At 43.9% G+C, this 144,179-nt stretch overlaps 1 protein-coding gene and 1 long non-coding RNA gene across 3 annotated transcripts; one reads left to right on the top strand and one right to left on the bottom strand.

Annotated features, from left to right (window-relative positions):
- Positions 1-81,313: 81,313 nt before the first annotated feature.
- LOC115892892 lies at positions 81,314-132,038 on the top strand. Its single transcript, XR_004052809.1, has 3 exons — positions 81,314-81,389; positions 106,575-106,730; positions 131,748-132,038. It is a non-coding gene; the product is annotated as an uncharacterized LOC115892892 (long non-coding RNA).
- On the bottom strand, positions 106,170-106,475 carry LOC115892891 (small ubiquitin-related modifier 5). Of its 2 annotated transcripts, XM_030915514.1 has the most exons (2): positions 106,310-106,475; positions 106,170-106,240 (listed from the first exon to the last, which is right to left on the bottom strand). In XM_030915514.1, the coding sequence occupies exons 1-2, from the start codon at positions 106,473-106,475 to the stop codon at positions 106,170-106,172; spliced, it is 237 nt and encodes a 78-aa protein (XP_030771374.1). The 2 variants fall into 2 exon arrangements, with proteins under 2 accessions (XP_030771374.1, XP_030771373.1); XM_030915513.1 differs by having other exon boundaries at positions 106,170-106,475.
- Positions 132,039-144,179: the final 12,141 nt, after the last annotated feature.

Below are 144,179 nucleotides of genomic sequence, written 5' to 3'. Positions count from 1 at the left end.
CCGGGCTAGTCTTGAACTCTGACCTCAAGTGATCTGCCCGTATTGGCCTCCCAAAGTGCTGGGATTTCAGGTGTGAGCCACCGTGCCCGGTTGAGTCCAGCATTCTAAAAGAGGCCCTATTATGTTATTCCCCCACACACAAGGCTTAGAGTAAAGGAAGCTGCCAAAGTTTGTCACATGCCAGACCCGGATTTTGAAGCTGGGTGTATTTGACTTGAAAATTGAAGACTGCAACCCTACCAAGAGAAGGACATTCATTTGGGTTTGCTTCTGTCTACATTTATTTCTCCAGCATGGTGGATAGAGGAGGCGTGAACTTTCCAGTTAGTTACTCAGCCTTGAGCTTCTTGTCTTAAGTCTCCAAGACTTAACCAAGACTTAACCAGCGAGCCGCATCATCTACCATGGCCACGTAAGATTACTGTAGACAGTGTGCTTCAAATCTGTAACCTTTCGTTATTCTACACGGTCACTTTTAGTCTGACTTAAGATGCTTGAGTGACACAAGGAGCAGAGAGGGAAGCTAGGTCGGTAAGAATCTAAGTGTGACCCCGATGCACCATAAGATCCCCCTCATGCCAGCCAACAGGATTAATATCCAAGGTACTAATAAAGGGAACGGCACCCCCCAAGGTGTCACTCCTTGAGAAGTTAACAATTATATTTTTATCCTAAATAAGCCCAATGATGCCAGGCATGGTGGCTCATGCCTGTAACCCCAGCACTTTGGGAGGCTGAGGTGGGCAGATCACGAGGTCAGGAGTTTGAGACCAGCCTGGCCAACATAGTGAAACCTCGTCTCTACTAAAAATACAAAAAATTAGCCGGGTGTGGTGGTGGGCTCCTGTAATCCCAGCTACTCAGGAAGCTGAGGCAGGAGAATTGCTTGAACCCAGGAGGTGGAGGTTGCAGTGAGCCAAGATTGCGCCATTGCACTCTAGTCCAGGCGAGAGTGTGAAACGCTGTCTCAAAAAAATAAATAAATAAAAATAAATAAAATAAAATAAAATAAACCCAATGATGCTGAAGGTTGGAATCTGAGTGTGTGGGAAGTAGTCATTTGACTGTTTCCGAGTTTCCTTCTTTGATGGCGGACATAGCGATGGACTGAATGTTTGTTTTGCCTCCAAATTCATCTGTTGAAATCCTAACCCCTCATGGGTTGGTATTTGAAGGTGGGGATCTTTGGGAGGTGATGATGTCACGAGAGTGGAGCCCTCATGCATGGGATTAGTGCCTTTATAAAGACAATCCCAGGAACTTTCCCTTTCTGCCACATTGGCAGTCTACAGCCTGGAAGCCCGCTGTCACCAGAGCCTGATGGCAGTACCCAGAGGTCAGTGGAAGTCAGAGATCAGGATACCAGATGCTGACATTCTGATCTCTGACTTCCAGCTTCTAGAACTGGGAGAAATCAATGTCTGTTGCTCTAAGCTACCCAGTCTATGGTATTTTGTCATGGCAGCCCAAAGGGACTAAGACAGACATGTAGAATGATTTCTGGCCTAGTGATCAAAATTGTGCTAGGATTACGTTTCTGGAAGAAAGAATGAGATCAAAAAAAAATTTTTTTAAACTTTCTTTTCTTTTTTTGGGGTTGGCGGGGGGAATGGAGTCTCGATCTGTCTCCCAGGCTGGAGTGCAGTGGCTGGATCTCAGCTCACTGCAAGCTCCGCCTCCCAGGTTCATGCCATTCTCCTGCCTCAGCCTCCTGAGTAGCTGGGACTACAGGCGCCTGCTACCACACCCGGCTAATTTTTCTATTTTTAGTAGAGACGGGGTTTCACCGTGGTAACCAGGATGGTCTCGATCTCCTGACCTCATGATCCACCCACCTCAGCCTCCCAAAGTCCTGGGATTACAGGCGTGAGCCACTGCGCTGCGCCTGGCTATTTATTTATTTATGTATTATTTTGAGATGGAGTCTCACTCTGTTGCCCAGGCTGTAGTACAATGGTACGCTCTCGGCTCACTGCACCCTCTGCGTCTCGGATTCAGGCAGTTGTCCCAGCTCAGCCTCCCAAGTAGCTGGGCTCACAGGCGTATGCCACCACACCTAGTTAATTTTTTTTTTTTTTTTCAGATAGAGTCTTGCTTTGTCACCCAGGCTGGAGTGCAGTGGTGCCATCTCAGTTCATTGCAACCTCCGCCTCCCGGGTTCAAGCGATTCTCCTGCCTCAGCCTCCCGAGTAGCTGGGACTACAGGCACATGCCACCATGCCTGGCTAATTTTTTGTATTTTTAGTAGAGATGGGGCTTCACCGTGTTAGCCAGGATGGTCTCAATCTCCTGACCTCGTGATCCGCTCGCCTTGGCCTCCCAAAGTGCTGGGATTACAGGCGGGAGCCCCGGCGCCCGGCCGAGATCAATTTTAGAAGAAAGAAGTGAAAGTGCTTGCTTCCTGGTTTGGAATAATGATTTCGGATTCCCTAGTCCTATGGCTCTTTGCACTTCTCCTACATCTTTCCAATGATTGCTTCATATACTCAAACCAAACCAAAACAAGCCCCAAGTCCCCCAAACCTGTTAAAACATCCCAGTGGAGCATTGGCTATGTGCAGGCTCTGTGACAGGCACCGGGAGTGAGATACCAAGACAGATAATCAAATGGAAGCACACATCAAAGAAATAATTTCACAGGTAATACTTTAATTATCATTTTTTCCCCACAAAACATTTTATTACTATAATTGATATTTTACTTACAATTTTTGACAACATTAGTCAAATAATAAATTTCATCTGAAGGAACAAGTCAGCAAAATAGACAAGGAAATTCACAAAGGGTAATAACAAAATAGTAATCTTGATATATCAATACATTTGTAAGCAAAACAAAGTGACATTGCGTTAAAATATATAGAGGTATCAATAGAAAAACAGAGAAAGCTCCTGAAAGGGTTCAACTTATTATATTAATTTTCATTTGGTTGCAGTTTCATTACCATTTTTAACTTGCTGTGAAAAGAAACATACACGGGATGCGATGAGACTATGTCTGAGTTGCACCCAAACTTCCAACCTACCCCGTCTACCTGTGATTCCTTTTCCATTCGCCTCACTGCAGTGTGTTGGCTAAACATGTAGACGGGTAGATCTGACTACAGGGTTTCAGATCTGGTTTTGGGCTTTCCTGGATGTGTAACCTTGGCTAAGTTACTGAACCTATCTGAGCCCTGGGTCCCTCAGCCGTCGAGTGAGAATAATAGAAGTACCTATTCCTAGGCTTATCATGAAAATCAAATGAGATGATCTGAGTGAAAGCACTTAGCCTTGGAATGGGGCACACAGCAGGCGCTCAATTAAGGCTAGTTGTTATTATTAGTCTCTGAAAGTGATCTCTACACTGTTCTCTGCCCCATGCCGAGAGGTACTGAATTAACTTACTCAAGATCCGACAAGGAACATGGTTTGGAGACTGACTTGGCACTGACCTGCCACGGTCAGAGCCTGGACATTGTTCAATAGCTGTGTATCTCGGGGCAAGTCACGCAACCCCCCAGGGGACCCCATTGCCCTCATCTACAAAAGGAAGATGAGATATCCCTTTGACAATTCGAATTAATAAGTAGAAAACACTTGGCTCAGGAAATGGCAGCTGCGGATATTATTATTATTATTTTTTTTTTAATTTGTATTTTTTGTAATTTTATTGGAGCCTCTTTTTTTATTATACAGCTGCTGTTATTATTACATTGACATTATTTTTAGGCTCTGTACAAAACATAATAATTCCTGACTATGCCTTTTAATCCCACAGTTTTAGTGGTGTTTACGCATCAATTTGAAAGTGGAATTCCAAAGTCCACTGAAAGTCTTTCTCTGAGGAGTGAATTGTCTTTATCCCTTAGCGTCTCTCCTGAAAGCTCTTATTTGGTGAGTAAATTTACAAGACGGGTGCTACACAAGGGATTCATGTAGAGTTTGTCCTTAAAACACTTCTTTAATCTCGGCAGTTGCTGTGGAATTTGTGTCATTTTTGCTTGGGTGATCAGATTACATTTCATAAACAATATCCCCTATGTTTAAAAATCTTTAAACAGCCACTTGGAAGTAGCTTGATGTGGACTACAGTTAATGCCTTGTTTAATGTGACTCTTCCGTGGTAGGCAGGGCTGACAATCAACTGTGTATGCCCGCATCAGACTCCTAAGTAGATTCCTATATTTCACAGAATTTTTTTTCTTATTTGAGCTAGTTTTTTGGTTTTCTAACATCCTCATATAGGATAATTTTGGTACAACGATGGTCCTTGTAAACTTCCAAAAATTGGAATTATTTTTATTGCTCTTTTTGCCCTTGTTAAATCTTGGTTTTCTTCATCCAGAACTTTCTTTCGAGATAGGGTCTCATTCTGTTGCCCAGGCTAGACTGTAGTCTTTGCTCACTGCAGCCTCAACCTCCCAGGCTCAAGCCATCCTCCCACCTCAGCCTCCTGAGTAGTTGGGATTACAGGTGTGTGCCACCAAACCAGGATAATTTATATTATATATATATATATATATTCTTTTGAGGCAGAGTCTCTCTCTGTCGCCCAGGCTGGAGTGCAGTGGTGCAATCTCGGCTTGCTGCAACTTCCGCCTTCCAGGTTCAAGCAATTCTCCTGCCTCAGCCTCCCAAGTAGCTGGGATTACAGGCGTGCGCCACCATGCCCGGCTAATTTTTCTATTTTTTTTTTTTTTTTTTTTGAGACGGAGTCTTGCTCTGTCACCCAGACTGGAGTGCAGTGGCCGGATCTCAGCTCACTGCAAGCTCCGCCTCCTGGGTTCATGCCATTCTCCTGCCTCAGCCTCCCACGTAGCTGGGACTACAGGCGCCCGCCACATCGCCCGGCTAGTTTTTTGTATTTTTTAGTAGAGACGGGGTTTCACCGTGTTAGCCAGGATGGACTTGATCTCCTGACCTCGTGATCCGCCCGTCTCGGCCTCCCAAAGTGCTGGGATTACAGGCTTGAGCCACCGCGCCCGGCCATTTTTCTATTTTTAATAGAGACAAGGTTTCACCATGTTGGCCAGGCTGGTCTCAAACTCCTGACCTCAAGTGATCCACATGCCTGGGCCTCTCAAAGTGATGGGATTACAGGTGTGAGCCACCGTGTCTAGCTGTATTTTTTTAGAGACAAGGTTTCACCATGTTGGCCAGACTGGTCTCAAACTCTTCAGCTCAAGTGGTCTGCCCGCCTTGGCCTCTTAAAGTGCTAGGTTTACAGGTGTGAGCCACTGCGCCCAGCCAGAACTTTCAAACATCAAAATTGGCAGTTCACCCTGACCCTTCCCCACCTTCATCACTCTGGGGTAACTGAGGAGAACTGGATATTTTATTTTCTTAACATGGTAAAACCCCATCTCTGCTAAAAATACAAAAATTAGCTGGACGTGGTGGCGCACATGCGTCTGCCTCTGTTCACTGCAAGTTGGCCTGACCTCAGGGCTTTTTGCCCTCGCTCTTCCCTGGGCCTCTACAATTCTGCTCCCAGAGCTTTGCCTGGCTCTTTTTTCTTTTCTTTTTTTTTTTTTTTTTTTGAGACGGAATCTTGCTCTGTTGCCAGGCTGGAGTGCAGTGGCGGGATCTCAGCTCACTGCAACCTCTGTCTCCTGGGTTCAAGTGATTCTCATGCCTCAACCTCCCGAATAGCTGGGACTACAGGTGCCCACCACTACACCCATCTAATTTTTGTATTTTTAGTAGAGACAGGTTTTCACCATGTTGGTCAGGATGGTGTTAATCTCCTGACCTTGTGATCCACCTGCCTTGGACTCCCAAAGTGTTGGGATTACAGACGCCTGGCCTGCCTGGCTCTTTTCTAACTGTTCCTGTTCCGCAAAAATGTTGCCTCCTCCAGAAGCCTTCCCTGACGTCTCTTGCCCCGCTTCAGTGGCTTCGTAGCACTGAGCAGTATCATAGCAATAGCAGTATCTATTTAATGCTAACATTGTTTTCCCCTCCCCTTCTAGAACCGAGTAGAATAGGAGCTCTCAATCTCAACACTCTTGACAGTTGGGCCCAGGTAACTTTTTGTTTCAGGAGCCGTTCTGTGCCTGACAGGGTCTGTAGCATGTCCTCGGCCTTCACTCACTGGATGCCACCAGCAGCTTCTCCTTGGCCCCCACCAGCTGGACAAAAAAAAATGTCCTCAGATATTACCAAATGTCTTCTGGGGCAAGGGGGCAAAATCGCACTGATCTAGAATTTAAGGTTTTTTTTTTTTTTTTTAAGAGACAGAGTCTTGCTCTGTTGTCCAGGCTAGAGTGCAGTGGCACGATCTTGGTTCACTGCAACCTCTGCCTCCTGGGTTCAAGCAATTCTTCTGTCTCAGCCTCCTGAGTAACTGGGATTACAGGCATGCACCATCGCGTCTGGGTAATTTTTTGTGTTTTTAAAAGAGACAGGATTTCACCGTGTTGGCCAGGCTGGTCTCGAACTCCTGACCTCAGGTGATCCGCCCACCTCAGCCTCCCAAAGTGCTGAGATTACAGGCATGAGCCACTGCGCCTGGCAATATCTGTCTGATTTTAGCTCCTGTTTTCTTTCTTTTTTTTTTTTTTTTTTTTTTTTAAGACGGAGTCTCGCTCTGTCGCCCAGGCTGGAGTGCAGTGGCCGGATCTCAGCTCACTGCAAGCTCCGCCTCCCGGGTTTACACCATTCTCCTGCCTCAGCCTCCCGAGTAGCTGGGACTACAGGCGCCCGCCACCTCACCCGGCTAGTTTTTTGTATTTTTTAGTAGAGACGGGGTTTCACCATGTTAGCCAGGATGGTCTCGATCTTCTGACCTCGTGATCCGCCCGTCTCGGCCTCCCAAAGCGCTGGGATTACAGGCTTGAGCCACCGCGCCCGGCCTAGCTCCTGTTTTCTTAACCACTCTGCCATAGCACTTCTGTTAAAGCTATCAGGCAACAAATAAATCTTGTTTTAACATTAAAAACACAAAAAAATATACTAAAAGATGGCCAGGGCTTCTGTTATTATGACCTATGCTTCCTTCTTGTGCCTTTAAAAACATTCAATTGTTGCTGTTTATATTTTCTCTATTTTAAAATTTTAGGCCGGGCGCGGTGGCTCAAGCCTGTAATCCCAGCACTTTGAGAGGCCGAGACGGGTGGATCATGAGGTCAGGAGATCGAGACCATCATGGCTAACACGGTGAAACCCCGTCTCTACTAAAAAAAAAAAAAAAAAAAATACAAAAAACTAGCCGGGCGAGGTGGCGGGCGCCTGTAGTCCCAGCTACGTGGGAGGCTGAGGCAGGAGAATGGCGTGAACCCGGGAGGCGGAGTTTGCAGTGAGCTGAGATTCGGCCACTGCACTCCAGTCTGGGCGACAGAGCGAGACTCCGTCTCAAAAAAAAAAAAAAAATTTTAAACCATGCCTGCACAGCTTGCCTTGAAACTGTTAACACTGAAACATATAGGTTAAATTCATACAAGCTGGCCTATTATAGTCTTTCCTGCAAAATGCACAGTGAATTGCAAATGTTTGCATTTCCCATTAACAAGAAAATTAGTGTCTCTAGATATAGTAGTCTTCTCTGGGCCAGCATTAAATGTCTGTTTTGTTCTTTTCAAGTTGCTCAAGTTCATAATGGGGCTCTGGTCCTCATTTTTTTTTTTTTTTTTTTGGATACAGAGTCCCGCTCTGTTGCCCAGGCTGGAGTGTGCAATGGCGCATTCTCAGCACACTGCAACCTCCGATTCCAGGGTTCAAGTGATTCTCCTGCCTTAGCCTCCCAAGTAGCTGGGACTACAGGTGACTGCCACCACATCCTGCTAATTTTTTTTGTATTTTTAGTAGACACGGGGTTTTGCCATGTTGACCAGGCTGGTCTCTAACTCCCGACCTCAGGTGATCTGCCTGCCTGAGCCTCCCAAAGTGCTGGGATGACAGGCATGAGCCACCGCGCCCGGCCTGGTCCTGATATCTTTCACTTACTCTTCACAATTGTGTGTGACTTCTTTCCTGGTTGCAGGATTGGTTACAAACTCCTCTGTTAAGCCTGAATTAATCTTTACTCACTGCTTCCTGGACCACATCCTTGAATGCTTGCATCCTAACAACCAGTAAGACACCTCCGTACCGCCTGTTTTATTCTGGCAAATCACAAACTGATACTTCTAGCACTTTGGGAACAAAATTCTTCTACAGGACACAAATGCATTGCTGCTAGGAAGCTCTTAATGCCTGAAAACGTGTGCCAGGACTCGGAGCTCAGGTGTGTGTGTGCATTTGCGTGTGTTGGATTGTTATAAATTTATTAATTTATTTTGGGCAGTTTTTGGAAAAGATAGCAAAACAGCCTCACAGGAAATCACTACTGTTCAGGGAAGTATTAAATATGAAATGAGTGGGCCGGGCGCAGTGGCTCACGCCTATCATCCCAGCACTTTGGGAGGCCACGGTGGGTGGATCACCTGAGGTCAGGAGTTTGAGACCAGCCTGGCTAACATGGTAAAACACCTTCTCTACCTAAACTACAAAAATTAGCCAGGTATGGTGTTGTATGCCTGTAATCCCAGCTACCCAAGAGGCTGAGGCATGAGAATCGCTTGAACTTGGGAGGCAAAGGCTTCGGTGAGCTGAGATTGTGCCACTGCACTCCAGCCTGGGTGACAGAGCAAGGCTTTGTCTGAAAAAAAAAAAAAAAAAAAAAGAAAAGAAAAGAGAATGAGTGAATCTTTATGTATTTTGAAAGGGGTTGGCCAGGCGCAGTGGGTCATGCCTGTAATCCCAGCACTTTGGGAGGGCAAGGCGAGTGAATCACGAGGTCAAGAGATTGAGACCATCCTGGCCAACATGGTGAAACTCCGTATCCACTAAAAATAAAAAAATTAGCTGGGCGTGGTGGTGCACACCTGTAATCCCAGGTACTTGCGAGGCTGAGGCAGGAAAATTTTTTGAACCCAGGACGTGGAGGTTGCAGTGAGCCGAGATCGCAGCACTGCACTCTAGCCTGACAACAGAGCGAGACTCCGTCTCAAAAAAACAAAAAGGTGTCGGCCGGGCGCGGTGGCTCAAGCCTGTAATCCCAGCACTTTGGGAGGCCGAGACGGGCGGATCACGAGGTCAGGAGATCGAGACCATCCTGGCTAACACGGTGAAACCCCGTCTCTACTAAAAAATACAAAAACTAGCCGGGCGAGGTGGCGGGCGCCTGTAGTCCCAGCTACTCGGGAGGCTGAGGCAGGAGAATGGCGTAAACCTGGTAGGCGGAGCTTGCAGTGAGCTGAGATCCGGCCACTGCACTCCAGCCTGGGTGACAGAGCAAGACTCCGCCTCAAAAAAAAAAAAAAAAAAAAAAGTGGCTTTTGCTTGCTGACTCTGATTCGGATTTCCATTTAGCCTCACAGTTCTTCAGTGAGATCCAAAGTCGGGAGGCATGCTGGGGCAGGGCAGAGATCAGCCCACAGGTCAATCCAGGTTGCTGCCTAGTTTTGTAACTTAAAGATCATGTTTGAGCTGCATATTTGAGTAGGATTTTGCCATGCAGGTGGGGAAGCAAGAACATTCTAAGATGGCCTAGCAAACTCCAGTCTGGGGGCCAAACCTGTCACACTGCCTGTTTTTATAAATAAGAGTTTTTATTTGAACACAGCTACACTCATTATGTATTATCTCTGGTTGCTTTTACTCTACAATGGCAGAGACTGGATTGGCTCCAATAACTAAAAATATTTACTGTCTGGTCCTTTGGAGAAAAAAAAAGAAAAAAATTCCACCCCTGGTGTAAGGCTTAAACATTTAGGCTATGAATCAACAGCCTGTGTTCAAATTCCAGCTCCACCAATCGACTTCTGTGTAATAGTGTGTAACCTTGGTTACACACTTATAAAATGGAAATATGAATTCCTCTGGGTTGATGTGAGAAGTAAAATCAGTAATCCTAGTAAGTGCTTATTCAGTGATAGTTATTATGATTTATCTAAATTAAAGAAGATTTTCAGAGGCTTCCCATACTCTTAATGCCCTAGATTATGATCACACTAGATGTTTTCTGTCCTTGTAAAAATTAAACATCTAAGATATTTGAGGAATTTGGGCAGCCACCTTTCCTGTTCCAGGAATGAAAGGTTCATAAAATACTGGCAGTACATTTTCAGTATATTTGATGTTGATTAACAGAGTCATGGAAACGTAGAAGTTCTCCAGGGGTGTGCCCTGGGACCCTGTCTTCGATCTATCCTGGATATAATTTTGATTCAGGACTAAAGAATTAAGGTTTTCAGATGAAATTTCTAGGAGACAAAATATTGGTATTATAGGATCAAGATTCACAATGGTCTCCATAGCTTCACATGAAGGATTGGAAGAAATAAGAGAGCATTTACCAGGGATTGATGTGGATTCTGGCATCAATTACTCACGTCTGGGAATGGGGAGACTTGGCCAGACAGCAGCTCCTGGGAAGTAGTTCTGGGGCTTCTAGTTGGCCACAAGTTCAATTTGAGCCAGATGCATACAGCTGCCGACAAGCAAAGAATCTTAGGCTGCATTAATGGAGTCAGGATATGCCTTGTAGGCTCCAAAGACAATAAAGAAAGAAAACAATTTGAATGAGCTAGGCAACCCATGTTTGCAGAATGGATGTTCGCTATGGAGACAAAGTACAATTTTTAATGAGGATCCTGCCAAAGTTTCAGAGGTTGAGGGGGCGGTGGGGGAGGAGGCCGGTTGATGAGTCATCTGCGAACTATGTCATAATGAGGAATGGCTGAAGGATTTAGGGATGTTTCCCAGGAAAAGACATGACCACAAGGGAAGAAAGCTTTGGGAAACCGCTGAAGGTCTTCCTTGTGGAAGAAGGTGCCTTATTATCTCTATTGCTTTTCGGCAAAACTTGGAGAAAATAAATGTGAGGTACTTATCTTTTGGGATATCAGCTCAGCTCACAATGGTTCTTGTATCCCTGCCCTAAGTTCACTGTCTCAGCTGAGGGGGGTCCCTGGAAGCCATATTTGTTCTTCATAACTCTGTTGATAGCTGATCCAACAAGAGGCAAATGCCTGCTGGAAATAAGAACAATCGAGTTCTCTCCCCCAAGGAACATGACAGTTGCCTTGAGGGCTGTCAGTCGGCCTCTTTGTATAGTTGGATCTGTAAAGTATAAATCTGAGCACAAAGGTAGACATTTTCCACCGTGACAATGCACCGGCAGAGAAAGTCAGTCTACAGTGAAAAGAATGAGGCCGAGATGCAGAGAGGCAGGAATGAAAAACAGAAGGCCAGGCTGGGCGACGTGGCTCCCGCCTGTAATCCCAGCACTTTGGGAGGACGAGGCAGGTGAATCACAAGGTCAGGGGTTTGAGACCAGCCTGGCCAATATGGTGAAACCTTGTTTCTACTAAAAATACAAAAAATAGCCGGGCGTGGTGGCAGGGTGAGGCAGGAGAATCACTTGAACCCAGGAGGCAGATGTTACAGTGAGCCGAGATGGAGCCACTACTGTGCTCCAGCCTGGGTGACAGAGCGAGACTCTGTCTCAAACAAACAAACAAACAAACAAACAAACAAACAAACAAAAAAGAAGTAAGGCTATTTCTGTTCCTGGGAGCACACAAGTAGAAATCGAATAACTCTAGATAACTGGGAGGCATAATGAAAAAGCTTGGGCTTGAACTTCAGAAAAACTTGGGATTAATTTTAAGCTCTACCACTTTCTGGCTGGCAATGGTCTTAACTTTTACTGAGCCTATTTCTCGTGCAAGATGGGGAGAATACGGCATACCTCATAGAATGGTTGTGAGGATGAAATAAGCTACTCTATTAGTTTCCTATTTTTACTGTAAGAGATTGCCATAAACTTAGTGGCTTAAATTCAGAGGCCAACGTGGTGGCTCACGCCTGTAATTTCAACACTTTGGGAGGCTGGGGTGGGCAGATTGCTTGAGCCCAGGAGTTCAAGACCAGCCTGGCAACATGGTGATACCCCGTTTCTACTTTTTGTATTTTTTTTTTTTTTTTTGAGACGGAGTCTCACTCTGTCGCCCAGGCTGGAGTGCAGTGGTCGAATCTCAGCTCACTGCAAGCTCCGCCTCCCGGGTTTACGCCATTCTCCTGCCTCATCCTCCCAAGTAGCTGGGACTACAGGCTCCCGCCACCTCGCCAGGCTAGTTTTCTGTATTTTTTAGTAGAGACGGGGTTTCACCGTGTTAGCCAGGATGGTCTCGATCTTCTGACCTCATGATCCGCCCGTCTCGGCCTCCCAAAGTGCTGGGATTATAGGCTTGAGCCACCGAGACTGGCCTTGTATTTTTTTTAATGCAAAAGATTAGCCATTTGTGGTGGCGCAACCTGTGGTCCTGTCTACTTGGGAGCCTGTGGTGGGAGGATCTCTTGAGCCTGGGAAGCAGAGGTTGCAGTGAGCTGAGACTGGCACCACTGCACTCCAGCCTGGATGACAGAGCGAGACTCTGTCTCAAACAAAACAAAAGGAAACAAAACAAAAATTTAGGCCAGGTGCGGTGGCTCACTCCTGTAATCTCAGCACTTTGGGAGGCTGAGACAGAAGGATCCTAGGCCAGGAGTTTGAGACCAGCCTGGGCAACACAGCCAGACTCCATCTCTATAAAAACTAAAATTAAAATAGTTAGCCAGGGATGGTGGTGCACACCTGTATTCCCAGCTACTCCGGAGACTGAGGTGGGAGGATTGCTTAAGCCTAGGAGTTAAAGGCTGCAATGAGCTATGATCATCACTGCACTCCAGCCTGGGTGACACAGTGCACAGTGAGATTTTGTCTCAAAAAGAAAGTATTTAATTCTTAAATTAGGAGGTTATTATTTATTTGTTTATGTATTTGAGACTGAGTCTCACTCTGTTACTCAGGCTGGAGTACAGTGGTGTGATCTCAGCTCACTGCAACCTCCGCCTCCCGGGTTCAAGTGATTCTTGTGCTTCAGTCACCTGAATAGCTGGGATTACAGGCGTTTGCCACCACGTCCAGCTAAGTTTTGTATTTTTAGTAGAGATGGGATTTCACCCTGTTGGCCAGGCTGGTTTTGAACTCCTGACCTCAGGTGGTCCACCCTCCTCGGCCTCCCAATGTGTTGGGATTACAGGCATGAGCCATCGAGCCCGGCCATTATTTTAAACAGGATTCTGTCTGGTGCATGGTGAGATTTCCATGAAGGGTCTTAAAGGACAAAGATTCAGTCAATCGGCCGGGCGCGGTGGCTCAAGCCTGTAATCCCAGCACTTTGGGAGGCCGAGACGGGCGGATCACGAGGTCAGGAGATCGAGACCATCCTGGCTAACACGGTGAAACCCCGTCTCTACTAAAAATACAAAAAACTAGCCGGGCGAGGTGGCGGGCGCCTGTAGTCCCAGCTACTCGGGAGGCTGAGGCAGGAGAATGGCGTAAACCCGGGAGGCGGAGTTTGCAGTGAGCTGAGATCTGGCCACTGCACTCCAGCCTGGGTGACAGAGCGAGACTCCTTCTCAAAAAAAAAAAAAAAAAAAAAAAAAAAAAAAAAAAAAAAAAAAAAAAAGATTCAGTCAATCTTGGTTTCCCAACCGCACTTCATCATTTAACTGTGTGATAGTGGGTCAGGTTAATGCACCTTTCTGAAGCTATATCCGCGTCTGTAAAGTGTGTTCATAGTTTTTCTGGTAGGGTTTCTATGACAATATGATTGTAGGCAGAAGCACTTTCTATAGCACCATACAAGTATTACTTACAATTCATAGAAAATTCACCAAAAGATTAATCAACAGGTAAACAGCATAGAGACTGTGACCCTGTTGTGGACCAAAAGTTGAGATTAGATGCAAAGTTTCCAACTCAGCTCACAATGGTTCTTCTACCTCTGCCCTGAGTCCACTGTCTCAGCTGAGGGGAGTCCCTGGAAGAGTTATTTGTTCTTCATAACCCTATTGATAGCTGATCCAACAAGAGATGAATGCCTGCTGGAAGCTAGAACAATCGAGTTCTCTCCCCCAGGGAACATGAAAGTTGCCTTGAGGACTGTCAGTCGTCCTCAGCAGGGGCAAAGTTTCTAGCTAAAACTAGGCACCTGCCAGGTCTCTAGGCTGGAGCGAAGCCGCCATTGCACAACTTCAAATATCCCAGAACAAAGATAGACATTGGCTGGCTGGGAAGCAGCTGTTGTTCTGCCTTGGGGTGACAGGCATCATTTTGTTGAGTTGCTAGCTCTTGGTAAAGGTCTGCTTTCTATAGAGGAGACCTAGATGTGCAAGTCACAGCAAGCCTGGGGCTTGGGGGATCCGAGTGCTAGCTGTGGTTTGATCACCCATCATCGATGGCCTTAGGACTTTTTTTTTTTTTGAGATGGAGTCTCACTATCACCAAGGCTGGCGCGTAGTGGCGTGATCTTGACTCACTGCAACCTCCGCCTCCTGGGTTCAAGCAATCCTCCTGCCTCAGCCTCCCCAGTGGCTGGGATTAGAGGCACTCACCACCACGCCCTGCTAGGTTTTTTATTTTTAGTAGAGATGTTCTCAAACTCCTGGCCTCAAGTGATCTGCCCACCTCGGCCTCCCAAAGTGCTGGGATTACAAGAATGAGCTACCACGCCCAGCTGGGACTTTTTCCTTTTCTGGAATCAGTTTTCCCACTTGGCAAAGGGGCAAATTGGATGAGATCATGTAATCTATGGCTTATGTAGTTATTTTAATAAATAGACCAAAAGGAGACAAGGGAATTCCTTGCTAACATGTAGAATTTTTTATATTTTCTTAAGTGGTCCTGGAGGTATCTGAACACCAGAGTAAAATGTAAATGAAACTGTTTTATAATATTCAGATTTTAAAAGTTAAAATTTCAGGCTGGGCTACCATGGCTCACGCCTATAATTCCAGCACTTTGGGAGGCCGAGGTGGGTGATCATCTGAGGTTGGGAGTTTGAGACCAGTCTGATCAACATGGAGAAACCCCATCTCTACTAAAAATACAAAATTAGCCGGGCGTGGTGGCACATGCCTGTAATCCCAGCTACTCGGGACGTTGAGGCAGAAGAATAACTTGAACCCGGGAGGCAGAGGTTGTGGTGAGCCAAGATTGTGCCATTGCACTCCTGCCTGGGGGATAAGAGCAAAACTCTGTCTCAGAAAAAAAAAAAAAAAAAAAAAAAAAATTAAAATTCCAGACAAGTGAAAATAGTTTCCCTCTCTTTTTTTTTGGTTGTGATCTCTTAGTTTTCATCTCCACAGACAAGCAGTTGCAGGATATCTTGCACAGGACAACTGCCCGTAGCAAAAAATTGTCTGTTGCAAAATATCAACAGTGCTAAGGTTGAGAAACCTTGTTTTACACATATATTAGCAAATATAAGTGTGCATGCACAAACATAGGCACACACACCCTTTCATACACAAATCGTAGCTATCCTGCACGTATTTCTACATCTCGTCGTTTTTACCTAACCATGGAGATAGTTCTGTATCTGCACAGATAGACTCTTTCACGCTGCAGAATACTGTATTCTCCTGTATAGATAGATCACTTATTTACTCAGTCCCCTATTGATGGACATTCAGATTGTTGCCAGCGTCTACAAATAATATTGCTATAATTATTCTTGTTCATAGCTTTGTGTGCAAATCCCATATGCTATTGTATCTGTCTGATCATGCCTCTAAACAGAATAACCAGATCAGAAAGTATGCCGCTTTAAAATGTTGACAGACCTCACAAAAGTCCTCCAAAGATGACTGATTTATGTTCTTACCAACTATGTAGAGATAGATCTTGCTGACACCTTTATTAACAAAATAGAGCCTTCTGTCTCTAAGTTGACTTAGTTTCAACTAATTAGGTATTTGAAACCAACTGTAATTTCCAACCACTCATTTTTCAACAAACATTTATCCTTTGTGTCAGGAGCTGGGATGAGAGGAATGAGGGGATACCCTCAAAAGTATCCCCATTAGACTAGAGGCACGGAGACAGGCCAACACACAGTTTGTACTGCAGTGTGACAAAGGCTATGAATTAGGTAACATAACATAAAGGATATTTCATGTAGCTTTTAATTTTCATGGAGGCCCAGGGTGTGACCAATCTTCTAATTTTCTTTTCTTTTTTTTTTTCTTTTTGAGACGGAGTCTGGCTCTGTCGTCCAGGCTGGAGTGCGGTGGCTGGATCTCGGCTCACTGCAAGCTCCGCCTCCCAGATTCACGCCATTCTCCTGCCTCAGCCTCCCGAGTAGCTGGGACTACAGGCGCCCGCCACCTCGCCCAGCTAGTTTTTTTGTATTTTTTAGTAGAGACGGGGTTTCACCGTGTTAGCCAGGATGGTCTCGATCTCCTGACCTCGTGATCCGCCCGCCTTGGCTGGGATTTCAGGCATGCTCCACCATGCCTGGCTAATTTTTTATTTTTAGTAGAGAGATGGTGTTTCTCCATGTTGGTCAGGCTGGTCTTGACCTCTCGACCTCAGGTGATCCACCCACTTCTGCCTCCCAGGCTTGAGCCACTGTGCCCGACGCTTGAGCCACTGTGCCTGGCAGAGTCCCAGTTTTCAATTCTTTTAGATATATGTATCTTGGAGTGGAATTGATGAATTATGTTCTAATTCTGTATTTACTTTTAAGATTTTTTAACTTTAAAAAATTTAATCTGTATTTAATGGAAAAACATAAAAAAAGAAAAATATCCCAGAGGAAAAATATGCAAATAAATTCTACCTCTGGTTGATATATAGTTATTAATAATAAAACTAGTGTGAGTTTAGAGAGAATGTTTAGCAAACACAGATAAATGAAAATAAAAAAACTACCAAAAACCCTGTTTCTGCAAAACAACCACTGTTAATAGTGATCTTTATTTTCAGAGAATACAAATATAGATCAAGATTAATAGTGAAAATAAGGCCAACATTTAGAATGGTATATGTAGGCCAGGCGCGGTGGCTCAAGCCTGTAATCCCAGCACTTTGGGAGGCCGAGGCGGGCGGATCACGAGGTCAGGAGATCGAGACCATCCTGGCTAACACAGTGAAACCCCGTCTCTACTAAAAAATACAAAAAATTAGCCAGGTGAGGTGGCGGGCGCCTGTAGTCCCAGCTACTCGGGAGGCTGAGGCAGGAGAATGGCGTGAACCCGGGAGGTGGAGCTTGCAGTGAGCCGAGAGAGATCCGGCCACTGCACTCCAGCTTGGGCGACAGGGCGAGACTCCGTCTCAAAAAAAAAAAAGAATGGTATATGTAAAATCATTACTTAAACAAGGCTGGGCGCGGTGGCTCACGCCTGTAATCCCAGCACTTTGGGGGACTGAGGCGGGCGAATCACCTGAAGTCAGGAGTTTAAGACCAGCCTGGCCAACATGGTGAAACCCCGTCTCTACTAAAAATACAAAAAAATTAGCCGGGCATGGTGGCGGGTGCCTGTAATCCCAGCTACTCAGGAGGCTGAGGCAGGAGAATCACTTGAACCCGGGAGGCGGAGGTTGCGGTGAACTGAGATCGCACCATTGCACTCCAGCCTGGCCAACAAAAGTGAAACACCGTCTCAAAAAAGAAGAAAGAAAGAAAAAGAGCGTGAAGGGACTGGAACTCTCATATACCACTGGTAGGAAAGAAACATGTTGCACCCATTTTGGAAAATAGTTTGACAGTTTCTTTAAAAGTTCAATGTCTATCTACCCCGTGATCTAGCCATTTCATGCCTTGGTATTTAACCAAGAGAAAAGGAAATAGATGTCCATACAAAGAGTTGTACACAGATGTTCATAGTGATTTTAATTGTGATAACTTCAAACTGAAAATAAGCCATATGTCCATCAACAACTTAATAGATAAACAAATTGTGGTACATTGATACAATGGAATACCACTCAGCAATAAAAAGAAATGGACTATTGATACATGCAATGACATGAATTGTTCTCAAAATTATTATGCTGAGTGAAAGATGTCAGACAAAAAAGAGTACATACCATTTCATTCCATTTGTATAAAACACTAAAAAGTATACGCTAATCTGCATTTAGTGACACTAATCTATAATGACACTAATGTATAGTAACAAAAAGTAGACCAGTGGTTGCCTGGTAATGGAGGGAGGAGCAAAATAAAGCAGTTACAAAGAAAAGTTTGGACTAATGGATATGGTCACTGTATTGATTTGTGGTGATGATTTCATGGTCATATACATAGAACAGAACAAATTGTACCTTTTCAATATGTGTAGTTATTGTTTGTTAATTACATGTCAATAAAGATGCTTTTAAAAATCCCCCCAAATAGGCCAGGTGCAGTGACTCATGCCTATAAGCCTAGCACTTTGACAGGACAAGGTGGGAGGATTGCTTGAGCTCAGGAGTTTGAGACCAGCTTGGGTAACATGGTAAAACTCTGTCTCTACCCAAAATACAAAAATTAACTTGGCATGGTGGTGCAGGCCTGTGGTCCCAGCTAGTCGGGAGGCTGAGATGGGAGGACTGCTGGACCCTAGAAAGTTGAGGCTGCAGTGAGCCATGATCATGCCATTGCACTCCAGCTTGGGTGAGAGAGTGAGACCCTGTCTCAAAAAAAAAAAAAAAAAAATTCCCCTCAGTACGGTTGGCCCTATGTTTGTGTGGATTCTGTATCCACGGATTAACTCAACTCAACTGAAAATATTTGGGGAAAAAAAAAAAGATTGCCGGGGGGTGGCTCACGCCTGTAATCCCAGCACTTTGGGAGGCTGAGGTGGGCGGATCACCTGAGGTCAGGAGTTCGAGACCAGTTTGACCAACATGGAGAAACCCCGTGTCTACTAAAAATACAAAAAAATTAGCCAGGCTTGGTGGCACATGCCTGTAATCCCAGCTACTCAGGAGGCTGAGGGAGGAGAATCATCTGAACCTGGGAGGCGGAGGTTGTGTTGAGCCGAGATTGCGCCATTGCATTCCAGCCTGGGCAACAAGTGTGGAACTCTGTGTTTAAAAAAAAAAAAAAAAATTGCATCTGTACTGAACATGTACCAACTTTATTTCTTGTTATTTCCTAAATAATACTGTAAAACAACTATTTATATAGGCTTAGGTGTTGTAAGTAATCTACAAGTAATTTACTGTGTACAGGAGGATGTGTATGGGCTATATGCAAATATAACTTTTTCTTTTGTTTTTCGAGACAAGGTGTGACTCTGTGGCCGAGGCTGGAGTGCAGTGGCAAGATCTTGACTCACTGCAATCTCCGCCTACTGGGCTTAAGCCATCCTCCCACCTCAGCCTCCCAAGTAGCAGGGACAACAGGGGGATACCACCAGGCTGAGCTAATGTTTGTACTTTTTGTAGAGATGGGGTTTCACCATGTTGTCCAGGCTCGGCTGGAACTCCTGAGCTGAAGTGATCCGCCTACGTTGGCCTCCCAAATACACCTTTTTCTGTCAGGAACTTGAGCATCTATGGATTTTGGTATCCGTGGGAGGCCCTGGGGAAAAAATCCCCTAGGGATATGGAGGGACTACCGTATTACAATATTCTCATTGTTTTACTTAGTGTTGTTGTTTACTAAGCAGGGGCACCGAATATGGTCAGGCAGGCTGCCAGTTTCACAATTCTCCATTTGGAGTGTCTATGTGGACACTCCGAATAGACATCCAGATAGACTAGGATGTGAACCACACCCCCTGAAGCTGTGGGATTCAGCAGCCTCGCCAATGAGCTGAACATCATGGCATCTGTTGATCAGCCTTTTATATTTCTTTTATGGCTGCTGCCTTTATTTTGAGGATTTTATATCTGTAAGCTCTCTTTATATAGGATATTAGGTGTCTGTCATACATGTTGCAAAGATGTTTTCCGGCCTTGCAATTTGGAGCTGACTTTTGACACCAACGAACCAGTGACAATTACTTCTGATCCGATAACTTACTTGTTGGCAAAGCACAGTCCTGTGAATTCCTTTCTTGGCACCTAGGATCATTGCTTCGGCATCTGTTCTTTTAGAAAACAGGTTTGTCCAGCAACTTGTGTTTGTCATCTTCCTTGTGATTTGTTTGATCAGGTACATTGTCTGTTAAGTTGAGTTGCTGCCGGCTTTCAGGTCAAACGCATTAGGCTTTAATAGGCATTCTGAAGTGCTTACCAAACCCAACTCTGTAGTAAAGGAACTGTCAGGAGTGCTTCTTTTCTCTTTTCCTTCTCCTACTTTTATTTCAGTTTGTTGAGTTCCTCCCATAATCTGCCTCTGGGTTAAAGGCTTTACATTATCTTTTCACATCTAATTCTCATAACCTTGTGATCCTAGGTGTGGTTAGTTCTGTTTTTTATTTAAGGAAACTAACTTGTGGAGAAGTAAAAAAAGAAAAAAAAATTCTACCACGATCACATGGGTAGCAGGTGAGGAAAGTGACTTTTGAACTTCTGTTGGTCAGACTCCAAAACTCAAGCTCTTAACCTTCACCCTACTACCACCAACTTACTTACCCCGGCTTTCAATGAGTTGCTTGTGTGTTTCTTCATCTTTTAACCCTGATAAAGAGATCTAGTGCACAATAGGACCTGAGATCTACTGGGTTGAGGAAGAGAAAGAATATTCTATGTGGCTTGGGCTGAGGAGGTGTTTCCAAAATGTTTCCACTTCAGTTTCATACACAAACATACAATGGATGAAAAAGCAGGAAGGCAATAAGCTCACTTTGTTACACATTTCTTCTGCAATCAGGTTGTACATCATGCCGCAATCAGGTTGTACATCATGCCGCTACCAGCAGTTTCTCAGCCTCAGACTGTTGACATTTCGGGTGGATAATTCTTTGTTTCATGTTGCTATCGTGTGCCTGGGATGTTCAGCAGGATCCCTGGCCTCTACCCACTAGATGCCAGTAGCACCTCCACCCCTGCTGTGACAACGGAAAATGTTTCCAGACATTGCCAGATGTCCTCTGGGAGGAAGAACCGCCCCTGGTAAACAACCACTGGTCTATGATTAATAAAGGCTTAACAAGGCCTTTCACAGCTCCACAGAAATATCCATAGATTACAAGGCTAATAAAGATACACTGGGTCATATACTTCTCTCCTCTCTCTCTCTCTCTCTTTTTTTTCCCCACTAGCAGAACTTCCTAGTGGAAGCTAAATGTTTGATTAGCACACTTAGAAACTGGAGAAATGTTTATTTAAATATATGGTTAATGCAAAGAAAACATTTTTATCATTCTTTTCTCATTACAGATAATTTTTTGTGTGTGTGTGTGATGGAGTTTCGCTCTTGTTGCCCAGGCTGGAGTGCAATGGCATGGTCTTAGCTCACTGCAACCTCCGCCTCCCTGGTTCAAGCGATTCTCCTGCCTCAGCCTCCCGAGTAGCTGGGACTTCAGGCATGTGCCACCACGCCCAGCTAATTTTGTGTTTTTAGTAGAGACGGGATTTCTTCATGTTGATCAGGCTAGTCTCGAACTCCTGACCTCAGGTGATCCGCCCGCCTCGGCCTCCCAAAGTGCTGGGATTACAGGCGTGAGCCACTGCACCCAGACATTACAGATCATTTTTATTGAAATCATATTGTTTGCCAATCCCAATGCTAAACCCCTTACTATGTATTATCTCATTTATGACTCACAGCTTTTAAAAATAGACATGAATGTTATGCCCATTTTACTGATGAGGAAATTGAGATTTACAGAGATTAAATAACCTCTTTAAGATCACTGGAAAGATTAATGAAGCTGAAAACCCAACTTTGTTTTACACTAGGGTTTATTTACAATACTGACTTCCAAAATTAATATTCATTCACAGTAGGACAATTAAATACAACCATTAAAAACAAAATGAAGACTGCAAAATCAATGCTATCTTACCACTCAGCAATAATCTGTGTTGACATTTTGCTATGAATTCATTCAGTCTTCATTCTCTGCATTTAAAAACATACATGCAGGCCAGGCGCAGTGGCTCATGACGGTAATCCCAGCACTTTGGGAGGCTGAGGAGAGCGGATCACAAGGTCAGGAGATTGAGACCATCCTGCCTAACACGGTGAAACGCCGTCTCTAACTAAAAATAAAAAAAATAAAAAAATTAGCCGGGCGTGGTGGTAGGCACCTGTAGTCCCAGCTACTTGGGAGGCTGAGGCAGAAGAATGGCATGAACCCAGGAGGCGGAGCTTGCAGTGAGCCGAGATCGAGCCACTGCACTCCAGCCTGGGCAACAGAGTGAGACTCTGTCTAAAAAAAAAAAACTTGCTTCAGAAAAAATGAAACATGTTTAGTATCCTATGTTTTCTCTTTGTATTTGGGACTACTTTTCCATCATGATATTAAACGTTCTCTACTAAGTACCATTTAAAAGGGCTATATAAAAATTAAAAAAATAGGCCGGGCGCAGTGGCTCAAGCCTGTAATCCCAGCACTTTGGGAGGCCGAGGCGGGCGGATCACGAGGTCAGGAGATCGAGACCATCCTGGCTAACACGGTGAAACCCCGTCTCTACTAAAAAATACAAAAAACTAGCCGGGCGAGGTGGCGGGCGCCTGTAGTTCCAGCTACTCAGAAGGCTGAGGCAGGAGAATGGCGTAAACCCGGGAGGCGGAGCTTGCAGTGAGCTGAGATCCGGCCACTGCACTCCAGCCTGGGCGACAGAGCGAGACTCCGTCTCAACAACAGCAACAAAAAAATTAAAAAAGTTAACCAGGCATAGTGGCATATACCTGTAGTCCCTGCTACTTGGGAGGCTGAAGTGGGAGGTTTGTTTGAGCTAAGGAGTTAGTGATCAGCCTAGACAACATAGTGAGACCCCCATTTTTTTTTTTTTTTTTTTTTTTTGAGACGGAGTCTCGCTCTGTCACCCAGGCTGGAGTGCAGTGGCCGGATCTCAGCTCACTGCAAGCTCCGCTTCCCGGGTTCACGCCATTCTCCTGCCTCAGCCTCCCAAGTAGCTGGGACTACAGGCGCCCACCACCTCGCCCGGCTAGTTTTTTGTATTTTTTAGTAGAGACGGGGTTTCACCGTGTTAGCCAGGATGGTCTCGATCTCCTGACCTCGTGATCCGCCCGTCTCGGCCTCCCAAAGTGCTGGGATTACAGGCTTGAGCCACCGCGCCCGGCCTATTTCTAAAAAAATAAAAATAATCAGCCAGGGGTAGTGGCATGAGCCTGTTGTCCCAACTACTTGGGAGGCTGAGGCAGGAGGGTTGTTTGGGACCAAGAGTTTGAGGCTGCAGTGACCTATGATCATGCCACTGCACTCCAGCTTGGGTGACATAATAAGACCCTGTCTCAAAATGAATGAATGAATGAATGAATGAATATATGAAAAGGCTATTTCATATTCTACCAGGGAACATTTAAACAGTCTCCCATTGCCAGACATTCTGGTTGTATTTTTTTCCTCTCTCCCTCTCTCCTTCTCCCACCCGCTCTTTCTTTCTTTTTCATGTTAGTTACACAAGATAAATTCCTAACAGCGAAATACTGGAGTAAAAGCAATCATATGTATTTTGAAGAGTGCCGATGTCATCAAAAAGTGATATATTTTTAAGGCTCATGATGCATGCTGTCAAATGCATCCCCCCAAAGGTTGTACTGATTTACATTTTACCTGCATTGGATGGATGGATATACTTTTTTCCTCCAAAAAACAAAGGACTTCTAACTAATTAAAAACAAAAAAAAATGGCCACGCATGGTGGCTCACGCCTGCAATCCCAGGACTTTGAGAGGCTGAGGTGGGTAGATCACCTGAGGTCAGGAGTTCGAGAACAGCCTGGCCAACATTGCAAAATTCTGTCTCTACTAAAAATACAAAAATTAGCCAGGTGTGGTGGCACATGCCTGTAGTCTCAGCTACTCATGGCTGAGGCAGGAGAATCACTTGAACCCGGGGGGCAGAGGTTGCAGTGAGCCAAGATCACACCACTGTACTTCAGCCTGGGCGACAGAGCGAGACTCCACCTCAAAAACAAACAAAAAAATACACACACATATGCATATTCACACACACACACATGCTTGTAGATATCACAGAGAAAGGCATACTGGCTTTTATTTGCATGTCTTTGACTGCTAGTAATATTTCTTTATGAAACATGAGAAATTTATGCACTTAACAAGAAGTAGTGGGTGAGTAGTAGTGAAAGATAGACTCTGGAATACGAGGAATAGTGAGACCCATTTCATAGATGAAAAAGCGTGTAGACCTAAAATGTTATGTGTATGTTTAATTATACAACATAACTGCAAATCAATGTAAGAGAATAGGTTTAGACTCCTTACAAACATAGTTCTTATATATCTCATAAATCTGAACCCTATGACGAAAGCAAATTGGCAAATTAATACAAACAAAACTATGAGGACTTTGAAACCCAAATTAGCAGCAATAATTTCATACATGGATGAAACAACTGCACAGAAGTGCAATCTCTGTAAGCTTTGTGGACGCCTTGCCATGGCGCTTTCTCAGTCTGCAATGACTCAGCCCATCCTCCACTTTTCTCCTGAATCACGAAAAACAAAGCCTTCCTGCTGGCACAAATGCATCCTTTGCTTGCCCATCCTGCCTCTTTCTTCTTCCCATGCACTCCACAAGTAAAGTAATATAACTTGGGGTCATTTATTGTAAACCCAAGTACACAATTAAGTGGGATGTTTAGTTAGCGCACAGAAATATTTTTAGATCATTTGCGAAAGAGATTTGAAATGTAAACTACTTTCTCATAGGAAACTAAAACCCACCTAGTTAAACATTGAAAGCATAGACCAAGGGTGAGACAGACTGAGCAAGTCAGAGCCACAGTGTTCTTATCTGTGAAATGGAGCAAACAATAGCTACCCCATAGGTTGTAGTAGATTGAGTCAGAATAATGCAGGTAGGCTGCTTGCGACATGCAAACTATTATTACAACATGTTTTCCATTCATCAGTTGGTTTCTTAGAGACAACCCAGACTTTCGTCTTCTTTTTTTTTTTCAGACAGAGTCTTGCTCTGTAGCCCAGGCAGGAGTGCAGTGGCGCAATCTTGGCTTACTGCAACCTCTGCCTCCTGGGTTTAAACGATTCTTGTGCCTCAGCCTCACGAGTAGCTGGAATTACAGGCGCACGCTACCGCACCTGGTTAATTTTTTTGTATTTTTAGTAGAGACGGCGTTTCGCCACGTTGGCTAGGCTGGTCTCGAACTCCTGAGCTCAAGTGATTCTCCTGCCTCGGCCTTCCAAAGTGTTGGGATTACAGGCGTGAGCCACCATGTCGGTATCTCTTTTTGGTTGTGTCTCTTTTTTTCCTCCCTGTATCCATACCCTTTGCACATATTACCTTTGTGATCCCTTCCATGAAGAAGTGAGATCTATTTCCCACGCCTTGAATAGCAGCTGGATTTTTGTCTTGCTTCAGCCAACGGAATCCTGTTGTATTTAAGGAGGAATGTTTCATTCCAAAACAAGGTTATTTTAAAAGCCCCCAAAGCAGGAGATCTGTGTTCCATGATCCCCCCGCCCCTGCATTTGCTCCACTCAGCCAAGGGCTAGCTGGAGTGTTTTTTACACAAAGACTTCTGTTCATTTTCATTGATACAATTCAGTTGCACAGAGCACTTCTTAATCTCTCTGCTCAAATAATTGGATGTGTTTCGAGTGATTTTCTAAGTGAGGGAATCGGTGGTTTCTATGCAGCATAAACACTGGTAACCTGATTCACAACTTTCTGAGTGGAGTCTGATTTCTACAGAAGGCTCCCTACGGATCTTGACTCTCCTTCCTGGCATCTGACTCTAGGAAGGTGGTGTCTGAGCCACCTCCTGCCAACAAAATCCTGGGAAAATAAAGCTGGACCCATTCAAGGCAAAATTCCCCATAGCCACAGCAAGCTGGAATGAATTTACATGCACATTTAGTTGATATTTCCTGCTTGTCTCTTGAACATGTAAATGGATGCTACTCCCTTCTGTAGAAGCAGGGTCAGGTAAGGACACACTTAATGCCTACAGGTTTCCCCAAGGGCCCCCAGGCCCCCAATCTCCCAATCTCACACTTCCCTAATACCGTGACTCATGGAGCCTCACGCTCATGGTGAAACCCTGAAACCCTGCCAGTTCCTTCAGATTTTTTTTTTTTTTTTTTTTTTGAGACGGAGTCTCACTCTGTCGCCCAGGCTGGAGTGCAGTGGCGCAATCTCGGCTCACTGCAAGCTCCGCCTCCCGGGTTTACGCCATTCTCCTGCATCAGCCTCCCGAGTAGCTGGGACTACAGGCGCCCGCCATCTCGCCCGGCTAATTTTTTGTATTTTTTAGTAGAGACGGGGTTTCACCGTGTAGACCAGGATGGTCTCGATCTCCTGACCTCGTGATCCACCCCTCTCGGCCTCCCAAAGTGCTGGGATTACAGGCTTGAGCCACCGCGCCCGGCCACTTTTTTTTTTTTTGAGACAGAATCTTGCACTGTCGACCTGGCTGGAGTACAATGGCACAATCTTGGCTCACTGTACCCTCAGCCTCCCGGGTTCAAGTGATTCTCCTGCCTCAGCATCCCGAGTAGTTGGGATTATAGGCACCCACCACCACGCCTGGCTAATTTTTTTGTATTTTTAGTAGAGACAGGGTTTTACTGTGTTGGCCAGACTGGTCTCAAACTCCTGACCTTGTGATCTGCCTGCCTTGGCCTCTCAAAGTGCTGGGATTATAGGCATAAGCCACAGCACCCGGCCTCCTCCAAATCTTTCTAAGAAAGCATTTTGAAGCCCAGCTTCATTTTCATTATTATTATTAATTGGGGTCCAATTTTGCATACAATAAATTGAAAAGTTTCTTTTTTTTTTTTTTTTTCAAATTTTTTATTTGAGATGGAGTTTCGCTCTTGTTGCCTGAGCTGGAATGCAATGGCGTGATCTTGGCTCACTGCAACCCATGCCTCCCTGGTTCAAGTGATTCTCCTACCTCAGCCTCTCAAGTAGCTGGGATTACAGGTGCACGCCACCACTCCTGGCCAATTTTTTGTATTTTTAGTAGAAACAGGGTTTCACCATGTTAGCCAGGCTGGTCTCGAACTCCTGACCTCAGGTGATCCGCCTGCCTTGGGCTCCCAAAGTACTGAGATTACAGGTGTGAGCTACCATGCCTGGCAAAATTGCAAAGATTTTAAATGTAGTTTTATGTGTTTCAACAAAGCTCTACACCTTCGTAACCACTGCTCCAATTGACATAAGAACTCTTTTATCACCGTACATTCCCTTATGTCATTTTCCAGTAACAATCCATCCTCTTCTGAGGTTTTGATTTCTAACACCATAGCTCAGTCTGGCCAGTTTTCGAACTTCATATAAATGGAACCAGACAAAATGATCACTTTTGTGTCTGGCTTCTTTTTATTGAAATGTTTTTGAGATGCTTCTGCGTTGTTATGTATGTCCTTAGTTCATTTTAAAATTACTTTTGAGCCATGGTCCACTTTAACAATTCATCCATTGATGGACATTTTATTTATTTTTTCCAATTTTTGACTATTACGAATAAAGCTGCAATGAACCTTTCTGTATGCATGTATATATTTCTTTTTGGAAACGTGTGTTTATTTCTCCTGGGTAAATACTTAGAAATGGAATTGCTAGGTCAGGGGTTAAAGTATGGTTAATGTATGTATAAGAAACTGTCAAACTGTTCTCCAAAGTGGAGAACTTACTTGATTTCGAGACTTGGGATTAAATTATGTGCTGCATTTCCTGCCCTTTATGAACACAATAGCTTTTTTTTTCCTTCTTTTTCTGGGTAAGAGAGATTGTAAAAAGTGGCTGTATCTCTTTTTCCTCCCTGTATCCATACCCTTTGCACATATTTTTTGTGATCCCTTCTATGAAGAAGTAGGATCTATTTCCCAATCCTTGAATAGCAGCTGGATTTTTGACTTGCTTTGGCCAACAGAATGCAGTAGAAATAGCAGTGTATCGGCACCAAGCTCCAGCCTCAGGACACCTCATGAAAGTCTGTTTGTGGCCGGGTGCGGTGGCTCAAGCCTATAATCCCAGCACTTTGGGAGGCCGAGACAGGCGGATCACGAGGTCAGGAGATCGAGACCATCCTGGCTAACACGGTGAAACCCCGTCTCTACTAAAAAAACAAAAAACTAGCCGGGCGAGGTGGCGGGTGCCTGTAATCCCAGCCACTTGGGAGGCTGAGGCAGGAGAATGGTGTGAACCCGGGAGGCGGAGCTTGCAGTGAGCTGAGATCCGGCCACTGCACTCCAGCCCGGGCGACAGAGCGAGACTCTGTCTCAAAAAAAAAAAAAAAGAAAGTCTGTTTGTATTTTGGAACACTGCTACTGCCATAGGCACAAGCCTGGCCTGGCTAGACGGATGGGAGACCACATGGAGAAAGGCCCAGTTGTCTCAGCTAAAGCTATCGTAGACCAGCCTACTTCCTAACACGTGAAAGAGCCCTGTCTGGATTAGCAGAAACACCTACTCAACATAAAGCTGATTACAGAAGCATGAGCGATCTCAACTTTGAAGCGAAGAACCCCTTGGCAGAACCCATAAACTCATAAATAATAGCAAATGCTTATTGTTTTAAGTTGTGGAGTTTTGGGATGACATGTTATGCAGCCATATGTGACTGATACAGGCTAGATCTTTCCCTCTTCCCCAATCATTTACTATTTGTGTAAACATAGTCAATGTAGTTAATATCTCTGAACTTGAAGATGTCTCATCTGTATGATAGGATCGCGATGCTTACTTTAAAAAACAATTTGGAGGCTGGGCACGGTGGCTCACACCTATAATCCCAACACTTTGGGAGGCCAAGGTGGGCAGATCACGAAGTCAGGGGTTCAAGATCAGCCTGGCCAACATGGTGAAACCCCGTCTCTATTAAAGATACAAAAAATTGGCCAGGTGTGGTGGTGCGCTCCTGTAATCCCAGCTACTCGGGAGGCTGAGGCAGGAGAATTGCTTGAACCCAGGAGGCGGAGGTTGCAGTGAACCGAGATTGCACTACTGCACTCCAGCCTGGGAGACAAGACTGTAATTCCAGCACTTTGGGAGGTCAAGGCGAGTGGATCACTTGAGGACAGGAGTTCGAGACCAGCCTGGTCAACACAGTGAAATCCCAGTCTCTATTAAAAATACAAAAATTAGCCAGATGTGGGGGCGGGCGCCTGTAATCCCAGCTATTCAGGATTCTGTCTCAGAAAAAAAAAAATAGCTTGGAGGATTAGATGAAAAACTGAAAGAACGTGAACAGAGCTGATAATAAGGCTCAATACATTGTTTCTCTAAAAATAATAATGATAAAACCACCACCTGTTCTTTTTACCTTAACACATTTTCTTATAGTAAAATCTTCTATGACTTTGAGACTAGAAAGGCCCAGACATGCTCAAGACTTGTCCTTCCAGTTTGGAGTATGAGTGTATTTTCCTTTGATAGATATTTCGTCATCACATGGTCTAGCTATTTATTTTCTTTTTTTTTTTTTTTTGAGACAGAGTCTTGCTCTGTCGCCCAGGCTGGAGTGCAGTGGCCAGATCTCAGCTCACTGCAAGCTCCGCCTCCCAGGTTCCCACCATTCTCCTGCCTCAGCCTCCCGAGTAGCTGGGACTACAGGCGCCGCCACCTCACCTGGCTAGTTGTTTTGTATTTTTTTAGTAGAGACGGGGTTTCACCGTGTGAGCCAGGATGGTCTCGATCTCCTGACCTCGTGATCCGCCCGTCTCGGCCTCCCAAAGTGCTGGGATTACAGGCTTGAGCCACCGCGCCCGGCCATAGCTATTTATTTTCATTGATTGAGAAAAACCTGTGACAAATGCATAGTTGTAAAATCTCCATTGTTTTGCCATGGATTTGTAGTTTATGAAATGACAATAGCCTTGCCAGTGCCTTTAAAAGCTAGTGGTACACGAAAACCAAGATGCATTCGTTTGGTTTACAGATACTGTTCTGTGTCTACAAGAAGTCACAGGATCCTTTCCTACGATTTCCTAGCTTCTCAAACCCATCACTTTCACTACTGCAGGGGACTGTGGCCAACGGGCTGGAAATTATTGATTAAGGCCAAAAGCAGTATGAGACGAGGGCCTTCGTGGACCAAACTTTCCTTAAGCTTGCTTAATTCTGACCTTGTCATGCCTCTAAATTCACCTACTACCACCGTTTCGCTTGTTCATTTTGTTCTCTTTTTAAACAGAGTCTTGCTCTGTTGCCCAAGCTGGAGTGCAATGGTGCGGTCTCGGCTCACTGCAACCTCCGGTTGAAGTGATTCTCCTGCCTCAGCCTCCTGAGCAGCTGCGATTACAGGCGCCCACCCCCAAACCTGGCTAATTTTTGTATTTTTAGTAGAGATGGGATTTCACCATGTTGGACAAGTTGGTCTCGAACTCCTGGCCTCAAGTGATCCACTTGCCTCGACCTCCCAAAGTGCTGGGATTACAGGAGTGAGCCACTGAGCCCTGCCTTGCTCATTTTTTTCTATCCACATTGGCCTTCTGGCTGTTCTTCAACCAGGCAAAATGATGTTTTTTGCTACTTCCTCTGCCTGGGAAGCTTGCTCCTGCCTCTTCGCACAGCCAGCTCATTTTTCCCTTCAGATATGTGCCCACATATCACCACAGCCGCTGAACACGGAGGTGGGAGGAGATGAGCAATAAATAAGACCATTCCTTACACGGTGTTCCCATGACACAGGAAAATCACTGCAGGAGCACAGACGATAGCAGCAAAGTGTGGGAAAATCGTTAGGAAGGGATGAGTTTCCACTCTTCATTTCCTTTGTTATTTCTATTTTTAAATTTTATTTAAATTTTTGTATTTTTAATTTTTGTGGGTACATAGTAGGTTTGTATGTTTACGGGGTACATGAGATGTTTGGAGACAAGCGCACAATGCATAATAACCACATCATGGAGAATAGGGTATCCGTCTTCTCAAGCATTTATCCTTTGAGTTAGAAACAATCCAATTATAGTCTTTGGGTTATTTTAAAATGTACAATTAAGTTTTTTTTACTATAGTCACCCTGTCGTGCTGTCCAATAGCAAGTCTTATTCATTCTATTTTTTCTTTTTCTTTGAGACAGAATCTTGCTCTGTCACCTAATTGGAGTGCAGTGGCGTGATCTTGGCTCACTGCAACCTCTGCCTCCCTGGTTCAAGTGATTCCCCTGCCTCAGCCTCCCAAGCAGCTGGGACTACAGGCACCTGCCACCACTCCCGGCTAATTTTGTTGTATTTTAGTAGAGATGGAGTTTCACTATGTTGGCCAGGATGGTCTCGATCTCCTGACCTTGTGATCCACCTGCCTTGGCCTCCCAAAGTGTTGGGATTACAGGTGTGAGTCACTGCACTTGGCCACTCTATTTTTTCTTTTTTGTACCATTTCTTTTTTTTTTTAGAAACAAGGTCTTACTCTCTCACCCAGGCTGGAGTGCAGTAGCAAGATCATAGCTCACTGCAACCTGGAACTCTTGGGCTCAAATGATCCTCTCCCCTAATCCTCCTGTGAGGTTGAGACTATAGGTGTGCACCACTGTGTCTGGATACTTTTTTAAAAATAATTTATTTTGTAGAGACAGGTCTTGCTACATTGCCCAGGCTGGTTTCAAACTCCTGGCCTCAAGCAATCCTCCCACCTCAGCTTCCCAGAGTGCTGGGATTACATGCATGAATCACTTTGCTTGCCTTTAAAAAAAAATTTTTTTTTTTTGATACAGAATCTTGCTCTGTCGCCCAGGTTGGAGTGCAGTGGCGTGATCTTGGCTCACGGCAAGCTCCGCTTCCTGGGTTCACGCCATTCTCCTGCCTCAGCTTCCTGAGTAGCTGGGATTACAGGCGCCCGCCACCACGCCCGGCTAATTTTTTGTGTTTTTAGTAGAGATGGGGTTTCACCATGTTAGCCAGGATGATCTTGAGCATTAAGTATAGTCACAACGTTGCATCGACATCACCACTGTTTTCAGAACTTTTCTTTTAAATCACCCCAAACACCAACTCGTTATACACTTAACTGCCTGTTCCCTTTCCCTTCCTTCCAGCCTCTAGGAATCTCTCTTCTATCTTCTGTCTCTATGAATTGGCCTATTTTAGATTATTAAGACTTCACTTAGATATATCCACCTCATGTAAGTGGAGTAGTACAGTATTTGTCCTTTTGTGTCTAGATTATGTCACTTGGAATATCCTTTGGTTTTATTTTTAATTTTATTTATTTATTTTTTTGAGATGGAGTTTTGCTCTTGTTGTCCAGGCTGGAGTGTAATGGCGAGATCTCGGCTCACTGCAACTTCTGCCTCCCGGGTTCAAGCCATTCTCCTGACTATACTTAATGACTATACTTAATGCCAGTGAATTACACACTGGTTAAAACGGTAAATGTCATGCTTTGTACATTTTATCTCACACACACACACACACAAATTTAGGCCGGGCGCGGTGGCTCACGCCTGTAATCCCAGCACTTGGGAGGCTGAGGCGGGTGGATCACGAGCCCATCACTTCAAGAAAGCCCAAACCCTTCCGTTATTACCCCTTCCTTCACTGTACTCCCATCCCTAAACAACCACTGACCTACTTTCTGTCTCTAATGACTTACCCATTCTGAACATGTCATATAAATGGAATTACATAATATGTCTTTGTGACTGGCTTCTTTCATTTACTGTAATGGTCAAGGTTCATCCATATTACAACATGTGTCAGAACCTCATTTCTTTCTGTGGCTGAGCAATTGTCTGCATATGCTACATTTTGTTGATCCATTCATCCTGTAATGGACATTTGGGTTGTTTCCACCTTCCGTCTATTGCAACTATTGCTGCTATAAACATTCATGTGCACGTCCTTGTGTGAACATGTGTTTTCATTTCTCTTGGGTAAAATACCTAGGAGTGGAATTGCTGGGTGATATGGTAACTCTATATTCAACCAAACAGGGAACTGCCAGAATGTTCTCCAAAGTGGCCATACCATTTTACGTGACCACAAGTGGTACAGGAGGAGTCCAATTGCTTCACATCCTCAACAACCAGAGTACACGCATTTGCCTATCTATCACCTCCACCTGGGAATATAAGTGGCCTGAAGGTTGGAGCTGCTCACCCCTGTACACGTCTCCCACCATGGAACATAGTGGACCATGCATAGCAGATGAATGAGTAACATCCCTCTTCTTCTCCTAGAACCTAGCATAGCACTTGGCAGAAGAAAAGCTTGTAGGCTGGGCGCAGTGGCTCACGCCTGTAATCCTAGCACTGGGAGGCCAAGGCGGACAGATCATGAGGTCAGGAGATCGAGACCATCCTGGCCAACACAGTGAAACCCTGTCTCTACTAAAAATACAAAAATTAGCTGGGCGTGGTAGCGCGTGCCTGTAATCCCAGCTACTCAGGAGGCTAAGGCAGGAGAATTGCTTGAACCTGGGAGGCAGAGTTTGCAGTGAGCCGAGATCGCACCACTGCACTCCAGCCTGGTGACAGAGTGAGACTCTGTCTCAAAAAAAACCAAAAACCAAAAAACAAAAAACAACGACAAAGAAAGAAGGACTTGGAAACTGTTGAAACTTGAAGTCTGGTGGTTGTGGAGTCCATTTGGCATGCATCCGATGCACATTTAATTTTAGGCTGAATTTAAAAATCACTCGTTCTCCTCCCTCCCCCAACACAAACACACACTCCATGCACACAAACAATGAAATCTCTCTCTCTCGTTTAATTTTCACAACTGCAAACAAATCTATGAGCTCACATCAAGGTCATGGAGCCAAACCCCATGGCAAGCAAGGTGGCTTAGGCGGGCTCCACCGTCTGTCATGGAACGCTGGGATGCAGCAGCTGTATTAAAGACAGGGTTGAGAATGTCACACCTGCAGGCACAGGGAGGTTTTTTGTGCTCATTTCTTTGGTCGAGCTCAGAGGATCTGCAAATCAGGGCAGTTGGTCAGGTGATCTGGAATCAAGTCCAGACTCCATTGTTTACCATTTGTGCGGCCCTGGACAGGTTATTTTTTCTCTCTGGGCCTTACTTTTCTCATGCATCAATGTGAATAACAATGTTTACCCCCAGAGTGTTATTATTAAGTATGATAATATTTTTATTTTTATTTTGAGATAGGTTCTCACTCGGTCGCCCAGGCTGGAGTATAGTGGCAGTGCTGTGATTATGGCTCATTGCGCCTCAACCTCCCGGACACAAATGATTCTCCCACCTCAGCCTCCTGCGTAGCTGGGACTACATGTGTGCGCCCCCACACCTGGCTAAATTATTTACATTTTTGGTAGACATGGGGATCTTATTATGTTGTCCAGGCTGGTCTCAATCTCCTGAGCTCGGTGATCCTTCTGCCTCAGCCTCCCAAAGTCCTGGGGTTAGAGGTGAGAGCCACCAAGCCTGGCCTATTAATATATAAATATAAGGATTAAGTGAACAGATATATAATCACCCCTTCAATAACTCCCCTCCCACTTAAAATAAAATCCAAAGTCAAAGAAACCAGGATGTCTGATCATTCTAATTCTAGGTTACTTGGACTTCAAAGCTCATATGCAATAATGATGCCTGAAACCTGGAAGAAAAGGACCAGAATTCCAGGGGGTCCAAACTTACTTTCTGAATTCTGCTAAGGAGAAACAATATCCTATAAACAGCTTGGCAGCTAAGGGAGAAGGCAGCCGTGGTCCTTATCAACAGTGGCCATCTATAGGATCATCCAAAGTGGGACGCTCGTATGGATAAAACAGATACTATTAATAATCATATGGGGACCGCAAGCATTAACCAGGACAGTCCTGGGCAAATTGGGCTGCAGGCTCACCCCAGTGTATCTATTTGCAGAATCTGGAGGGCGGGCCTCCTCAGCAAGCCTCTGGCGCATGTTTGAGTTGCTCTTAGGCTGTTAAGCTCTAAGCTCTCTCATCAAAGTGTTTTTCTGATAAGAAGCTCGAAGTCCACTGAGAAGAATCCAGTTGAGATAAATGGACTCTCTACTCTGTGTCTGTGTTTCAGCTTTCAAGGTTCAATAGTTACCTGCCTAGGGTCTCCTCTGTAAGTCATCAATAACCCAGTTTGATTGTATTAAAAGCGCTGGAGTTTCTTAGGTCAAAAAGAACTGGCATAACTGATATAGAAATAGTGGTTATTATTTTCCCAGCAGCTCTTCCATGCCAGGCACTGTTCTAAGTCATTTCAGCATCGTGATCTTCCTTGGAGACGGTCATTTTTAGACCCATTTTACGGGCGAGGACACTCAGGCTCAGAGTAAATAAGGAACTTGTCCGAGGTCACCCAGCTATGAGGGGCAAGCATAAGAATATGAATCTGGGGAGGTCTGACAGCAGGTCCTGGGCTCTTTATCTGTGTGGCCTCTTTCTTGTGTGGAGGTCTTTGATCTGCATCTCCTGGAACCCTTGGGTTAATTGATCTCTCCACCGGAATCCTTAACCTGGTGTCCACAGACTCCCAAGCAATCCTGGGATAGAATTTATGATACATTGATTAACAAACAGACAGACAAAAACACACATACACTCTAATCTGTATTTTCTCATTTTTCCATTTTCTTTCTTTTTCTTTTTCTTTTTTTGTTTAAGACAGAGTCTCGCTCTGTCACCCACTCTGCGGGAGTTTAGTGGCGCCACCCACTCTGCGGGAGTTTAGTGGCGCCACCCACTCTGCGGGAGTTTAGTGGCGCCACCCACTCTGCGGGAGTTTAGTGGCGCCACCCACTCTGCGGGAGTTTAGTGGCGCCACCCTGATTCACTGCAACCTCTGCCTGCCAGGCTCAAGCGATTCTTGTACCTCAGCCTCCTGAGTAGCTGGGACTACAGGCGTGTGCTTGCCACGCGCAGCTGATTTTTGTATTTTAAGTAGAAACAGGGTCATGCCATGTTGGCCTGGCTGGTTTCGAACTCCTGACCTCGTGATCTGCTCACCTCGGCCTCCCAAAGTGCTGGGATTACAGGCGTGAGCCACCACGCCTGACCTATTTTCCACCTTTTGAATATAGGCAAATCACAGCAGAATTAGCAGTCCTTGAGACTTTGTTGCCAGTGGAAACCAGATATTTTCATATTACACCAGAGTTACAAATAATAGGAAGTATCCTTTATAACTATTGCTATTTCAAAATTACAGTTGTTAGAGTCCCCACTGCATCTTGTCACTTAATGTGTTAATAAAAATGCACACATATTACCATATTATACATTTGTTTTAACATTTTTAGGGGAACTGCATTTTAATGTGATTGGATTTCTTTGCAAGCCTGCGCATTTTTTGTCCTGAGAATGGGATCACAGGCTTCCTCACACAGCCAACAGGGTCCACGGTACAAAAAGATGGAACTACTGCAAAGAGTTGAGGAATGGGCCAGTTAGTAAACAAATCATTCACTCTTTATGTGCAAAATTTTATATAATTTGTCCCTAACATCACCAAAACTTGCACATGTAGGTAGGAGTCTCTGTTGCCCAGGCTGGGGTGCAGTGGCATGATCTCAGCTCACTGTAACCTCTGCCTTCTGGACTCAAGCGATTCTCCTGCCTCAGCCTCCTGAGTAGCTAGGGCCACAGGCACACGCCACCATGCGTGGCTAATTTTTATATTTTTAGCAGAGACAGGGTTTTGCCATGTTGGCCAGGCTGGTCTCGAACTCCTAACCTCAGGTGATCCACCCTCCTTGGCCCCCCAAAGTGCTGGGATTACAGGCATAAGCCACCACGCCCAGAACATTTATTTCTTAAATGGACATTAATTGGGCACCTCGTGTGTATCAGGCCCTGTGAGTGGCATGGGAGATACAGGAGGGGACAGGACAAACATAGATGAAAGCCCCAGCTTTCGTGGAGCTGACATTGTAAGTGGTCAAGGCGACAATCAAACGATAATCACACATAGAGTTAACTAGCCCAAGCATGACGAGCTGTGGTAGAATGCACTGAGAATTCTTTAACCAAGTACTGCTTGGCCAAGATCTGAAAGATGATCGAGTGCCAACAGGCAGAGAGGGTTAGGCAGAGCAGCCCAGGCCCAGCAGCAGGGAGCTGGAGCCGGTTCTCTCAGGCTCACCAGAGCCAACTGTTAAATTTTCAGGAATTTTGTGATCTGATTGTTAAACATAGCCATTATTAAAATTGTTATATAAACTTACAATTAAACAAATTATATTGAAAATAAATATCTCTAACACAGCTCCAGAGGTCTTAACAGGTGGAGACTGCTGTATTCTTATACCATGCAAGGATAATGGAACCCTCCCTTCCTCCTTCCCTCCCTCCCTCCCTCCTCCCTTCTTTCTTTCCTTCCTTCCTTCCTTCCTTCCTTCCTTCCTTCCTTCCTTCCTTCCTTCCTTCCTTCCTTCCTTCTTTCCTTTTTTTTTTTTTCTGAGGCAGGGTCTTACTCTGTTGCCCGGGCTGGAGTGCATGGCTCGATCTTAGCTCACTGCAGCCTTGGACTCCTGGAATCAAGCAATTCTCTCACGTCAGTCTCCTGAGTAGTTGGGACTACAGGTGCATGTCACCATGTCCAGTTAATTTTTAAACTTTTGTAGAGATGTGATCTCACTGTGTTGCCAGGGCTGGTCTCAAACTCCTGGCCTCAAACAATCCTCCTGCATTGACTTCCCAAATTACTGGCATTACAGGTGTGAGCCACCACACCCAATCTCCCGTACATTCTATCCAATTGTATCTTGAACACCACTCCTTTCAGCAGTGAAAATTATTTCTAGTATCCTTTCCAGCAAACCCTCTGGTGCAGGGTCCTATAACATCTAAAATGCTTAAGCAACTACCACTACCGGGTGGGTTCCTGATTAGCATACTTTAAATACTGACTCTGGGTTGCAAATTCAAGTTCATTAATACACACTTCCTCCCGCTTCACATTATTTACTCTGGAGACTTTTTTTTTGGAGACTGGGTCTCACCCTGTCACCCAAGCTGAAGTGGAGTGGTGGGATCATGGCTCACAGCAGCCTTGAACTCCAGGGCTCAAGTGGTCCTCCCACCTCAGCCTCCCAAGGAAGCGGAACTACAGGTGCATGCCACCCATGCTGGGCTAATTTTTTTTTTTTTTTTGAGGCAGAGTCTCTCTCTGTTGCCCAGGCTGGAGTGTAGTGGTGCAATCTTGGCTCGCTGCAACCTCCACCTCCTCGGTTCAAGCGATTCTCTTGCCTCAGCCTCCTGAGTAGATGGGATTACAGGTGTGTGCCACCACGCCTGGCTAATTTTTGTATTTTTAATTGAGATGGGGTTTCACCATGTTGGTCAGGCTGGTCTCGACCTCCTGACCTCGTGATCTGCCCGCCTCGGACTCCCAAAGTGTTGGGATTACAGGCGTGAGCCACCGCGCCTGGCCTTATCAGGCTAATTTTTTTTTTTTTTTTTTTGAGACGGAGTCTTGCTCTGTCACCCAGGCTGGAGTGCAGTGGCTGGATCTCCGCTCACTGCAGGCTCCCTAATTTTTGCTGGAACAGGCGCGCCACCTGCCCGGCTAGTTTTTTGTTTTTTAGAGAGAACACCAGGAGGTCGCCCTGACTGTGTTCCCCGTCTCGGCTCTTGAACTTCTGGGCTCAAGTGAATTGCTTGCCTCAGCCTCCCAAAGTGCTGGAATTATAGGCGTGAGCCACTGCTCCTGGTCACGTTATTTACTCTGAAGTGCTCTTATCGTAAAACAACAACACATATGAGATCACAATGTCTAACATCACCAGTTTATCCTGAGTTTTGTTACATTTCACTATTTCTTCTGTTCAGCATCAAATGTCGAAGGTGGGTTGTGTTTTGGGGTCCTATCATTCAAAATTTCTGTACCTTTAAACCCTACAATGACACAGAGTGGAGTGAGAAGTTGTCACCGTGAGAGATAAAAAGGAGCCAGGACCCCACTGAGGAAACCAGGGATTCGTGCCTCTGACCTCCAGCTCACCCCAGGACACACACTCAGTGATGAACTAATCCTAACCCTAAGCTGCATGCATTACATTGTTCTCTCTCCCCATCCCTTTTCTTTGTTCCATCGCTTTTGCAAAACTCATGCAATTTGAGTGTGTTTCATGGTGCAACTGTTAATGGATACAGTTTTCCCATTTGTGTTTTCATTTGCAAACTGACAGCCGCTTAACCCTGGCACTCATGGAGAATACTGCATTGGAAAACGACCTCATCTGACTATGGCATCCATGAGGAGCAGCAAATGAAACTGATAGTGGTTAAAACTTGCTTGCTCCTCTGCTTTTGCACAAGTGGTGCCTCTGCCTCCTGAACTGTGTATCCAAATCTCAGTTCTGCCATCCCTCCCTCTGCGATGCCATCCCGGGGATCTCCAGCGGAGTCGTCATGGCCTCCTGTGTGCCTGCCTCTTACATCCACTGTGATACTTTTCCCGGAGGTCAAAACACAAATGCTTAGAATGCTTAATATCCACAGAAGGCTAAGAAATGAACCAAGTGGATTGGGGGTGAGGAACGGGGAACGATGGCACCAGAGTGGACCGGGAAGCCTGTGCTGGGTCCAAGGGTACAGCGCTGCTCAGGCCTGGCTTGGTTTCTATGGGGAATGTGGGCTCAGGGTAGACAGAGCTCCTGATTTTTCAAGAGAACTGGAAATCGGGACTTCTTTTTTTTGACATTTGTCTGTCTTTAAAGGCTGCAGTTGTTCCAGATTTTAAAATGACTCCATTCAGAAGTGATAAATTCCACACATTCACAGAATAAATCCACTCCATGGGCCACTAGTGACAGCCCAAGCTCTAGGCAAAACTCTCCTGAGTCTGAAGCTCTGTCCTTTCTTCCTCCAATTCCCAGTGCCTGGGGCACGGAACCTGGCATGAAGAGGCACTTAAGAAATGTTTGCGAAGTGAATAAATGAGGCAGCGAATCAATCAGGATATTAAAATTCTTACCACTTTGCATGAGCCACACCTATAGTGTAATTTGTATACTTATATATGCTTTCCTTCGGGCCCACGAACAAAACCAGGCACTTGCCAAAGTGCGAAGAAAGTTTGATATTTGATATAATAAACCCAGGGCTAGCACAGTGGCTCACACTTACAATTCCAGCACTTTGGGAGGCCTGAGGCAGGCAGGCAGACTGCCTGAGCTCAGAAGTTCGAGACAAGCCTGGGCAACATAGTGAAATCCTTTATCTACAAAAATTAAAAAAAAATTAGCTAGGTGTGCATGCCTGTAGTCCCAGCTACTTGGAAGGCTGAAGTGGGAGGATGGCTCGAGCCCAGAAGGTGAAGGTTGCAGTGAGCCGAGATTGCACCACTGCACTCCAGCCTGGGCGACACAGTAAAACCCTCTCGAAAATAATTAAATAAATAACAGTAAATTAAATTAAATAAAAATAGGACAGGCATGGTGGCTCATGCCTTTAATTCCAGCACTTTAGGAGGCCGAGGTAGGCAGATCACTTGAGCCCAGGAGCTGGAGACCAGCCTAGATGACATGGTGAAACTTTGTCTCTACAATAAATAAATAAATAAATAAATTAGCTGGACATGGTGGTGCGTGCCTGTAGTCCCAGCTACTCAGGAGGAGGGTCACTTGAGCTTGGAAGGTTGGGGCTTCCGTAAGCTGTGACTGTGTCACTGTATTCATTCCAGGCTGGGTGACAGAGTGAGACCCTGTCTCAGAAACAAACAAAAAACCAGTAAAAATAAAAATAAAAAGAATAAACCCAGCAGCCAGGCGTGTGTCGTCCTCTCATACTGGTCATTATAATTCTCAGTTAATTCATAAAACTGTTCCACAAGGTAGGTCATATTATCAGCTCCATTTTACAGAAGAGGAAAAGTCTGTAAAGCTCAGATCAATTCACCTGCCCAAGACCACACAGTTGGCAAGTTTCCTGTTATCCTCAGGGTAAAAGCCAAAGTCTGTAAAATGGCGCTACGGGGTCCCCCTTTGCTCCCCATAGCTCTTCTGACTTCATCTCTCCCTCTCTTTCATTCAACACCTGTCTCCTTGACTTCCTCAGACATCCCACATGTGCTCCGGCCTCAGGGCCTTGTCACTGACGGTCTGTGGGGATGCTGTCACCTAAGATCTTTGCATGACTCCTCTTACCTCCTTCCAGTCTTTGTTCAAATGTTACCTTTTCACTGAGAACTATACTGGACTCCCCTGCCCACTCAACATCACAGCTCCCATCACCTTCTGTTTCCCTCCCTTGTTTGCTTCATTTTTCTCCATAGTTTTTTTTTTTTTTTTTATCACCTTTGAACACGCTATGTAATGTAATTATTCATTTTCTGCCTTCAACACTATCAGGTTAAACTCCATTAGGGCTATATATATATATATATATATTTTTTTTTTTCCCCCTATTTTGTTCCCTGCTATATCTCTAGTTCTAGAACTGTGCCTGGCACATAGGAGGCCTCAATAAATATTTGTTGGATGGATGAATGTTGGGATTTGAATGCAGGCTTGATTATTTTATTTTATTTATTTTTTGAGATGGAGTTTTTGCTCTTGTTGCCCAGGCTAGAGTGCAATGGTATGGTCTCGGCTCACTGCAGCCTCTGCCTCCCAGGTTCAAGCCATTGTCCTGCCTTGACCTCCCAAGTAGCTAGGATTACAGGCACGCGCCACCATGCTCGGTTAAGTTTTGTAATTTTAGTAGAGATGGGGTTTCACTGTGTTGGCCAGGCTGGCCTCGAACTCCTGACCTCAGGTGATCCGCCCACCTTGCCCTTTCAAAGTGCTGGGATTACAGGCATGAGCCACCATGCCCGGCCCAGACTTGATAATTTTAAAGTCTTCTTCTTTTTTTTTTTTGAGACGGAGTCTTGCTGTGTCGCCCAGGCTGGGGTGCAGTGACCGGATCTCGGCTCACTGCAAGCTCCGCCTCCCAGGTTTACGCCATTCTCCTGCCTCAGCCTCCCAACTAGCTGGGACTACAGGCGCCCACCACCTCGCCTGGCTAGTTTTTTGTATTTTTTTAGTAGAGACGGGGTTTCACTGTGTTAGCCAGGATGGTCTCCATCTCCTGACCTCGTGATCCGCCCGTCTCGGCCTCCCAAAGTGCTGGGATTACAGGCTTGAGCCACCACGCCCAGCCTAAAGTCTTATTTTTTTTTAACTGCTATTCCTTACAGGCTGACATAGGGCCAGTATGGCTTACCTGTCTTATGGCAAGCTCTGGACTGACTTGTAGATTCCAGCAACATTTGAATCAACTTTCAGGTTGTGAATACGCCTCACAGAGTTCATTTTCTAATAGCAGAGATGCTCCTACAATTAAGACTCTGTCATCTCTGACTTAAACTTGTGACTGACAACTGGTGGTTGATTTGGTCTGCCTCCAATGTGGGACCAGATCACCATCCTTGGACTGGTACATCCTGGCACCAAGGGGCATCGAAACCTAACTACAGGAGGATTGATCAGTGATGCTTTCAGAGAAAGATCTTGATCGAAAGGGGTAAATGTGAAAGTTGTCAGAATCAAAATGGAGCCATTTGTGTTAAAAACAAGCAAACAAAAAACTTTGATGAATAGAGCCAGGAAAGGCTGTGAAGGATGGGTTCTCATGCATAATTATCTGATGACAAAAACTATCGCAGAAGACTGCAAAAACTAGGCTGGATGCGGTGGCTCGCGCCTGTAATCCCAGCACTTTGGGAGGCCAAGGCTGGCGGATCACAAGGTCAGGAGTTCGAGACCAGCCTGGCCAATATGGTGAAACCCTGTCTCTACTAAAAATACAAAAATTAGCTGGGCGTGGTGGTGGTGCCTGTAGTCCCAGCTACTTGGGAGACTGAGGCAGGAGAATCGCTTGAATTCGAGAGGTGGAGTTTACAGTGAGCCAACCAGCCTGGGCAACAGAGCAAGACTCTGTCTCAAAAAAAAAGCCTGCAAAATCTCCTACCTTGTACAAAGGCCATCACAAAAATACAAATATGCTTTACAGAGTTTTGAGAGGAAAAAAGAGTGAAATCAGAAACATAGTGAATGGCTTCTAATGACGCAGGGTCAACTGAGCTTTGACATTAGACATACGACTTCTTAATTAGAAGGATAGTAATATGTATGCAGTCTTAGAGTGGCCTGTCTGGGCTGAAATCCTGGCTGTCCCATTGGCTTTGTGACCTGGGAGAGTTTATTAACGTCAGTGAGCCTCAGTCTTCTCATCTGTCAAATAAGGCTAATATACTGCATTTCAACCAATCTAAGAAGCCACTAAAATACATTATTTTAGTGAACCACTAAGAAAAAAGTCACGAATTATCAATAGCCCATCAGATCTGAGACTCCTATAGACTTTAGAAATATTTAAAGTGGGGGTGCCAGATAAAATACAGGATGACCAGTTAAATTTGAATTTCAGATTTTAAAAAGTGAGTAATATTTTAGGATAAGTATATATATATACTTTTTTTTTTTTTTTTTTTTTTTTTTTTTTTTTGAGACAGAGTCTCACTCTGTTGCCTAGGCTGGAGTGCAGTGGCGTTATCTCAGCTCACTGCAAGATCCACCTCCCGGGTTTACGCCATTCTCCTGCCTCAACCTCCCGAGTAGCTGGGACTACAGGCGCCCGCCACCTCGCCTGGCTAATTTTTTGTATTTTTTTTTTTTTTTTTTTTTTTTTGAGACGGAGTCTCGCTCTGTCACCCAGGCTGGAGTGCAGTGGCTGGATCTCAGCTCACTGCAAGCTCCGCCTCCCGGGTTCACGCCATTCTCCTGTCTCAGTCTCCCGGGTAGCTGGGACTACAGGCGCCGCCACGTCGCCCGGCTAGTTTTTTGTAGTTTTTAGTAGAGACGGGGTTTCACCGTGTTAGCCAGGATGGTCTCGATCTCCTGACCTCGTGATCCGCCCGTCTCGGCCTCCCAAAGTGCTGGGATTACAGGCTTGAGCCACCGCGCCCGGTCAATTTTTTGTATTTTTTAGTAGAGACGGGGTTTCACTGTGTTAGCCAGGATGATCTCGATCTCCTGACCTCGTGATCCGCCCATCTCGGCCTCCCAAAGTGCTGGGATTACAGGCTTGAGCCACCGCGCCCAGCCAGGGTAAGTATATTCTATTTAAAATGTACTACTTGGGGCACATATATACTAAAAAGTTATTCATCATTCATCTTAATTTCAAATGTAATTAGAGTCCTGTATTTTGTTTGCTAACTTTTGCAAACCTAGTTAAAAGATAAAAAAAAATATGTTCTAGACCCAGTGAAATGGCAGTGTTTGTCTCAGTAAGAAGTGTAGGTTGAATGAATGAATGAATGTAAGAAAAGTCTGGGCCGGGCACAGTGACTGATGTCTGTAATCCCAGCACTTTGGCAGGCTGAGGTGGGCGGATCATCTGAGGTCGGGAGTTCGAGGCCAGCCTGGCCACTATGGCAAAAACCCATCTCTACTAAAAGTAGGAAAATTAGCTGGGTGTAGTAGTGTGTGCCTGTAATCCCAGCTACTTGGGAGGCTGAGGTAGGAGAATTGCTTGAACCCGGGAGGCAGAGGTTGCAGTGAGCCAAGATTGCACCACTGTACTCCAGCCTGGGAGACAGAGTGAGACTCCATCTCAAAAATAAATAAATAAATAAATAAATGTCCTGGCACATAGTAGGTGCTCAGTAAATGTTAGATGTTATTATAAAATACACAGGACCAGGCACATAGTAGGTTCAGTGCTTGGCACATATTGGGTACTCAGTAGATGTTAGATGTTACTATAAAATAGCTAGGACCAGGTCCATAATTCAGCAGACTAATGTGAAGGTGCTCCCTTTGATCCCCAAGGCTTGTCAAAGAGCTTCCCACACTGAAAGAACCCAGTAATATTTATTCAATGAATAGAGGCCCCTTTTTTGCTCAATGAATGGAGAAACCCCCTTTTATAAAAATTTAGTGATTGCAGAGCCCCCACTTTGTTTTTTACCCCTTTTCTGCACTGATTCATTCATGGTTGCAGTCCTTTGAATGCACAGTGGGGCCACTTTGCTGGGAATAGTCTCTGAAGTCTGGAAAGAGAATCCTTTTAGATAAAGCCCCCACAATTAGCTCCTCTCCTCATCTGCCTCCTCTACCTCCTCCAGAGGCTGCTGCCTTCTAGGTTCTACCTTTGAGAGCTCAGGTGCCTGCTGCCAATTACATTTCCACCCTACTTGTGAAACTCCTGTGTAATTAGCCTAATTACAGGATTGCAGGCAATGGCAGCAGGCTGCCTGGGAAGGGGTATTAACCCTGCATGTCCCATGCACATTGCAAGCACTCAGTGTCCCAGGACTGGGGAGGTAGGCTGCAGGCCATCCACCCAGGCTCTGGGAGGCCACTCTTGCCAAGTTATTCCTTTTCAATGGCCAGAATATTCGACAGTCTTTTCAGAGTCTGTCCACTACAAAGCAACAACAGCAACGTAGTAATACTAGCAGCACATACTCAGGGCCAAACATTTCAACAGGACAGAAGTATAAAGTGAGACATAAAAGTTGTCTGAACTTGCACAGTACTCCCTGATTCTAAAGTGAAAGTTGAAAAAAGAGAAAAAAAACTGTCTGAACATTCATCACCTGCATTCCAGCTCCACACCTCAGAAGTAACAATATCTAAAGTAACAATGCCTCTCAAAGGTAGACAGAAATGTCCTCCACATGCGCAAGCTGTATGTATAGATGTAGTCTTTGTTCTGCTAATGTTTAGTCTTTCTAAATAATAATAAAAAGCTACGTACAGTTGTGTTTTACATAGATATATTCACCCATAAATGTGCTCAATTTACTTCGCACAGTGAGATTATACAATACATACGCTTTTGTGACTTGCTTTTGTTGCTAAATAATATATCCTATGTCTTTTTTTTTTTTTTTTTTTTTTTTTTCCTTTTTGTGGAGAACGGGGTCTCGCTGTATTACCCAGGCAGGTCTCGAACTCCTGGGCTCAAGCTATCCTCCCGCCTCTGCCTCCCTGAGAGCTGGGATTACAGGCGTGAGCCACCGCGCCCGGCATATCCTATGTCTTTAATGCCTATATATTAGTGCTAACTCATTCTTTTTTATAAGTCTGTGTAATATTCAACAGGAGGAACATGTCATAAATTATTTAACTAGTCTTCCATTATGAAGCATTTAGATTGCAAACAGATTTATGTCATAAAAAGAATACATAATCCCAGCACTTTGGGAGGCTGAGGTTAGTGGATTGCTTGAGCCCAGGAGTTTGAAACCAGCCTGGGCACCATGGTGAAACCCTGTCTCTACAAAAATACACATACAAAAAAAAATTAGTTGGGCAGGGTGGGGTGTGCCTATAGTCTCAGCTACTACGGAGGCTGAGGTGGGAAGATTCCTTGACCTTACGAAGTTAAGGTTGCAGTGAGCTCAGATCGTGCCACTGCACTTCAGTCTGGGAAATAGTGAGAACTTGTCTCAAAAAAAAAAAATAAATAAAAAAAATAAAGGGCATGAAAGCACACAAATAAATTCCTGGTGCTTGTGAAGAAGACGAGGGTGGGAGGCAGCTTCCAAATAGTTAGGAATGGTTCAAGAAGCAGGGGTAGAGAGGTCCACTGTAAAGCTGTGTGTTAACCCTTTAGTTAGTTGTTGGATCCTAGGAAGCCCTAGATGAGTCCAGGCAGAGGCATTGAAGGGCAGCTGTTGACTAAGCAGTATGGAAACTGTCCTATATTTTAACTACCAGTGTGGTCTTCCTGGTCATAGCTTTTTTTTTTTAATTTTTTTTAATTTTTATTTTTTGAGACGGAGTCTCGCTCTGTCGCCCAGGTTGGACTACAGTGGTGCAATCTCCACTCACCGCAACCTCTGCCTCCCAGGTTCACTCCATTCTCCTGCCTCAGTCTCCCGAGTAGCTGGCACTACAGGCGCCCGCCACCACACCCAGCTAATTTTTTGTATTTTTGGTAGAGATGGGGTTTCACCGTGTTAGCCAGGATGGTCTCGAGCTCTTGACTTCGTGATGCGCCCGCCTCAGCCTCCCAAAGTGCTGGGATTACAGGCTTGAGCCACCACGCCCAGCAGTCATAGCTCTTGATGTTGGCTATATTTGAGTATATTCACAGGTTTCTAACCCTAGAATTCTTGGTTCAAATGGTGTAACTCTTTTAGTCTCAATGAGTGTTATCAAACTTTCCCTTAGAGTCTTTTTTTTTTCATAAAAATAAAACAGTAATAGTAATAGATTGCATTTATGAAAGCAAAGCAACACACTAAAGGCTTTTTTTTTTTTTTTGAGACGGAGTCTTGCTCTGTCACCCAGGCTGGAGTACAGTGGCTGGATCTCAGCTCACTGCAAGCTCTGCCTCCCGGGTTTACGCCATTCTCCTGCCTCAGCTTCCCGAGTAGCTGTGACTACAGGCGCCCGCCACCTTGCCCGGCTAATTTTTTTTGTATTTTCTAGTAGAGATGGGGTTTCACCATGTTAGCCAGGATGGTCTCAATCTCTTTTTTTTTTTTTTTTTTTTTTTTTTTGAGACGGAGTCTCGCTCTGTCGCCCAGGCTGGAGTGCAGTGGCCGGATCTCAGCTCACTGCAAGCTCCGCCTCCCGGGTTCACGCCATTCTCCTGCCTCAGCCTCCCGAGTAGCTGGGACTACAGGCGCCCGCCAGGTCGCCCGGCTAGTTTTTTGTATTTTTAGTAGAGACGGGGTTTCACCATGTTAGCCAGGATGGTCTTGATCTCCTGACCTCGTGATCCGCCCGTCTCGGCCTCCCAAAGTGCTGGGATTACAGGCTTGAGCCACCGTGCCCGGCCTACCTAAAGGCTTTTTATACTTGATGTCCTGCAATTTTCCCAAGAGGGCTATGCCACAGGCACTTTTATCACCCTCATTTTACAGATGGGGAGTCTGAGACTCAGAGGCGAAATGACCTGTCAAGTTTTACACAGCAAATCAGAGGAGGTGCTGCGATTCCAATTCATTTCCATAAGGCCCTGAAACCACCATCCTACTGGCTTTCTAAATCTTACTGAGCTGGAGACAGTGGCTCACGCCTGTAATCCCAGAACTTTGGGAAGCTGAGGAGGGTGGATCACCTGAGGGCAGGAGTTCGAGACCAGCCTGGTCAACATGGCGAAACTCCGTCTCTATTAAAAACACAAAAAATTAGCCGGGCATGGTGGCAGACGCCTGTAATGCCAGCTTTTTGGGAGGCTGAGGCAGGAGAATTGCTTGAACCTGGGAGGCAGAAGTTGCAGTGAGCCAAGATCACACTATTGTCTCCAGCCTGGGTGACAGAGTGAGACTCTGTCTCAAAAAAAAAAAAAAAAAAAAAAAAAAAATCGTATTGGAACGTGAAGATCAGGAAGGAGGCTCACAGTCTTTCCACCACAGGGTCCGTGAGCACACCTGCATACATGTACAAGGACACACTTGGATGGAGATGGAGAGAAGAAGCTGGGATGAAAACTAAAGATGGCAAAAAGAGAAACTGATATCAGGTCACTGTCAACAGAAATTTGTGTCACAGTGAATGGCACTTCTAACAATTGGCTACACAACCTAGGCCTTTTTAGGCCTCAGATTTCTCATCAGTAAAATGGGAATGATTATCCAATCCAGTAGAACTGTTGAACAGAATTGAGTTAATCCATATGAATGCCTGAGGCCTGGTAGGGCAATTCGTAGTTACTATGCATGTCTCTGTGTAATGATAAGAACATCTTAAACTCTTGACAGCGTAGTCCCATAATATGTAACCAAGGAGGAGGATTGCCCTTTACGGGTCTGTCATTCCCCTCAACAATCCAGCAATGGTCCAGCTCCAACCACATTAAAACTAGTCCAAAAAATTTCCCCAATCCTATGAATACTTATTTACTATTAAAAAAAATCAGAGATCCTGGCTGGGCACAGTGGCTCATGCCTGTAATCCCAGCACTTTGGGAGGCTGAGGCAGGTGGATCACGAAGTCAAGAATTCAAGACCAGCCTGGCCAAGATGGTGAAACCCCGTCCCTACTAAAAACAAAAAATTAGCCGGGTGTGGTAGCACGCACCTATAATCCCAGCTACTTGGGAAGCTGAGGCAGAGAATTGCTTGAACCTGGGAGGCAGAGGTTGCAGTGAGCTGAGATCATGCTACTGCACTCCAGCCTGGGAAACAGAGAAATACTCTGTTTAAAAAAAAAAAAAAAAAAAAAAAAAAAATCAGAGATTGGGAGCAGTGGCTCACAACTGTAATCCCAGCACTTTGGGAGGCTGAGGTGGGTAAATCACCTGAGGCCAGAAGTTTGAGACCAGTCTGGCCAACATGGTGAAACCTCCATCTCTACCAAAAAATACAAAAAATTAGCCAGGCATGGTGGCGCACACGTGTAGTCCCAGCTATTTGGGAGGCTGAGGCAGGAGAATTGCTTAATCCCAGGAAGCAGAGGTTGCAGTGAGCTGAGATCGTGTCACTGCACTGCAGCCTGGGTGACAGAGTGAGACTCCCTCTCAAAAAAAAAAAAAAAAAGAAAAAAGAAAAATCAGAAACATATGATTAAATTTAAAAAGATAAAGGTGAAAATTAACTGTAGTGCAGTCTACAGTACTGTTAACATTTTGACATTTATGTTGATATACTGTCATGTCCTTTAGTTTACTTTTTGATGTAAAGAGCCAAATTCCACCTGATTTAGTGCTAAAACATAGGATGTATGTTACATACATCTGATGTCTGATTGCTCTAGCTAGGACTTCCAGTACTATGTTGAGTAACAGTGGTGAAAGTGGACATGCTGGCCCTGATCCAGATCTTTGAGGAAAGGCTTTCCATTTTTCCCCATTCCATATAATACTAACTGTCATACATGGCTTTTATTGTGTTGACATATGTTCCATCTATCCCCCTTTTTTTGAGGCTTTTTTTTTTTATCATTAAGGGATATTGAATTTTGTCAAATACCTTCTCAGCATCAATTAAAATGATCATATAATGTTTGTCTTTCATTCTGTTGATGTGATTTGTCACATTGATTTGTGTATGTTGAGCCATCCTTGCATTCCAGGGATGAATTCCACTTGGTCATGATGAATGATCTTTTTAACATTTTGTTGAATTTGGTTCACTAGTATTTTGTTGAGAATTTTGGCATCAATATTCATCAGAAATAGTGGCCTGTAGTTATCTTTTTTGGGGTATATCTTTGGTTTTGGTTTCAGGTTAATACTGGCCTCATAGAATGAGATTGGAAGGATTCCTTTTTTATTTTTTGGAATAGCTTGAGTAGGATTGGCATTGGTATGTTGTGTTTTCACTATCATTTGGTTCAAGAAATATTTCAATTTTCTTCTTCATTTCTTCATTGACCCACCGGTCATTCAGGAGCTTATTGTTTAATTTCCATGTATTTGTATAATTTCCCAAACTCCTCTTGTTATTGGTTTCTAGTTTTATTCCACTGTGGTCAGAGAAGATGACTGATATTATTTCAATGTTTTTTGGATGTTTTAAGACTTGTTTTGTTATTTTATTATTATTATTATTATTTTTATTTTTATTTTTTTTTGAGACAGAGTCTCGCTCTGTCGCCCAGGCTGGAGTGCAGTGGCCGGATCGGCCGAGATGGGAAGACTTGTTTTGTGATTTAACATACGGTTTATCCTTGAGAATGATCTATGTGCTGAGGAAAAGAATGTGTATTCTGCAGCTGTTGAATAAACTGTTCTGTAAATACCTATTACGTCCATTTGGACTACAGTGCAGATTAAGTCTGATGTTTCTTTGTTTACTTTCTGTCAACAAAGAACTGTACAGTGCTGAAAATAGAGTGCTGAAGTCTCCAGCTATTATTGTATTGGGGCTTAGCTCTCTCTTTAGCTCTAATAATATTTGCTTTATATATTTGGGTGCTCCAGTGTTAGGTGCATATATATTTACAATTGTTATATCTTCTTGCTGGGATTGATCCCTTTATCCTTATATAGTGACTTTCTTTGTCTCTTATACTTTTTGACTTGAAATCTATTTTATCTGATATGTGTATAACTACTCCTATACTTTGTTTGGTTTCAATTAGCATGGAATATCTTTCTCCCCACTTCTTTATTTTTATTCTGTGTGTGTCTTTTTATTTATTTATTTAGTTCTTATTTTTTTGAGATGAAATCTCACTCTGTAGCCCAGGCTGGAGTGCAGTGGTATGATCTCGGCTCACTGCAGCCTCAGTCTCCTGGGTTCAAGCAATTCTCCTTCCTCAGCCTCCCGAGTAACTAGGATTACAGGCGCCGCCACTACACCTGGCAATTTTTTTTGTATTTTTGGTAGAGATGGGGTTTCACCAATTTGACCAGGCTGGTCTTGACCTCAGCAGTTCAAGACGGATCCGCCTGCCTCTGGCTCCCCAAATGCTGGGATTACAAGTGTGAGCCACCACACCCGGCTCTATGTGTGTCTTTAGAGGTTAAGTGGGTCTCTTATAGGCAACAGATCAATTAGGTGTTTTTTTAATTGATAAGTAAGGACTTACTCCTGGCATTTTGTTCTTTGTTTTCTGGTTGTTCTGTGGTTTTCCTTCTTTCTTTCCTTCCTGTCTTTTTTTTTTTAAATGAAGATGATTTTCTTTGGTGATATGATTTAGTGTCTTGCTTTTTATATTTTTGTGTATTCATTGTATGTTTTTTGGTTTGAACTTACCATGAGGCTTGCTAATACTATCTTATAACCCGTTATTTTAAGCTAATAACAATTTATCACTGTTTGCATAAACAAACAAACAAAAAGAAAACTAATAAAGACTCTACACCTTAACTTTTTCCACTCTTCTTTTTAACTTTCTATTGTTTCTATTTATATCTTATTGTAGAGTCTGTGTCTTGAAAAGTTGTTGCAGTTATTATTTTTGATTGGTTCATTGTTTAGTTTTTCTACTTGGGATAAGAGTAGTTTACATACCACAATTACATTGTTACAATATTCTATGTTTTTTGTGTACTTACCAGTGAGTTTTATACCTTCAGATGCTTTCTTATTGCACATTAATCTCTTTTCTTTCTGATTGAAGTATGCCCATTAGCATTTCTTGCAGGGCAGGTCTAGTGTTGAGGAAATCCTTCAGCTTTTATTTGTCTGGGAAAGTTTTTATTTCTCCTTCATGTTTGAAGGATATGTTTGCTGGATATACTATTCTAGAGTAAAAGGTGTTTCCTTTAGCACTTTAATATATCATGCCGCTGTCTCCTGACCTGTAAGGTTTCCACTAAAAAGTCTGCTGCCAAAGGTATTGGAACTCAATTGACTATTTGCTTCTTTTCTTTTGCTGCTTTTAATATTTCTTACTTACCCTTGACATTTGGGAGTTTAATGATTAAATGCCTTGAGTTAGTCTTCTTTGGGTTAAGTTGGCTTGGTGGTCTGTAACCTTCTTGTGGTAGGATATTGGTATCTTTCTCTAGGTTTGATGAGCTCTCTCTGTTATTATTTGATAAGTTGTCTCTCTCTGTTATTATCCCTTTGAATAAACTTTTTACCCCTGTCTCTTTCTCTACCTCCTCTTTAAGGCCAATAACTCTTAGATTTGCCCTTTGGGGCTATTTTCTAGATCCTGTAGTCATGCTTTGTTGTTTTTATTCTTTGTTTTTTTTTTTTTTTTGTCTCCTCTGACTGTGTATTTTCTTTTCTTTTTTATTTTCTTTGAAACGGAGTTTTGCTCTTGTTTCCTAGGCTGGAGTGCAGTGGCGCCATCTCCGCTCACCGCAACCTCTGCCTCCCGGGTTCAAGTGATTCTCCTGCCTCAGCCTCCCGAGTAGCTGGGATTACAGGCATGCGCCACCACGCCCAGCTAATTTTGTATTTTTAGTAGACATGGGGTTTCTCCATGTTGGTCAGGCTGATCTCGAACTCCCGACCTCAGGTGATCTGCCCACCTCAGCCTCCCAAAGTGCTGGGATTACCGGTGTGAGCCACCGTGCCCAGCCTCTGACTGTGTATTTTCAAATAGCGTGTCTTCAAGATCACTAATTTTTTCTCTTAATCAGTTCTGCTGTTAAAAGATTCTGATGCATTCTTCAGTATGTCAGTTGCATTCTTCAGATCCAGAATTCCTGCGTGGTTCTTTCTAATTATTTCAATTATCTTTGTTAAATTTACCCAATGTAATTTTGAATTCTTTCTCTTTTTTGTTTTTTTTTTTCAGACAGTGTCTTACTCTGTTGTCCAGGCTAAAGTGCAGTGGTGCAGTCATGGCTCACTATAGCCTTGACCTCCCAGGCTCAAACGATCCTTCCACCTCAGCCTCCTAAGGTGCTGGGACTAGAGTTGTAAACCACCATGCCTGCCTAATTTTTAAATGTTTTGTAGAAACAGCATTTCCCTATTTTGCCCAAGCTGGTCTCAAAGCCCTGGGTTCAAGCGATCCTCCTGCCTCGGCCTCCCAAAGTGCTGGGATTACAGGCATGAGCCACTATGCCTGGCATCCTTCCCTTTATTATCTTGAATTTCTTTGAGTTTTCTCAAAACAGTTATTTTGAATTATCTGTCTGAAAGGTCACATATCTCTGTTTCTTCAGGATTGGTCCCGGGTGCCTTATTTAGTTCATTTGGTGAGGCCATGTTTGTCTGGATGGTGTTGATGCTTGTAGATGTTCTTAGGTGTCTGAGCATTGAAGAGTTAGATATTTATTATAGTCTTTACAGACTGGGCTTGTTTATGCCTGTCCTTGGGAAGGCTTTCTAGATATTCAAAAGGACTTGGGTCTTGTGATGTAGGTTGTGTCTGCTTTAGGGGGCCCAAAGCTCAGTAACGCTGTGGTTCTTACAGATTTGTAGAGGTATTGCCTTGATGGTCTCAGACAAGAGGCAGTAGAATTCTCTGGATTACCAGGCAGAGACTCTAATTCTCTTCTGTTACCTCCTCCCGAACAAATGGAAACTTTCTCTCTGTTCTGAGCCACTTGGAGCTGTGGATAGGGTGATACAAGCACCCCTGTGACCACCACCACTAGGACTGCACTGAGCCAGGCCTGAAGGCAGCATAGCACTGACTCTTGCCCAAGACCTGCTATAACAACTCCCTGGCTAAGGCTTATGTTCACTCAAGGCCCTGGGGCTGGATAATCAGCAGATGGCAAAGCCAGCCAGGCTTTTGTTCTTCCCTTCAGTGTGGCAAGTTGCCCCAGGCCCTGGGCATGTCCACAGGTGCTGTTTGGGAGCCAGGGACTAGAACGGAAAACCTTAGAAGTCTACCTGTTGTTCTGTCGTACTGTAGCTGAGCTGGTACTACACCACATGATGCAATCCTTCCCACTTTTCCCTCTGCTTTCCAAAGGCAGAGGAGCCTTACCACATGGCCACCAGCTCCACAGGCCCATGGGGAGTACTGCCGGATTACCACTGATGTTCCCTTAGAGCCCAAGGGCTCTTCCGTCAGCTTGTGGTAAACGTTGCCTGGTCCAGAGACTCGCCCTTCAGGTCAGTGGGCTCCCCTCTCACCCAGAGCAGGTACAGAAATGTTGCCCAAGAGCCAGGCGTGCGCCACCACACCTGGGTAATTTTTATACTTTTAGTAGAGAAGGGGTTTCACCATGTTGGCCAGGCTGGTCTCAAACTCCTGATCTCAGGTGATCCGCCCACCTCGGCCTCCCAAAGTGCTGAGATTACAGGTGTGAACCACCGCGCCTGGCCCTAGTCTGTGTTCTTTTCAAATTAAAAGTATTTATGAAAACATTTTATATTATTTTACCTTTTTTTTTTTTTTTTTTAAGACAGAGTCTCCCTCTGTCACCCAGGCTGGAGTGCAGTGGTGCCATCTTGGCTCACTGCAACCTGCGCCTCCCACTTCAAGTGATTCTCCTGCCTCAGACTCCCAAGTAGCTGGGACTACAGGTGTGCACCACCACACCTGGCTAATTTTTTCTTGTAGTTTTAGTAGAGACCAGGTTTCACCATGTTGGTCAGGCTGGTCTTGAACTCCTGACCTCAAATGATCCACCTGCCTCAGCCTCCCAAAAGTGCTGGGATCACAGGTGTGAGCCACCGTGCCCGGCCTATTTTACCTTTTAATTATGCATCATTCTCATTCAGAAATGTGTACATATCATAAATATACAGCCCAATAAATTATCACACGGAGCATGCCTGGGTAACTGGCAGCTAGATCAAAACAATATTTCAGCATCCCAGAAAATCCTCTCATATCCCTTTGTAGTCCACACTTAAGTTCTTGGTTTTGTTTGATTTTGTTTTGTTTTTGTGGTCATTGTAGGTGCTTTGGTTTTTAGTTGTATTGTTCATTTTCTTCATTTTTAAGATTCAGCCTTAGCAAATGGAATCGTGCTTGCAGCAAGATTGTCAGTTGCTAGTAAAAGGAGCTCTGGGGCCCAGCGCGGTGGCTTATGCCTATGATCCCAGCACTTTGGGAGGGAAAGGTGAATCACTTGAACCCCTACTCTACAAAAAATTACAAGAATTGGCTGGGCATGGTGGTGCGCACCTGTAGTCCCAGCTATTTGGGAGGCTGAGGTGGGAGGATGGCTCAAGGTGGGAGGTCGAGGCTGCAGTGAGCCACGATTGCACCCACTGCACTCTAGTCTGGGGGACAGAGCAAGACCCTGTTCCCCCACAAAAAGACAGCCGGATAGACACTGGAGGGAAGAGCATCCCCCAAAGTGGCTTCAAGCAGGGACAAAAGCTCTGAAGTCAGAGCCAGGCTTTGGGGCATATTGAGGGAATGAGAATGAGACCCAAGTGGCTGGAGCCCAAAGGGCCATGGGGAGGAGCCTGGCAATGAGGTGAAATAGATGGTTCAGGTGGGCAGGTGAAGAGACAGATCTTGGAGGGGCTCAGGTTGTAGGAATGTTTATATTTACTCTGAGGGACATAGGGAGCCATGGGAGGGGTGGGAGCACAGGATTTATATGACCTGGCTTAGATCATTAAAAAGATCACCCTGGCCGCTATTAAGGTGTTTATTGGGGGTAAGAATGGAATCAGGAAAACTAGTTTGGAGCCTATTACAACAATCTGAGTGGGAAAAAATGGTTCTTTTTCTGATATTATTGTTGTTTAACAAACTACTTCAAAACCTGTGGCTTAAAACATCAGTGGTTTTTATTTTTCCTGATTCTGGAGGTTTTTGGCAATTCTGTGCTTCGTGAGTATTGGCTCAGTCATATTGTCTCCCTTCTTTGCTTGCCTAGTAATTTTTATTTATTTATTTTTATTTATTATTTATTTTGAGACTGCGCCCGGCCAATTGCCTAGTAATTTTTAAAAAACTGTTTGCCAGTCAGGCACGGTGGCTCATGCATGTAATCCTAGCACTTAGGGAGGCTGAGGCAGGAGGACAGCTTCAGCCTAGGAGTTTGAGAACAGCCTGAACAACATAGCTAGACCCTGTGTCTATTAGAAAATTATAATTTTTTTAAAAAAATTGTTTACCAGGAATGTATTTTACTTTGTTGGGTGCAGGATATTATGTTTCTTTGAATTATCTCAAGCTGTATTCTGGGATGCAGTTAAGTTCCTTGGAAATAGTTTGATCTTTTTAGGGTCCAAGATGTGTTAAGTAGTATCAGAGCAGTGTTTAGTCCAGAGCTAATTATTCTCCACTACTGAGGCAAGACCTTTCTGAGGGCTCTGCCCAGTGCCTTGTGAATTGTGAGACTGTCCAGGCTGCCTGTGTGAGCTCCAATACGCTTTCCTCTAATCCAGTGCTCTAATCTAAGAAAATACGACTGAGTTGATTGTTGTGAAGCAGAGTTGCCCAGGAAGTCCACAGACTCATGAGAAATAATAAAAATTTATTAAACAATAAATAACTGAAAAAAAAAAAAAAGAGCTGGAGCCAGGTCTTTGCACAACCTCAGGTAGGTGTTGCTAATGTGTGCCGATCGGAGCTCAGCTGAAGACCTCTGGTGGGTCCTTTGCCGATCTCTGGAGCTCTCTCTGCAGTATTTTGCTCTCTGGTACGCTGTCCACCTGAATTCCCTCACTGCCTCAGTCTCCCCTGCCTCTCAGCTTCATCTCATCTCAGAGAGAGCCTGTCCTGACCCTCCTGGACATTTTGAGTTTAAGGTGCCTCTTACCATACTAATGAAGATCCCTTGAAGTGCTGTCTGGAAGAGGTCCCTTATAAACAAACCCCTAGACTTCATCACTCAGAAAGGGGAAACCAAACATCGTGTGTCCTCAGTTATAAGTGAGAGCTAAGCTTTGAGGATGCAAAGGCGTAAGAATGATGCGATGGACGCTGGGGACTCTGGGGGAAGGGTGGGAGGGGGATGAGGGATGAATGACGCATTGGGTACAGTGTACGCTACTCGGGTGATGGGTCCACCAAAATCTCAGAAATTACCACTAAAGAACTTATACATGTAACCAAATACCACCTGTGCCCCCAAAACTACTGAAACAAACAAACAAAACTCCTGGACTTCAATTGTCCGAGGTGAGTCAAAGACTCAGGCAAGCCTCCTATGGAATGGCAAGTTGTCTATCAATTGATTGCCTTGTCATTTGGGATCTGATATTGGGATCAAATTGGCATCTGTAACTCCTCAAATTATTTCAAGTACTGGGTCCTTGATTTGGTCTATGAGTCACAAAACCTTGTCTGTCTCCTTCCTGTTAGCTAAAACAAACAAACAAATAAATAAATAGGTGATTCTGATAATGCCTTATTTAAAAAGTACATGTAACATGTAAGAGGTTTTACATGTGACCTATGAGCTGCATTGTTATTTGTTACTAATAGTAGCCGAAATACTGACATTGATGAATGATAGTCTTTTCAAAATATTAGTTAGACGTAGTTAGTGTGTTCTTATAATAGCACTCACTCACCAGCTTCTGTGTTAGCCAGGACTCTTGCTTGAAAATCATGGAAGTCAACTGAGAGTAGTTTAAGAAAAACTTCTACAACAAATCCCCCTGCAGAAATGAAATTTAGAGGCCCATTTAGCTCAAAAGCCTAAGAGGTAGGGCCTGATTCAGTCTTCAGATGTCTCTCCTTCCCTGTCAATTGTTTCCTTCTCCCTGTCTTCATTTTCAGCCTGGTGGGACCAGATTTATGTCAGCCTTTAGGTTTTGATCTCTAAATAAATAAATAAAAGAATACTTTCTCTGATATCTCTGGCAATGTCCTGGTGAGGAGGAATCTCGGGTGGCTAGGTTTGGGTCCCATGCCCCTCCTTGGTGTGCGGTTGGAAGTGGGTAGGCCCACAGGGTAATGTGACTTCAGTAGGATTCCTGTGATGTGGGCTTTTTTCATCCTTGGCAACATTAATACTTTGGGCTGGATGATTGTCTGTTGTGAGGCTGTCTTGTGCTTTACAGGATGTTTAGCAACCTCCCTGGGCTCTCCCCATTAAGATACCAGTAGTACCTCTCTCCTTTCCCTATAGTTGTGACAATCAAAAATGTCTCTAGATGTTGCCAAATGTCTTCTGGTGGGCAAAATTGCCCCCATTAAGAAGTACTTCTATGAAGCCAGAGTACTTTCCCTTGGGTAGAGATGCTGGGCAAGAAAGGGCAGGGTGGCTCACATCTAGAGTCCCAACACTTTGGGAGGCTGAGGCAGGAGAATCACTTGAGTTCAAGAGTTGGAGACCAGCCTGGGGCAACATAGTGAGACCTTGTGCCTACCAAAAATAAAATTTTAAAAAATAGCCAGGTGTGGTGGTGCATGCCTGTAGACCAGCTACTTGGAAGGCTGAGGCAGGAGGATTGCTTAAGCCCAAGAAATAGAGCCTGCAGTGTGCTATTATTATACCACTGCACTCCAGCCTGGGCAACAGAGTGAGACCCTGTCTCAAGAAAAAAAGAAAAGAAAAAAAGAGAAATTGGGTAGGAAGACAGGCCCACTACCCAAGTTAATATGTTTTCTGAGCGAAACAGAAGGAGGTGGCGCTACAGATGTGATCTGTTACTGTACCATGAACAATTTCAGTGGCTGCAACGTTGTGCAGTGCTTTAATTTCTCACAAAATAATTTTGAGAGAGGGTTCATAAAAACTGGGAAATACCTATGAAAATGTGAGATTAATATAAGTATCATAGCAGAACCAGAATAAGTGAAAACTTCCTGGTGTCATGATGAAAACTGTTAACTATTACTATTAACTATTAACTAAGACTGTGTCTGATTCGTTGCTTATAACACAATCCTTGAAACTGGGTGATTTATAAGAAACAAAGTGTACTCCTTACAGTTCTGGAAGGTGGTTGAGAACAGTCATCCGTTGAGAGCCTTCTTGCTGATGGAGCCTCTCTGCAGAGCTGCAAGGCTGCACAGGGCATCACATGATCACATGGCTAAGAGGCTGAGCATTCTAGCTGAGGTCTCTCTTCCTCTTCTTATAAAGACACCAATTCCACTCCCATAATAACCCAATAACCCACTAATCCATGAAAGAATTAATTCATTCATGAGGACAGAGCACTTGTGACCCCAATCACCTCTTACAGGTCCAACCCTCAATACTGCCACATTGGCAATTAAGTTTCAACAAGAGTTTTGGAGGTGACAAACATTCAAACCATAGCAGACTGAAATATCATGTTTTATTTTGGCTCAATATTGTACTAGGTGCATGATCATTCTTAAATTATTTGATCTGTTAAATCATTGGTTTCCTCCAACATAAAAGATGATTAATGATATCAGGCAACCAACAGCTGATGTATGTGAAACTGTGCAGTGCTAGGCAAATGGAGTATTATTTGAACATACTCTTCAATTAGTTGAATATGAAAGCTACTTTGGTGACTTCTGATTTTTTAAAATCAGATTTTTAGAATCAGAAAATGTCCTCCCTCCTTCTCTCTGTCCCTCCCTTCCTCCTTCTTTTTTTCTCCCCATCCTCCTCCCTCTTTGTCTCTTCTTATTTTTTCTTTCCTTTTCTTTTTGGCTTGTTGGTTAATGTAGATATATCAGTGTTGTAACAAATAAGTTACTTTTATTTTCTAGTATGTTCCAAGAAGCAAAAAAAAAAAAAAAAAAAAGAAAGAAAAAAAATTGCTTGTTTGATTTATTATCAGTTTATTCTGTTCCTGCTGTTAAAAAAAATTAGAAAAAAAAAAAAAAAAGGGAAAGGAAAGAAAAACATTTCCAGTTCGTTGAGCTAACTGGTGGGTGAGAGGCCGAGAAATGATACCATCCTTGCGAAGGCAGATATTATGTCCCAAGAGCACACGTATGTTCTCAACCTTCTGGCTGTGTTCCACCTTGGTAATAATCCAACCAGTTAATTCAGTGGGATTTAAGCTTCTGGTCTTTGTCTGAACAAATCAGAAATTGCCAGAAAATGTTAGAACAAATTGTAGATCCCAGTTGTAGTGAAGGGTAGAATATATCCCAGAAACAAAACAAATGACCTAATCCACTGTCAGATGTGGGGGCTTTATGATTCATTTTTTAAAAGAGAGTTATGCTAGGGCTTACTTCCCAAGTGAAAGAAAGAATATGTACTCTTCCATCTAATCCAATTGTAGGAAAATTTCGGAATGTCAACTTATAGAGTAAACATTGCTTGACTCTTAGATTACGTCTGTGATTTATTATGCAGGATCTCCTTTAGAGTTTTCAGTAAAGAATGCTGTATTTGTTCCTTTTCTGTTTGTAAAAATACGCGTTTGGGTGTGACATCCCTTGGGGTGATCATTATCAGTGGATCATTTTACATATGCTTGTGCCAATTCTAAAAATTGCTGAAATAAACACATGTATTTCTCAACCAGTTGAGTATCTCCTAAACGATGCTTTCTTCTCAGTGGGAAGCTTTGGATACTTATGAAAAAAAAAAAAAATCAGCGTTCTTTAAGTTGGAGAGTCCACGCTGATATTCATCACAATTTACATTTGAATGGTACAAACTACAGGAAACCATGGTGGGGGGGGAGGTGAAATTTTTATTATGTGCTTGGCGAGGAGTCTCTGAGTGTTTATAGTTTGGGAACGGATACTAGCAGAAGACTTTCTGTTGTTGTTAGGGACGGCTCGCATTCCCTTCCCACCCACTCACTGCCATCTACGGCTCAGCTTTGGAGTCAAAATAGCACTTTTCCTACATTTAGTAGGACTATGAGAGATTTTTTTTTCTCCCCTTGGCGTGTTCCGACAGCTGGATCTTAGGGAAGCAAGGAAGCTGTTGAATAGCTTTCTAGCTAACCACATTCATAGTATTCTTTCTCATCTTCCTTCAGAGTTTCTGTTTTGTTTTGTTTTGTTGTAAGCACCTATTTCCTGTCTAATGAAATTTTCGTAGGACCCTGTTGTTTGAATGTTTGTTTCTGGACCTTTTGAGTTTTCTTTACTGGCATTGTTATTTTGATTGGAGAGCCAATCTTGTATCTGTGAACTTTTGCAGATGCGTGAACAGTGAGTGAGATAGAGAGGTGAGATATATTTGAGTGTGTGGTACAGGGGAGAGAGAGAGTCACTTTTTGTGCTCTTCCAGGCACGTCATTAAGCATACCGTGCTGTCCACACACAGCGAGTAGAATTATCCTAACTGTTTTTAAGTTTTAAAGTACCAACAAACAGAAAAAACCACCCAAATAATTTTTTCTTCAAGGATCTCTGAGAACTCTGGCCACACCTCATTTTTGAAAGCATAACATGTGAGTGACTAGGACAGAATTCTTTCTGTGGATTCCCTTAGAGAATGTCTCACAAAATAATGTCTCGTGGCCATGAATCATCAGCTCAGGATCCGACCAGTAAGCCACTGGCCACATTTCTATTTTTAAGAGTCACTAGGAAAAGTTGGAATTAATTTTAGGAAATAAAGAAAATACTCTTTGGCCTTTCTTTCATTTTCTTTTCATTTGGGAAGTAAGTGGAGAATGGGGGAAGAGATCTCATGCTTTTGATTCATGTAAAGCCAAGTTCTGGAAATACAGCAAACACAGGAGAACATTTTCTTAAGTGGTAGGAAGAGTCCTAATTCCCACAGTTTAGGTTATCTGGTCTATTTCAAGGTTTTGGTGTGTGAGGTTTGGTGTCAACAGCGTGATATGATCTGTGATATACTAAGGGTTTCCACATATGAATGTAGAAACATTGAAATAATTTATTTTATTGGATTTGAATTCACTAAATATAGCCCTTGAGTTATGTATAAAATCTCATTGCTCTAATATGAAACTAACGCTGAGTTTATTGTCAAGCCTAATTAACATGTCACGAACATGGGGCACCTGTATATGATAGAATCTGAGTTAACAACAGCTCTCTGACTGTGTGCACACGCTGTTTGAAGAGCTTCTTCATGCTCAAAGTTCAACGGCATTTAGAGTTTCAACAGTTCGCTGCTTCAATTTTTGTTTACTTTCGTTTCCCCTGGGCAGAACTCTCTAATCTGGGCTTAAGTTTTTATACTATACTTGTGAGAGGTGCTCAAATTACCCTACTCCAATAATAGCATACTCTTCATACGGGAAATTTGAAAAGTGCCTCTGCCCACTCTATACAGAATTTCCTCTGCTGTACATGTATCCTGCTGAGACAGGAAACACAATTATTGTTTGGAATTAAGCTAGACCCTTGAGGAACATGAAGTTCTGCTTATGGTTTCCCCACCCCCCTCCATCAGCAGACATGGGTGTTGTTTTATCAGAATTAAATAAAAATGGATAATCTAGCTACAAATAGCTACAGGGAAGGAAAAATCTATTTGCAAGATTTTTATTACTTGTGCCTAAATAAGATAGTTCTCTGAACATTTGCTGACAGTTTACAAGAGAAAGTAATTATTCCTAGCTTGTAAGCCTGGCAGGCCATCACAGAAGAAGGTACAAACTATTTCCACTTTTTTTACTCCCTCAGTTTCTCTATCATTATTCATTGACTATTTTAGCTGGAGATACAATTAAAAAACAGAATCTAAGCAATTTCTCTAGGAATCAAGATTTATCTGCATCTTTTTTTTTTTTTTTTTTTTTTTTTTGACCCAGAATGGCACGATCTCGGTTCACTGCAACCTCCGCCTCCCAGGTTCAAGCAATTCTCCTGCCTCAGCCTCCCAAGTAGCTGGGATTACAGGCACGTGCCACCAGGCTTGGCTAGTTTTTGTATTTTTAGTAGAGACGGGGTTTCGCTATATTGGTCAGGCTGGTCTTGAACTCCTGATCTCAGGTGATCTGCCCACCTTGGCCTTCCAAAGTGCTGGGATTATAGGCGTGAGCCACCGCCTATAATCTTTGGATAATCAAATATTACCTCTTCAGAAAAAATTGCCACAGAAGCCCCCATGAAGTACTGCCAGAGCCCTCACCTCCCATATAGCTCCATTTTCTTGTCCTATTCACTTTTTTCAAAGCATTCATCACTCTGAAGTATTATATTAATATATGTATTATTTACTAGCTTATATACCTCTAGGACAGTGCTACCCAATAGAAATATAATGCAAGCCACATAGGAATTTAAAATTTTCTGGGAGTCATATTAAGAAGGTAAAAAGAGGCCAGGCATGGTGGCCCACCCCTGTCATCCCAGCATTTTGGGAGGCCAAGGCAGGCAGAGAGCTTGAGCTCAGAAGTTCGAGACCAGCCTGGGGAACATGGCAAAACTCCATCTCTACTAAAAATACAAAAATTATACTAGCTGATCATGATGGTACACACCTGTAGTCCCAGCTACTCAGGAGGCTCATGTGGGAGGATCACTTGATCTCAGGGAGGTCAAGGCTGCAGTGAGCTGTGATCACACCACTGCACTCCGGCCTGGATGACAGTGAGACCTCATCTCAAAAAAAAAAAAAAAAAGAAGGTAAAAAGAAAATGAATACTATTATATTTATTATAATAGTAGGTTTCATTAAACGCAGTGTGTCCATAATATTATCATTTTAACATGTAATCAACATAAAATAATTGTTGAGATATTTTATATACATTTTTCGAACTAAGTCTTTGAAATCCAGTGTGTGTTTTAGTCTCACAGCACATCTCAGTCCCGACCAGCCCCATTCAAGTGCTCAGTGGCCACTTGAGGCCCGCGGCTACCGCGTCAGCCTGCGTGGCTCATCTATAAACTCCAGGTGGTCAGCAACTTGGTTTTGTTCCCTAGAGCACTGACGCACACATACTAAAGACACAGTAGATAGTCAGTGAAGTCGCAAATCAATGTTAAAATTATAAAGACCACAACTATTTAGCCAAAGGTCTGTGTATTTGATGCCTTCCAGCATGTTGCAATGACTCTAGTTTTTCTCTTTTTCCTAATGTTTCCCTCTTGTCCACCACTCTAAGAATATCAAAATGCAAGGAATGTCACTATAATCATTTATTTTGTCATTGAACTAGTTTTTCTGGGAAAAGCCAGATATCATATCCTGTGGTGATTCTCTGCCCACACACCCCTCTGAATGGGTTCATTAAAGTTCCATTCTTGCGCATTTTTTTCCTCTTGGCTCTATGCTCCATCCCTTTAATCAATTCTTGAGCTGCTTAATTAGCAATGGTTCAAAACATTTTTTAAAAGATCACGCATCCCTTGATATTTTGCCAGCACCTCCTTCCTTTCATCAAGTCCAATAAACAAAAATGCATTTGGCACCTTCTTTGTGCCAGATCCCATTGAAGTAGGAACTGCAGATATACATTAGGGTAGCATAAGACCCCAGCCCTCTCCCTCAGTCCAGTGGGGAGAAAGTTTGTCATTACGATGAGGATCAGGAGAGGCTGGTGGTACAGACTCTGGTGATGGACTGTGGAGGTTCAAATCCTGGTGGTGCCACTTACAGCTATATGGGCTTGAGCCTGTCACAAGATATCTCTAGCCCTTAGTTTTTCCATCTGTAAAATGGGGATAATAATAGTATGTACATGTGTTAGTCCATTTTTATACTGCTATGATGAAATAACAGACTAGGTAATGTATAAAGAAAAAGAGGTTTAATGGATTCACAATCATGGTGGAAGGCAAAGGAAGAGAAAGGCACATCTTACATGGTGGCAGACAAGAGAGTGTGTGCAGGGGAACTGCCCTTTATAAAACCATCAGATCTTGTAAGACTTATTCACTATCATGACAACAGCATGGGAAAAACCTGCCCCCATGATTTGATTTAATTATCTCCCACCAGGTCCCTCCCATGACACATGGGGATTATGGGAGCTACAATTCAAGATGAGATTTGGGTGGGGACACAGCCAAACCATATCAGGTACCTCATAGTGTTATTGTGAGGATTAAATTTTACATGTGTTCTGTGGTGAGCAGGTCTATGCAGACCTACCCCCAAAATCCTAAGAAGCTAAAAGGCCAAAGAAAGTGGCTGACACAATGATTTTCTTGGAAAGAAACATTTCATAGGGACTTACAAACAGAAAACATGTTTGTGTCTTGGGTGGTGGTGAGACAAGATGGTGGATCCTTGTGTCATTATCCCCCAGATCCAAAACTTCTTTCTGGCTGGGATTACAGACATGCATCACTATGCCTGGCTAGGTTTTTTTTTTTCCCTTTCATATTTTTAGTAGAGACGGGGTTTCGCCATGTTGGCCAGGCTGGTCTCAAACTCTTGACCTCAGGTGATACACCTGCCTTGGCCTCCCAAAGTGCTGGGATTACAGGTGTGAGCCACTGCACCTGGCCAGAAAATCTTTTCCTTCTAAAGCCCTCCAGTGGCTACCACGGCACTTAGAATCAAGTTCAAATTCTTTGCCACGGTTTATAAGACTCTCTCCCGCCCTGACCTGTTATGCCCTGTAGTCTCTCAACTGTTGAGGGGAACCTCTTCTACGACGTTCCTCCCTAACAGTGCTCCAACTGCACTTAACTTTAAAACAATTTTTTTTTTTTTTTTTTGAGACGGAGTCTTGCTCTGTCACCAGGCTGGAGTGCAGTGGTGCGATCTCAGCTTACTGCCGCCTCTGCCTCCTGGGTTCAAGCGATTCTCCTGCCTCAGTCTCCTGAGTAGCTGGGACTACAGTCATGCACTACCATGCCCAGCTAATGTTTGTACTTTCAGTAGAGACGGGGTTTCACCATGTTGACCAGGATAGTCTCGATCTCTTGACCTCGTGATCCGCCTGCCTCGGCCTCCCAAAGTGCTGGGATTATAGGTGTGAGCCACCGTGCCTGGCCCAAAACAATTTTTAAAACTCACCAAGCTCATATTTTGCCCCAGAACCTTTGCACAGGCTGTTCTGGCTGTTTGATATGTGTCTCTCTTAGATGATCACAAGGCTGGCACCTCCTCATTCAGAGCTCCGGTCCAATGTTATCTCCTGGGGGAGGCTGTGTCAAGGATCACCGAGGTTACTCCCAGACTTGAGGACTTGCCAGGAGAACTCACAGGACCCAGCATCCAGTAGTGCACATGACTCAGATGTTCTGCAGTAAAAGGACGCCAAGCCAAATCAGCGAAGGGAAAAGGCACTTGGGGTGATGTCTAGGGGAGACCAGGTGCAAGCTTCCAAGAACCCTCTTGCAGAGGAGACACACGGGACGTGCGTACTACCCCAGCAACAGTGGTGGCAACAGGTGTGACATGTTATCTACCAAGGAAGCTTGTTAGAGACCCAGTGCCCAGGGTTTTACTAGGGGCTGGTGAAATGCATACCCAAATCTGGATTCCCAGAAGGAAAGCAGATATTCTGCACAGACTGTGTCATCTATACAGTTTAGGCACAGTGAGCCATTCTTCCTTTTTCCGTTGGTTTGTATCTTTTTATTTCATAAATTGTTTTTACAACTTTCTATGGTTATGACTACCTAATGCCAAAGTAAAAATTTTGAATTGCCAGATTTTTATGAACTGGCAGAACAGTATATAAAACTATAAAATAAAAAAAATTAAAAATATTTAAAAAATTAAAAATAACTATACGAGGTTGCGGGGCACCAGAATAGATACAAATAAAAAGAGAAGCATATTGTTTTTTCTTTCTTTCTTTTTTTTTTTTTTTTGAGACGGAGTCTGTTCTGTAGCCCAGGCTGGAGTGCAGTGGCGCCATCTCCGCTCACTGCAAGCTCCGCCTCCTGGGTTGACGCCATTCTCCTGCCTCAGCCTCCCGAGAAGCTGGGACTACAGGCGCCCGCCACCACGCCCGGCTAATTTCTTTTGTATTTTTAGTAGAGACTGGGTTTCACTGTGTTAGCCAGGATGGTCTCGATCTCCTGACCTTGTAATCTGCCCTCCTCGGCCTTCCAAGGTGCTGGGATTACAGGTGTGAGCCACCGCGGCTGTTCTAATGACACAAATTCTACCTGAATGACAGTGTTACAGAACTTTTATGATTATATTAAATAAACCACAATATGCGGCCGGGTGCGGTGGCTCACGCCTGTAATCCCAGCACCTTGGGAGGCCGAGGAGGGCGGATCACGAGGTCAGGCGATCGAGACCATCCTGGCGAACACGGTGAAACCCCGTCGCTACTAAAAACACAAAAGAAATTAGCCGGGCGTGGTGGCGGGCGCCTGTAGTCCCAGCTGCACGGCGCAGGAGGCTGAGACAGGAGAATAGATTGAACCCGTGAGGTTGCAGTGAGCCGAGATCGCGCCATTGCACTATAGCCTGGGCAACAGAGCAAAACTCTGTCAAAAAGAAAAAAGAAATTATTTTATGTTTTGTCAAGTCACTCTTACAGTTAATGGTGGGAATCCTCCTGAGATCCAAGCTTTCAGACAGTGGTCAAGGGCCCATAGCAAGCAGGCTTTTCTGAGGGCAGTCTCAGACTGCTATTTAAACTCTTTTCTACACGGAGGGCTTCCCTGAGCACACCCCCAAAGTTACTCTCCACTCAGTCAGTTTCTGATCTATAATCCGATTTTCTTTTCTTCTTGGTCCTTACTGCAGTCTGACATAATCTCATTTATTTCTTTGATTATTGGTGGGCTGCCTGTCATGTAAAGATGTGAACTTCTTGTGAGAGGAAACCACGCCTGACGATTTGCTGTTTGAACCCTAGTGTCTATAACATTGCCTGGCTCAGGTAATCGGCGAATATTTATTAAATGAATTAACGAATGATTCACCTGTCCATTGCTCAGGGATAATGCTTGCTCCCTGATGGGACAAGAATGACTTCCTTTTACTTGTCCTTAAGTGCTCCTCTTTCATGGTTTGCACTTTGGCCTGTGGGTGCCCTGCTCAAGGTGTTGGCTGACTTGCTCAGCTGAGAGGCAGCTCTCCTGGGTGGGAACAGTCTAGTTTATCCTTTCCCTGGCCAAGCAGACTGACTCTCCCTTCCCTCCCCTCCCCTCCCCTCCCCTCCCCTCCCCTCCCCTCTCCTCCCCTCCCCTCCCCTCCCCTCCCTCTTTTCCTTCTACCTTCCTGCTTGCTTGCCTGGTTGCTTTCTCTTTTCCTTCCTTCCTTCCTTCCTTCCTTCCTTCCTTCCTTCCTTCCTTCCTTCCTTCCTTCCTTCCTTCCTTCCTTCCTTCTTTCCTTGCTTCCTTCCTTCTTTCCTTCCTTCCTTCTTTCTCTTTCTTTTCTTTCTTTATCTTTCTTTTCTCTCCTTCTTTCTCTCTCTCTCTCTCTCTCTTCCTTCCTTTCTTCCTTCTTTTTCCTTTCTTCTTTCTTGGTTTTCTTTCTCTGTCTTTCTTGGTTTTTCTTTCTTTCTGGGTTTTCTTTCTTTTCTTTAATTTTTAATTTTTATACATTTAGGCAGTACAAGTGCAGTTTTGGTCCACGGTTATATTGTGTCCTGGCTGAGTCTGGGCTTTTAGTGCAGCGATCATGCAAATGATGTGTGTTGCACCCACAGACATCATCTTTCCAGACTGGAATGTTTTCAGTTTGTTACTTTTGTTTTTCTTTTGAGAAGGAGTCTGGCCAGGCTGGAGCGCAGCGGCGCCATCTGGGCTCACTGCAACCTCTGACTCCCTAGTTCAAGCAATTCTCCTGCCTCAGCCTCTCGAGTAGCTGGGATTACAGGCACCCGCCACCACACCCGGCTAATTTTTGTATTTTTAGTAGAGAGGGGGTTTCACCATGTTGGCCAGGCTGGTCTCAATCTTCTGACCTTGTGATCCGCCCACCTAGGCTTCCCAAAGTGCTGGGATTACAGGCATGAGCCACCGCGCCTGGCCCAATTTGTTTCTTTTTAAATTTAATTTTAAATTTAAATTGTATTTATTTATTTGTTTTTGAGACAGAGTCTCTCTCTGTCACCCAGGCTGGAGTGCAGTGGCGCGATCTCGGCTCTCTGCAGCCACCTCCTCCCAGGTTCAAGTGATTCTCCTGTTATTCCCGTTTTATGGATGAGGAAACAGGTTTCTGGAAGGAATTTGCTTTGGGTTAGAACATAAAGCCAGCGAGTAGGGGAACTGGGATTCGAATTGAAGTCCGTTTGACTTAAGAGGCTCCACCTTTGACAATTAACATGCTGCCTACACAACACACACACACACACACACACACACACACACACACACACACACACACACACATTTTATAAGCGCTGAGGTTGTAAAAGGGTAACCTTTGATCCTTACGCTACCTTACACTTCACAGCAAACTTTTCCAGAGAGTTTCATCTCAACTTCCAAGAAACTCTTTTCCCAGCACGTTGGGAGGCTGAGGCCGGTGGATCACCTGAGATCAGGAGTTCGAGACCAGCCTGGCCAACATGGTGAAACTCTACTAAAAAAAAAAAATTACAAAAATTAGCCAGGCATGGTGGTGGGCACCTGTAATCCCAGCTACTTGGGGGGCCGAGGCAGGAGAATCACTTGAACCCGGGAGGCAAAGGTTGCAGTGAGCTGAGATTGCACCACTGCGTTCCAGCCTGGGCGACAGATGGAGACTGCGTCTTAAAAAAGAAAAATAAAAAGGGGCCGGGTGCAGTGGCTCACGCCTGTAATTCCAGCACTTTGGGAGGTTGAGGCGGGAGGATCACCTGAGGTTGGGAGTTCGAGACCAGCCTGACCGAAATGGAGAAACTCCGTCTCTACTAAAAATACAAAAATTAGCCGGGCATGGTGGCGCATGACTGTAATCCCAGCCACTTGGGAGGCTGAGGCAGGAGAATCCCTTGAACCTGGGAGGCAGAGGTTGCAGTGAGCCGAGATCGTGTCATTGCACTCCAGCTTGGGTAAAAACAGCAAAATTCCGTCTTTTTTTTTTTTTTTTTTTGAGACGGAGTCTTGCTCTGTCACCCAGGCTGGAGTGCAGTGGCAAGATCTCAGCTCACTGCAAGCTCCGCCTCCCGGGTTCACGCCATTCTCCTGCCTCAGCCTCCCGAGCAGCTGGGACTACAGGCGCCCGCCACCTCGCCCGGCTAGTTTTTTGTATTTTTAGTAGAGACGGGGTTTCACCATGTTAGCCAGGATGGTGTCGATCTCCTGACCTCACGATCCGCCCATCTCGGCCTCCCAAAGTGCTGGGATTACAGGCTTGAGCCACCGCGCCCGGCCAAAACTCCGTCTTAAAAATAAATAAATACATAAATAAAAAGGAAACTTCCTTTTTTTCTTTTTTTGCTTTTTCTTTCCTTCACGCTTTCCTTCTCTTTCATCCTTCATTCACTTTTCCTTCATTTTTCATGAAACACAGCCAGGCACTGTGCTGGTCACCAGGGAGACAGGTGCGACCAAGACACACAGCTATAGTTTACTTCTTTGCAATCTGGCTTTAAGGTGCTGCAGGCATCAAAGCCACCAGGTTTGTAAATGGCAAGCCACAAGAATTTTGCAAAAGGTCCCAGAAAGTGAGGAAGCCACCGAGGTCATGACTGCAGGGCACTCCCACTGTGTGACCAAAAAGTGAGGCCACAGCTGCAAGGTGCCACCACAGGAGGAAGCAAAAATATCATCTCCTTCCTGCCAAGAGGCCGGAGAGGACGCAGCTGCCTGCAGCTCAGCATGTCCAGCCTGCATCCTGCTCCTTCTCACCCTGGCTAGGATGGTGCCTCCCCAGCTATGCAGTCAGTGGGTTGTGTGGGAGCCATTGTTCCCACGTCCACCTCCCAGAAATCCCAGGACTGGCCCTGCCTTTCACCCAGGTGTGGCTACCAACTACTTGACCTTTACACACAAACTTTTTTCTTTTAACTTTTGGTGGCTGCTTCACAAACGTTTTCTTCTGATCTCCCTCTTCTTCTTTGCTCCCTCTTCTCAAAAGGGGCAGCTCTAGAAAACAAAAGAGAAAACCAGAAAGAGGGAGATTTAAGGACTGTTGAAACCTCCCCTTGTGCTAAATGTTTAGGTTTTCATAGTCCTTATTAACCCTATCCATGGTTCCATGAATGAAACATCCCTCGATTCCCAATAATGATAGCTAACTTTAGGCCAGGTGCTGTGGCTCACGCCTGTAATCCCAGAACTTTGGGAGGCCAAGGAGGGTGGATCACCTAAAGTCAGGAGTTCGAGACCAGCCTAGCCAACATAGTGAAACCCTGTCTCTACTGAAAATACAAAAAATGAGCTGGGCATGGTGTTGCACACCTGTAATTCCAGCTACTTGGGAGGCTGAGGCGGGAGAATCACTTGAACCTGGGAGGTAGAGGTTACAGTGAGCCAAGATGGTGCCACTGCATTCCAGCCTGGGTGACACAGTGAGACTCCACCTAAAAAATACTACAACAACAACAACAACAACAACAACTACTACTACTACTAGTAATAGCTAACTTTAACCTAAGACCTTTTGTGAGCCTGCACTAGCGCACAGAATCCTTCCAATAACTATGCAACATAGGGATTCTGATTATCTCCAATTACTGATGAGAAGCTGAGCCTTGGAGGGAGGACTGCCATCTGTCTAGCATTAATGGTTAAATAGCTAGAAAATCATGAAGTCAGGCAGGTCAGACTCCAAATATATATGTGCAAACTCAACAAATATATTTGTTGCAAACTCAACTTTCATTTTCCTTCACCCGTGTATAGATGAGTCACATGCATATTTTTTCTATAACATTTTGGAATACTTAAGCACCATCAATTAAAAAGTCATATACCTCTCTGGGTTCTTTGGTGATACTGAGTGGAAGTAGACATCTATGTTCTCCGTCCATAACTGATCAGCTCAAAATCTTTGTTAATTATTGTACTCTGAGTTAACTCACTCATTATTTCTTTTTGAAAGAAAGGCTTCGGCCGGGCGCGGTGGCTCAAGCCTGTAATCCCAGCACTTTGGGAGGCCGAGGCGGGCGGATCACGAGGTCAGGAGATCGAGACCATCCTGGCTAACACGGTGAAACCCTGTCTCTACTAAAAAAATACAAAAAACTAGCCGGGCGAGGTGGCGGGCGCCTGTAGTCCCAGCTACTCAGGAGGCTGAGGCAGGAGAATGGCGTAAACCCGGGAGGCGGAGTTGGCAGTGAGCTGAGATCTGGCCACTGCACTCCAGCCTGGGTGACAGAGCAAGACTCCGTCTCAAAAAAAAAAAAAAAAAAAAAAAAAAAAAAAGAAAGAAAGGCTTCAAAATATGTCTAAGGAAAAATCATGTGTGGATATTTTTTTTAGCCTTCTGTGTAGATTCTTACTGCACCAGGGCATAGTCTCACAGGGTTAAATTATTCAACCTGCAAACAAAAACTTGTACCCAAATATTTAGAGCAACATTGTTCATAATAGTTAAAAGATGGAAACAATAAAAATGTCCATCAGTTGATTAATGGAGAAACAAAATGTGATCTATTCACACAATGGAATAGATTCAGTCATAAAAAGAAATGTATTAATGCATGCTACAACATTAATTAACCTTGAACAAATGTTAAGGGAAAGAAACCAGTCACAAAACACCATACACTATATAATTCCATTCATATGAAAGTCCAGAAGAGGCCGGGCGCGGTGGCTCACGCCTGTAATCCCAGCACTTTGGGAGGCCGAGACGGGCGGATCACGAGGTCAGGAGATCGAGGCCATCCTGGCTAACACGGTGAAACCTCGTCTCTACTAAAAAATACAAAAAACTAGCCGGGCGAGGTGGCGGGCGCCTGTAGTCCCAGCTGCTCGGGAGGCTGAGGCAGGAGAATGGCGTAAACCCGGGAGGCGGAGCTTGCAGTGAGCTGAGATCCGGCCACTGCACTCCAGCCCGGGCGACAGAGCGAGACTCCGTCTCAAAAACAAAAACAAAAAAAAAAAAAAAGAAAGTCCAGAATAGCCTGCAGGCTGAGGTGGTTCATGCCTGTAATCCCAGCACTTTGGGAGGCCAAGGCAGGAGGATTGCTTGAGGCCAGGAGTTTGAGACCAGCCTGGGCAACATAGCAAGACTCTGTGTCTCCACCAAAAAATTAAAAAAAATAAAAACATAATATAAATAGATAAAAATTTTAAAAAGCTGGGTGTGGTGGCTTATGCCTATAATCCCAGCACTTTGGGAGGCCAAGGTGGGAGGATCTCTTGAGGCAAGGAGTTCGAGACCAGCCTGGCCAACATAGTGAGACTCTGCCTCTACTAAAAATAAGAATAAAATTACCTGGGCATCTGGGTGCACACCTATAGTCCTAACTACTTGGAAGGCTGAGGTAGGAGGATTGCTTGGGCCCTGGAATTCAAGGCTGTAGTAAGTTATGGTCATGCTACTGCACTCCAGGCTGGGTGACAGAGAGAACCCCTATCTCAAAAATAAATAAAATAAAATAAAATGAGTCCAGAATAGGGCAATCTGTAGGACAGAAGTAGGTGGCTTAGGGCTGGCAGAGCAGGAGGAATGGGTACTGGGCGATTAGGGGATAGTACGTAAAGGTTATAGGGATTTGTGTGAGGTGATAACAATGTCCTAAACGTGACTGTGGTCGTGGTTGCACATATCTGTGAATACACCAAACACAATTGCATTAGGCACTTTAAAAGGGTGACGTTCATAATATGTGAATATATTCCAATGAAACTGTTTAAAAAGTCATTAAGCTGGCCATGGGTAGAGCTTATAATTCAAGTTTTGTGTACAGGCATCCCTTGTTTTTAACTATGCTTCACTTTATTGCCCTTCTCGGGTACTGTGTTTGTTACAGATTGAAGGTTTGTGGCAACCATGTGACCAGCAAGTCTATCAGCACCATTTTCCCAACAGCACGTGCTCACTTTGTGTCTCTGTGTCACGTTTTGGTAATGCTCACAATACTCAGACTTTGCCATTGTTATTCTATCTACCATGATGATCTCTGATCAGTGATCTTTGAGTTACCCTTGTACTTATTTTGAGGTACCATGAACCATACCCATATAAGATGGCAAACTAAATTGATAAATATTGTGGATGTTCTGAGTGCTCCACTGACTGACTAATCTCTCTCTTTCTTTCTAGGCTTCCCTAGACACTGAGACACAACAATATTGAAATTAGGCCAGTTACTAACCCTACGATGGCCTCTAAGTATTCAAATGAAAGGAAAAGTTGCGAGTCTCTCACACTAAATCAAAAGTTAGAAATGATTAAGGCATGTCAAAAGCCAAGATAAGACAAAAACTAGGCCTCTTGTGCTGATTAACCAGCCTGTGAATGCACAGGAAAAGTTCTCGAAGGAAATTAAAAGTACCACTCCTGTGAACACATAAGTGATAGGAAAGTGAGACAACTTTATTGCTGAGATGGAGAAAATTTTAGTGGTCTGGAGAGAAAATCAAATCAGCTGTAATATTTCCTAAAGCCAAAACCTAATTCAAAGCAAGGCTCTACCTCTCTTCAATTCTGTGGAAGGTAGAGAGGTGAAGAAGTTGCAGAAGAAACATTGGAAGCCAGCAGAGGTTGGCTCATGAAGTTTAAGGAAATAAGCCATCTCCATAAGATAGAAGTGCAAGGCTGGGCGCAGTGGCTCATGCTTGTAATCCCAGCACTTTGGGAGGCTGAGGTGGGTGGATCACGAGGTCACGAGTTCCAGACCAGCCTTGCCAACACAGTGAAACCCTGTCACTACTAAAAATACAAAAATTAGCTGGGCATGGTGGCAGGCGCCTGTAATCCCAGCTACTCAGGAGGCTGAGGCAGGAGAATCGCTTGAACCTGTGAGGCGGAGGTTGCAGTGAGCCAAGATTGTACCACTGCACTCCAGCCTGGGTGACAGAGCTAGATTCCATCTCAAAAAAAAAAAAAAAAAAAGATTAAAGTGCAAGGTGAAGCAGCAGCTGCTGATGGAGAAGCTGCAGCAAGTTCTCCAGAAGCTCTAGCTAAGATCATTGATGGAGGTGACCACACTAAGCAATAGATTTTCAGTGTAGATGAAACAAACTTCAATTGGAAGAGGATAGCATCTAGGACTTTCACTGCTAGAGAGAAGTCAATGCCTGGCTTCAAAGTTTCAAAGGCTGACTCTTTTGTTAAGGGCTAATGTAGCTGGTAACTATAAGTTGAAGCCAATGCTCATTTACCATTCTGAAAATCCTATGGCTCCTAAAAAATGGTGCTAAATCTACTCTGCCCATGCTCCATAGGTGGAATGACAAAGTCTGGTTGACAGCACATCTGTTTACAACTTGGTTTACGGAAAATTTTAAGTCCACTGTTGAAACCTACACCTCAGGGGGAAAAAAAAATTCAAAATATTACTGCCCATTGACAACGTACCAGATCACTCCAGAGCTCTGATGGAGATGTTCAAAGAGGTGAATATTGCTTTCATGACTGCTGACACGACGTCCATTCTGCAGCTCTTAGATCAAGGAGGAATTTTGACTTTCAAGTGTTATTATTTAAGAAATACATTTCTAAGGCTGTAGCTGCTATAGATTGTGATTCCTCTGATAGATCTGGGCAAAGTAAATTGAAAACCTTCTGGAAAGAATTCATGATTTTAGATGCCATTACAAACATTCTTGCTTCATGGGAGGAGGTCAAAATATCAACATTAACGGGTTTGGAAGAAGTTGATTTCAGCCTTTATAGGTGACTTTGAGGGGTTTAAAGACTTCAGTGAAGGAAGTAACTGCAGATGTGATGGAAATGGCAAGAAGTGGAGCCTGAAGATCTGACTGAATTGCTGCAATCTCATGGTAAAACTTGACCACATGAGGACTTGCTCGTTATGGATGAGCACAGAAAGTGGTTTCTTAAGGCCAGATGTGGTGGCTCACGCCTGTAATCCCAGCACTTTGAGAGGCTGAGGTGGGTGGATCACTGGAGGCCAGGAGTTCAAGACCAGCCCGGCCAACATGGCGAAACCCCATCTCTACTAAAAATACAAAAATGGTTGGGCATAGTGGTGCACAACTGTAATCCCAGCTACTCAGGTGGCTGAGGCAAGAGAGTCACTTGAACCCGGGGTAGGCAGTAGCAGTGAGCTGAGATGGTGCCATTGCATTCCAGCCTGGGCGACAGAGTAAGACTCTGCCTCAAAAAGAAAAATAATAGGCCAGACGCGGTGGCTCACGCCTGTAATCCCAGCACTTTGGGAGGCTGAGGCGGGCGGATCACAAGGTCAGGAGATAAGAGACCACGGTGAAACCCCATCTCTACTAAAAATACAAAAAATTAGCCAGGGGTGGTGGCGGGCGCCTGTAGTCCCAGCTACTCGGGAGGCTGAAGCAGGAGAATGGCGTGAACCCAAGAGGCGGAGCTTGCAGTGAGCCGAGATTGCGCCACTGCACTCCAGCCTTGGGGACAGAGCGAGACTCCGTCTTGGAAAGCAAAAAAAAAAAAAAAAAAAAAAAAAAAAAAGAAAGAAAAAAAGAAAAAATATAAAGAGGTTTATTGAGATGGAATCTACTCCTGGTGAAGATGTGAACATTGTTGAAATGACAACAAAGGGTTCAGAATATGACATAAACTTTGTTGACAAAGCAATGGCAGGGTTTGAAAGGATGGACTCTAATTTTTTAAAAAGTTCAATTGTGGGTAAAATGCTATCAAACAGCATCTCATGCTACAGATAAATCTTTTGTGAAAGGAGTCAACTGAAGCAGCAAGCTGCATAGCCTTATTTTAAGAAATTGGCACAGCCACCTCAACCTTCAGCAACCACCACCCGATCAGTCAGCAGCCACTGAGGCAAGACCCTCTGGCAGCAAGAAGATTACCACTCTCTGAAGTCTCAGATGATCATTAGCATTTTTTGCCAATAAAATATTTTTACATTAAGGTCTATAAATATTTTTAGACATAATGCTATTATTACACACTTAATAGACTACAGTATAGCGCAAATATAAATTTTATATGCACTGGGAAACAAAAAACGTGTGACTCACTTTATTGGGATGTTTGCTTTATTATGGGGGTCTGGAACAGAATCTGCAATATGTCTGAGATATGTCTGTGTTTTTTTTTTTTTTTTTTTTTGAGATGGAGTTTTGCTCTGTCACTGAGGCTGGAGTACAGTGGCATGAACTTGGCTCACTGCAACTTCTGCCTCCCGGGTTCAAGCAATTCTTCTGCCTCAGCCTCCCAAGTAACAGGGAATACAGGTGAGCGCCATCCCGTTCAGCTAATTTTAATATTTTTAGTAGAGGTGTGGTTTTGTCATGTTGGCCAAGCTGGTCTTGAACTCCTGGCCTCAAGTGATCTTCCCGCCTTGGCCTCCCAAAGTGCTGGGGATGGGATACGGGCAGTATGTAGCCTTTTCAGATTGGCTACTTGTACTCAGTCATGGGCACTTACCTTTCCTCCACGTCTTTTCATGGCTTGATAGCAATTTTTTTTAAGTGCTGAATAATATTCTATTGTCTGGATCTATTACAGTTTGTTTATCCATTCACCTACCAAAGGATATCTTGGTTACTTCCATGTTTTGGTAATTATAAATAAAGCTGCAATAAACATTCATGTGCAGATTTTTGTATAGACATACGTTTTCAACTCTTTGGGTAAATACCAAGGAGTACAATTGCTGGATCATATGGTAAGATTATGCTTAGTTTTGTAAGAAGCTGCCAAACTGCCTTCCAAAGTGCCTGGACCATTTTGCATTTCCACCAACCATGAAGGACAGTTCTTATTGCTGTACATCCTCACTGGCATTTGGTAGCGTCGTTGTGGTGAGTCTTGGCCATTCTAATAAGTGTGTCATGGTATTTCATTGTTGTATACTTGGCATTGCCCAGATGACATAAGATATGGAGCATCTTTTCATTGTTTATCTGTGATCTGTGTGTCTTCTTTGGCGAAATGTCTGTTAAGGTCTTTGGCCCATTTTAAAATTTCATTGCTTGTCTTCTTATTGAGTTTTAGGAGTTCTTTGTACATTTTAGATAATAGTTCTTTATCAGTTGTGTCTTTTGCAAATATTTTCTCTCACTCTGTGGCTTATCTTCTCATTCTCTTGTTGTCTTTCACGGAGCCCCTGGAGTTTTTAACTTTCTGACTTGTCCACACTGAGCTTCCAGCCATGAATCAATTACACTTCAGGTGTGCTTTCCCTGGCACCGGTTTCCACGGAGCTTTCTGCCCTGGTAAATTGTAATTCCAGATATTCGTCTGCTGGTCTCTCCAGTTTGGGGAGTAATGGTTTGCCCCATGACCTCTATTCTTACAAGAATCTAAAAGAACTGTTTGGTTTTTACTTTGTTTAGCCTTTTCCCTGTTGTTAGGATGAAGTGGTGACTCCCAAGCTTCCTGATTGCTGGAAATTGGAAGTCTGCCTGCCGTTTTAAGAACCTAAAAAGTGAGGAACTGAAAATGTCAGGTAACGGGATTTCTTTTCTTTTTTGCCATTTGGTTGGATTCTAAATATAAAATTTAGGCTTCTGGTAGAAGTTCTAAAGGTGCCTGAAAGAGGATAGTTTTGACTGATATATTTGTTGGCCACGCGTGGAAAAATGGTGTTAGTGAAAAGCACATGAATCCTGGTGCCAGCAGAAAGTGGGCATGAATTCTTCTTCCGTCAATACCCAGCTTTGTGCCCCCAGGCAAGTCACGTCACTTCTCTGAGCTTCCTTTTTTAATCTTGGAACTAGGTATTGAGCCAGTTACCGGAAGTTGTGGTGAGGATTAGAGGAAATTTGTATATAGAGCATTACAGAAGGCGTATTCCCCGTGACTGCACACATGATAAAAAAAAAACACATCACAGAACATTATAGAAGGAAAATATTTTCTTTCCTTAAGTATGGAAAGAAACTGATGGAGTGTTTACTTAATTCTACAAGGATAAGAGAAATTATTCAAGGTTAACACAATGCAGACCAAACTGAAGAGTGTTATGTAGAAAGCCAATTTAAATAACGCAGAAAACACAACTCATTCTCAAAGCTGTCGGAAGTCTCTGGTCACGTCGGGTAAAGGCTAAGAGGTTGAGCCGTCCCCCTTAGAGCCTTGTGTTCATTGGGAAGATTCTCCTTCGAGGGAATCATTTTATAATGTAGTAATTGAGTAGTAAGAGAGAAATGTCTTGCTGAAAGCAGTCAAGCAAGTGGTCGAGTAGCAAATCTTCATCAGTTATCAGATGAATCTCTTAAAAAGGCCTGTGTGATACTCAGCAACAGGGTCCCGCTATTGTGTTTGGGAGAATAAACTTATTTCAAGCACAAAGATTCCTCCTTCCTCTTTTAAAATCTCTATTTTCCGTGCTCCTCCCCACTTTGAGGGAAGTGATACACTAAAATTAAGTGATGGCTTATTATATTATCGTGGTTAACCAGTCTGTCTTGAATTTGCAGCCTGAGCTGACCAGCGCTTATCCTCATGTGACCTTGGGTGAATTGATGGACATCTCTGAACCTCCATTTTCTCCTGTGTAAATTAGCAGCTGCTGCAGAAATATCAATAATCTCTGAAAAGAGTTTTGCTCAGTGTTTGGTGAAGATTGCCTCTCCTCATGTCTAGAAAAGGGCTGGTTTGGTATCTATTCAAAATCTAAATGTTCTTTTGAAACAGCAACTGAGAAACACTGTATTGAAATTAAAGTGGCAGTTTAGAAGAAGTTTAAAAAGCTGAGGGCTGGGCGCGGTGGCTCAAGCCTGTAATCCCAGCACTTTGGGAGGCCGAGACGGGCGGATCACGAGGTCAGGAGATCAAGACCATCCTGGCTAACATGGTGAAACCCCATCTCCACTAAAAATACAAAAAAAAAACTAGCCGGGCGACCTGGCGGGCGCCTGTAGTCCCAGCTACTTGGGAGGCTGAGGCAGGAGAATGGCGTGAACCCGGGAGGCGGAGCTTGCAGTGAGCTGAGATCTGGCCACTGCACTCCAGCCTGGGCGACAGAGCGAGACTCCGTCTCAAAAAAAAAAAAAAAAAAAAAAAAAAAAGCTGAGAATGTATGGATTTTGCGATGATCAGGGGTAATCTCGCCACCTGGAAGAGAAACCAAACATCCTGCTATGTTTTTTGCTTTGCTGTAATCACTTGAACATCTAGCCCATAAGTGAACAAAGATGGGAAAAGATTAGCCAAGATCAAAATACAATTGGAGAAGAGTTTCAAGAAGAGGCCAATGGAGGGGGGTAGCTTATCAGTTCTGGATAGAACCTGGTCATGAACACAGACGGAGAAGACTGACAGGTGAATGCACGAGCAGCTCTTGCAGTTGTCCAGGCTCGCATGAAGCCCTGGGCAACGCTGTGCTGCTGTGGTTGCATCTGCTACCAACCCTGACACTGCATGTTCCCTGTAGAAATGATACTGCCCTCGAAGGGGTAAAACTGGTTCTTGGGAAGAGATGAGAGAATCTCACTTTAAAAAAAATTAATATAGGCCGGGCACAGTGGCTCACGCCTATAATCCCAGCACTTTGGGAGGCCGAGGTGGGCAGATCACTTGAGGTCAGGAGTTCTAGACCAGCCTGGCCCAACATGGTGAAACCCTGTCTCTACCAAAAATATATATAAAAAAATTCGCCGGGTATGGTGGTGCATGCCTGTAATCCCAGCTACTCAGGAGGGTGAGGCAGGAGAATCACTTGAACTCGGAAAGTGAAAGTTGCAGTGAGCTGAGATCATGCCACTGCACTCCAGCCTGGGTGACAGAACAAGACGCCGTCTCAAAAAAAAAAAAAAAACCCTCTCTCTCTCTCTCTATATATATAATATATAATATATATGCCAGGCATGGTGGCTCATGCCTGTAATCCCAGCACTTTGGGAGGCCGAGGCAGGTGGATCATCTGAGGTCAGCAGTTTGAGATCAGCCTGGCGAGCATGGTGAAACCCTGACTCTACTAAAAATACAAAAAAATTAGCCAGGTGTGGTGGTGGGCACCTGTAATCCCAGCTACTCAGGAGGCTGAGGCAGGAGAATTGCTTGAACCCAGGAGGCGGAGGTTGCAGTGAGCTGAGATCGTGCCATTGCACTCCAGCCTGGGCGACAAGAGCGAAACTCTGTCTCCAAAAAAAAAAAAAAATATATATATATATATATATATATATAAAATACACAATATATGTACCATACATAAACAGATAACACAGTATATATGTGGTATTGAAGTATCATGGGGGACAATTAAAAAAAAAAGTCTAAAAGGGTCTCCAGAGGATTACAGGTGAAAACAGTGTTGAGAAGCACTAACTCACACCACTAGAACAGGGCAGACAGAACATGGAAGAAGGGCAGGGGCTGGATATAGGACCTCAAGGAAGAAAGGAGCTTGGGAGGACAGGAAAGTGGCAGTGGGCCTTGGGAATGAGGATTTTGCATGTTCGGCAAATGGGAAATTCCCCTTGAGGTAGCAACGCAACCTTCTTGGCTTCTTCCTCCTCCCAGTTTGGAAGGCTGTGCTGCGTGGCAAGAAGAGAATAAACATCTTGGAAACTCTGGCTGTGCTGTGTATTTGCTGTGTGGCCTTGGGCAAGCTACTGACTTCTCTGAATTCAGGATCTACAAACTGAGGGTAAGTAACATGAGAATCTCTGTGAAGTACTTTTAAAACAGGAGATGTTTGGTAAATGTGCAGTCACTTTCATGACTCTTCAAGTTTCTTTTGAAATTTCTGACAATGCCGGGCGCAGTGGCTCATGCCTGTAATCCCAGCACTTTGGGAGGCTGAGGCGGGTGTATCATGAGGTCAGGAGTTCAAGATCAGCATGGCCAAGATGGTGAAACCCTGTCTCTACTAAAAATACAAAAACATTAGCTGGGTGTGGTGGTGTGTGCCTGTGATCCCAGCTACTCAGGAGGCTGGGGCAGAGAATTGCTTGAACCTGGGAGGCGGAGGTTGCAGTGAGCCGAGATTGCACCACTGCACTCCAGCCTGGGTGACAGAGTGAAACCCGTCTCAAAAAAAAAAAAAAAAAAAAATCTGAAAACACGTATATGGGGGATTAATTGCACATGTGGTGTCATACATCCATTATTCTATTTAATCCTTACACCAGCCCTTTGAAGTGTCTACGATTAGTGTTATTGCCCTTTTACTGATAAGAAACTCAAGCTCTGGAGGGTTAAGTGTAAGTGGTTCAAGCTCATACAGTGCCAGAGAGTGGAGATGTAAATTCCCCCACCCCATCAGCAGAGAGCCCTGAGCTCGTTACCACCATATTATTCGTGAACATTTGACATCAGCTGGGACTTTTTGCCCAGGAAATTACACATCTGTGCACAATTTTGCATACCATTGCAGAAGTCTGAGTCCATCCCAAACTCCTTGTTCTAAAGTAGAAGTTTCAACAAGGGACTGTAGCTTCCTCCTAAAACACAGTTTGGGAATTGGTAGAGGTGCTTTTGATGAACACATCAGTGTAGCACTAATATGTACTGGCATACACAGCAGGGATGATGGCTTGGATGTATTTTTTGAAATGTATTTTTAAATTTTCATGCAGTAGAATTCACTCTTTTTGGTGTACAACACAATAAGTTTTGACACAGTATAGTAATTTGTTTGTTTTTTGAGAAACGGAGTCTTGCTCTATCTCCCAGACTGGAGTGTAGGGGCACGATCTCAGTTTACTACGACCTCTGCCTCCTCCCAGTTTGGAAGGCTGTGTTCAAGCGATTCTCATGTCTCAGCCTCCTGAGTAGCTGGGACTACAGGTGCACGCCACCACGTCTGACTAATTTTTGTATTTTTAGTAGAGACAGGGTTTCACCTTGTTGGCCAGGCTGGTCTCGAACTCCTGGCCTCAAGCGATTCTCTTGCCTTGGCCTCCCAAAGTGCTGGGATTACAGGTGTGAGCCATAGCGCCGGCCTAAATCTTTTCCCCATTTTAAAAATGGGTAGTTTCTTTTCCTTTTCTTTTTCTTTCTTTTTGATATAGAGTTTTGCTCTTGTTGCCCAGGATGGAGTTCTATGGTGCGATCTTGGCTCACTGCAACTCCACCTCCTGGGTTCAAGCGATTCTCCTGCCTCAGCCTCCCAAGTACCTGAGATTACAGGCATGCGTCACCACACCTGGCTAATTTTGTATTTTTAGCAGAGATTGGATTTCGCCATGTTGACCAAGCTGGTCTTGAACACCTGACCACAGGTGATCTGCCTGTCTTGGCTTCCCAAAGTGGTGGGATTACAGGTGTGAACCACTGTGCCCAGCCGGTTTATTTTCTTATTATTGAATTTTGAGAGTTTAAAAAAACATATTCTCAAAATCTTTTGTCAAATATATGATTTGCAAATATTTTCTTCTAGTCTGTAGCTTGTCTTTTCATTCTCTTAACAGTGGTTTTCAGAGTGAATTTTGATAAAGTCTAATTTATCAAAACTTTCCTCTATGGATTGTGGTTTTGGTGTTGTAGCTAATGTTTTTAAACACCATATACCTACCAAAATACAACTAGGGGTCATATTTACCCTGTGGGTTCCATATTTAGGTAGGATTTTTAGGCTACAAGGAACTTTAGGAGACATGGAAGACAGAAATATGTACCTCTTGTATTTCCTGCAGCAGGGACTGTAACTGACCGAGGGCCCTGCAATGGTGTGATCTGAAATCTATCATCATGTTTGTGCCAAGGTCACGTTTCCCGTGGACTGCTCCTTGCCCATGACTACGTGCAACAGGGATACTAAGGCAGACTTGTTCCTGGGGGACGTGAGACTCCTCTGATACATAACTTTGGCTTTTTCAAAACTTTCTCAGAACTGCACCACCCTCTCAGACTTTCCCTACCAACCCGTCCTTTGTCCTTCCTTCCCTTCTTCCTCTGTGGGAGTTAGGCCAGCATTGTGGGAAAACTCCTTTCCCTTCTCCCTCCAGCTGTTTCTCCCAGGAAATGTCAGGCATGCTTTTTCCACTTTGCAGTCTGATAGTCTGCACCTCAAAGGAACCAAATGAATGCAGAGGATCCCCTGCCACAGGAATCACTGTCTCAAATGCCATGTCTAGCGGGTAATATACATGAGTAAACAGGGTCAGGTGAGGACTGAGGTGAACTGAAAATTCCATGCCCTGTTTTATGAGGACAGCTTCTACCTAGTTCTAACAGGCTGTTAATCAAGATGAAATGTGAGCCCACGGTTGAAAGTCACTAGAGTTTTAAAGAGAAAAGCTACAAAATATTTACAACTTATAATTCAACTCTGTCATTTGTCAGAAGAAGATAGCAAGACAGAGAAAGGAAATGCTTTTCCTAAGATGATCTGAATAGAAGGTGCAAAGTGTGGCTGGAATCCAGAGGTGCCACCTCCTGATCCAGCTCTTCCCTTTCTTCCTCTCTATTCATTATTGATTGACTATCTGGGTTTATATTTGCTGTGTCACAAGTTATCTAAACATTTAGCATCTTATAACAAGACGTATTTATTGTTTCATAGTTTCTGTGGGTCAGAATCTGAGCCCTTGCTTCAGGGTCTCATACAAACCGACATTCAAGATGTCAGCCTATGCTGGGATTTCATGTAAAAACTCTACATGGGGAGAAGCTATGTCCAGGTTCATGCGGTTATTGGTAGGATTCAGTTCCCTGAGGCCTGTTAGATTGAGGGCCTCAGATCATTTTCAACTGTTGGTCAGAGGCTACCCCCCATTCCTTGCCACCTGGGGCATTCCAGATGGCAATTTGCTTCATCGAAGTGTGCAAGTTGAGAAGGCCATAGAGAGAGTCTGCTAGCAAGATGAAAGTCACAATCTTTTGCAACCATCCCCTTTACTCTGTTCTATTTGTTAGGAAGTCACTAGGTCCAGCCCACACTCAAGGGCCTACATTACAGGGACATGGGGATAGGGTGGGGACCATGGGGGCCAGGCTAGAATTCTGCCTACCACAAGGCTTTTTTTCTTTTTTTTTTTTAATGGAAAATTCTCAATTTTGCTTGATCTTTCTCTTCGAAACCAGGAAACTACTTCTCAGGGGAGAGGTCAGGGATCTATTAAGACAGAAATAGGCCGGGCACGGTGGCTCAAGCCTGTAATCCCAGCACTTTGGGAGGCCGAGAAGGGCGGATCATGAGGTCAGGAGATCGAGACCATCCTGGCTAACACGGTGAAACCCCGTCTCTACTCAAAAATACAAAAAACGAGCCGGGCGAGGTGGCGGCACCTGTAGTCCCAGCTACTCGGGAGGCTGAGGCAGGAGAATGGCGTGAACCCGGGAGGCGGAGCTTGCAGTGAGCTGAGATCCGGCCACTGCACTCCAGCCTGGGCAACAGAGCGAGACTCCGTCTCAAAAAAAAAAAAAAAAAAAAGACAGAAACAAGTGCTGGTATAACTGCAGAAAGAGGTAGAGAAGAGAGATCAGTGAAAGCAAGAATGAAAAAAAATGGCGGGGGATAGTGTGAGGGGAGCAAAAGGAAGCTCCAAGCCAGGACAGCCAAACCCTCTGTTCTCCTTTCCAGGTGACCTCACTGTGCTCTCTTTTCTTTCTTTCTTTCTTTTTTTTTTTTTTTTGAGACGGAGTCTTGCTCTGCCGCCCAGGCTGGAGTGCAGTGGCCGGATCTCAGCTCACTGCAAGCTCCGCCTCCCGGGTTTACGCCATTCTCCTGCCTCAGCCTCCCGAGTAGCTGGGACTACAGGCGCCCACCACCTCGCCCGGCTAGTTTTTGTATTTTTTAGTAGAGGCGGGGGTTTCACCGTATTAGCCAGGATGGTCTCGATCTCCTGACCTCATGATCCGCCCGTCTCGGCCTCCCAAAGTGCTGGGATTACAGGCTTGAGCCACCGCACCCGGCCTCTTTCTTTTTTTTTTTTTAAGAGGGAGTGTCACTCTGCCACCCAGGCTGGAGTGTGATGGCGTGATCTCGGCTCACTGCAACCTCTGTCTCCCAGGTTCAAGCGATTCTTCTGTCTCAGCCTTCCGAGTAACTGGGATTACAGGCATGAGCCACCATGCCTGGCTAATTTTTGTGTTTTTTAGTAGAGACAGGGTTTTGCCATGTTGGCCAGGCTGGTTTTGAATTCCTGACTTCAGGTGATCTGCCCGCCTCGGCCTCCCAAAGTGCTGGGATTACAGGCATGAGCTACCGCGCCCAGCCGGCCTGTCCTCTCTTTTCATTTTGTACTTGCCACAGGTGTGAAAAACTGACAGATTGTTCTTAGCAAAATTCAGGACATGGTTTTGCAGAGATTATTTGCTCTTTTGATTATTATGTGTTTCTTCTTCCACTACTGATAGTGTATGTCGTTGTTAAGGGGGGAAGACCCAGATCAAAACAAAGAAAACGGATTCCTTTGAACATAGGGAGGAAGTTGTAACTGCCCAATGGGTTCTCCTTGCTCATTGCCTAGACAGAGCTGATTTATCAAAACAGGGGAACTGCAACACAGAAAGAGTTTAATTCATGCAGAGCCGGCTGTACAGGAGACCGGAGTTTTGTTATTACTCAAATCAGTCTCCCCGAAAACTCAGAGATCGGGGTTTGTAAGGATAATTTGGTGGGTAGGAGGTTGAAAAATGGGGAGTGCTGATTGGTTAGGCCGGAGATGAAATCCTAGGGAGTCAAAGGGGTCCTCTTGTGCTGAGTCAGTTTCTGGGTAGGAGCCATAGGACCAGATGAGCCAGTTTATCCAGGGCGATGCTAACCGATTCACTGAGTACAGGGTCTGAAAATATCTCAGGCACTGATCTTCGGTTTTACAATAGCAGTGTTATCCGCAGGAGCAATTTGGGGAGGTTCAGAACCTCTCAGCCTCCAGCTGCAAGGCTTCTAAACCATACTTTTAAATTTTGTATCTAATTTGTTAGTCCTGCAAAGGCAGTCTAGTCACCAGTCAGGAAGAGGGTTTTTGTTACAGTCTTTCTTTCAGAGTTAAACTATGCACTAAGTTCCTCCCAAAGTTAGTTTGGTATCCACCCTGGAATGAACAAGGACAGCTTGGAGGTTAGAAGCAAGACAGAATCAGATCTTGTTGACTGACATAGTTTTCTCAGTTGTAATTTTTGCAAAGGTGGTTTCAAAGTGTGGAAAAATATTAAATGAATAACTTAATATTTTTAAAGGGCTGGGCAGCCTCGTCCCATTGAATGCTCCGAACAACCCTGTGAGATTGATGTTAGTATTGCCCCCATTTTACAGAGGAAGAAATTGAGGCTCAGGGCGATTATGAAACTTGCCTAACTGAGGTCACAGCTAGATGGTGCTGGAGCAGGAACTGATTCATATTTGTTTTACTCCAATAACTGTCACTGGAGCCTTACCCAAACTTTATTCACTCATGTATAAACTGTCATAGTTATTGTCATATCTAATATTGCTTATTCTATTGTCACATATGTGTATCATATTTTACCACTCTCTCCCACATGCAGTGGTCCAGGCTCCGAACTGCTCAACTGAACTGAGTTCAATTCTGATTCCACCACAAGCTGGACCATCTGGGGAAGCTACTCAACCTCTGAGCTGCAGTTTTCCCATCTCTAAAATGGGGTGCATGGGCTCAGTTTGCTGGCTAGTAGAGAGACTAAGTAATATGATAGAAATAAATTACCAGGTACATTGTAGGTGCTCCATAAACACTTTGTTGGAAGGACCCTCAAAAAGTAGAATTTATCTCTATTTAATCAGCTCTTCTAAAAGACATATCCATAGTTAACATATTTCTAACACCATCATCAATATTAATGAATTTCTTAGCTTCCCAGGACTTCCCGGAAATGTCCAATTAAGTACTTGTTAAAATTGGAATGAAAATTTGATATCTTATACTTTGAGACAATATCAAAAAGCCTTGTTACTCTAATTGGATCACATCAAGGAAACTAGATAAATATATTTGCTTATATTCGCTATAGTTTGTGTGTGTGTGTGTGTGTCTTTGCTTACTTGTGGAAACCATAATGACAATATCATATCATGACTGAGAGTGTAGATATGGGGGTTTTAATTTCTGATCACTCAGTTCATGGACTTTGTGACACTGATTATCTAATAGTTCTCTGTCCCAATTTCATTAGATCAGTTGGGAAGGCCTTCAGCTCTAAGTAGTAACCACTATAACAAAAAGCCAACGGAGGCTGAAACAAAGAGGGTACAATTTTTCCTCACTTTAAAGGATGCAGAGGTAGCAGTGTACTTCTATAGCTCAAGAATGTCAGTGCTTTGTGGTTCCCCTAGTCTTTCCTTATGGTCACAGGATGCCTAACCCAATTCACTTTTATGGCAGGGAAAAGAGAAACAAGTAGAAGCACTGACATCTAGTTATTTTCAAGACAACAAACCCCTGCCCAGAAACTTTCCAGCAGTCTCGTCCGTTCAGGCTTCACTGGCCTGAATGGTGCCATAAGGCCAAGTTGCAAGGGAGCCTGGGAAGGGCTCCAGAGTGGAAGTGGCCGAGGAACAGGGAGCTGTCGTGAGGACGAACTGAGATAATGCATATAAACGGTTTGGCACTGTGCCGGACTGTAACAAGCACTTCATTCATACTTACAATGATTGACATTTTCATAATCAGGGGATGTTTGAACTGGAACAGGGGAACTCAGCCCTGATTCCAGTGTTCTTCAGGGAGTGAGTGTTAGACACAGGGCAAAAACCTGATTTTCTGCCAGACTGGATGACAATATTATGCCACGACTAAGAGTGTAGATTTGGGGGTTTTAATTTCTGATCACTTAATTCATTGACTTTGTGACATTGACTATCTAATGGTTCTCTAATTGCTCCCCTCCATGAGGGGCAGGTATATGCCTTTCTTGTCAATTAGCCCAGCTCAATGCCTAAAAGTGGATAAACATATGGTGCTACTCAATAAATATATGATAAATGAATTCATAAGTAATGATAATTTGATACATTTATTTATTTATTTATTTATTTAAATTTTTTATTTTATTATTATTATTTTTTTGAGACGGAGTCTTGCTCTCGCCCGGGCTAGAGTGCAGTGGCCGGATCTCAGCTCACTGCAAGCTCTGCCTCCCGGGTTTACTCCATTCTCCTGCCTCAGCCTCCGGAGTAGCTGGGACTACAGGCGCCCGCCACCTCGCCCAGCTAGTTTTTTGTATTTTTTAGTAGAGACGGGGTTTCACCATGTTAGCCAGGATGGTCTCAATCTCCTGACCTCGTGATCTGCCCGTCTCGGCCTCCCAAAGTGCTGGGATTACAGGCTTGAGCCACCGCGCCTGGCCTTATTTATTTATTTTTTGAGACGGAGTTTCACTCTTGTTGCCCAGGCTGGAGTGCAGTGGCGCGATCTCGGCTCCCTGCAACCTCTGCCTCCTAGGTTCAAGCAATTCTCCTGCCTCAGCCTCCCTCCTGGGATTACAGGTGTGCACTACCACGCCCAGCTAATTTTGTATTTTTAGTAGAGACAGGGTTTCTCTCCATGTTGAGGCTGGTCTCAAATTCCTGACCTCAGGTGGTCCACCCGCCTCAGCCTCCCAAAGTGCTGGGATTATAGGCGTGAGCCACCGCACCCAACTGATACATTTATTTTTTAAACTTTTTTATTTCCATAGGTTTTTTTGGGTAACAGGTGGTATTTGGTTACATAAGTAAGTTCTTGAGTGGTGATTTGTGAGATTTTGGTGCACCCATCACCACAGCAGTATACACAGAACCCAGTTTGTGGTCTTTTATCCCTCACCTGCTTCCCACCCTCTCTCCCTGAGTCCCCAAAGTCCATTGTGCCATTCTTATGCCTCTGCATCCTCATAGCTTAGCTCCCACTTACGAGTGAGAACATACAATGTTTGGTTTTCCATTCCTGAGTTACTCACTTAGAATAATAGTCTCCAATGCCATCCAGGTTGCTGCGAATGCCATTAATTAATTTCCTTTTATGGCTGAGTAGTATTGCATCATATATACCATATATATGTCATATATGATATATGACATATATGACATATGATATATGATATATAATATATGAGATATATGTATGAGATATATATACACACACACACATGCCACAGTTTCTTTATCCACTCATTAATTAATGGGCTTTTGGGTTGGTTCCACATTTTTCAATTGCGAATTGTGCTGCTATAATGTGTGTGCAAGTATCTTTTTTGTATAATGACTTCTTTTCCTTTTTCTTCTTTTTTTTTTTTTTGAGATGCAGTCTTGCTCTGTTGCTCAGGCTGGAGGGCACTGGTGCAATCTCGGCTCATTGCAACCTCCACCCCAGGTTCAAGCGATTCTCCTGTCTCAGCCTCCCAACTAGCTGGGATTACAGGCGTCTCGTCACCATGCCTGGCTAATTTTTGTATCATGACTTCTTTTCCTCTGGGTAGATACCTAGTAGTGGGATTGCTGGATCAAGTGGTAGGATAATTTGGTGCAATTCTTAAAGTGTTTACTGTTCATCATTCTCAAAAGTCATTTATTCATTTGTCTATGTAATAAACTTCAGGATATAAGAATCATGAAACTGGAACTTTTGTCAGTATATTAATTATCTCTTGCTGTGTAACAAATTGTTCCTTAACTTACTTGCTTAAAATATGAACATTTAAAAAAACATTTTTTCTATTTATTAAGTAAAAGATTGTCTCCAGGGCCAGCTAGAAAAATAATGAACATTTCTTATCTCGCAGTTTCTGAGGTCAGCAATCCTACAGCAGTTTGGATGGATGGTTCTGGCTCAGGGCCTCTTGTGAATAGTCAAGATGCAGTCAAGATGTTGTTTTGGGCTGGAGGCACCTAAAGGCTTGACTGGAGTTGGACAACACGCTTCTAAGCAGGCTCACACACGTGGCTGTTGGCTGGAGGCCTCCGTTCCTCACCATGCAGACCTTCCCATAGGGCGGCTTGAGTTCTCATGTCACAGCAGCTGGGTTCCTAGGAGGAACAGCAAGGAGGAAACTCCAGTGTCTTTTATGATTTGTCTTGGATGTCACCCAGTATTGCCCCCACAACCTTCTATTCCTTAGAAACAAGGAATAGCCTGCACTCAAGGGGAAGGGAAATAACCTCTGCCTTTTGGAGACAGGAGTGCCAGAGAATTTGTGGACATATTTTTAAACCACCTCCATCTGTTTCGTTCAATGATTTCTAGCATCTAAATATGCTTGGCTCATATAGTAGGTGCTTTCACGGAAGTGGTTCCTGTTTATAGGTCTTAAACCTTATGCAATTGGGGGCTTCCTGAAAGAAAAAGAACACAAAATTAGCTAGGAAAGTTAATGTTTATTTAGAATAAAAGAAGAAAGTACAACAAATTGTAAAAACTTTTAAGCTGAAAAATATCACTAATATCATAAAATCCCCCCAAAATAGCATCTTATAAAAATTAACAAACTGCTTGCTTCTTTTTTAAAACACAGTCTTGCTCTGTCGCCCAGGCTGGAGTGCAGTGTTGTGATCTCGGCTCAGTGTAACCTCTGCCTCCCGGGTTCAAGCAATTGTCCTGCCTCAGCCTCCCGAGTAGCTGGGACTACAGGGGCCCACTATGATACTTTTGTCCTATATGTTTTAGCTACAAACTCTTTAATTATCTTTTAACAATATTGGGTTATTATTTTACAGAGAGAGACTATGAGAAAGAGGATTTAGTCTTTCCTCCATCATGACTGATCAGAATTCTTTTTTTTTTTTTTGAGATGGAGTCTGGCTCTGTCACCCAGGCTGGAGTGCAGTGGCGCGATCCCTGCTCACTGCAAGCTCCGCCTCCCGGATTCACGCCATTCTCCTGCCTCAGCCTTCTGAGTAGCTGGGACCATAGGTGCCCGCCACCACGTCCGGCTAATTTTTTTTTTTTTTTGTATTTATTAGAGACGGGGTTTCACCATGTTAGCTAGGATGGTCTTGATCTCCTGACCTCATGATCCACCCGCCTTGGCCTCCCAAAGTGCTGGAATTACAGGTGTGAGCCTCCGCGCCTGGCCCCAGAATTTTTAATATAATTTAATTTAATTTTACAGACAGGGTCTCACTCTGTTGCCCAGGCTGGAATGCCATGGAGTGATCATACGCTAACTGCATTGTCACACTCCTGGGTTCAGGTGACTGTCGTGCCTCAGCCTCTAGAGTAGCTGGGACCACAAGTATTAGCCACCACGCTTGACTAATTCAATTTTTTTTCTTTTCTTTTTTTGTAGAGACGAGGTCTTGCTATACTGCACATGCTGGTCCTGAACGCCTGGCCTCAAGTGACCCTCCCAAAGTGTTGGGATTGCAGGTGTGAGCCACTGTGCCTGGCATGATGGATCAAAATTTGTGTGTGTGTTTGTGTGTGTTTTAATTATTAGTGTCAGTTTTGAAAAGTTTTTTTTTTTTTTTTTTTTTTTTTTTTTTTTTTTTTTTGAGACGGAGTCTCGCTCTGTCGCCCAGGCTGGAGTGCAGTGGCCGGATCTCAGCTCACTGCAACCTCCGCCTCCCGGGTTCACGCCATTCTCCCGCCTCAGCCTCCTGAGTAGCTGGGACCACAGGCGCCTGCCACCTCGCCCGGCTAATTTTTTGCATTTTTAGTAGAGACGGGGTTTCGCCGTGTTAGCCAGGATGGTCTCGATCTCCTGACCTAGTGATCCGCCCGTCTCGGCCTCCCAAAGTGCTGGGATTACAGGCTTGAGCCACCGCGCCCGGCCTTGAAAAGTTTCTTTTGGCCACTTATTACTGGTCAGGTATTGTAAAATTTTAGCATTATTGTGTTAAATTTGAGAAAACATATATCCATTTCTTTCTTACATGACCTCCAAGATTTCAGGGCATTTCAAGTTTTCTTGGGCAGCAATTAATCTTCAATGCTCTTTGAAGGATGACACTCATTAACCAGTCTTGTCCCCATCCTCTTTGTAAAGATGGAGCATGTGTTTTATGTTATCTTGTCCATGCCAATACATCATGTCAACAAGAACTTTGCTTCATTTTTCTGGATGATTCTATCATGTACTCCTCTTTAATAATAGGATGATTAGATAACCCAATCGCTTATTCGTTACGTTTATTCAAAATTCTATCTTGTTCTTAATGGTGTGACCTGTGTTCTGTTTCAACAGAGATCTCACTGAGAGTTAAAGGGCAGGGTGCATCCAACATCATGCTGCGGCACAGTGGCTCACGCCTGTAATCCCAGCACTTTGGGAAGCTGAGGCAGACAGCTCAACCGAGGTCAGAAGTTGGAGACCAGCCTGGCCAACATGGTGAAACCCCATCTCTACTAAAAATACAAAAATTAGCCGGATATGGTGGCGCCCACCTATAACCCCAGCTATTTGAGAGACCGAGGCTAAGAGTTGCTTAAACCCGGGAGAAGGAGGTTGCAGTGAACTGAGATCATACCATTGCACTCCAGCATGGGGGACAAAGTGAGACTCTCTCAAAAAAAAAAAACAAAAAAAAAAACAACTCATGAGAGGCCACTGGATTTGTTGGAAATGCACTAACTGTGACCATGCTGTGTGTTCTCACACACATGCTTGCTGTTTGTGGAACTGCAACACTGAAAGGTAAATTTCAGTGTCTGCATATACTGTTTTACTGGAACACAGCTATGCTCATTCTATGTGGATGCTTTTGTATGACAATGTCTGAGTTCAGTAATTGCATCAGAGGCTACATGGCCTATAAAACCTAAAGAGGCTGGGCGCGGTGGCTCAAGCCTGTAATCCCAGCACTTTGGGAGGCTGAGACGGGCGGATCATGAGGTCAGGAGATCGAGACCATCCTGGCTAACACGGTGAAACCCCGTCTCTACTAAAAAAAAATACAAAAAACTAGCTGGGCGAGGTAGCGGGCGCCTGTAGTCCCAGCTACTTGGGAGGCTGAGGCAGGAGAATGGCGTAAACCCGGGAAACGGAGCTTGCTGTGAGCTGAGATCCGGCCACTGCACTCCAGCCTGGATGACAGAGCGAGAGACTGTCTCAAAAAAAAAAAAAAAAAAAAAAACCTAAAGAATTTGCTATTTGGCTGTTTATAAAAAATTTGCTGACCAACTACCCTCCTATGGCAATAAGTAAAAGACATACTCACCCCCTCAGCCTCACTGAAGCAATGAGCATTTTTCAGTCCTGAGTACATACCGACCTGTAGACTGCTTCAAGACTCACCTCCCTGCTAGTCCTTCTGCCTGGAACATTCTTTTCTTTCCTAGCGATTTTTCCATCTGATCCCATTCATTCTTCAGACAATATCACCTAATAAGAAAAGACTTCTCTGAACACCTATCTAAAACAGGTCCTCCCTGTTATTCTTTTTTTTTTTTGAGACAGAATCTGTTGCCCAGGTTGGAGTGCAGTGGTGCAATCTTGGCTCACTGCAAGCTCCACCTCCCAGGTTCCAGTGATTCTCCTGCCTCAGCCTCCCGAGTAGCTGGGATTACAGGTACTCGCTGCTATGCCCGGATAATTTTTGTATTTTTAGTAGAGATGGGGTTTCACCATGTTGGCCAGGCTGGTTTCAAACTCCTGACCTCCAGTGATCTGCTGGACTTGGCCTGCCAAAGTGCTGGGATTACAGGCGTGAGCCACTGCGCCCCACCCTTCCTGTTACTCTTCACCATAGTTTCCTGTTCTTTTCCATGATGGTCCTGCCCACGGTTTGTAATGATTGATTGGTTTTCTTGTTTAAAGTTGTTGCCCTCTTTACTCGGTAAACTCCCTGTCAATAGAAACTACGCATGTCTTATCACGATAGGTAAAAAACATGTACTCCAAAGTCAGATGGCCCGGATTTGAATCCTGACTCTGTTACTTATAAGTCATGGAAGCTTGGGTAAGTCACTTCACCTCTCAGCTTCTCAGTTTTCTCATCTGTAAAATGGGCGCGATCATAGTAATATTGCATTAAGTTCTGAAGGTTAAATGAGTTGATGCAGATAAACTCTTAAGAACAATGCCTGACTCATCATAAGCACTTGAGAAGAGTTATTAATACTCAAAACTGTATTTTCAAGGTCCAGCATAAAAGAGCTGAATGAGTATCCCTTTAACAAGTGAAACATTTTTTTTTTTTCTGAATGAAGCATTTGTGGAATGAAGGCTTTATCTAGATGAAAAAATAAGTAGCTCATACCTCTCTTGCTCTTTAATCATATGCTGCTGTAGTGAAACATTATGGGCGTCTAATTTCATTTAGCACATGAAAGGCAATGATTCACCTTGATTTACAAAACAAAGTCGAATCAGTAATGCAAGAGCTTGAATTATTTTTTAAAATTAATCCCCCCCCGCCGCCCCCACGACTCCCCCAGGATCTGTATTAGTATGCCGTGGCCAGAGTAAAACCTATAAATATTATGAGGCCTACATTACTCAGCTGTTGCCACAATAATGCAAAAAATCACTCCAAGACTCAGTGGCTTAAAATGGTAATTATTTATTCTCCCATAAACATTTGCAAGTTAGCTGGGGTTTAGATGACCTGGGGTGGTCTGGGCTGGGCTTCAAGTTATGGGCTGCCTCCAAGTTTGCTCCAGGTGTCTTCCATCTTTGTTGGATGCAGGCATGTGTGTGCATCTCAAGGCAATGTTGGAAGTGCAGGAGAGCCAGTCCTACTGTGTAAATCCACAGTGGCCTTGCTGGCATCATACTTGCTAACACTTACTGACCAATAGTCACATGGCCAAGTCCAACATCCGTAAGTCAGGGAAGGGTATTCCTTCCAAGTGGTGAGGAGTAAAAATTTGCTGAACACAAATCCGAACCATCCCAAGGCCTGTACCCAAATAAAAACGAAAACAAAACTCAACTGAAATGTAAAAGCATGTCTTTTAAAGGGACAAAAAAAATCTGTATGTTGAAACTTAAAGTAACTTTCCTGAATTTTCTTTGTTGCGTCATTTGGCCAGCAAGGCAGGAGCACGGTGTTCTCTCTGCTTTTCTGGTCCTCCAAGCCTGTGCTTCGTCCGCATAATGGGCCAGTCAGAGCTGTTTATGTTTCTGTCCTAGCACCCCCCACTCAGCAGATATTTGATAAAGTTGGTAGAAGACAATTGTTGAATTCTATAAATATATGGCAATTGCATCAATGCATGCTATATTTGTTTTACAGAAATTTAAGGTCACTGTAGGTATTGCGTGTTTCTACATCAAAGCTTCAAAAATAGTTCCAGGGTGTGGAGGTGCACACAGCTTCTACTAGCAATGCCCACGCTCTGGGGCACTCCTGGCAAGTCACTGCCTCTGGGTTTTTTGTTTGCTTCTCTGTCTCCCTTGCAATGTAAATGAAATCACTTTCTCAGCCTGATCATTGCTCGAGGGAAATGCATGCCTGGAAAATAATCAACAGAGAGGAGAATGTAGACAAGTAAATAAACAGTTTAATGAATATAAAATAAAATGTGAATTAAAGCTGGCTTTCAGAACCTACCATTATCCTTTCATCCACTGTTTATTCAATAATTACACAGTCAATTACAACTTGCATAAAGGATTTTATATACCTATTAGTCTATAAATATCTACAGTATATGCGTATTTATAGATAAAGAGGGAGGAGAGGATCGTGACTGAGGAAAAGTGTTCTGACAGAAATAACTGCAAATACTGCAAGGTTGAGCTTCTACCAATGCTAGTTTTTCCTGACCCAGGAGAACTCACATAGTGTTATGAATTTCAATAATCACAACATTTTTTTTTATCGAGAACCTAACAGGAGCCACACATTGGATTAAGCGAGAAATATCTCTATACCTATACCCATATTATTTCTAACCCATGTGACAGCCACCATATATCCCATTTTACAGAGGAGAACACTGAGACTCAGGAAGCAGTTTGAACCTGTGTTTGATCTCTAATATGTTTCATGAGAGAATAGGGTTGTGATGAAGTCTGGGCTACCCACCTGTGTACAGAGAGGGCCGATGGAGGACAAACAATGCAGGATATTGATATCCACGTGGCTGTCGCATTTTTTTGGTGCCAGGATTAATGTAACAGAACACTCAGCACGGGAAGCCACCCCGGGGCTGCTCCTGCGTATATTTTGTTACATATTCCCTTCTGTTTCCCTTCAGTCATTTAACACAGAGCTTCTTTCCCTGGAGGACGAGAATAGGTGTGGTGAGTATGTCTCCTGGATTAGCAGGTGCCTCTGGTTTGAAAACGTTTGTTCTCAGAACCATCGGTGAAACCCAGAGATGAAATCTTACAAGCTGATGATAAAGCTTCAAGTAGCCACCACCATGGGAAGGACTTAATTATGTGATTTTTAAAGCAGTGTCTGTAGATTACACAGATATGGTGTCTCCTTTCTGTCTGGCGCATGCCTTACATGGCACCTTTATTGAATCATGACTGTTAGCTTTCCTTGGCTGTGTATTGGGGCCCTGAAAGCTTCTATTCAGGTTTAGCTATTATCCACGCAAAGATCGGTATTGCTCTCGTTTGTATTTTAGCCTGGAGATTTGTGAAGGAAAGAAAAAACAGGTAACTGTGTAATGACAAAGGAGCAATTTGATTTGAAAAGTCTCAGAAAACAGTTTTTTTTTTTTTTTTTTTTTTTTTTTTTTTTTTTTTTTTTTTAGCTTCTAGGGCATTTCTGCTTTTCTGAAAACAAAATATGTTTAGGAGAATCTTTGTTTTTACAGATCCAAAATAAAGCAAGAGAGTTTCTGCCTTTCCAGTTAAAGAGCAATCTTTAAAAGGCATCCAAGAAAAGTTGGCTCTGTTTTCTGAATTGCTAGTTGGGAGAACAAAAGAAGCAAGGGAAAGTTTGACTTGACTTCCTCTACAATTTGTTTATATCATCGGAGCAGAAAGAATCTCAGGGCTCAGCTCTCCACTTCCTGAATGAAGAGAGAGAAAGAAAAAAATGCCCGTGTGTCCAATTCATTGAGATATGCAAAGTGATCAGCAAAAATCCTGATCGACTGGAGCCCAAATGGCAAAGGAAGGATATTCCCCAATTCAGCTGCTATCTGGCAAGAGAGCTGCAAAGTCCTGATGGCGAGTGTCACCAAATACCTCCTTCTCTCCTCTCCAGCCACAGAAAGGACACGCAGTGAGGGTGCAGCCTCTCCTGGCCTGTTGCTATGGAGTCAGGCTAATCCAAGACAATGTTTCAGTCGGTCCAATCCAAAGACAGCAGTGGTAGCAATGGAATAGCATTGAAATTATAAATATTTACTTGAAAATAATGCTCAAGCCAGACTTAACTGAAATGATAAGGGTCTGTTTACTTCTCTTGCTAGTAGCCAGCTGAAACAACCAAACCAGTTAAGCAACATTTTTTTTTTTTTTTTTTTTGGTCAGGTATGTACTGACTCACTGGCAGCAACCTTCTGGGATTTTAGGAGATAGGTTTCTCTCTCTCTCTCTCTCTCTCTCTCTGATTCTGGGCAGAATGCTTATTTTTGTTTTGTTTGTTTTAAGGAAAACAAAAACAGAACTTGAGGCCGGCTGAGGTTATTAGATTATTGATGATCACTGTTAGTTTCCTGCTGCTTGTATTTGTTGGGGTTGGTAAGGGAGATTAGGACAAGAATTTAGATGAAAAACACCCAGGCCTCTCTCTTCTTCATGAAATACCCTCTGTGAGGTTTTCCAGCTTGCCTTCCCATAACTTGATTCTGCTGAGGTCTGCCATAGCTCACCTATTAAAGAGAACATTGAAATTGGTGGGTGAAAAGGGTTAAAAACACAGCTTAGCAGGGAATCTATTCGGGTTTAGCACTCTTACTGGAGGCTGTGGTTTCGTTGGCCTTGGAATACCAGAAGGAATTGCAAAACATGTAGATAGAACGAAGAGATAGAGTGCACATAGAGTGGGGACAGAATAGAATGATAAAGAGAACCAGGCTAAGGGTGGCTACTTCCCTCTGAAGGATGGGTCATTCTTGCTAAAGTGGGTTTCTTGGTGAATTACAGTGGCAGCTCAGAGCTGGGGTAAGAGGAGAAAAATGACATCCAATAAGGCTGCAGGCAGTTTGAAAGATGAATAATAATATAACCTGCAGTGATTTCAAACTTCACGCTTTCTTATTGAAAGTTTTTCTTCCAGTTTGGAAGGCAAGTTTCTCTTGTCTAATCCCTGCTTCCTGCCAGGCTGCGCTGTTGGTGTTTTCAAAAAGAAACCTGGGCCATGATTTGAATGCTTCAAACACTCAGTGCTCAATTAGCCCTCTTTTGAATCCTCTCTGACGGTTGGTTAAATATGGGTCGAAAGTGCTTTTTAAAAGTGGAACTGATCTTGGAGTGAGGTAACTTAATCTTCTGAGTGTTAAGACGCTGAAAAATAATGTTTTAACAGAACAATTACTAGAAGACATGGAAATTGCATTATCCTAGGCTCGTCCGTCCAATTCTATTTTATAGACATGAACATTTCAAAGTACAAAGGGCTATTCCATAAAGAGGACACTTGGCTATTCTTTATAAAGGTTCCCCTTGTACTTTCATAGAATGTTTATGTTTATAAGGTTAATAAGTATGCTTTTTTTTTTTTATCACTGTATATTTTAAATGGCCCAACGACTGCTCCCACGTTGATTTGAGAATCATTGAAACTGCCTGAATGGAGCAGGGATATCCTTTGTTTCCCATTGATTTGGAAACAAAAGACTCAGGGGGAAAAAAAAGTTTAGTTTGCTTCTGAATGCCATATGCAGATGAACGTTCTGCTGATAAAGTACACCAAGGATCTGAAAACTTTTTCAACTCTTAGAACAGAAAGGTTACTCTTGCAGTCAAACTGCATGTTTGAACCTGTCTTCCACTTTTCATTTCTCCCATTGTGCCCTGGGCTACCATGGGGTTACTTATGTCACACACCCAAGTCTTCAGAAAAAATAAACAGCAATCAACAGAAGAGAATCACCATCAATCGAAGCAAAAGTTGTCTGCTGTTTCTTACTTGGGAAATACCCCATGGACATCATCAGTAAATAAGGTCTGCTACTTTTCCCCTCATCATTTTTCCCAATTTCTCTATATCCAAGATTCTCATCCTTGGCGCTAATGATATTTTGGATTAGAGCACTCTTTATTTGTTGGCAGCTGTCCCGGATAGTGTAGGGTGCTCACCAGTATCTGGTGACAGTAGCTGTTCCCTCTACAGTCATGAAAATAAAAAATGTGAAAATTGAGAGCTGGGCACAGTGGGTTCATCTGTAGCCCCAGCTATTCAGATGGCTGAGGCAGGAGGTTCCTTTAAGCCCAGGAGCTCTAGTTAAGCCTGGGTAATGTAGGAAGACATTGCCTCTAAAATATATACACACACACACACACACACACACACACCCCTAAAATAAATGTTATATATTATATAATGTATAAATTTATATACAAATATAATTATATAGAATATAGCATATGATATAGATCATATATAATCACATATACTATATGTCATACAATAATATATAATGTATACTATTATAGTAGTATATACACTTTTATATTATACACTATATGATATATATGATCTATTATGTATATATGATACAGCATATTACATACTATTATATATCTTATATAACATGTAGAATAGACACTATATAATTTTATATATGATATAGTATACATATTATATATAAGTATGCAGCCTAAGCAATATGGCAAAACCCTGTCTCTACAAAAAAATTAGCTGGGAGTGGTGGTGTGTGCCTGTGGTCTCAGCTACTCAGGAGGCTGAGGCAGGAGGATGACCTGAACCTGGGGAGGTCGAGGCTGCAGTGAGCTATGACTGCACTTCAGCCTGGGCAACAGAGTGATACCTTGTCCCCCCCCCAAAAAAGTATATATATATATATATGTAAAGTGTCAACGTTGCCAGTGTCTCCAAGAAGGGGAGGTGGGGGGATCACTTCTGGTTGGGAAATACTACTTTAGAACCACTTGCCCACAGACTCCCGCTTGAGAAAAGAAGAGGTTAGTTTAATGCTCAGCCAGTTGTAATGAAAACAACTGGTTACAAAATAGTACCTTTAGTCAGAATTCATAGAGTTAGAACTGAAAATAGACAAAAGGAAAGGGAAAGAATGCATCAAGGGACTCCGAGATCACTGAATAGCCAGCTCTTGATTTTCAGGTGAAGGCCTCCGTGGGAAGGCATCCCAAGCCACACAGTTGGGAAGCTGAGCGCACTGAACCAAGGGTTGGGCTTTTGTATTTGTTTTTGAAATAGTGTGTGGTTTTACTCACCTACCACAGTGCTCCTCCTACTGGTGGGCACCTTAGAGCAGGCTGAAAACAACGTGTCTCACTGTCCTTTTGTGCTTGTCTCAGAGTATTTTTCCTCATGACCTTGAAGTAACATTTACTTACTTAATTTGCAATGAATGAAAACAGGCATGTACTGCAATCGTTTAAAAAGTATATTTTATGAGGTTTTGTTAGGATAATAGATTAAAAAATTATTGTAGTGACTGTAAATAAATATGGCTATAAGAGTTAAATTCTTTTTGGCATATAAGATACATCTTTGCTCCTTTAGTAGGTATAGTTTACATGAACTGTTTTATTATATATCTAAAAAAGAGAAGCAATGCCCAGAACCACATAATCCAAGTCCTACAATCATAAAGGTAATAATAGTAATGAGTGTTTCATGTTTACTTTTTAAAAAATAAGTTTTGAATTATGAGCTGTCCTGAGCAATAGCACAAGTGGACAGAATAGCATCACAAACAGTCCTGAGCTCAGCACTCTGCTTGACTGGTTTTAAGCTCTCCTGTTTCAGGGTCTTTTCAGCTCCTTCTAGCCAGGAACCGTTTTTCCTTTGCAGGGCTCACACCTTCCTTCCTTCCTTCATGCAAGCCTCTGCTGAGATGGTATCTCTTCAGACGGGTCTCCTGACTGTTCTATTTGTAGTGAACGCAACTCCAAAATGTATTCTGTATAATAAACAAAAAGCACCCTCCATCTCCCCTGCTCACTCTTCATAGCAATTATTATATATTTGTTTGACTTATTTATTGTCTAGCTTATCCAACTAGAATCCAGGCTGTGACTCACTGAGGGCTTTGTTTTATCAACCAATACCCAGAAAGATGCCTGTTATACTGTAGGCATTGAGTAGATATCTATTGAATAGAAGTATTATCGCCTGGGCAAACTTTGTAGGCAAGAGCAGGCTAGAAACAGTTTGGTGTAGGTTGATGAATTCTTACGCTCTGGCAAATGACCTTTGTCTTTTTAGGTATAATAATATTATGTTTAATGTTTAAATGGCTTAACACGACAATTTATATTTCCAAGAGTTAATCATTTATCCATCTTAAATAACAGGTCTTGTTTTCAGTAGAGAAAAGTTTAAGAAAAATAAAAAATGGCCTTTCAGCCTACTGATCAGAGAAGGCCTAGCGACACTTAAACAAATAAACAAATAATAAAAACACGAGTTTAGGCTGCGGCTGCTCATGCCTGTAATCCCAGCACTTTGGGAGGCTGAGGCAGGCAGATCACCAGCCTGGCCAACCATGGTGAAACCTTGTCTCTATTAAAAATACAAAAATTTGCCAGACGTGGTGGCACATGCCTGTAATCCTAGCTACTTGGGAGGCTGAGGCAGGAGAATTGATTGAATCTGGGAGGCGGAGGTTGCAGTGAGCCAAGATTGGGTCACTGCACTCCAGCCTGGGTGATAGAGTGAGTGAGACACTGTCTCAAAAAAAAAAAAAAAAAAAGTTTAGAGTTAGAAACTTAAAATTTTATAGAAAGGTACAGAATAAAAAGTGGAAGATGTTCCCCTATGTACTTTTCTAGTTCCTTTCGTAAAAATAAAACCCCTGAAACTAATTTCTCATGGGTTGTTCTAGAAAAATTTTTCTATGCCTATAGGCATAAATTTATCAACAAAATACACATTCTCTTAAATTGCTTTAAAGATACACACACATGCACATCCTAGAAGTTTCTGTAAAAACCCTTGCACCATTTATCCTTATTTATTTGCACAACCATGTCATGAACATTGCCTCCACCTGTCTGCCTGCCTGTCCCCTATTCCCTCCCTAGTGCCTGGCACACAGCAAGTAATGACCTATTCATTGAGTGAATAACTAAACTAGTACATCCTCATTTAACAGAAGGCACTGTGCTTTTATCAATGCACCCTGACAAACAGAATTCTTACACCACTAGTTAAGTTCTTCGAGATTCATATTCAATGAATATTGATAGTTTTTTTGTTTAAATTGATTTTGTTCTAGGTGCTTTCACATGAATGGGATCCTCAGGCTAATCTCCTGAAGTGGTTATTTTAATTCCTGTTCTTCAGATGAGAAAATGAGACTCACAGAGTTAAAGCCAAATTATATAATAAGAGTTCAGTATTAGGGAAAGGTTCTAGGCCTCTGTGCCCCACTTTTATTTCTAAGTCTCTTCCTTTCCACTAGTTTCAAAAGTAAGAATGCTATGAATGTTTAAGCTTAGCTCTGAATACCAAATATTTCTGTACAGTCTGTCATGCCACAAAGGTTCATTTCAAATCTCTCTAATTAGCCCAGCAGATAAAGCAGGAGCTGAAGACTCCAAATAAACCACTAACAAACAAAAAACACCTCTAACACAAAAGAAATCTCTTGATGGTGTAAAAACTAAGCAATGTGGCTTCTGAACAGCTCAGAATCAAAACACAGGAAGTAAGCTGTTAATGGCACAATGAAATGAATAAAAGCTATTTTGGGGGTGAACCAGAATTTGCTCTCTGCTATTTACTGGTCCGTTTTCAAAGTGGGGAGACGGGCCTTGGGGTCAAGAGCTTCCCCAGTGGCCCTGTTTCCAAGAAGAAATAGCCAATACACAACTCTGTAAAAAAATTTAAAAACATATGGAATTGCACACTTGAAATGGATGAATATTATGATAAGTAAATCATGTCTCAATCAAGCTGTTAAAAAGAAAGAAAGAAGAAAGAAAAAGCAAGCAAGCAAGCGAGCCAAATTTAACGCGGTTTTTTACTTTGCCAGCAGTCAGCCGGTACAGATTTTGGTCGTGGTGCGCGTGTGTGTGTGTGTGTGTGTGTGTGTGTGTGTGTGTTTTAAAAATGTGGTCTGTGATCCAGAGCATACCAGGATGTGGGAGACTCACAGGTTACTGTTTAATATTATATAGAAAACATGTGTGCAGAGTCAAGGAGGGGAAAACAGTTCTCTAATTAAAAGACTGTAGCACTAAGGCCTCCTGAGAAGTAAAAATACATGAAAAAGGTGAAACTTTTGTTCTGTGGGTGTTGCCACAACATCACCTACTAGGGTGAAACTGCAGTGCGTACCACTTGCCTCCCACTTGTAGCTGGCCCGTTGATTCCGTTGACTCGGAATAAGCAGCCTTGTTCCATCTGCTGGAGTCAGAGGTTTATGGAGGCAGAAAGTGAGTGGAATTATTTCCAAAAAAAATAATCACAGGAGCAGGGAGAGGGAGGGAGGAAGAGAGAGAGAGAAAGAGAGAGAGAGAGAGAGAGAGAGACACTGAGAGAGAGAGAGAAAGGAGAAATGAATTTTTGGAATAGAATGAGGTTGGCTGTATATGCATTAAAACATTTAAATGAACACTGCAAAAGCTATAAACTGATAATTGCTTAAGAAGAGCTGTCTGTTGGGATTGGACCAGAAAAAAAACCTCAAAAGGGAAGGGATGGGCAGGAGGGAACTTGCTACTGAGAGGAGTAGGGTTTGCAGGTCTGCAGTTATACCTGTTGCTGTGGTTTGATGCTCTTGTGACTGTGAGGCAAGAAAAAGTAGGTGGGACGTGAGGCTCTCTGCCAGCCAAGGGGCTAGGGGAGACGCCACACACACTCTGCATCAGTGTCTCACCGTGGGAAGGAGGATAAGGACAAACACGCACCCCCTCCATGCCAAACAACGAAACAAAACCTTCTTATTCAATCTAAAAGGAAAACAAAAACAAAAACAAAAACAAAAACACAGGTTTATTTCACACCCTCCCCCCACTTTTCTTTTTTTTGTGTAAGTGACAGGGTTTCATTCCTGCCCAGGTTAGAGTGCAGTGGTGCAATCCTAGCTCACTGCAGCCTCAACTTCCTGTGCTCAACCAATTTTCCCACTTTAGTCTCCCAAATAACTGGAACTACAGGCATGGACCAGCATGGCCGGCTAATTTTTAAAATTTTTTGTAGAGACAGAGTTTCACTAAGTTGCCCAGGCTGGTCTCAAACTCCTGGCCTCAAAGGCTCCTCCCACAGCGATGGGATTACTGGCATGAGCCACAGCGCCCAGCCAACTGAGGCAATTTTTTTTTTTTTGAGACTGGGTCTTGCTCTGTCATCTAGGCAGGAGTGCAGTGGTGCCATCTCAGTTCACTGCAACCTCTGCTCCTCGGTTCAAGTGATTCTCCTGTCTCAGCCTCCCTCCCAAGTAACTGGGATTACAGGCACACACCACCATGCCCGGCTAATTTTGGTATTTTTAGTAGAGACGGGGTTTCACCATGTTAGCCAGGATGGTCTCGATCTCCTGACCTCGTGATCCACCCACCTCAGCCTCCCAAAGTGCTGGGATCACAGGGTGAACCACTGCATCCGGTCTCAACTGAGGTAATTTTTTGAGAAATTCTGGGCAAATGCCCTCACTTACCTCTGATCATAGGTTTAAAAACGCCAATAAAACTTGTTTATTGCTTAAGACTAGGGCAGTAGTTACCCTTAACTACTGTAGTGGGGAAGTGACAGAAGGGTGTGCAGAGGAACTTTCGATGGGTCCCTTTGGGAAAACCCATCAAGCTGGACACTCCTGATTTTTCCACTACTCTGTATCTAGGTAATACTTTTTTCTTTTACGAGTTTTACAAATATTGTTTATTTTAATGAAGCTGGTGTAGTCAATGTCCATTTAAAACCCGGTATCTCAGGCCAAAAAGTACAAATAAAAAAGAGCAGCATTCTGTTGTATTCATTTCTGCATGTATATCTTTATTGCTAATGAAAATTCGAACTTTTCTGGGATCTTTTGACAAGATTAAGAAAAAAAAAATCTGATGCTCCTTTTCTTTTGGTCCAGACCCTCAAATTTTAAAAATAGCTTCAAGTTGTTAAGGAGAAGTCATTTTTCCACAGCTCAGTTCTCTAAAAAAACTTCCATCTTCCACCAAAAGTCATAGTCCAGGAGTGAAACAATCACATGGTTGAACATCAGGGTCAACTGGAAAGTCATTATGAACACTTGCATTGGTCGATCTTGTCATCTGAAAATGTACAGTCCCGAAAAAGGTGGCCTCTCTGTGCACACGTAATTTTTATAAAAGGAGAGGGCAATATGAAGAGGACTGAGCCTTGATCACCAGAAATCAGCATAATGAAAACAAACTAATGAATAATGAGAACTAGAATTCAAATTACCAGATGTTTTAAAGAGATAGCGTGCCTGTTTTCAATTCCGTTTGAAATACCACGTTACAAACGAACTATTTTAAAAATAAAAAAGGATTGAAGGAAAAGGAAAAAAAAAAAAAAGAATGTCTAAACTGTTGAATGACCCCCGGTTTGTTCCTGATAAACTTCAATCACATCTTCTTCCTCCATTCCAAGTTCTTCTGGAGTATGATTATCAGCAATTCTCTGACCTTCAAAGAGAAACCTGAGGGAATTCACTGGAACGCCCTGTCTCTGACAGTACGATTCCTTGAGTTTCTTGAGAGGTGTTGTCATTTTCACTTTGAAGTGAATCTCACTGCTATCCTGTCCAATAACCCTGAGTTTAATATCTTCATTTTTTATCTTATCCCCCAAATCCTCAGTTGAAGGTTTTGCCTCCTGGTCAGACATGGTGATGGGGCATTCACCTGCAGGTCTCCGAACAGCAGCGGTCTCGGGGTAGGCAGAACCCCGTTCTAGCGTTTACAATGCCATCTCCCTTCGTCACAGCACGACACCTCGGCCGCAGTCACTTCCGCTACGCTTCACGTCACTACTGTTACGCCTCGCATCACTTCGCTCGTCACTTCCGGTGCAGCTGCGTCACTTCCGCTAGGCACAGCAAGGAAGCAGGGAGAAGAGCTAACGTTTTTATTTAAAGGACGGGTATGTATTCCCTGTTCCTGCTTCCTCATCAATTTCAAACTTAACAGGACCCAAAGAGAACTTGGGTTCTCTGTTCTCAGGGGCCGCCAGCCATCTTTTCCCAGCCTAACTCCAACAATTTCAGCATGTCCCTGTTTCTTCTTTCTCTAATCTCCTCACCCAGTTTGGATAGCCTGTTGTCTCTCCCTCTAGAGCAGGTCTGAAATCAACCGGCTTTACCCCATCTTCATCGAGCTGGCCAAGTCCATGTGGTATTTTGGCTGGATGACTGTCGGGGACTCCCAGTTGGTTTACCCACTGCTTCAGTTGTCTCCCACTCCAGCGAATCCATTCTCCATTTCCGTTTTATTTTATTATTTTATTTTATTCTATTTCGTTAATGTTTTTTGAGACGGAGTCTCGCTCTGTCACCCAGGCTGGAGTGCAGTGGCACGATCTCGATTCGCCACAAGCTCCGCCTGCTGGGTTCAAGCAATTCTCCTGCCTCAGCCTCCGGAGTAGCTGGGATTACAGGCATGTGCCATGATGCCCGGCTTTTTGTATTTTTTTAGTAGAGACGGAGTTTCACCGTGTTGGCCAGGCTGGTCTCAAACTCCTGACCTCAAGTGATCTACCCGCCTCAGCCTCCCAAAGTGCTGGGATTACAGCCATGAGCCACCGCGCCTGGCCCCCATTTCCATTTTATAAGAATGGAAATCAGATGACGACATTCTCCTTCTGTAAAGCCTCCTCATGGCTTCCCTTCACATTGAAAGAACCACCCAGGCTGGGGAGAAGCCTTCTGGTGTCACACAAGAAAAGCCATGGCCACCTCCCCTCATCCCTTCCCTCCTCCCTCTTGGTCATTCTGTTCTGATCTCCTTCTGTCCCTCCAACATACGTAGCGCATTCCTTCCTCGGCGACTTTGCCTTGCTGTCCTCTGTCCTGGGTCTAGGCCGTAATGTCTCCTCACCACAAAGGCTGCCCCTGGTCACCTGTGTGGTTGCCATTTACTGTCACATCACCTTCAGAACCCCTGTCACTGCTGGACATGTGATCTTACCTCTTTGTTTTGTTGTTTATTGGATGTTTCCCTCATTAGGATATAAGTGCCCAGAGGGGCAAGAATTGTGTCTACCTTACACTACCCTATACTACTTTGTATGTATAAAAACAATTTGAAATGTCGCATGCCTAAAACCCGATTCCTGAACTTCCCATTCCCACCATCACCGCCTTCCTCCTGTCCTGATCCTCTCCTGGTCTTCCCCTCTCAGCGCGCTGCGACTCTATTCCTTCAGTGGCTCAGACCCCAGATATTGGAGGCGTCCGGGGCGCCCCTTTTCCCCTCACCTTCCACACTCATCCTGTTTGCACCTTCAGTTGCCTTTACCTTCGGAGAGCCTGAGACCACCACTGTGTCCTGCTTCCGCCCTGGTCTGGGCAGCCACAGGGGTCCCTGGAGCTTCCTGCAGTCACTGCACTTACTGTCTCTACATGCCCCTGTGCCCTCCTTCCATCTAGTCTCCGGAGTGAGGTTATTTGAAAATCATTTCCAATGTCACATCTGTTTCCAGAGCTATCCAAAGACGGCTAGCTCAGAGTGAAATCTAAAGCCGTTTAGTCACGTCGGCCCAAATGCCCCTCTCTGACCAGCTCGCCCACCCACCATTCTTTTCCTTGCTTACTGCACTCTAGGAACGCTATCTAAGGGCACGCCCCCGAGGCCCTGTGAGCATGCTGCTCTCTTTCTGGAAGGACTTCCCCCATATGCTGCATTGAGTGCTCCCTCCCTCCCTTGTGGAGGTCTCTGCTCAGTGAGGTCCTCTCCAGCGTCTCCCTTTAAAATTGCCCTGGTGGGACACGAGCTGTGGCTCCTGCCTGCAATCCCAGGGCTTTAGGCGGCTGAGGTGGAAGGATCACTTGAGGATCAGGTGATCTTGAAGGAGTTCAAGACCAGCCTGGGCAACATGGTGAAACCCTGTCTCCACAAAAAAAAAACACAACACTTAGCCAGGCATGGTGGTGTGGACCTGTGGTCCCAGCTACTCTGGTGGCCGAGGTGGGAGGATTGCTTGAACCCAGGAGTTGGAGGCTGCAGTGAGTTGTAGTGTCACTGCATTCCAGCCTAGGTGACAGACTAAGACCCTGTTTTTTTGTTTTGTTTTTAAATGCCCCCTTATACACATGTTCCTCCCTATCTGTCTCCGTATTTTTTCTCCAGAGCATTTCTGACTCCTCAGACATGTGTCGTTTTTATTTGTTGATGCTCTTCTCCCACTACAATGTAAGTTCTATGTGGGTGTGGATTTCTGTCTCTATCACTGTGGTATCCTCATTGTTCAAATCGGTGCCCAGCAGGTATTAAACATGCATAGATATTTGCTAATTGAATGAACTAGTGATGATGTTCACTGTTGAACAGTATACAGTACAAATCTAAGTCCTCATCCAGTGAATGAATTAATGATAATTAAATTTACCAAACTTCAAACTCACTCAATCAACAAAGATATATAGAGTTTCTGTTGTAAGTCTGGAACTGATCTACCCTGATCTATAGTGTTGAATGAAATAGACGAGATCTCTGACCACCTGAAACGAGCAGTCTACTTGGGGAAAATCCACTGATCAAATAATCATAGAAATGTTTCATCACAAACTTGGTACTGCTGGCAAGGAAAAGTCAAGAACTCTTGGAGTGTAGTTCCATTTGAAAACTAGGAGAGCTGCCGGGCGCGGTGGCTCAAGCCTGTAATCCCAGCACTTTGGGAGGCCGAGACGGGCGGATCACGAGGTCAGGAGATCGAGACCATCCTGGCTAACACTGTGAAACCCCGTCTCTACTAAAAAATACAAAAACTAGCCAGGCGAGGTGGCGGGCGCCTGTAGTCCCGGCTACTCGGGAGGCTGAGGCAGGAGAATGGCGTAAACCCGGGAGGCGGAGCTTGCAGTGAGCTGAGATCTGGCCATTGCACTCCAGTTCGGGCGACAGAGCGAGACTCTGCCTCAAAAAAAAAAAAAAAAAAAAAAAGAAAACTAGGAGAGCTCTGAGGAGGTGACGTCTGAGCTGAGATGAGAAGGTTGAGATGGTGCAGGGAAGAGGTACAGGGGTGGAGACTGGGGAGAAAATTTCAGGCAGAAGAAACTTCAGAGGCAAAGTCCCCAGTCCTTGGGTATGGGTTAATCATTTACATCTTACTGCTTCCAATATTCTAGTTTCTGATGATTACTATGATTTAGTTTCCTTTTTTAGTTACCAGTAGAATATTGGTGATAGTTTTCATTATTTCCCTTCATATTGGAGGGAGATGCCTCCAAACTCAGGATTCTAATTAAATTTTGGAGACCACAGTGTTTGTGCAGCGTGTGGTTGGATTTTTACATCATCCTTGTTTGTTTTCTTCTCTTTCCAGTCCTTCGACACTGGCTAGTCATTAAAATTTAGAGCTCACCCTGGGTTAAGTGGACAATTTCCTGGAAAACAGCTGGTTGAGCTCCCCCCGCCCCTCCCCCAGTTCATTGCTGAAATAAACATCCCCTTTGGAGAAAAGCTTCCCTTTAGTGCCTTCCTGCTTAGCATCTTTCTGCAATCTATATTCCTGTTTTGCATGACTTCTCAGAACAAATCTAGAATGATAAGTAAAATAACTGCCAAGGTTTATTAAGCATGTCATTTCTTCACACGACCTTCCTGGGAGCTAGGCACTATTATTATCCTGTATTCAGAGATGAGGACCTGAGGCTTGGGAAGCTAGTGTGTTTCAGACCAATCAATAATGAGCAGAGGCAGGTTTAACACCCAGCACCATGTGACTCAAGAACTTGTGCTCTTAACCATTGAGCCTCAAGGCCTCCCTGGCCCTAAATGTGAAGGTCTCCTGTCAGTTTCTGTTTCCCTAGTTGTTACATGAAGGCATCACACCCAACATTCTAATACTTACAGTCAATGTGCAGAGGGTGGGATTGTTGTGTTCACTTGTAGAGGGAACCAACTGTCTCTTGTGCTAAAACCTGGCCGGGCACAGTGGCTCGCGCCTGTAATCCCAGCACTTTAGGAGGCTGAGGTGGGTGGATCACCTAAGGTCAGGAATTCGAGACCAGCCTGGCCAACATGGGGAAACTCTGTCTCTACTAAAAATACAAAAATTAGCTGGGTGTGGTGGTGCACACCTGTAGTCCCAGCTACTAGAGAGGCTGAGGCATGAGAATCGCTTGAACCCAGGAGGCAGAGGTTGCAGTGAGCCGAGAGTGCGCCACTGCACTCCAACCTGGGTGACAGGGCAAGACTCGGTTTCAAACGAAACAAAACAAAACTATCTTGTGCTAAAAAGGGTTTAATACATGGATATTGAGTAACTCACAGGTGGAGAAAGGAGTCCTAAGAAACAAAGAAATACAGAGGCAGAGAGGAAGAAGAGAGGAGGAGTGGGGTGGGGGGAGAGAGAGAGAGAGACAGACAGACAGACAGACAGACATGAGCTAATGCCTAGCTCCCAGGATGGTTGTGAGAAGCAACAACAAGCTTAATAAACCTTGGTTGTTATTTTCTTTATTATTCTTCTAGATGTTTTTCTCAAAACTCCCACATTTCTAGGGAGCAGAAATGCTTCTTGAGAACTTTCTGCTGGAAAGGGTGAGCTGCAATTCTGTTTTCTACTCCATGTCACTCTAGTAAAGATTCTCCATTCCCGCACGTAGAGTTTGATGATTTGCCTTGGTCATGGACTCATTCCTTGGCTAACAGAGAACAAGGTGTCTTAATAAACACTCTGCTGAGATGACTCGCAATGGTTTGTGAGGGTAGATAATCCCCTAAAGTTGCTGTGTAACCCAAAGAACCTGAAATGAATGCTGGGCTTTTCAAACCCAACCATTGTTCTTCCTGCCTCGTGGTCATCTCCTGTGGAAAGGCTGGAAGTGAAACTTAATTCAGTCTCGATTCTGTCTTTGCTCCCACTTTTGAGAGCTCATCTTTATTCAGAGGGTGCCTGGTGCAGTACCAGGCACATAGTAGGTGCTTAGCCAGTCAATGGTGGGGCAAATAAGTGAATAGAAAAGAAAAACACATCCCCACTGTTTAACAATTGCTCCCTTCGCCAAAGCTCCCTAAAAGAAGCCTTCTTTCTGCTGGGCTTTTTGAGGAGGTCCAACAAATAGCCCTTTCTTCCCTGCCTGGGTTCTTAAACAGCTGAGCCACAAGACAGAAGAACAAGCCAAAATGTGGACCGGGTGCGGTGGTTCATGCTGGTAATCCCAGCACTTTGGGAGGCCGAGGCCGGCGGATCACCTGAGGTCAGGAGTTCGAGACCAGCCTGACCAATATGGTGAAACCCGGTCTCTACTAAAAATACAAAAATTAGCTGAGGCGTGGTGGCATGTAATCCCAGCTACTTGGGAGGCTGAGACAGGAGAATTGCTTGAATTCAGGAGATGGAGGTTGCAGTGAGCCAAGATCACATCACTGCACTCCAGCCTGGGTGACAGAGAAAGACTCCCCATCTCAAAAATAATAATAATAATAAGCCAAAATATCACCTTTATTGCTGAAAAGTCTATAAATATGTGTGGGCCAGCGGGTTTGCCAGCACTGACCAGAATTAGGCAACCCCCCCAACTCCAACAGGAACAGAGAACACAAGATCTGTGGGCAACTCCCTCCTACCCAAATATACAAGGAGCAGGTGGCAGCTCGGCCCCTTTATTCTTCCCCAATCTACCAGCCAAACCAATCACTCTTCCTCTTGCAGAGTGGAGTGGGGAAGGGACAGAGACAGGCCAGGAGTTTTAGGAGCTGGGCTTTCTTCTGGGGAAAGATGCCTTTCCTCGCAGCCTCCTGACTAGGCCCCTCTGGGCCTAGGGATGTGCAAAAGGGTGTTGGCCCCAAGCTGATAAGAATCTACTCTGCAGTCCTGTTCATTCTCTATATGGCTATCTACTGATTGCTTTTTCACAGCCTGTGACTAAAAAAATTTCCATTACCTGAGACATGATATTAAAACGTCTGGTTTTGAAAAGTGGGGTTTGTCAAATGACTGTGAAAGTTCTGTTGCAACAGAAAAGTAAAAAGCCCTAAGAAAAGCAAGATCTAATAATTTAAAAAGTAAGATATAATAATAATAATTATTATCATTGACTGGGTGACATCCAAAAGTCAGTTTATCCGATGCCAGGAACTGAAATGTCTGGCCGGCCAGGAGAACAGTGGCTGAGCTCCATAATGCTCCTGAGTTTGATCTTCTGCTCTGCGCCTTGTCAGCTGTGTAAACTGAGGCTTGTTACATATGTGTGTGTGTGTGTGTATATATATATTTATATAGTTAAAATTTTTAATGTTTGTAGGTCCATAGTCAGTGTATATGCTTATGGGGTACATTAGGTGTTTTGATACAGGCGTGCAATGTGTAATAATAAGATTACGAAAAATGGAGTATCTGTCCCCTCAAGCATTTATCCTTTGTGTTACAGACAAGCCAATTATACTCTTTTAGTTATTTTGAAATGAACGGTTAAACTATTATTAACTATAGTCACCCTGTTGTGCTTTCACATACTGGGTCTTATCCATTCTTTCTAATTTTCTTTGTTTCTTGTATGCATTAGCCATCCCCACCTTCCCCCACCCCACCACAACCCCCACCACCACCCAACCCCGCACTTCCAGCCTCTGGAAACCTTCCTTCTCCTATTTCCATGAATTCAATGGTTTTGATGTTTAGATCTCACAAATAAGTGAGAATGTGTGATGTTCGTCTTCCTGTGTCTGGCTTATTTCAGTTAATATGATGACCTCCAATTCCATCCATATCGTTGCAAATAACAGGATCTCATTCTTTTTTATGACTGAATAGTACTCCATTGTGTGTAAGTACCACATTTTCTTGATCCATTCATCTGTGATGGACACTTAGGTTGCTTCTAAATCTTGATTATGTGTACAGTGCTGCAACAAACTGGAGTGCAGGTATCTCTGTGATGTTCTGATGCGCTTTCTTTTGGATGTATACCCAGCAGTGGGATTGCTGGCTCATAGGGTAGCTCTATTTTTAGTTTTTTGCAGAACCTCCAAACTGTGTTCCATAGTGGTTGTACTAAGGTACATTCTTACCAACAATGTATGAGGAATCTCTTTTCTCTACATCCTCGCCAGCATTTGTTGTTGCTTGTCTTTTGAATATAAGCCATTTTAACTGGGTTGAGATGATCTCTCACTGGAGTTTTGATTTTCATTTCTGTGATGATCCGTGATGTGGAGCACCTTTTCATATGCCCATTTGCTATTTGTATGTCTTCTTTTAAGGAACGTCCAGTCAAACCTTTTGTCCATTTTGAGTGGATTATTATGTCTTTATATTTTTTATTTTTTTTTAGACAGGGTCTCACTCTGTCTCCGAGGCTGAAGTGTGGTGGCTCAATCATGGCTCACTGCAGCCTCAACCTCCTGGGCTCAGGCAATCTTCCCACCTCCCAAGTAGCTGAGACTACAAGCACAAGCACATGCCACCATGCCCAGCTAACTTATTGTTGAGATGGGGTTTCATCATGTTTCCCAGGCTGACCTTGAACTCCTGGCCTCAAGTGATTCACCTGCCTCAGCCTTCCAAAGTGCTGGGATTAAAGGCGTGAGCCACCTCACCAGGCCAGATTTCTTTCCTACAGAGTTGTTGAAGTTTCTTTTATTTTCTGATTATTAATCCCTTGTCAGATGGGTAGTTTGCAAATATTTTCTCCCATTCTGTGGGCTGTCTCTTCACTATGTTGATTGTTTCCTTTGCTGTGCAGAAGCTTTGTAACTTGATCTGATACCATTTGTCGAAGCTTGTTACTTAATCCATCTGGACCTCATTTACACAACTATAAAATAGGGATGGTAATAGCATCCATTCCTTAGGCTTTTTGGTGGCGATTAATTGAAGATATATATGCATTTCAAACACACACACACTAGTGCCTGGCATATAGTAAGTTCCTAATCAATGTGATTGATACTGTTATATGATTTGTATCATTGGTGATGATAGTTGGGGTCCTTGTGTCACCATGAAATATAAATTATTCACTCTTTTTATCCTCCTGTTGTCTATTTGCTAATGTGCAACAGAAGTGCACTGGGATGCCGGGCGTGGTGGCTCACGCCTATAATCCCAGCACTTTGGGAGGCCGAGGCGGGCAGATCACTTGAGGTCAGGAGTTTGAGACCAGTCTGACCATCATGGTGAAACCTCTTGTCTACAAAAAATAATAAAAAAAGAAAAATTACCCAGGCATGGTGACACATGCCTGTAATCCCAGCTACTTGGGAGGCTAAGGCGTGAGAATTGCTTGAACCTGGGAAGCAAATGAGCTGAGATTGCACCACTGCACTCCAGCCTGGGTGACAGAGTGAGACTTTGTCTCGAAAAAAGAAGTGCCCTGGGAGAGCAGTCTGGAGTCCAAGTTCAAATCCAAGCTCTGGTGTTTTCTACTATGTGATAATTAGCAAGGTCACTAAGCTTCTTTGAGCCTCAGTTTCCTTGCCAGTTATGTGTGACAAAGAATCAGAGGAAAGCTCAGTTTGACCTTGGAACAGGAACTTTGTTCTCCCTGGAGCATTCTTTCCTTCTGGCTTTTCTTTAGTTAACACCTGTTCAGCCGGCCACTGCCTCTGTAGGGGAGCCCTCCACAGCCTCCTAGACCGAGTCAACTCCCCTGCCCTTATCCCATTGTGTCTATTCACTTGCTCCACAAATTTTAGTGAGCAACTACCTTCCAGGTGCTGTTGTAAGGTCAGAGTGATGAACAAGCAAAACGTGGCCTTGGGCTTTCTAAATTGGGAAGAAAAAGTCAAGGGACTCTCCTACAATATCGTGTTCTCCAAGGTGACCTTCTCTCCCCAGGTGGGCTTGTTCTAGGTTGTGGACATGATCCACATGCTCCAGACCTAGGAACACACACACACACACACACACACACACACACACACACACACACACACACACACACATTCACTTACCTTCTCCCTGGACTAGAAACCTTGTAAACCTACATATTGGTTTCTAGCTGAGAATACATTGAATTTCCCCCAAAATGTTCTCCCAGCCTCAAGCCTCCTCTGCACCCCGGACTGAGATTATTTAGAGGCATTACTTAGCCTCTTCTGAGAGCTCCTTTCTGACCATTATGGTGTTAGAAGAACACCAAGGTTCTGACTCAATCTACTGAGAGATGGGGTTCACTGAGGGGCTCCACCACAGGCAAACAAATGCAGGAAACAGCATAAAACCAAACCAACCAGAAGTGGATAGATCACTTCCTTTCTCACTCCTGTCTGGGATGCCTTTGGCAAGCTTCACTGGGAAAGGAGGAGCCAGAGAGCTGAGCTATTAACACACCTGAGTGTCCCCACACTGCCACTTAGTACCAGTGTGGCCTCAGGCGAGGAGCTAACTCATTTTAGCCTTTGGTTGCTTCATCTGTAAAATGGGATGATGGTGTTGAGTTCGTAAGACCAGCATGCGTGCTAATGGTGATACCACACAACAAGTGTTTACTGTTATGCTTACAGCATGACGGCTGAATAAATATCACTACTATGATTAGGACGCATGCGATTCTTCTTACATAAGAGAAAGACAAAAGTGGTTTGAAGAAAATACGTAATGAATAAAACACACGGAATATATGCTTCTTCTCTCGCCCTCCGCCACGCTCCCCCACCCACACGGCTGACTCATGTCACTTTTGAGGTCGTGGTTGAAATGTCATCTCCTGAGAGAAGACTGTCCTTTGAGGCGGTTATTCCCAGCCTTGGTTGCACACTGAAACACCGGGGGAGCGTTTCCAAATACTAGTGCTGGTTCAACCCCCAGAGATGCTGCCTGGATGTGGACTTTTTTTTTTTTTTGAGATGGGGTCTCGCTCTGTTGCCAGGTTGGAGTGCAGTAGCATGATCTCAGCTCACTGCAACCTCTGCCTCCCAGTTTCAAGTGATTCCCTGCCTCAGCCTCCCAAGTAGCTGGGATTACAGACACCTGCCAGCACACCCAGCTAATTTTTGTATTTTTAGTAGAGACGGGGTTTCAACATATTGGCCAGGATGGTCTTGATCTCTTGACCTTGTGATCCACCTGCCTCAGCCTCCCAAAATGCTGGGATTCCAGGCGTGAGCCACTGTGTCCGGCAAGGACATGGAGATTTTTAAGTGCTCCCAGGGAACTCTAGTGGTTAGCCCAGCTGGAGAGTCACTACTGCTTTTAGAGGCAGTGTAGCATGGTAACTGCAACACAGCCCTGGAGCCAGACTTCTCAGGTTTGAATCCTGATTCTGTGGCTTGCTAGGTGTATGACTTTGGGCAAGTTATCAAAACTCTTAGGGTCTCAGTTTTTTCATATGTAAAATGGGTATAATGATAACAAACCTATCTCATAGTGTTGTGAAGACTAAATGAATTAATGTATGACTTAGACTTAGTGCTAGAAAGACACAGAGTGTTAACTAAAAATAAAATTTGAAGGCCCTCCCTGCCTTGTAATTCAAGAAAGCCGTTGGAGCATTTAACATCAGCACAGACCTTAAGTCTCATAAGAAACATTTACAATCTATTCTGTCTGAAGCCTGCTACCTGGAGGCTTCATTTGCATGAGAAAACTTTGGCCTCCACAACTGCTGATTGTAACCCAGATATTCCTTTCTATGGATAATAACTCAACCAATTGCCAATCAGAAAATTTTATTTTTTTAATTTTAATTTTTTTATTTTTATTATTATTATTTTTGAGACAGTCTCGCTCTTGTCACCCAGGCTGGAGTGCTGTGGCATGATCTTGGCTCACTTCAACCTCTGCCTACTGGGTTCAAGCAATTCTCCTGCCTCACTCAGCCTCCTGAGTAGCTGCGATTACAGGCGCCTGCCACCATGCCCAGCTAATTTTTGGACTTTTAGTAGAGACGGGATTTCACCATGTTGGCCAGGCTGGTCTTGAACTCCTGACTGCAGGTGATCAGTCCGCCTTGGCCTCCCAAAGTGCTGGGATTACAGGCATGAGCCATTGCGCCTGGCCGCCAATCAGAAAATTTTATTTTATTTTATTTTTTTTTTGAGATGGAGTTTCACTCTTGTTGCCCAGGCTGGAGTGCAATGGCACGATCTCGGCTCACTGCAACCTCCACCACCCAGGTTCAAGCAATTCTTCTGCCTCAGCCTCCCTAGTAGCTGGGATTAGAGGCATGTGCTACCACACCCGACTAATTTTGCATTTTTAGTAGAGATGGGGTTTCTCCATGTTGATCAGGCTCGTCTTGAACTCCTGACGTCAGGTGATCCGCCCGCCTCGGCCTCCCAAAGTGCTGGGATTACAGGCATGAGCCACTGTGCCTGGCCACAGAAAATTTTAAAATCTACCTGGAGGCCGGGCGCGGTGGCTCAAGCCTGTAATCCCAGCACTTTGGGAGGCCGAGACGGGTGGATCACGAGGTCAGGAGATCGAGACCATCCTGGCTAACACGGTGAAACCCCGTCTCTACTAAAAATACAAAAAAATACTAGCCGGGCGACCTGGCGGGCGCCTGTAGTCCCAGCTACTCGGGAGGCTGAGGCAGGAGAATGGCGTGAACCCGGGAGGCAGAGCTTGCAGTGAGCTGAGATCTGGCCACTGCACTCCAGCCTGGGCGACAGAGCGAGACTCCGTCTCAAAAAAAAAAAAAAAAAAAAAAAAAAAAAAAAAAATCTACCTGGAACCTGGACCACCTTCCCCTTACCCCACTTCAAGTTGTCCCATTTTTCTGGACTGAACCAATGTATATTTTACGTGTATTTGATGTCTTATGTTCCCCTAAAGTATAGAAAGTCGAGCTGTGCCCTGTCCACCTTGGGTGTATGTTCTCAGGGTCTCCCAAGGGCGGTGTCATGGGTCATGGCTACTCACATTTGGCTCAGAGTAAATCTCTTAAAAATTTTTACAGTTTGACTCTTGTTGTTGACAATAGTGAGATCTTTAGTTTTAATTCCTTTTTTATTTTAACTTTAAGCATATTTTTATTGTGGTAAAATATACATAACATAAAATTTACCATTGCAGCCATTAATAAGTGCACAACTCAGTGGGATTCAATGCATTTCCAGTGTTGGATGACCAACACCACTATCCATTGCCAACATTTTTTCATCATCCCAAACAGAAACTCTGTACTCCTTAAATAACAACCCCCTATTCTCCCCAGCAGACCCTGAGCCTCTGTTATACTTTCTGTCTCTATAAATGTGTCTATTCTATGTACCTCATAAAAATTGAATCATAGAATATTTTTCTCTTGGGTTTGGTTTATTTCACTGGGCATAATGTTTTCAGATTTCATCTATGTCATAGCATGGATCAGAATTCCACTCTTTTTATGGCTGAATAATATTCCATTGTATGCACATACCTGTTTACGCATTTATCTGTTGATGGAATGTGGTTGTTTCTACCCTTTGGCTATTGTCAATATGTGCTATGAGCATTGCTCTAAAAAGGATCTGTTTGGTTGGGCGTGGTGGCTCACACCTGTAATCCCAGCACTTTGTGGGCCAAGGTGGGCAGATCACCTGAGGTCGGGAGCTTGAGACCAGCCTAGCCTGACCAACATGGTGAAGCCCTGTCTCTACTAAAAATACAAAAATTAGCCGGGTGTAGTGGTGGGCATCTGTAATCCCAGCTACTTAGGAAGCTGAGGCAGGAGAATCGCCTGAACCAGGGAGGTGGAGTAAGCTGAGATTGCACCGTTGCATTCCAGCATGGGTGACAGAGCGAGACTGTCTCAAAAAAAAAAAAAAAAGTATCTGTTTGCTACCTTTAATTATTTGGGTTTATAACTACAAGTGGAATAGCTGGATCATGTGGTATTCTGTTTTTTTGTTTTCCTCAATGGCTGCATCATTTTACATTTGCGCCAGCAATAGACAAAGGTTCCAATTTCTCTACATCCTCACCAACACTTGTTATTTTTGGTAGCTCATTGTGGTTTAGTTATAATTCCTTTTGATCTCATCCAAAGCAGATTACCCACTGCCTGTCATCTTCTCACCCACAGAACACAGCTCTTTGCTTCCCTGCTGGTATCACAGTGTGGCCTCATGTTTGTTGAATGTTTGCCTTGCTGAGCAGCCCAAGAGTTGGCAAACTGTGGCCTGGGGCTGCAGGTCAAACCTGGTGGCTTCTTGTTTTTGTATAGTCCACAAGCTAAAAATGGTTTCTATATTTTTAACTGGTTAAGAAAATAAAAATAAAAAGAATATTTTGTGCAATAAAAAAATTCAAATTTCATTGTTTATGAATATTCTTATTGGAACACAGCCATGCTCACATGTTTAGGTACTGCCCATGGTGGCTTTTGCCTTAGAAGGCAGAATAGAGTAATGGCAACAGGGACTGTATGGCCTGTACAGCCAAAAATATTCACCATGTGGCCCTTTAGAGAAAAGGTTTGCTGAACCCTGCACTGGACCCTAAACTCAGGGACAGTGATCCTGCCGTCTCCATGGTGCCTGGCCATTGGTAGGAAATTAACAAATACTCATCGTATTTATTGGTTCATTCTCCCATACTAACTCCAGACACAAAAATAAATTTGAGTTAGATCAGAGATCTAAATATAAACTTAACCAGAGTATTCTAGAAGAAAACATAGAATAGTATTATCGTAGGCTTGGGTTAGGCAAATGATTTCTTAGGACACAAAAAGCACTAATCACAAAATAAAATAAATAAATTGGTCAACATTAAATTTTTAAGCTTTGTTCATCCAAAGATACTACAGACCAATCTGGAACCTGCCACATGTACCAAAATCCACCCATACTCAATTCCCCCAGTTGGTTCTGTGGAATCTGAGTATATGAAAAGTCAGCCCTCTGTTATGCAACCTGAAAATACCGTATTTTTGATTTGCAGTTGCTTGAAAAAATCTGTGTATAAGTGGAACCACACGGTTCAAACCTGTGTTCAAGGGTCAACTGTATTAGCAGAGTAAGTAGACAAGCCACAGATTTGGGGAAAATTTTGCATATGTGATAACTTGTATCCAAAGTATATGAAGAACTACAAATGATAAAAAGATAAACACAACTTTTAAAAATGAGCAAAAGACATCGAAGTGCAACTTAAAACCACAATGAGATACAATTTCACACATATTAGAATAGCGAAAAAACCAAAAAAAGAAAACAAATGTTGGTGAGGATGAAGGGCAACCAGAAGGCTGGTTCATTGCTAAGGGGAGTACAACTGTTTGGCAGTTTCTTATGGACTCTACTCTTTTACGTATTACCCAAGAGAAATGAAAACCTGTGTCTACACAAAGACTTATACATGAATATGCATAGCAACTTTATTCATAATAGCCACAAACCAGAAACAACCCAAATGGTGTTAATAGCAAAATAGATTTTTTATTTTTTATTATTTTATTTTATTTTATTTTTTGAGACAGAGTCTTGCTCTGTCGCCCAAGCTGGAGTGCAGTGGCATGCTCTTGGCTCACTGCAACATCTGCCTCACTGGTTCAAGTGATTCTCCTGCCTCAGCCTCCTGAGTAGCTGGGACTACAGGCGCCTGCCACCACCCCCGGCTAATTTTTGTATTTTTAATAGAGATGGGGTTTCACCATGTTGGCCAAGCTGGTCTCCAACTCCTGATCTCAGGTGATGCGCCCGCCTCGGCCTCCCAAAATGCTGGGATTACAGGCATGAGCCACCGCATCCAGCTGCAAAATAGATTTTTTAAAAATGAGGTCTATCTATACAGTGAAATATGATTATTCAGTAAGAAAATGAAACAGACAATCCATGCAACAGCATGAATGAGTATCAAAATCACATAGAGTGGAAGAAGACACATGAAGGAGCACAGTCTGAATTATTCGATTTCTATGAAATTACAGGAAAGATGAATCTATACCAACCAAAAGCAGGTTAGTCATTGCCTCTGGGGGGTGGGGCGTGGTGCCTGGCATTGCTTAACAAACAGCCCACGGTGCTTTCTGGGCTAAAGGACACATTCCCTTACTTGTTTTGGTTGGATGTTAATTACAGGAGTGCATATAATTCTCAAAACTCAGAACTAAACACTTAAGATCTGTGCTTTTATTGTATGCACATTATGCTTCCTTTTAGGTAATGGGAGAGGAACAGCTGCCCTTGAAAGATGACAAAATATTCCTTCATAGATGGACAGTGTCCAAGTGTCAGCCCCCAAGTGTCTAACTGGCCTTGGTGAGCCCAGTTAGATTGTGAAGGAAACAGAGAAAGCATGGTGCCCTGATGTCTGTCTGCTGCGAATGGTGTTTCCTGTTTTAACCAGACCTCTCTTGTGAAGGAAAAAATAGCCATCACTCCATGAGCCCTTCAATTTCCAGTCTAGAAGGCCATTTCCTGGCCTTGCAAAAAAACGACAGCACCCTCTGCCCAGCCTAGAACATCTTCTCCCTGCGGGACCCTGCTGGTGACTGGGGCCCATCTGAATGCAATCACTTGTTTGTCCCTGGCCAGTGAGAACATCCTTCCAGCAGCCTTGCCTGGATCTGCTGAGTGAACACCCAGGCTCCCAACACTGCAGGGGACGGAGAGAAGCAGAAGCAGTGGTTTTCTCTACTTTTGTTTTTAGAAGATGAGTGAGACAAAACTGCCTGCATGAGGCAAGTTGTCAAGACCTCTGACTTCCTTATGGATCTGAAGCCAGCTTTTCAGTCTTCTCTCATTGTATCAGTTTCCTATGGTTGCTGCGGTAACAAATGCCCTTAAGCGCTAAGTGACTTAAAACAACACAAATGCATTATCTTACAGTTCCAGAGGTCAGAAGTCCAACACAAAACTCATGCAGCTAAAATCAAAGTTTTGCCAGTTCCTCTGGGTGTGCAAGAGGAGAATCTGTTTCCTTGCCTTTTCCAGCCTTCGAGGCTGCCCACATTCCTTGGCTCATGTCCCCTTCTCCACTGAAAGCCAGCAGCATTGGCTCTCTCTGCGCCTTTCTTCTAGAGTCACATTTCTTTCTGACTACTTGACTGTCTTCCTCTTCCACTTTTAAGGACCTGTGAGATTATACTGGGCCACTTGGATAATCGAAGCTGAACTCCTTATTTTAAGGTTAGCTGATGAGTCAAGCTAATTCTGTTTACAATCTTAATTCCCTCTTGCCATGCAAGGGGACACAGTCATAGGTTTTGGGAATTAGGATGTGGATATTTTTGGAGAGCCATTGTTCTGCTGATTGCACTCCCTGATGTTCAAGTCCAACTTTAACTCATAAGCTCCTTACTGTCTTAAAATGGCCCTAGGTTGATAGTTTGCTTCCAAGACTTATAAGGTATGTGGATAATGGTAACAGCAACAGCAATAATTACAGCAACCATACACTGAGAACATGCTATGAAGCAGGCACAGGGGACACATGATCTCATCTGATCCCTGTAGGACCTGATGGAGTAGGTATCATCATCCCTATTACAGATGGGGAAACCGAGGCGTAGGCAGTACAAATAATGAGCCCAAGGTTGCTCAGCTTTTAGATAGCAGATTCAAGATTGGAACTATAGCTTGCCTGACTTTAGTGACTTCTGTCCTGACAGCAAATGACTGAACAGCAAACCTCTACCATGTCTCCACGTCAAGCTTCCTCTGAGCAGAGATTTTAGATGAGGAATAAAGATGATGTCTGTCCAATGCTTAGTGCAAAAGAGAACCCAAGACATGGAACTTTAGTTAGGTAGCTGAAAAATAATATTATTGGCCTGGCGCAGTGGCTCACGCCTGTAACCCCAGCACTTTGGCAGGTTGAGGTGGGCGGATCACCTAAGGCAGGAGTTCAAGACCAGTCTGGCTAACATGGTGAAACCTCATCTGTACTAAAAATATAAAAATTAGTGGGGTGTGCTGGTGGGTGCCTGTAATCCCAGCTACTTGGGAAGCTGAGGCAGGAGAATCGCTTGAACCCAGGAGGCAGAGGTTGCAGTGAGCTGTGATTGTGCCACTACACTCCAGCCTGGGTGACAGAGCAAGACTTTGTCTCAAAAAATAATAATAATAATATTGTTGCCTCTATGTCTCAGCTCCCTTCCCTTCCCTTCCTCCTTCTTTCCTCCCTCCCATCTCCGTTTCCCTCCCCTCCCTTCCTTTCCCCTCCCCTCCCCTCCATTCTCCTCCTCTTCCCTCCCTTCTCCTCCCTGGCATCTTTTAAAGTGGGTAAGTGGACAACGGAGTAAGGGTTTAGATCTAGGCTCTAAGTTCAGGCTACCCAGGTTCAACTTCTAATATTGCCACATTAGCGGCTTCCACTTGGGTCCACCTCACCCCTGTAAGCCTCAAGTTCCTCCTCATTTGTAAAAACTGGAGTGTGATACTATCCACCTTGCCAAGTGCTGGGTGGATTAGAAACAATCATGCATGCATACCACATGGTAAACGACCACTATTAAGCCGCTCCCACATGTCCATTATTGAAGCAGGTGGTGTGAACAAGGGAGGCATGTATGGTCTTTGTTCCCAAGCATCTCTCCCTCCCTCCCTCACCCATTCTTTCTCTGTCTTTTACACACACACACACACACATACCAGTTAATGACATCAAGGGGGAAATTAGGAAAGATGAAAAATTGGAGACCAAGATGTTCATAACATGGTTCTAATTTGTGGTCAAGAAATTCATGAAGGAATAGGTCAACGTGTACTCAGAGAAAGGAAAGATTCACTTATAAAGAACGTGGGAGTGAATCACAAGACTATCACTGCCTGCAACCCTTGAAGGGCCCCTTGACCATCTTGCTGGGTGATTTGAATCACCAGATGTGGTCAACCACAGTGTCTCTCATGCTGCTGCTCACATATGAACTTCATGATTTTTACCATATCCCTTGCTGCCTTGTTTAGTATTGACTTAAGATTTTTCTTTAAATGAACCCATTATTTGGATATTGACTACATTGACATAAAAAGGAAACTTTATGTCACTGTGGTAAATGGGAGGCTGATTTTCTTGCCACAGATAGAAACTCTGAAAATACGTGCCATTTTTTTTTTAAGAATGCTTTTTAAAAATTTATTATTATTATTATTATTTTATTATTATTATTTTTTGAGACGGAGTCTGGCTCTGTTGCCCAGGCTGGACTGCAGTGGCCGGATCTCAGCTCACTGCAAGCTCCGCCTCCCGGGTTTACGCCATTCTCCTACCTCAGCCTCCCTAGTAGCTGGGACTACAGGTGCCTGCCAACTCGCCCGGCTAGTTTTTTTGCATTTTTTAGTAGAGACGGGGTTTCACTGTGTTAGCCAGGATGGTCTCGATCTCCTGACCTTGTGATCTGCCCGTCTCGGCCCCCCAAAGTGCTGGGATTACAGGCTTGAGCCACCGCACCTGGCCAAAAATTTTTATTTTAGCTTCAGGGGTACATGTGCAGGTTTGTTATATAGGTAAATTGTGTGTCATGGGGTTTTGGTGTACAGATTATTTTGTCACCCAGGTAGTAAGTATAGTATGAATAGGTAGTTTTTCCATCCTCTCCCCACCCCAACCTCCACCCTTAAGTATATTTGTGTCCACGAAAATACACAACTATTAAAAGTAATACAGCCAGGCACAGTGGCTCACGCCTGCAATCCCAGCACTTTGGGAGGCCGAGATGGGTGGATCACCTGAGGTCAGGAGTTTGAGACCAGCCTGGCCAACATGGTGAAACCTTGTCTCTACTAAAAATACCAAAATTAGCTGGGCGTGGTGGCACGCGTCTGTAGTCCCAGCTACTCGGGAGGCTGAAGCAGGAGAATTGCTTGAACCCGCAAGGCAGAGGTTGCAGTGAGCCGAGATCGTGCCATTGCACTCCAGTCTGGGCGACAGAGTGAGACTCCATCTCAAAAAAAAAAAGAAAAAAACCAAAAAAAAAAAAAAAAGTAATACATAATGTTGCCGATAGCTCTCTGAATACCCTTCTGTATCCCACCAGTGTTTGGCATAACATACTTCAGGGTGCACCATTCTTGCAGAAAAGCTGAAAATTCTGTATCTTTATTTATTTAAAATTTTATTTTTTATTTTTTATTTTTTTAGAAATGGGGTCTGGCTCTGTCACCCAGGCTGGAGTGCAGTGGTGCCATCATGGCGCACTGCTGCCTGAATGTCCTTGACTCAAGCTGTCTTCCTGCCTCAACCTCCCTAGTAGCTGGGACTATAGGCATGAGCCAACACGCTGGCTGGATTTCTGTATCTTTAGGTTCTTAATCCTTAACCTTTTCGCTTCTCAGTTTCTCATCATCAGAATGGGGCTGTTTCACCGTGCACAGTGGCTCACACCTGTAATCTCAGCACTTTGGGAGGCCAAGGCGGGAGAATCTCTTGAGGCCAGGAGTTTGAGATCAGCCTGGACAGCAAATCGAGACCCCTATCTCTACAAAAAATTTAGCCAGGCATGGTGGTGCGTGCCCGTAGTCTTAGCTATTCGGGAGGCTGAGGCAGGAAGATCACTTGAGCCCAGGAAGTTGAGACTGCAGTGAGCTGTGACTATACCACTGCACTCCAGCCAGGGCAACAGAGCAAGACCCTGTCTCAAAAAAAAAAAAAAAAAAAAGAGTGAGGATGTTTACAAAAAGAGTCATTATTATTGAGAAATGACAGCTGAACATTTTGCACCCATTAGTTTATATAGTCTTCATAAAGTTTCCATAATGATGTATTATTATTGAGGTTGTATCTGTGAGGACACCGAGGCACAAAGAGGTAGTGTTGCTCTGTCACACAGCTTGTCATTTCAAGGAGTGTGAACCCAAGACCATCTGAACATGGAGCCTTGACATCCTGCAGTCCTGCCTCTCCGTGCTAGCCACTTCATGGGGGCTGAGAGCAGCCAAATTAACAATTAAGAAGACGCACTGGGGATAAAGAGGAGAGGCTACTTACTGGTGCTTGCCATGGGCCAGAGACTCCTAGAAGTACTTTTTCTGTATCAGCTCATCTCATCGTCATGATAGACGTGTAATGGAAGTCTTAGTATTATTCCCATTTTATAAATAAGGATGTTGAGGTGCAGAACCTTTAATTAACTTGCAACTAGTAAGTGCTGAACCTGAATTGGAACCCAGCGGGTCTGGTGCCAGAGCCTGTCCCCCTACACCTGATAAAGGCATCACACAGATGGTACAACTGTTTTTATCATCACCGGTGACAGTTTCAATGCTGCAACTGAAGACTTATCTGTCTGCCTCAGGCTCTTATTTAGTCCCTGCGTGGCCCTAACTTGCTTGATTGCCTTTTTATTATAAGGTGGAATTCAGATGATCTGAGCCTTCTAAGGAATTAACTTTGCGGCAGGAAGGTGCTCATTCATTCATTCACCTAACCAACATAATTGGTGTCTATCTATGCGAGGCACTGCACTATGTGTCAACAAAACAGGAAAGCAGTTGTGTGTGGTAGTTCGGATGGGAGACATAACAACCACACAGACCCAAGATCCCCACCCCACATCCACATTCATAAGCTTGCAGGACTTCTGGTCTGAACTTCTGCGAGCATCTGTTTCCTCATTCTTATTCCTATAAAATAAGATGACTAAACTTGACTGTAATTTATTTTTTCCCCTATTTTTTTTTTTTTTTTGAGACGGAGTCTTGCTCTGTCACCCAGGCTGGAGTGCAGTGGTGCAATCTCAGCACACTGCAACCTCCGCCTCCAGGGTTCAAACCATTCTCCTGCCTCAGCCTCCCAAGTAGCTTGGATTACAGGCAGACACCACCATGCCCAGCTAATTTTATTATTTTTGTAGAAACGGGGTTTCACCATTTGACCAGCCTGGTCTTGAACTCCTGACCTCAAGTAATTCACCCATCTTGGCCTCCCAAAGTGCTGGGATTATAGGTGTGTGCCATCGCACCTGGTCTTTTTCCATAATTTGGTTTTTGAAGAGAATGTTCTAGGTGGCATACCTTCTTAATTGATTGTCCTCTGTTGAGCAGGGGAGTATCATTATAATTTCCACCTCCCTATCCCCTTGATTATAAAAGTAATACAGGCCCACAATCCTGTGTCCCCAACCCAGGGGCCAGATGCATTTTGTGAGCCAAATTTTTTGAGCTTTTAGATGCATTTTGTTTACACTAAATGTCAAATAATACGTTAATACTTCTTCAGAGAAATGTATGGATAGTCACACCATCTGAGAACATTAAAGACTTCATGTAAACTCAGAAGAATCCATGTTTTGCTGTCAAATGAGCTTTGTGGATTTTGGAATTATAGGTAATGGATTATTAATGGGACTTGCATATGCTTATGGTGGCAAATTTGGAAAAATACAGTGAAGTATTAAAAAGAAAGTAATCACATTAACAAGAAATAACTACTGGAATTTTCATGTATGTTTTCTAATTCATTGAATTATTCAACAATATCATTCATCCTCTATTATATGTTTTAGGCCAGTGGTTTTCAGAGGAGAAATTTTGTCCCCTGAGGGGATTTAGCAATATCTGGAGACATTTTGGTTGTCACATCTAGGGCCAGGTGCTGTTGGCATTTAGTAGGTAGAGTTCAGGATGCTGTTAAACATCCTACAATGGGCCGGGCGTGGTGGCTCAAGCCTGTAATCCCAGCACTTTGGGAGGCTGACACAGGCGGATCACAAGGTCAGGAGATCGAGACCATCCTGGCTAACACAGTGAAACCCCATCTCTACTAAAAAATACAAAAAAACTAGCCGGGCGAGGTGGCGGGCGCCTGTAGTCCCAGCTACTTGGGAGGCTGAGGCAGGAGAATGGCGTGAACCCGGGCGGCGGAGCTTGCAGTGAGCTGAGATCCGGCCACTGCACTCCAGCCTGGGTGACAGAGCGAGACTCCGTCTCAAAAAAAAAAAAAAAAAATCCTACAATGCATAGAACAGCTCTCATGACAAAGAATTATCCAGCCCCAAATGTCAGCAGTGCCATGATTAAGAAGATTAAGAAATCTTGGGTAGGCTTTAGACATACAGTAATGAATAAAACAATTAAAAGTTAATATATTTACTATATATTCATAAAATATATAATGTATGCACACACAGAAAAATATAAAGGTTTTAAAATGTGGTATTATTCCATATATAGTTTTTTTTTACTTAACATTGCTACATGAATATTTTACGATATTATCAAAAACTCTTCAAACACATCATTTTTATGCCTTTAGAATATTGCTTCAGAAAGAAATGAAATTATGTTTAGCCATTTCTTTACATAAAAATTGATTTTTCCCTCTTTATTTAAAATAATGCCATGATGAACATCCTTATATTTACATTGTTTTATGACATCTCTGATTATTTCATTGGGTTCTCAGGCTAACAGCTCATTCTAGAGGTAGGGTTCTTTTTTTTTTTTTTTTTTTTTTTGAGAAGGAGTCTCGCTCTGTCACCCAGGCTGGAGTGCAGTGGCCAGATCTCAGCTCACTGCAAACTCCGCCTCCCTGGTTTACGCCATTCTCCTGCCTCAGCCTCCCGAGTAGCTGGGACTACAGGCGCCCGCCACCTCGCCCGGCTAGTTTTTTGTATTTTTTTAGTAGAGACGGGGTTTCACCGTGTTAGCCAGGATGGTCGAGGTAGGGTTCTTGAGTCAAAGGATACAAACTTTAAAACATCCTTAGTGCATGTGATAAAACTGCTTTGCAGAAAGGTTGTTCTAAGTTTTACTTGGTGCAGGAGTTAACATTAAAAATCAGAGACTTATGGTACCAAATGAGCCTAGCTAGGGCCAGATGCGGTGGCTCATGTCTGTAATCCCAGCACTTTGGGAGGCCAAGGTGGATGGATCACGAGGTCAAAATATCAAGACCATCCTGACCGACATGGTGAGACCCCGTCTGTAGTAAAAATAAAAAAATTAGCCAGCCGTGGTGGCACGCACCTGTAGTCCCAGCTACTCGGGAGGCTGAGGCAGGAGAATCACTTGAACCTGGGAGGTGGAGGTTGCAATGAGCTGAGATCGTGCCACTGCACTCCAGCCTGGCGACAGAGTTAGACTCTGCCTCAATAACAACAACAACAAAAAACCCCAAAATCCCCAAAAATCAAAACCAAAAAACAGAGCTAGTTCAAGCTATGAATAACACATCCAGAAAATTCTGGTGACTGGAAGGAGCCTTCAGAAAGAAAACAGCCTGTTGGCTATTCTTAGCTGGCCATTTGGTCCTGGATGGACTGGGTATATTTCCTCTCAATCGCGCTCATGATACTCATTGTATTGTAGTCACCCCAGTATGCAAACAGATTGGACAACAGTTCAAAGACTGGGCAACAAAACATAATTAAGAAGTGATTAACTTATGGGAAAAGATGAAAAGAGCTCAAGTATGAAAGCCATGTGGCAGAAAACCCTGGGAGGAGGTGATCACCATTTCCAAGCATTGAAATTCCATAAATAAAAGGCTAGAAGAGGAACTTCTCAGGGGTTGATTTAAAAGGTAATGGCATATATTTGAACAATGAGGATTCCAGACTGAAATCTCAAGAGGAAGCTTCCTTGTGGTTCTCGACAGGAATAATCTGTTGAGGAAATGATAGAGTTCCTTTTAACGTGTTGGTAGGTGAAACAGCAAGAGGAACACAGGCCAATCAGATAATGTGAATTTGTCCTCCAGCAAGTGCTGCATGGGAGCTTAGTGAATGAGTAAGTTTCTCCCAGACTCAGGGCAAGCGAGCACAGGTTCCACTGTAGGCTGCAGTTGATGGAGAACCTCCATTTGGAGGGAAGGAAATTCCTGGTTTCTCTTTTTCTGAGGCTGAAGGAGAACAGAAACTCATCAAGTAGAGGAGAGCTGGCTACTGCTGTAGCTGTAAAAAGGGAGATGTAGTAGACGTTTTCAGTTTTGCAGGCCCTTCAGGCTCTCTGTCAGCTACTCACCTCTGCCTTCGTAGACTGAACGCAGTCCTAGACATAGGTAAATGATGGGTATGGCTGTGTTTTAATAAAACTTTATTTGCACAAACAGGCAGTGCCTAGGAAGCATGGTTTGCTGACAGCTGATCTCAAGAAGCGGGAAAGACGCCCTGTAAAAGAGCAAGGAAATGTAAAGAGAAATGGGTTCAAGTACCATCTCTACCCTTAATGGCTAGTTAGTTAACCTTTGTGAACTCTTGGGTTTTTTTTTTTTTTTTTTTTTTTTGTCCATGAAAAGGGTTAATTGCAGTGGTTCCCTCATGGGTTTGTTCTCAGAATCAAATGGAACAATGTCAGAATAATGTTTATCATAGGCCTGGGTGCACAGAAGTACTAAAATAAAGAGAAAGAATAAAAAGAATGCACATTTTCTTATAGTTCTTACCCTATTCTATTGGGTTTGTGTAACTGTTTCCTTCACTAGTATGAACTCCTGGAGTTCAAAAATCCTACTTACTTAACACATGTCTCCAGTACCTATCATGGTGGCACATGGTGGGTGGTGTTTAGGGTTTGAAAGCAGGACTGGGGATGGGGGTTTGGGGGCAGTGGTTTAGTGAGAGAAGGCTCCCAGGGGAATGGGAACCCAGGAAGCAGGACAAGGTGGGAGAAGGAGCGAAGCAGAGGTTTTTGTCAACTGGAGTCTAGCTTCAGCCTGATGCTTTGGGGATATACATTGCATATATTGGGAGCAGCTACTGCACCCCAGCATTAGCTCATGTTGAAGCAAAGGGGCTGGCCTTTCATGGCCTGGAACAGTCAGTTACTGGCTGTGGGCTGGCCTCATTAAGAGTGAGGAGATAATCTCCCAGGTGAATTGGCTTCTGTTCTGCTGAATGAGACAGCTGGGAGCTGTTAGCTCTGCCAATGGGGTTGGGGGGATGGGTGAGGGGGGCATGACAGCTTCTCTGCAGTGCCCGATTATTGCTTGTTCCATAAAAGCCTATGTGTTCTGAGGTTATGCTCTAAATCACCCATGAAACACAGCTGGTTTATAGGAAACGGGAGAAGGGCAGAGCCAGGGTGACTAAGTCATCACCTGTCACTCCAAAGATAAATTGTTTAGCTTAGAGGCTGAGCCCAGAGACGGTGAGGAACTTGACTCAAGAATGGTGATGTTCTCTCTTTGCAGGAACAGGAAGTGGCTTCTTTTTCAGTGGCCTGTGGGCGTTTCCTTTGCCTGGAGGAGTGTGTGGCATCATCCAGACTGAGTGTTGCTGAAATCCCTCACCGTGCTTGACACAAGTGCCAATAATGCCACAGTAACATCTGCCTGGGTTCTGGCATCTAGCGAGAGTGGGATTGAATCCCAGCTCTGCCACTTTAGCCATGTGAGCTTGAGCCAGTGACTTAGCAATATAAGCCTTAGTTTCCATGTCTGTAAAATGGGAATAGCAATATTTCCCAATTCTTAGGGCTTTTGTGAGGGTTAGAGTTAATGCTTATAAATGGCTGGCACCTAATTAAACTTCAATTTCAATACATGGTAATTTTATTTACTTTCTTTGTTATGATGGTGTATTTTTTATTTATTTATAGAAATGGTATTGTTCAGGTAATGTTTCCCAATTGTCATTTGCTTATTACTTTGGATTTTTGCCATATCTGTTGCCACCTGTACTATTATTTATTTAACATACATTAGTTGACTCTTGAAAAGAAAACTTAAATATAATAAACTTGCAAATAGGACCAGGGCAATAAGGGGTTTGGATGGGCTAATACTTGGCCTATGGTAAGTATGCTATGAATGAGCGCTATACTATTATCATCAACATTGACATTAAATGACTCTTAGTTGTGTATTCTAGCTGGGGATTTGCGTTGACTCATTTCATTTCTTCCTTTTAGAATCAAGTTGTTTGCATTCTCTCCACTGGATGAGGTCACATCTTTACTGCTGCCTGAGCTAATTGATGTATTCTTAAGGTGGCTTGCTTGGCTAAGAATTTCATGCATAGTATCAGGGGATTTTTTTTTCTCTGTTAAATAAGTTGGGCTCTGACAGATTACAAGGAAGTTGTTACTCAGAGCTAAGTGCTCAAAACTGATTGTAGGGAGCCGTGGAAATTCCCCTTCCTTGCCTAAAATAACTAGAACTGGAACACGACAATGTGAGCTTTGTCCAGGCTTGAAACAATATCCTTTCCAAGTGAATTTTGTACGGAAATACTTACCAATATATAGTGGTAGTTCTCACTGACAGGCTAGAAAAAGGTTAGTCATTCCGCATATTCCATAGCTAAAAGGGCCATTGTTAGGCACAATAAACCTCCAGGAGTGAAATGTAAGCATGTGGACATAGTAATACTGGACTTACCTGACTTCTCCCTGCCCCTTATTCCATTTGATTCCTTCACTATCAGAAGAAGCTAATTCCGGAAATAGACGTGCTCTCCATTTGTTTGATCATTTTTATTGCAAGTATGTATGTGACAACCTTCCCTCAAACACTCCCGAGTAGGTTCTGAGGAAACGGTAGAAGGAAATGTTCAGGTCCTTATAGTAGATGTGAGTTCAGAGTAGCTGACTCAGACGAATGTCAGTGAGTTCAAATTCCAAGCAGTTTTTAATCCCATGCCTTGAACTGGTTCAGAAGGTTGATAATTAGCAAGGGCATGTGTCCAGCTCTCGCAGACTCAGGATGTAAAGATCTGGAGATTTTGTTTGAATAAATATTCCAATGCTGAAATGTTATTGTCATTATTACAGATTAAAAAAAATAATAAACTGGGCAAGATCTTGTGAAGTGCTTCACTCTGTTTTTTTTTTTTTTTTTTTTTTTGTTGTTGTTGTTGTTAATAAAAATTTATTATTGGCCGGGCGCAGTGGCTCAAGCCTGTAATCCCAGCACTTTGGGAGGCCGAGACGGGCGGATCACGAGGTCAGGAGATCGAGACCATCCTGGCTAACACGGTGAAACCCCGTCTCTACTAAAAAATACAAAAAACTAGCCGGGCGAGGTGGCGGGCGCCTGTAGTCCCAGCTACTCGGAGGCTGAGGCAGGAGAATGGCGTAAACCCGGGAGGCGGAGCTTGCAGTGAGCTGAGATCTGGCCACTGCACTCCAGCCCGGGCGACAGAGCGAGACTCCGTCTCAAAAAAAATAAAAATAAAATAAAAATTTATTATTAAAAACATTTTAAGGTTAAGTGGAAAAGGAGGACAGGAATAAAAGTGGGAATCCGTCAATGAGCTTTTTTTGTTATTATAAGCTCCAAGAAATTCTGTTAATGCTGGTCATATTAGCTAGTGTTAAGATTTTCTCAAGGCCTGAAATCTACTGTATGCAATTTATTAAGCTGCAGCACCGTGCCAGGAAACATTCCTCTCTGAAGGAAGAAGGAGGCAGAGTGTAAGGGTTATTTTGATTTGCCTTTCCTGGCTGAGGTCTCTGAAATCATTCTCAACACAACAGGCTTCCTCTTTTGGGGAGGGTCTCCCTCTCCCACCAACCTTGCAGGTTCAGGAGGGAGGCCCTGGGGGGCAGGAATTTGCTCCACCCACTAAATGAGGCCAGATGATTCTGGCATTTAGTGGAATGGCAGGTAGGACTTCAGAGCTCACTAAAGTCTTTCCTTGCTTTTCCCTCTTCCGTGCCTCTCATCAATGCAGAGGAGTCACATCTTTAGGTTCCTTGAAAGGATATGACTCCAACTCTGCCATCCCAAGCTTGGAGGGGGTAATAGTAGGAATGAGAGGGAAATAGGAGGGGGTAATAGTAGGAATGAGAGGGAAATACCAGCATTAGTGGGACCTGCCAATTCACACACTTGCAGGTCGCAGGGGAAGCTTGAGCTGGGAGGGCGTGGGGTGCCTGCTCTTCCCTTCAGAAGGGAGCATCCCCCTGCTCCTGAGTGAGTAAACACAGTTTACAAAGGCATATATATATATATTTTTTCTTATACTGTACTATGGTACCTTGAATGCAAAGGTATTACAGTATTCAAAGAAATGGTCATCTCTACACTCTGCAGTACCCTTCGGTGCATGCCTAAAGAGACTTGAAAAGAATTCTCATGACAGCATGGCCGGACATGGTGATCAACGGGATATGCACAAAATGGGCAACAAGGAGAATGGGTTCCAAGTATAGCCAGAGAGATTGTTGCCTGGGACTTTTGTGAGAGCTATTGGGAAAAAGGGGTGTGTGTGTGTGCGTGTGTGTGTTTCCTTTGGTTTCTTTTGGAGTCACCAGCTGTGCAGATCATCTAGGCCTGAAGCCACAGATGATTGCTTTGCCATTCACATGGAGACAGCCTACCTGAAAGTAATGGCAATATAGAGGAAAGGACAGCCAAGATATAGAGAATGACACACTCCTCGTAACGCTTCTTGCTGCCTGGATCTAGCTGTGCCTGAAGTCAGCAGTAAACTTGGATGCTTCAGTTGCAAGTGCTAAGTTCCCTTTCATTCTTAAACCAGATTGAGTTATGTCATTGTCATGTGCAACAAAGGCAGTCTCGGCTATTTCATCCTCCTCCTATTGATCTGTACTCTAAATGTATAAAGGTTAATACTTATTTTAGTTAGAGACCAAACTTTGCAAGAGAGAAAAGTCACTATTCCAAGGGCCAAGCACTCAGACTCATTTGTGCTCCAGGTTGGACTTTTATTTTGAGGAACTGGCCAGCTTTAATCACAGAAAATTTGTCTAAGCTATTCCCATTGTAATTGAATAGTCATTTATGGCGTAAGTTGGAATCAGTCAGTGCCTTCAAATGTTGATCTCTCTGATGAGTGCAAACAACTTTTTTTTTTTTTTTTTTTTTTTTAACAATCAGTTTTCAGGCCGGGCGCGGTGGCTCAAGCCTGTAATCCCAGCACTTTGGGAGGCCGAGACGGGCGGATCACGAGGTCAGGAGATCGAGACCATCCTGGCTAACACTGTGAAACCCCGTCTCTACTAAAAAAATACAAAAACCTAGCCGGGCGAGGTGGCGGGCGCCTGTAGTCCCAGCTACTCAGGAGGCTGAGGCAGGAGAATGGCGGTAAACCCGGGAGGCGGAGCTTGCAGTGAGCTGAGATCCGGCCACTGCACTCCAGCCCGGGCGACAGAGCGAGACTCCGTCTCAAAAAAAAAAAAACAATCAGTTTTCATAACAGAGGTGCACACTCAGCCCCTGAGTCACCCCGTTGGCTGACAGTTCTTTCTCCCATTTGTGATGGTCATTCACCCGTCTGGGTTTTTGATAAACGTACACTCCCAAGTATCTGTCCTTAATAAGCCTCTACATTATGCTCTGGCATGTGGGATGTTGCCCCATGATCCTGTGCCCCAGTATAGACAGGTACCCATTTCCTGTGGCTGCCCACTGAGTGAGTGGTGATTTCCCCATCAGAGGCATCAGCCTTTGACTTGTTTTTCTTGTAGATATAATGCTTCATGCCAAGTTACCCACCAAACACCATGCAACCAGGGACAGGGCTGAGTTGTCTAGAGATGCAAAAGGAAAATGTTGTCAGCTGGTTGCATAACCATCGCTCCTCACTCGTTAGTGCTGGTGCCTAAGAGGACTGTCTTCCTCTTTCAGCTTTCCAGAGATCTGTGTGCCCTCAGGAAGTAAGTGCAATAGGGATCTGTCTCCAAGAATATGGACACTAAACAGGTACAGCGCCCGGGACCACACAGAAGCTGGGAGAGACACAGGCGTGTCCACTCAATGAGGCATCTGGCATTTCAAGACATAAAGATGAAGAGATGCCAAAATAGGGGTTACCCAAATTTATGAAATATTTTCTTTTCTTTTTTTTTTTTTGTTTTTTTGTTTTTTCAGAGATAGGGTCTCATTCTGTCACCCAAGCTGGAGTGCAGTGGTTCCATCAAGACTCACTGCAGCCTTGACCTCCTGGGCTCAAGTGATCTTTCCACCTCAGCCTCTTGAGTAGCTGGGAACTGTAGCCATGTGCTACCATGCTTGGCTAATTTTTTTTTTTTTAATTTTTTTGTAGAGACAGGGTCTCATTATGTTGCCCACACCGGTCTCGAACTCCTGGTCTCAAGGGGTACCCCAGGCTTGGCCTCCCAAAGTGCTGGGATTACAGGCATAAGTCACCATCAGTCTCCTTGGAATATTTTTCAGTGTTATATTGAACAAAATAAAAGCTTGAATACACACACACACAAATTACTGTTCATTGCAATGGCATTGTGCTGTATACAAGCTTATAGAAGTTATTAACTATATTATCTTAGAATGAGCTTGAGGTAACATGATCTGTGGATGGGAACATCAGTGTAAAACTGTCCTGTTACGAATGCATCCCTGTGAATTCATGCAATCTTTTCGGAGATGACATCGGAAAGTCAATATGAGGTCAACGCCAAATGTCCCCTGGCTCCTCACAGCCAACCCTACTAGAAGGCATTAAGTTAATACAAAATTAAGATTTTTTTTTTTTTTTTGAGATAGAATCTCACTCTGTTGCCCAGGCTGGGGTGCAGTGGCAAGATCTCGGCTCACTGCAACCTGTGCCTCCAGGTTCAAGCGATTCTCCTGCCTCAGCCTCCTGAGTAGCTGGGACTATAGGCACGTGCTGCTGTGCCCTGCTAATTTTTGTATATTTAGTAGAGACAGCGTTTCACCATGTTGGTCAGGCTGGTCTCAAACTCCTGACTTTGTGATCCACCTGACTTGACCTCCCAAAGTGCTGGGATTACAGGCATGAGCCACCGCGCCCGGTCAAAAAATTAAGATTTAAAAATATGATTAGGTTGTGTCTTGTGCTTCCTGCCTCCATAGGCCTGGAAGAGAAGGGCAGTGTGGCGTAATGGAACTAACACTAACTTGATGGGGACCCAAGGGAATTCATTGCTTGCTCTGTGGCTTTGCCCCAGCTAGCCGTGAGAGCTTGGGGGAAATCACTTACTGTCTTTGGATTTCCCCATCTATAAAGATGTAAGTGTTGGACGATGGACTTGCAAGTTTCTTCCAAAACTTTGTGATCACATCTGTTCCGTGTGGACAGTCTAGGTACTAGGGATAGAGTGGTGAGAAAAATCACCTTACGCAGATGATTCCTGTCTACAGGGAATGAGGTAGGTGGATGAAGATAGAGAGGTGAGAGGATAAGGGGGTGGAGTTTATGTGTACGTTGATAATAAGCGAAAATATGAACTCTGCAATGTTAGAGGAAGCAAATGCAATGAAGAGCAATGAGCAAGGGAAGGAGCTAGAGAGTGGTCAGGGAAGGACTTTTTGGCCGTCAATGCTTCCCAACTGATTGGATATTTTTTAAGAAAGACATTAATAAAGGATGTGCCATAGAGGGGGTGGAGGACTTAGTGGGCAGAACAGCCACCGAACAATCTACTAGATACAGGAAATGATGTAGGCCATTGGTAATGGGGGTCGTTCATTATTTTTGCATACCGATATCCAATTGTTCAAGTATCGCTTGTTGAAAAGACTACCATTTTCCTGTGAAATAAACTGGTACCTTTATACAAAATCAATTTATCATATTTGTGTGGGCATATTTCTTTATGTTCCATTGATCTCTATATATAATCTTATGCCAATAACATACTGTCCTGGTTATCGTAGATTTATGGTAAGTCTTAATTAAACTCAATTAGTCGAAGGCTTCCAATTTTGTTCTTTCTAACGTCCATTTGTGGAATGCCAACTATGAATACAGCTCTGCTCATTTGTTCAGTGACTCATTCGAGAAATATAGAGCATCTCTTACACTCCAGGTTTGGATTTGGGTGCTGGGATTCAGGTGTTTGGATTTACATGCTGGGATACATTAAAAATATGAATTCCCAGCTGGGCGCAGTGGTTCATGCCAGTAATCCCAGCACTTTGGGAGGTCGAGGCAGGTGGATCAATTGAGGTCAGGAGTTAAAGACCAGCCTGGCTAACATGATGAAACCCAGTCTCTACTAAAAGTACAAAAATTAGCTGGGTGTGGTGACAGGTGCCTGTAATCCCAGCTACCTGGGAGGCTGAGGCGGGGGAACCTCTTGAACCTGGAAGGTGGAGGTTGAAGTTTAAGATGAGATCACGCCATTGCACTCCAGCCTAGGCCACAGAGTGAGACTCCATCTCAAAAAAAAAAAAAAAAAATTCCCTGCCCTCATGGAGTTTGCAGTCTGTTGGGGGCCGGGGGCAGGAGGTAGTGGAAAAAATAATCAGAAATATATATATTGTATTTGTCACATATACTGTATGTGACTGTGTGTGTGTGTGTGTGTGTGTATAGTCACTAGTAGCAAGTGCTGTGAAAAGAAAGCAAAGGAAGGAGCAGGAAGGTGTTCTGGGAAGGACTGTGAGCCAGTGAGATTTGAGCATGAACCACATGTGTGGTGTGAGGGGTGTGCTGAGCAACACACAGTGGGAACAGTGCTCCAGACAGTGGGGAAAACGTGCCCAGAGCCCAGGCACAGTGGGAAATGTTCAGATGAGGTTTCTGCCCTTAGGGAATCTAAATTTGCGTGAAGAAAATAATCCAAGTTTTAAAAAGTTCCACTTAGTGATCATTTCTATGAACAAAATAAAGAGCGCGGGATGACAGTTGAGACTTACGAGATTCAAAGGCAGTTACGTGCAGCTCTGGGGAAGAGCTTTCCAGGAGAGGGAATGGCAGGTGCACAAGCCCCAAGGTAAGATACGGAGGAATCTTCCAGAAGACGTCCAAAGGATGAACTGAGACTGGGCTTGAGGCAGGACCTTGTGAGCCCAGGTAAAGATTTAAATTCTACTCTCAGGGGCAATGGATACCATGGGTTTTGTGTTACATAATCAATTCTACTATATAACTGCTTCAGTGTAACTTACTGGCAAGAGTGAGTGCTTGGCCTGTATTTCAGAAATTTCTAGAGTCCTGAGAAACCACTGGGGGTGTGGCTGTGCCATCTGGCAACTTCCTGTGAGCCCCCTAATCTGGGGGAATTTATGAAAATGCTCAGGGATAGATGTACTTGACATTTTGATGAACGGCCCTGTATGCAAATAGGAACTGTATTAGGATGAAGAATGAGTTTTGATATATGGGGTGCGTGTGTTTACAATTCTTAATCTTGATGAGTCATGAAGAGTATTTCCACATTACAACTAAACGAACATTCTGGTTATTGTTTGTAGTATTTCTCTGTCCACAGCTTTTAAAACACCTTTTATTCGAAAATAAATTCAGGCTGGGCACGGTGGCTTACGTCTATAATCCCAGCACTTTAGGAGGCTGAGACTGGTGAGTCACTTGAGGTCAGGAGTTTGAGACCTGGCCAACATGGAGAAACTCTGTCTCTACTTAAAAAAGTTCAAAAATTAGCTGGGTGTGGTGGTGCATGCCTGTAATCCCAGCTACCCAGGAGGCTGAAGCATGAGAATCGCTTGAACCCAGGAGGTGGAGGTTGCAGTGAGCTGAGGCCACACCACTGTACTCCAGCCTGGGTGACAGAGTGAGACTCTGTCTAAAAAAAAAAAAAGAAAAAAAGCTCAAAGTTACAAATGTAGAAGTAGTACAAAAATACCTGGGTTGCCTTTATTTATCTATTAATATCTTAATATCCATCTGCATGATGGTTTGTGCAGTCCTGTAACCTGGAACATTCTCACAGCTTTTTTTGTCTGTTATGATATTAGCATTTTCAAAGACTACAACTTCCTCCTGTTTGACAGAATGTTCCCCATTTTCTGTTTGTCTGAAATGTCTTGATTAGGTGTAGGTTATGCATTCTTTGCTGTTTACTTTACTGTGGGGCATAGAGGATGTTGTATCCTCCTCAGGATATCACATCTGGAGGCAGGTGTTGTCTGTCTGTTCATCACTGGTAGCATTAAATACCTCCAACGTTGAATCCAATGTTTGTGGATGAGACCAGGCGGGGGAGGGGAGGAATAAAGTTGAAAACACAAGATGTCATGACTCAACATTAGTTAAGTTCTTGAGTCATCTGTGTTGCTAAATTAACCACCAATGCAAGGCACATGTAGGCACGCACACAAGCACACACGCACGTGTTACACACACACACAGAGAGCTCAGTTCTATGTCGCATTTTTAAAGCTATCACTGGTCGGGCACAGTGGCTCATGCCTGTAATCTCAGTGCTTTGGGAGGCAAGGTGGGCGGATCACCTGAGGTCAGAAGTTCGAGATCAGCCTGGTCAATATGGTGAAACCCTGTCTCAACTAAAAATACAAAAATTGCCGAATGCGGTGGTGCACGCCTGTAATCCCAGCTATTCGGGGAGCTGAGGCTGGAGAATACCTCGAACCCAGGAGGTGGAGGTTGCAGTGAGCCGGGATCGGGCCACTGCACTCCAGACCAGGCAACAGAGTGAGACTCCGTCTCATTTAAAAAAAAAAAACTATCACCAAAGTCCCGTTTTAGCATTGAGAACATCGGAAGAAATAATTTCGGGAGATTTTCAAATTCCGCATTAAGACTTCACATATAATTAGTACTTCCTAATAATTCCTTGGGTCTTACAGGATTTGGTGCTATGGCTAAGAGGTCTGTGGGCACCGGCCAAGCAAATCCATTAGCTTAGAGCAGTGGTTTTCAGCCCTGGCAGTTCATTAAATTCTCTTGGGTGGATTTAACACCCAGTGCTGTTCAGACCCCATCCCAGATCAACTGAATCAGAACTGAGCGTGGGCCACAGATGGGAGAGTTTAAACGCTCTGCAAGAACTTCTGATGTCCTGCCAAGGTACAGAACCACCAGCTGAAAGGTGTGATTCTGAAGCTTCAGTGATCCCCAAATATTCCTTGCCCTCTTGTCAGGTGCTCCCTTTAATAGCTAACACAGATTGAGTACTTACATGTGTACCAGGCCACATGTTGTGGGCATCCATAGAGTTTTGTATTCACACATTTATTTCCCTTGTGTAAAAGCTCCCTAATTTTCCTTTGGCTAACTACTACTCCCACTTTTCAGCTCGTGGTTTTTAGGGAGCTGACTGTGTGCTCTGACTTCAGGGATGAACACTGATTCCCAGCTTGGCAAACTGATTGGTTCATAAATGGTCTAAGTGGTCAGGTGAATCTTGAGCCCAGGACTTTCACTGAAGTTATTGGGCAAGAGGCTTGGCGCAGCAGCTCACACCTGGGATTCCAGCACTTTGGGAGGCAAAGGTGGGCAGATCACTTGAGTTCGAGACCAACCTAGGCAACATAACAAAACAAAACCTTTTCTCTACAAAAAAAAAAAAAAAAAAAAAAAAAAAAAATTGGCCAGGTGCAGTGGCTTACTCCTGTAATCCCAGCACTTTGGGAGGCCGAGGCGGGTGGATCTCTTGAGGTCAGGAGTTTGAGACCAGCCTGGCCAACATGGCGAAACCCCGTCACTACTAAAAATAGAAAAATTAGCTGGGCCTAGTGGTGGGCACCTGTAATCCCAGCTACTCGGAAGGCTGAGACAGGAGAATCGCTTGAACCCTGGAGGCGGAGATTGCAGTAAGCCGATATCACGCCACTGCACTCCAGCCTGGGTGACAGAGTGAGACTGTGCCTCAAAAAACAAAAACAAAAACAACAGCAACAAAAGAACAAACCACAAAAAATTTGCTAGGCACGCTGGCGTATACCTGTAGTTCCAGCTACTTGGGAGGCTGAGGATTGTTGGAGCTCAGGAGGTCTAGGTTGCAGTAAGCCGTGATCATGCCACTGCACTCCAGCCTGAGCAACAGAGTGAGACCCTGTCTCAAAAAAAAAAAAAAAAAAAAAAAAAAAAGAAAAAAGAAAAAGAAAAAAGAAAGAAAGAAAAAAAATAAATTATTGGCTAACAGATGTTTTTATCTTTTCTTGGACTTAACATGGAGAAAAGGGAACCATGAAGTAATCAGAATCTACTACAGAGAGGGGCCAAGCCAAGAATGAAGCCAACATAGAAGAAAGCAAAAAAAAAAAAAAAAAAAGAACAGAGTGGATATGGTTTGAGCCCCCCAGATTTAGCCACGCCTAAAGCTATCAACTCCTGGATCATTAAGTTATATGAGTCAATAAATTCCTATTTTGTTTAACTCAATTTGAGTTGAGGTTTCTGCCATTGCAACTGAAAGGCTCCTGGTGAAAACACACTTAAAACTTTTTTAAATTTTACCGAAGTCTAGGAAGTAGCTATTGTTAGTATCCTTGTTTTATAGGATGCTTTATAGACCCTGAGGCTTAGGGAGTTAACTGCTTCAGATGGTTCCTATGTACACTTCAATTTGAGAATCACTGATAAAGTACTTGATCTAGCTGCTGCTTAAGGGTGATAGCACTTTTTTTTTCTTTTTCTTTTTTTTTGAGATGGAGTCTTGCTCCGTTGCCCAGGCTGGAGTACAGTGGTGTGATCTTGGCTTACTGCAACCTCCACCTCCTGGGTTCAAGTGATCCTCCTGCCTCAGCCACCTGAGTGGCTGGGATTACAAGTTACTTGGGTGGCTGTCACCACGCCCAGCTGATTTTTGCATTTTTAGTAGACACGGGGTTTTGCCATGTTGATCCGGATGGTCTCGAATTCCTGACCTCAAGTGATCTGCCCAGCGTGGCCTCCCAAAGTGCTAGGATTATAGGCGTGAGCCACTATGCCCTGCCTCTCTTCTTTCTTCTTTTCTTTTCTTTCTTGTTTCTTTTTGAGACAGAGTCTCATTCTTGTCACCCAGGCTGGAGTGCAGTGGCGCGATCTCGGCTCACTGCAACCTCTGCCTCCTGGGTTCAAGCAATTCTCCTGCCTCAGCCTCCTGAGTAGCTGGTATTACAGGCGCCCGCCACCATGCCTGGCTAATATTTGTAGTTTTAGTAGAGATGGGGTTTCACCATGATGGCCAGGCCTGTCTCGAACTCCTGACCTCAAGTGATCCACCCACCTTGGCCTCCCAAACTGCTGGGGTTACAGGCGTGAGCCACCATGCCCGGCCTCTTTTTGCTTTTAAAAATAAGTCTGGAATCATGGCCGGGCGCGGTGGCTCAAGCCTGTAATCCCAGCACTTTGGGAGGCCGAGACGCGCGGATCACGAGGTCAGGAGATCAAGACCATCCTGGCTAACACGGTGAAACCCCGTCTCTACTAAAAATACAAAAACTAGCCGGGCGAGGTGGCGGGCGCCTGTAGTCCCAGCTCCTCGGGAGCCTGAGGCAGGAGAATGGCGTAAACCCGGGAGGCGGAGCTTGCAGTGAGCTGAGATCTGGCCACTGCACTCCAGACCGGGCGACAGAGCGAGACTCCGCCTCAAAAAAAAAAAAAAAAAAAAAAAATAAGTCTGGAATCTAACATAGTCTAAGCAAAGAAGGTTTAAAATCCCCACCCAGACCTAACTGACTAGGGCCATGGAGCATGGGGTGAAATGATGAGGTGCTTGGGTTGGAACCGTGTGGATTGCAGCATGGTTGCAGTGGTAGTGGTGCCTGCCACTTCCTAGCGGTGTGGCCATGAGCACACTGTGAAGACCCTCTGCTACAGGGCTTCCAGGAGCACCGCCTGCAGCAGTCTTCCCACAGCTTCACTGAGATGAGCCAAGCACCTGCCTTGGCAGTCAAACCTCCAATTTCAAGATTGGGAAAGACAAGTGTATTTCTCCATGTTGAATTTTTTTTCTTTTTGTTTCCTCTTTTGGTGGCTTTATGAGG

This window comes from Rhinopithecus roxellana, chromosome 13 (assembly GCF_007565055.1).
Source record: "Rhinopithecus roxellana isolate Shanxi Qingling chromosome 13, ASM756505v1, whole genome shotgun sequence".
In the NCBI taxonomy this organism is placed as follows: Eukaryota; Metazoa; Chordata; class Mammalia; order Primates; family Cercopithecidae; genus Rhinopithecus; species Rhinopithecus roxellana.
This window is presented reverse-complemented; position numbering and strand designations above follow the sequence as displayed.

Bases quoted from the DNA above. Each gene is read 5' to 3' on its own strand.
- LOC115892891 (XM_030915513.1), bottom strand. From the start codon at position 106,475: ATGTCTGACCAGGAGGCAAAACCTTCAACTGAGGATTTGGGGGATAAG.